Source organism: Bombina bombina, chromosome 5 (genome assembly GCF_027579735.1).
Source record: "Bombina bombina isolate aBomBom1 chromosome 5, aBomBom1.pri, whole genome shotgun sequence".
NCBI classification, from domain to species: Eukaryota; Metazoa; Chordata; class Amphibia; order Anura; family Bombinatoridae; genus Bombina; species Bombina bombina.
Genome location: NC_069503.1, coordinates 515,851,009 through 515,995,187, shown reverse-complemented (window position 1 = coordinate 515,995,187; position 144,179 = coordinate 515,851,009). Strand labels below are relative to the sequence as shown.

General features: G+C 39.8%; 1 pseudogene; it reads right to left on the bottom strand.

The window, feature by feature from the left end:
- Positions 1 to 40,969: 40,969 nt before the first annotated feature.
- On the bottom strand, positions 40,970 to 97,290 carry LOC128661526 (putative tyrosine carboxypeptidase MATCAP2; annotated as a pseudogene).
- Positions 97,291 to 144,179: the final 46,889 nt, after the last annotated feature.

Genomic DNA, 144,179 nt, shown 5'->3' with positions numbered 1-144,179 from the left:
CTGGTTTTGGCCGCCCGCTGGTATTTGGAGTCAGTGATTAAAGGGTCTAACGCTCACTTTTCAGCCGCGACTTTTCCATACCGCAGATCCCCTTACGTCAATTGCGTATCCTATCTTTTCAATGGGATCTTTCTAACGCCGGTATTTAGAGTCGTTTCTGAAGTGAGCGTTAGAGCTCTAACGACAAAATTCCAGCCGCCTGAAAATAGCAGGAGTTAAGAGCTTTCTGGCTAACGCCGGTTCATAAAGCTCTTAACTACTGTACCCTAAAGTACACTAACACCCATAAACTACCTATGTACCCCTAAACCGAGCTCCCCCCACATCGCCGCCACTCGATTTAAATTTTTAACCCCTAATCTGCCGACCGCCACCTACGTTATACTTATGTACCCCTAATCTGCTGCCCCTAACCCCGCCGACCCCTGTATTACATTTATTAACCCCTAACCTGCCCCCCACAACGTCGCCGCCAGCTACTTAAAATAATTAACCCCTAATCTTCCGACCGCAAAGCGCCGCCACCTACGTTATCCCTATGTACCCCTAATCTGCTACCCCTAACACCGCCGACCCCTATATTATATTTATTAACCCCTAATCTGCCCCCCCTCAACGTCGCCGACACCTGCCTACACTTATTAACCCCTAATCTGCCGAGCGGACCTGAGCGCTACTATAATAAAGTTATTAACCCCTAACCCGCCTCACTAACCCTATCATAAATAGTATTAACCCCTAATCTGCCCTCCCTAACATCGCCAACACCTAACTTCAATTATTAACCCCTAATCTGACGACCGGAGCTCACCGCTATTCTAATAAATTGATTAACCCCTAAAGCTAAGTCTAACCCTAACACTAACACCCCCCTAACTTAAATATAATTTTAATCTAACGAAATAAATTAACTCTTATTAAATAACTGATTCCTATTTAAAGCTAAATACTTACCTGTAAAATAAATCCTAATATAGCTACAATATAAATTATAATTATATTATAGCTATTTTAGGATTTATATTTATTTTACAGGTAACTTTGTATTTATTTTAACCAGGTACAATAGCTATTAAATAGTTAATAACTATTTAATAGCTACCTAGTTAAAATAATAACAAATTTACCTGTAAAATAAATCCTAACCTAAGATATAATTAAACCTAACACTACCCTATCAATAAATTAATTAAATAAACTACCTACAATTACCTACAATTAACCTAACACTACACTATCAATAAATTAATTAAACACAATTGCTACAAATAAATACACATAAATAAACTTGCTAAAGTACAAAAAATAAAAAAGAACTAAGTTACAAAAAATAATAAAATATTTACAAACATAAGAAAAATATTACAACAATTTTAAACTAATTACACCTACTCTAAGCCCCCTAATAAAATAACAAAGCCCCCCAAAATAAAAAATTCCCTACCCTATTCTAAATTAAAAAAGTTACAAGCTCTTTTACCTTACCAGCCCTGAACAGGGCCCTTTGCGGGGCATGCCCCAAGGATTTCAGCTCTTTTGCCTGTAAAAAAAAACATACCATACCCAAGCCCCCCAACATTACAACCCACCACCCACATACCCCTAATCTAACCCAAACCCCCGTTAAATAAACCTAACACTAAGCCCCTGAAGATCTTCCTACCTTGTCTTCACCATACCAGGTTCACCAATCCGTCCTGGCTCCAACATCTTCATCCAACCCAAGCGGGGGTTGGCGATCCATCATCCGGTGCTGAAGAGGTCCAGAAGAGGCTCCAAAGTCTTCCTCCTATCCGGCAAGAAGAGGACATCCGGACCGGCAAACATCTTCTCCAAGCGGCATCTTCAATCTTCTTCCATCCGGTGCGGAGCGGGTCCATCTTGAAGCAGGCGACGCGGATCCATCCTCTTCTTCCGTTGTCTCCCGACGAATGACGGTTCCTTTAAGGGACGTCATCCAAGATGGCGTCCCTCGAATTCCGATTGGCTGATAGGATTCTATCAGCCAATCGGAATTAAGGTAGGAATTTTCTGATTGGCTGATGGAATCAGCCAATCAGAATCAAGTTCAATCCGATTGGCTGATCCAATCAGCCAATCAGATTGAGCTCGCATTCTATTGGCTTTTCCGATCAGCCAATAGAATGCGAGCTCAATCTGATTGGCTGATTGGATCAGCCAATCGGATTGAACTTGATTCTGATTGGCTGATTCCATCAGCCAATCAGAAAATTCTTACCTTAATTCCGATTGGCTGATAGAATCCTATCAGCCAATCGGAATTCGAGGGACGCCATCTTAGATGACGTCCCTTAAAGGAACCGTCATTCGTCGGGAGACAACGGAAGAAGAGGATGGATCCGCGTCGCCTGCTTCAAGATGGACCCGCTCCGCACCGGATGGAAGAAGATTGAAGATGCCGCTTGGAGAAGATGTTTGCCGGTCCGGATGTCCTCTTCTTGCCGGATAGGAGGAAGACTTTGGAGCCTCTTCTGGACCTCTTCAGCACCGGATGATGGATCGCCAACCCCCGCTTGGGTTGGATGAAGATGTTGGAGCCAGGACGGATCGGTGAACCTGGTATGGTGAAGACAAGGTAGAAAGATCTTCAGGGGCTTAGTGTTAGGTTTATTTAAGGGGGGTTTGGGTTAGATTAGGGGTATGTGGGTGGTGGGTTGTAATGTTGGGGGGGGGTATTGTATGTTTTTTTTACAGGAAAAAGAGCTGAAATCCTTGGGGCATGCCCCGCAAAGGGCCCTGTTCAGGGCTGGTAAGGTAAAAGAGCTTGTAACTTTTTTAATTTAGAATAGGGTAGGGAATTTTTTATTTTGGTGGGCTTTGTTATTTTATTAGGGGGCTTAGAGTAGGTGTAATTAGTTTAAAATTGTTGTAATATTTTTCTTATGTTTGTAAATATTTTATTATTTTTTGTAACTTAGTTCTTTTTTATTTTTTGTACTTTAGCTAGTTTATTTAATTGTATTTATTTGTAGCAATTGTGTTTAATTAATTTATTGATAGTGTAGTGTTAGGTTAATTGTAGGTAATTGTAGGTAGTTTATTTAATTAATTTATTGATAGGGTAGTGTTAGGTTTAATTATATCTTAGGTTAGGATTTATTTTACAGGTAAATTTGTTATTATTTTAACTAGGTAACTATTAAATAGTTCTTAACTATTTAATAGCTATTGTACCTGGTTAAAATAATTACAAAGTTGCCTGTAAAATAAATATTAATCCTAAAATAGCTATAATATAATTATAATTTATATTGTAGCTATATTAGGATTTATTTTACAGGTAAGTATTTAGCTTTAAATAGGAATAAGTTATTTAATAAGAGTTAATTTATTTCGTTAGATAAAAATTATATTTAACTTAGGGGGGTGTTAGTATTAGGGTTAGACTTAGCTTTAGGGGTTAATACATTTATTACAGTAGCGGTGAGGTCCGCTCGGCAGATTAGGGGTTAATAATTGAAGGTAGGTGTCGGCGATGTTAGGGAGGGCAGATTAGGGGTTAATACTATTTATGATAGGGTTAGTGAGGCGGATTAGGGGTTAATAACTTTATTATAGTAGCGCTCAGGTCCGCTCGGCAGATTAGGAGTTAATAAGTGTAGGCAGGTGTCGGCGACGTTGAGGGGGGCAGATTAGGGGTTAATAAATATAATATAGGGGTCGGCGATGTTAGGGCAGCAGATTAGGGGTACATAGGGATAATGTAGGTTGCGGCGGTTTACGGAGCGGCAGATTAGGGGTTAAAAAAATATGCAGGTGTCAGCGATAGCGGGGGCGGCAGATTAGGGGTTAATAAGTGTAAGGTTAGGGGTGTTTAGACTCGGGGTACATGTTAGGGTGTTAGGTGCAGACGTAGGAAGTGTTTCCCCATAGGAAACAATGGGGCTGCGTTAGGAGCTGAACGCTGCTTTTTTGCAGGTGTTAGGTTTTTTTTCAGCTCAAACAGCCCCATTGTTTCCTATGGGAGAATCGTGCACGAGCACGTTTTTGAGGCCGGCCGCGTCCGTAAGCAACTCTGGTATCGAGAGTTGCATTTGCGGTAAAAATGCTCTACGCTCCTTTTTTGGAGCCTAACGCAGCATTTGTTTAAACTCTCGATACCAGAGTTAAATTTATGGTGCGGCCAGAAAAAAGCCCGCGGAGCGTTAACAGCCCTTTTACCGCCAAACTCCAAATCTAGGCCTAGGTCTTTAAAAAAATGTAATCTTGATTCATTTCTAAATGACATCAAGAACCTCCCCTGGCACAGATTAAACCTAATCCCAGATATAGACTATGCAGTTGAATTCTTTCAGTCCGAACTTCTACAAGTTTGGAATTTGCATGCCCCGCTGCGTAAGGTGAAAGTTAAAGGAGCACATTTGAACTGGATCACAGCTGACCTCATTCAAATGTTCCAGTTTCTGGATTCATTGTGGTCAAAGCGTACTGGCTCTATGAATGATCACTGTGTATATAGACAATGGTGAAATATATGTACTAAACAAAGAAAATTGGCCAAGGCCCAATATTTCTGTGAAAATCTTAACTATAACATATCTAACCATAGAAAGTTTTGGAAAATCATAAATAACTTACAAACTCCCCCAATCTACTCCCAACCCTCCACTGTCAAAGTGAACAACCAAAAGCCCAGGTTAGTGGGCGATCACCAATACCTGAGTTTTTTAGTTTGTGCAATAGAATGCCATGGTCTACTGTGTCAAAGGCTTTTGCAAAATCAAGGAAAATAGCTCCAGTTAGGTCTCCTTGTTCCATGCCAGTTTGAATGTCATTACAAACTTTTAGAGGGGCAGTTGTAGTTGAGTGATTCGGGCGAAAACCTGATTGATCAGGGGTCAGATAGTTAGCAATTTTTCTATAGCGCAGGGCCCTCCCACCCTTCTCCTGACCCGTGCCGGGCACGTGCCTCCTGCCTTTCCGCCCACACCTCCCGCCGGCACCAGCAGACGATCATTACAGAAGGTGACACACATAGAGTAACTGTCTTTAATGATCAGGCATCTGCCTTCCTATGGAACCGGAGCACAGATCGTGCTTCAGTTTCATATGCACACAGATGCCAGGAGCTCAGGAAGTCCAGCTCTCGGCTGTAACTTTACAGCCGAGACTTCTCTGACATATATATACGTAATGCGGTATATTAGGCAAAGTACCGCATGAAGTATATATACACGTCTTTCTGGGTTAAGGGTTAAAAAAAAAAAACATTAATGAAAAAGTCTGAATTTTGGAATTCTGGATTTGGGGATCTCCCTCTGTGTCTCGAGTGTCTCACTTTTATGACTGAGTACATTTTGTCCATGAAAGCTATTAAGAAACCATCAATAACCCAACAACATTTTTCAAAGCTAATTTAATATTTGTGGCATCGCTAAATCATCAACTTTTTTCAAAGCTATTTTATTTTTCTGATATAAATATATATATTTTTCTACTGAGCATACTATATATTGCCATCAAGACATCAATAAATTGGCATCAGTAAGTATACCAACAAATAGCCGGTGGCCCAGCACCCCAACTATTGTGCACAAATAGTGACCAGGGTGCAATCCTCAAATTCAGATACACAAATTCGTAGTAAAGGAGGGCACTTTCAGGGTTTGAATAAGTCAATAAAGTTTATTATAAGAACATTGAGAATGTTGCATGAAATGTCATAGTCGACGTTTCGGCTCTTTCACTAAGCCTTCTTCAAGATTTATTTTAAATTATAATGCGGCTAACCAGCCGTGCTCCCGTCAGAGAATGAAAACAGATATATATACTGCCCTGTACTATATACTAAGAATACTATGGGGCATATCTATCAAGCTCCGAACGGAGCTTGATGCCCTGTGTTTCTGGCAAGCCTGCAGGCTCGCCAGAAACAGCAGTTATGAAGCAGCGGTCACAAAGACCGCTGCTCCATAACCTGTCCGCCTGCTCTGAACAGGCGGACAGACATCGCTGGAAATCAACCCGATCGAGTACGATCGGGTTGATTGACACCTCCCTGCTGGTGGCCCAATGGCCGCGAGTCTGCAGGGGGCGGCGTTGCACCAGCAGTTCTTGTGAGCTGCTGGTGCAATGCTGAATACGGAGAGCGTATTGCTCTCCGTATTCAGCGAAGTCTGGCGGACCTGATCCGCACTGTCGGATCAGGTCTGCCAGACTTTGATAACTAAAGGCCTATATATTATATCCAATTTTTTTTTTTTTTTGTTTGTAAAATCTTTTATTTTTTTCTGACCAGTGGGAATCCTGGGGAATCCCGCTGATGCCAATGTTTCCTGTTATCGTCTAATAATTGGGTGACCCAGTAAGAGAAGAAAAAAATAATAAATAAAAAAAATAAGCTTTGTTAAAAAAAAAAAATGGAAATTTTATATAGTTCTAAGTGGAGTTATTTTAGGGAGAGAGAGCAAAAGTTATATGTACTATATTATACTACCAGAATTTGGGTTTTCTTTTGCCAAGTTATATACTATAGATTTGGCAAAATGGCAAAAAGATTTTATAATGTTGAGGAGGCATACAAAATTGTAAATTATACAGAATCTGATATTGACCCCTCTGAATCAAAATACCATCCTAATTTAGACGGCAAGGAAACAAGTGACAATGATGCAGGTTCCCCCAAAAAAACAAAGAGCCAATCTCCACAAGAACAATTTTTCAAGGTGACAATTTTATTTGGAACGCCCCTCATTTGTATAGCCCTAAAATTCCTGATTTTACTAAGTCTGCTGGTATCAATGTAGACATAACCAATTTCAATCCAGCAGACTTTATAAAAAAAAATATTTTGGAAGAAATGGCTTGTCAGACTAATCTTTAAGCCCAGAAGTCCCCTACAGATTTACAAAACTATAATTGGATCCCAACAAACACTGCAGAATTGAAAATAAAATGGGGGCTCACTCTTACTATGTGCATTATACACGAGCCAAGCATTAAATTGTATTGGTCTACCAACCCAGTATTTCCAACACCTCTGTTTCCAGCAGTAACGCAGAGATCAGAGTATAACATCTTACACAGTTATCTCCACTTTACAGATAACACACAGGATCTACCTTTGACTGAACCAATCATGACAGATTGTATGAAATAAGACCACTAATTAATTATTTTAACATATTATTTGCTGAAGTATTTACCCTATCTAAAAATATTTGTATTGATGAGTCCCTAATACTTTTCAAAGGTAGATTACAATTCAACAATGAATCTCCACCAAAAGACATTACATTTTATAAACTGTGTGAAAGTTCCACAGGCTGCATACAACATTTTAGAGTATATGAAGGGAAAGACTACCAACTGGATCCACCTGGCTGTCCAACTTACTTTACAACAAGTGAGAAAATTGTCTGGGACCTCATTCATCCCTTGTTAGGACATGGGCACCATTTTTATGTTGATAAGTATTATACTAGTATCCCCCTTTTCAAAATCTATTTGTGCCTTGACACCATAGCCTGTGGAACAATTCGAAAAACAATCGTAAAGATTTCCCACAGCAATTAGTCTCCAAGTAAAAAAAAGTAGGAGAAACAGTAGCACTACGGAGTGATGAACGACGACAAAAAAAAGATGTTTATATGTTAACAATTATACACTATGAGGGCAGTTACTTCCAGAAGTAAAAAGAGACAACTGCAAGAAACAGTTTGCATTAAGTACAAAAAATACATTAGTGGAGTAGACCTCTCTGACCAGAAAATAAAGCCTTAAAAAAATCTGGTATAATAAACTTCCTGTCTATATGATTCAGATGGCACTTTTTTTTTTTAAATAATTTTTTTTGAGGTTAACAGACATAGATAACAATTTGGTTTGCACAATACATTGGGGCATATTTATCAAGCTCCACAGCAGTTATGAAACAGCAGTTATGAGCAGGCGGACAGACATCGCCGGAAATCAACTGATCAAAGTACGATCGGGTTGATTGACACCCCCCTGCTGGTGGCCCATTGGCCGCGAGTCTGAAGGGGGCGGCGTTGCACCTGCAGCTCTTGTGAGCTGCTGGTTCAATGCTGAAAACGGCGAGCGTATTGCTCGGCATATTCAGCGAGGTCTGGCGGACCTGATCCGCACTGTCGAATCAGCTCCGCCAGACTTTCTTAAATAGGGGCCAATGTGTTGATCTAATAAGACAAAACAAAAAGTCTTAAGCATTATCATACATAGTGGCATATCAACTTATAAGTCTGATCATCATATCTATGCAGATCTACACACTAATTCCAACTAGTCACACCTGGACCTTCGGAGTGACACATCATTTAGCAAAAGATGTGGTCTGCGGACTATGTTACTGCCATTAATCTATGTATATACCTATAGACTAAGGCATACCAGAACTAGCACAAGAAAACTGTAAGGTGTAGTGCCTTATAGATTTCAATGACAGAAGACCTACAATTGAAAGTGCAAACAACTTAACAAACCTCCTTTTTCATTTACATAATATAGTAATTAACCCCCCAAGATGTTAAAAACTAAATTTAAATAAAAAACACCCCAACTAAAAAAGTAATAGCCACTCTCGGGCCACTGATGTCACATAAGGATGAAGGGTGAAAATTGGGGGGAAATATTAATATGGCCACTCTTGGGCCCAATACAAAAAATAAAATAATGTGCTATTTTCAAATGGACATCTAGCATACAAGCAGCAACTATAACTATGCGGCCTAGTTTCGATGAATAACTTTCTGATTAGAAGTGAATAGGCCTATAGTTGTCCTTAATATATGTAACAGAACATACAACTAATTAATGTAACATAGGAAAGGAAAAAAAAAACTAAACTATGCAAAAACATATATGGAACATACCTAAATAAAAACTTAGCGGCCACTCTTAGACCACGGGTGTTGAAAATAAATATAAGGTAAATGTAAATGTAGAGGGTTATATTTGTAGGGGCCCTCTAGCACCCAATATATTAGTGAGGATCGATATACACAGTAGTATTGGTCAGAAAGACCCCTAGTAAGCCTATGAGAAAACATACTAGAATTATTGTACACAAAAACTAGTGGGGATCTATTAAAAATAGCGAATATGGGCTCTCAGCTATTACAATCGCCTCCTAACAATCATTCGACATTTTCCCAATTGCAGCAAGAAAGTATGGTATATCAGTTCAGTGAATGTCAGCCCCCCTAAAATATGCAAAAATGTAATTAGAACCTACCTCAATTAAAAGGTAGCGGCCACTTTCGGACCACATGTGTTGAAAATAAATATGGGGTAGATGTAGGGGGTAATAGCTGTAGGGGCCCTATAGGACCCAACATATCGGTGGAGTACTATATACTGTTCTAGTTGCAGTGACAAAATATAGCATAGCAATACAGTACATGTCAGCCTAAACAAATAACACTGCCAGATGGGCAGCTCTAATCACATACACTTAGAGTGGATTATATAGTATCCGACCAATAAACCATGAGTTACTCTAAACTGATCATATGTGGCCGTGTCTACCTCTAAATATATGTGTAGCTGAACAAGCCATTAGACATTTTTTAGGGGAATAATAAACAGAACATTGCTAGCAAAATTATCTGGACGTTAGTTAGGGTTAAGTTGAGCATCAAATATTCTTATAACATCTTCCCATCCAACAGTCCAGACACAGAGCACCCAAATGTCCTGAGCACAAGCCGGTCATGCATCAAGTAATGTCATGTGAAGAGTTCCGAAACCATGACACAATACCCACAGTTCAGATAGAACAGATTTGCACCGCACACACACATAATTTAGTGTTGGGAGAGAGAGTAGAAACAATTATAGTAATAGTAAGGCCCATCTGAATGCTCTCAGAGTTTTTGAACAGGCACAATGTTCTGGGCCAAGATCTCACACACACTGCAAATCTACTTATATCAATCCTTGCGTAGGTCAAAGACTCCCCACTGTCTCTCTCTGTTGGCAGGGGCTATGTGCAATTACCCTACGCCGGTCCGGGAGGCACCATTCACAGATATATTTGGACTCTGTGTAATCAGCCAGGAGGCGGAACGGAACAGCGGGCAGAAAACACAGAATCCAACAGTCTTCCTCTGTCAGCAACAGAAGTCCTGTGTCAGGCAGATAGAAGAGTCCCGATGTCGGTAACTGAAGCTTAGCGTGTAGACTTTCTCCTGTCATCCGCCCAGCTCGTACCCCACTTCGGTCCCGCCCCAGAGAGCCGGCCGCATCTCCCTGGTTAGGAACCAAAGCAGGTGAGAAATTCTCACAGGCTCCCGACTGCACAAATACCTGTGTATCCATAGCGATATGCGGGTTTATGTCAATTTGTGGTATTCTGAGCTTTGTATTTCAGTAAACAAGCATTTGCACATTTGTTATAAGGTTTAGCCCTAAAATTAGAGCTTGTTGCTCTTTTTTGTAGTAATCAGAAAACAACTTCTATGTAGCCTGATTAAACAATATGAGACATTTAATATATGATGAATTTATATATTAACTACTGACTTAAGTGTTAATAAACATAAGGATTTATTAATATAATATATATCTTATGTTCGATATATATATATATGTAAACGGAGGCCACAGATGATAAAGAAATACTGACACGCTCAGAATCAGAAATGGTAGAAACAATTGATCCTTTTTACTTCACGCAATCACACACAGCCTAAAATATTTACAAGTTCAAACATTCCACAGACACACAATGTTTGTTTATATTGATTGTTGCAGGTAATAGGATATGCCCAATAATTCAGAATGGTGACAAAAAACAAACAGGTATGAAGTTTAAAGGCTTTAGCTTTGTTCGTGTACGTTACCACCTTGAGGACCGTGGTTATTCTGTTACCGCATTGGAGGATCCGTGTCTGGGACAGGCAGCGTGTGTGAATGCGGCTTACTTCCGGGTAGCGGTGAAAAAGTAGATCCGGCCGTTGAATGATCCAGACTCGGTAATGACAAAGTAACGATAAGATCGTAAGAGATTCAAGATGAAGCAAAAGTAAACATAGTAAACCACTTTGCACAGGATACAAGCAATAGGAGACCTGAAATAAGGAAAGCTACAACAGAGTAGCTATGACTTCAATAATCAGGCAGTAATTGAGTGTTACAGGTAGTCCTTAAATAGGGTGGAGACCAAATAGGAGGGGTTAGAGTTAAAGGTATACCACATCTCCCCCCCTTCAAGGAAGCACCCCAGGGGTTTCCAAACTAGGTTTCTCAGGATAGCGGCGATGAAAATTTCGTAGAAGACGGGGAGTGCGAAGATCAGAATGAAGCTGCCAAGAGTTATCCTCCGAACCATAACCTTTCCATTTCACAAGGTACTCCAACCTCCGCCTATGGATCCTAGAATCCAACACAGCTTCAACTTCATACTCCTCTCGATCATCAATGAGTATTGGAGGTGGTCGAGTCAAGGAGAGGGACTGAGGTGAAGGAAGATATGGCTTTAACAAAGAGACATGAAAAGAGGGGTGAATCTTAAAATCCTGGGGAAGCTCTAATCTCACAGCATTGAGGTTGATTATTTTAGAAATCTTAAAAGGACCCAAGTATTGATTTGCTAACTTTTTGCTAGGAACTGAAAGTTTGAGATTCTTTGTCGAGAGTAGTACTAAATCTCCAATCTGATATGCCGGGCTAGCAGTGTGATGGGTATCATACAACCTTTTTTGATAATCTTTAGCTTCCGAAAGATGTTTTTTCAGGATGTTAAGTCTTTCTTGTAGAGTAGTTGCGAAATCCAATGCTGAGGGAGAGTTCACTTGTTGAGAGGACAAGGAAATGGTAGTAGGATGATATCCATAAGTAACGAAGAATGGGGATAGTTTAGTTGATGAAGAAGTAGTATTGTTATAACAGAATTCTGCCAAAGGTAAATAAGATGACCAGTCATCCTGCAGATGAGATATATAACAACGAAGATATTGTTCAAGGGTTTGGTTGAGTCGTTCTGTAAGGCCATTTGTCTGAGGGTGAAAAGCGGTTGAGTATCTTGAATCAATCTTGATTAGCTTACATAAGGATCTCCAAAAATTAGAGGTAAACTGTGTACCACGATCAGTTATAATAACTTTAGGCAGTCCATGTAAGCGAACTATGTTGTCTAGGAAAACGTGAGCTGTAGTGAAAGCTGTAGGGAGACCTTTTAGGGGAATGTAATGAGCCAGTCTTGTTAAATGGTCAATGACAACTAAAATAGTATTGTAATGGTGGGATTCAGGTAACTCGACAATAAAGTCCATTGATATGGTACTCCAGGGTTTGTCAGGAATAGGCAGAGGAGATAAAAGACCTGATGGTCTTTTATGAGCTAACTTGTTTCTGGCACAGGTATCACAATGTTTTACATAATTTGTAATATAGGTATCCATGAGTGGCCACCAATAATTTCTCCTGGTTAGGTCTATAGTTTTAGAAATACCTGGATGACCCGCTAGTGTCCCATCATGGGTTTGTTTGAGAATAGAAGATCTAATTTGTTTGGGGATATATAGTTTAGAATTATGATAAAAAAGACCAGTATTGGAATCTTTTTGACAGTCTATTCCATGTGGTGGGTCATGTTTTAATTCTTTTAATATCTCCTCTTCTAAAGGTGTTAGTAAACCTATAATTTTTTCTTTTGGAATGATTTGGTTAATTTGATTATGAGTGTCTTGTTCATGTAGTCTAGAGAGAGCATCGGCTTTGGTATTCAAGTGTCCCGGTCTGTAGGTTAAAAGAAAATTGAAACGATCAAAGAAAATAGACCATCTTGCTTGTCTTGCGGACAAGGTCTTACTTGTTTTTAGAAATTCAAGATTTTTATGGTCGGTATAAATCTTAAAAGGTAATTTAGAACCTTCTAATAAATGTCTCCAGTGATCTAGGGCACGTTTTATAGCTAGAAGTTCTTTATCTCCTATGCTATAGTTTTTCTCAGCGCTAGTTAACATTTTTGAATAGAAAGCAATAGGATGAATCTCAGTCTTGTTCTTATCTTGTTGTGATAAAACTGCACCGATACCTGAGTCGGATGCATCTACTTCAAGGATAAATTCTAAATCAAAATCTGGCATAGCTAGAATGGGTGCTGTAGTAAAATATTCTTTCAATTTATTAAAGGCAATATTAGCGGATTCTGTCCACTTAAATCTTTGTTTTTCACTAGTAAGTGTTGTTAATGGTTTAACGATAGAAGAGAAATTTTTTATAAACTTCCTATAAAAATTCGCAAAACCAATGAATCGTTGTACAGATTTTGTGGAAGTAGGAGTAGGCCAATTTAGAATTGCTGATACCTTCTCCGGATCCATTTGTATTTTGTTGGGACTAATGATATAACCCAAGAATTTTATTTCTGTGACATGAAAGGAACATTTTTCTAGTTTAGCATATAGTTTGTGTTCTTTTAAACGAGTTAATACCCAGCGTACATGTTTTTCATGTTCTTGTGGTGTTCTAGAATAAATTAAGATGTCGTCAAGGTATATTATGACACAAACGTCTATCAGGTCACGAAAGATCTCATTTATAAAAAACTGAAAAGTTGCCGGAGCATTACTCAGACCGAAAGGCATTACATTATATTGGAAAAGGCCATATCTGGTCCTGAATGCCGTTTTCCATTCGTGACCTTCTTTGATTCTAATCAAATTATAAGCTCCCTTTAAATCTAATTTGGTGTAAATAGTTGCACCAGTTAGACGTTCCAAAAGTTCAGGTATTAAAGGTAAAGGGTATCTGTTTTTTATTGTGATGTTATTTAATGCCCTATAATCAATAATAGGTCTTATGGTACCATCCTTGTTTCTTACTAGAAACATTCCTGCAGCTGCAGGGGATGTGGAGTGTGAAATAAATCCCTTACGTAAATTTTCGTCTAGGTAATTTCTTATATACTGTAGTTCCTCTTGAGAGAGAGGATAGATCTTACCATGAGGGATTTTGGAACCAGGTATTATATCGATAGGACAGTCAAATTCCCTATGGGGTGGAAGGTTTTCTGCCTCTTTTAAATTAAATACTTCTGCCAAATCCTGATAACACGAGGGTAAACCAATATCAAGTGACGCTATGGTTTGATGTGGGTAACAAGTGTTTAAACAAAAAGCAGAATCTAATGTTACCTTATTTGAAACCCAATTTATGTGTGGGTTGTGTTTCTTCAACCAAGGATAGCCTAGGATGAGAGTATGCTGATGTATGGATATGAGATCAAAAGATAAATATTCAGTATGTCCCTGCAATGATGTTACAAGCAGGGGAACAGTATGATGTGTAATAGGTCCTTGTTCTATTAATGAACCATCTATCAACTTAATAGACACAGGATTTTGTTTACAAATAATAGGTATACGATTTTTATTTACATAAGTGGAATCAATGTAATTTCCGGATGCTCCTGAATCAATTAATGCCTTGGTTTGGATATTTTTCTGGTCCCACTGTAAAGAAATGGACAAAGTCATATGTGTATCATTAGCTATGCTGTAAATAAAGTCACTGGTTATTGTCTTACCATTCTTTTGTTTTTTCAACAAAGGACAAGTAGATACTACATGTTCTTTTTGAGCACAGTATAAACAGAGATTTTCCAACCTCCTTCTAATTTTTTCCTCTGGTGGCAGAGGTCCTCTAAGAATACCAATCTCCATAGGGGTAGCACTGCCATGAACTCTGTCATGACTTGTTGTGACTTGATAAGGTTTTCTGGATGGGGTATCATAAGAGGCCCTCTCTGCCCTCCTTTCTCTCAAACGACGATCTAAAGATGTACTTAATTTAATAAGACCCTCAAGGGTATCTGGGATCTCAAGACGGGAAAGTTCATCTTTGAGTGTTTCAGATAAACCTAAACGATATTGATTCTTCAAACTGATTTCATTCCACTGAGAGTCCTCTGCCCACATCTGAAACTCAGTGGTATAATCTTCCACATTTCTCTTACCCTGTTTTAAAGACCTCAATCTCGTTTCAGCATTTATTTGAGAATTTGAGTCTTGATATAGACTTGTTAAAGCAGAAAAAAAATCTTGTAATGAATCCAGGATAGGGTTATTGTTTTCAAAAAACCTATTAGCCCAAGTCCTGGGTTCACCTTGTAGGAAAGATATTGTGGTACATACTTTAATCCGCTCAGTATGATAAGTCTTAGGTCTAAGAGAAAATAATAAATTACAGGCGTTCTTAAATTCCCTGAACTCAGAACGTTTCCCTGAAAAAGGTTGTGGATAATTAATATGAGGCTCAGGTGGATCATGAGGCTTTTGTGTAACAAAATCTTTAACTATAGTTTTAAGTGCAGCATTTTCAGTCTGTACTTCAGTCACAGCTCTTGCTAAATAATCAAGTTTAAGATAGACATTATTAAACTCCTTTTTTATTTCATTAGGATCCATAATGATAATTATTTCAAAATACGGTTTTGGGCCTGATTATTATGTGGTATTCTGAGCTTTGTATTTCAGTAAACAAGCATTTGCACATTTGTTATAAGGTTTAGCCCTAAAATTAGAGCTTGTTGCTCTTTTTTGTAGTAATCAGAAAACAACTTCTATGTAGCCTGATTAAACAATATGAGACATTTAATATATGATGAATTTATATATTAACTACTGACTTAAGTGTTAATAAACATAAGGATTTATTAATATAATATATATCTTATGTTCGATATATATATATATGTAAACGGAGGCCACAGATGATAAAGAAATACTGACACGCTCAGAATCAGAAATGGTAGAAACAATTGATCCTTTTTACTTCACGCAATCACACACAGCCTAAAATATTTACAAGTTCAAACATTCCACAGACACACAATGTTTGTTTATATTGATTGTTGCAGGTAATAGGATATGCCCAATAATTCAGAATGGTGACAAAAAACAAACAGGTATGAAGTTTAAAGGCTTTAGCTTTGTTCGTGTACGTTACCACCTTGAGGACCGTGGTTATTCTGTTACCGCATTGGAGGATCCGTGTCTGGGACAGGCAGCGTGTGTGAATGCGGCTTACTTCCGGGTAGCGGTGAAAAAGTAGATCCGGCCGTTGAATGATCCAGACTCGGTAATGACAAAGTAACGATAAGATCGTAAGAGATTCAAGATGAAGCAAAAGTAAACATAGTAAACCACTTTGCACAGGATACAAGCAATAGGAGACCTGAAATAAGGAAAGCTACAACAGAGTAGCTATGACTTCAATAATCAGGCAGTAATTGAGTGTTACAGGTAGTCCTTAAATAGGGTGGAGACCAAATAGGAGGGGTTAGAGTTAAAGGTATACCACACAATTAATGTGTCTCCACCTAACTTATAGAGCTCCGTGTTCGCCCCTCTCCCATTTCCAGATAGATCCATCTTGGTGCGACTGCGAGTAAGGGCCAGGTGGGACTGAAGGCGATCAAATCTAGCATGTATTGTACGGTCAAAATCAGTCATCCAGCCTTGTATAGCCTCAAGTAGTTCCTCCATGCTCAATTTTGTAGGTAATGTAGAAGGAGATTTGTAGATTTGGAAAGTATCTCCACGTACCAGGTTCCCCGGGGGGGGGGGGGGGTGCTGAGAGTTTCCCTCTGTGGAGGCCACCGAAAACTAAACTGCAGCGATCTGGTCTGAGAGACCCTGAAATTGCACTATATAGGTATTACCTTTGCCAGCAAACTATTCCCTTTCAGATTATTCACAATTCAATGCTGGATGGCATCAAAATATATTAATTACATGGCGGAATGTAATTTAATCTGCCTGAGCTCCCAGTTTTGCGGCCATCTTCAGCCTGAGCCCGGACACGCCCCCCCAGATGGCACTTTTTATTTTGTATATTTTGTACAAAACCTCTGCATCTGGCAAAAAGCTCTTTCTTAAATTACCAAATAGAGATGCAAGCTTTTTATTTGAAAATAGTGAAATGCCCAAAACCTTCAGTGTGAGAACATTGTAAGACTAACTGGCAGTTATATTCCCCCCCCCCCCCCCATAGCAAGAAGTTTGCACAAAAAAAAGGGAGTGAGGAAAGACTCACATTTTCACTGTATGACATGCCCATCCAAACCTGGTTTATGCTTTGATATTTATCATACAGTTGAACAATATCGGTAAAATGCTGGGTATAAATTGCCAATCCCCAAAATCTGTGTATTTTTTTTTTTTTTTTTATAAATGATTACACTTGCCATAAATACGGATGGCTGGTAGCATGAAAATCATAATTTAATACAGGGAGTTATGCCATAGCAAACAGATTAACCCTTTCCCCAAATTCGACTTTCAGAACTATGGTGCACAGCTCCAATTAATGGCCTCCTATGACGCTTTGCCCAAATGTATCTAAAAATCCCCTTTCAGAACTGTAATGCAACGCTGCAATTTGTGACCTTATATGACGCTTTGACAAAATATATCTAAAAATCCCCTTCGAGAACTGTGATACCAAATGGGCCCTGGACTCATACCCTTCAATTGTTAAAATTCCCCTTTCAGAACTGTGATTCACAGCTACAATTAGCAGCCTGCTAATTAAAAAAAAAAACAATGACAAGCTGATAAATGTCTGCTATTTCTAAACAAAGGGGCCCTAAAAAAGATTTTAAAATAATTTGAATTATCACTGTACGTTTTGTGTAAATAATGTCAGTGAGAGCCCCAATGTTTGTGAAAAGAATTTTTTTTTTTTTGTTCTAAAATATTTTACTTCGCATTTATCTGACCGCCAGCTGTTAGTATGAAATATACCAAAATAGGCCTAGATCAATACCTTGGGCTGTCTATTCTTAAAATATATAAAGTTTATTTGGGCAGTTATGCAAAAACAAATTAACCATTAACGCTTTGCCTAAACATATCTAAAAATCCCCTTTAAGGTTTTGATTCACAGCTGCAATTAGTAGCATTTTAATGACCAAAACCAATGATAAGCCCATACATGTCTGTTATTTAGAAACAGAAGGGGCCCAGAGAAGCTTGTACAACCATTTGGCTTATGGCTGCACAAATTACGTATAAATAATTTCAGTGAGAAACCCAAAATTTGTGAAAAAGTTCATGTTTTTTTTATATGATTGCATTTGGCACACATCTGACTGCTAACTGGTCACATGAAATATGCCAAAATGGGCCTAGATCAATACCTTGGGTTATCTACTTTATAAATATATATAGTTTTGGGGGGTCAATTTTTAGAATTTGGGCAATTGTCATTCCAAATGGGTCCTGCATCCTTTGTCATAAATCTAAAAATCCTCTTTCAGAAGTGTAGTGCACAGGTGCAATTAGGGGCCTTCTGATCACCAAAAGCAAATCCCTACATGTCTGCTAATTCTGAACACAGGGGATCCTAGAGAAGATTTTTCAAGCATTTGTCTTATGACCGCACAAGTGATGTGTAAATAATTTCAGTGAGAAAGAAAAAGTTTGTGAAAAAGTTAATGATTTTTCTTATATGGTCCTATTTTGCATTCATCTGACTGCCAACTGGTCACTTAAAATCTGACATAATTGGCCTAGATCAATAGCTTGGGTTGTCTACTTTATAAATATACATAGTTTTGGGGGTCAATTTTGAGAAATCGGGCAGTTTTGCTATTCCAAATGAGTTACCCCATTGCATCATTTTAGAACATGGTATACATAGCTGCAGAAAAACCTTAAAATGACCAAAGATATATATCTGTTATCATAGCTGAATCAGAGGATGCCAATGAACACATTTTGAGATGTTTTCTACAGTTAGAAAGCTACAGGTTTTGGGGGCATGTGATCATTAATATTTTATATACTTGTTTTACTTTTTTGAGTTAAAGGTCTATTAGTCTATTAAAAATAAACTTTCATGATTCAGATAGAGCAGGGAATTTTAAGCAACTTTCTAATTTAGTCCTATTATCAATTTGTATTTGTTCTCTTTGTATCTTTATTTTAAAAAGATGGAATATAAGTTTAGGAGCTGGCCCATTTTTGGTTCTGCACTTGCTGATTGGTGGCTACATACAGTATATATATATATATTTTTTAACATCTTTTTATTGAATTTATATACATATAAACAAACAGAGACATCATATCTGTAGGCATAAAGACTTTTTGTGTACATAAACATAGAACACAAAATAGGACTGTTACACCCTTACAAATCTTGTTAAATTATTGCAGCAGACATTAAAATCATAATCTTTTTTTAAAATATAAAAAATGTTTATTTTTCCCATTTCCTTATTTAGTCTCTGTATAATGTATTAACTAAGAGAGGATATGTTGTCTATTATAAACAAGTTTACCGCTCAGAACACAGAAACATCGCTAACAAAATGATTCAGAAAAGAAAAAAACAAAAACCCTTAAATATACCCAGGAGGGGGGAGAGAAGAGGAAAAACAATAAATAAATAATTACAATACAAATTCCATCCTGTTAAAATGATTAACAATCCAATGTCTTACTATCTGTGATCTTCTTAACGGTCTAATAATTTGTAATTGTACATTTATAGACAAAACCTCTATTACGTTTAACTATTTGTCAAAAAATACTTTAAGCCTTTTCTCTGAATCTGTTATTATGTTATACTGTTCCATCGTTATCTGACTTATCCCTTTAGCTACATTTAGACACCAATCAGTAAGCGCTACCCAGTTGCTGAACCAAAAATGGTCCGGCTTCTAAACTTACATTCCAGTTTTTTTAAATCGAGATACCAAGAGAACAAAGAAAATTTAAAAATGAGTAAATTGAATAGTTTCTTATAATTGCATGCTCTATCTGAATCATGAAAGTTTACATTTTACTAGACTATCACTTCAAATTTACAATAATTTCATAAATTTAGCTAGTTAAAAGTGTTATCAACCGAAAGCTCTTTTTATGCCCAAACAAATAATTACAAAAAAAAAATAAAAATAATATATATATCAATTGTGTTCAGTAGCACAGACCATTATGTTAACCATACAAAGAAGGAATATATACAATGGAGGATGTAATACCTTACCAAATGTGTTACTCATTAATGACAGGGCATAGGGCATATATGGTATCTATCACACATTCATTCTAGGTGCCCTAAACCAATATGGATCATCAAATTTAAATTTGTTAATAAGGGTACAAATCATATGTCTTAAATACCAATATGCTACCTCATTTATCAATTATACACGGTACATGTAAAAACTTAATATGTAGAAAAAATTCACATATCCATAACTAAAAAATGGGCACACTAATTAACCAGGTGTATGACAACCCAGTACCTTAATGGTTGTTATCAGATCAGGGACCACTGAATCTGTAACCAAAAGGGGGCACACTAACTAACTACAGTGGGGCAAAAAAGTATTTAGTCAGCCACCAATTGTGCAAGTTCTCCCACTTAAGAAGATGAGAGAGGCCTGTAATTTTCATCATAGGTATACCTCAACTATGAAGGACAAAATGTGGAAACAAATCCAGACAATCACATTGTCTGATTTGGAAATAATTTATTTGCATATTATGGTGGAAAATAAGTATTTGGTCACCTACAAACAAGCAAGATTTCTGGCTCTCACAGACCTGTATCTTCTTTTTTAAGAGGCTCCTCTGTCCTCCACTCATTACTTGTATTAATGGCACCTGTTTGAACTTGTTATCAGTATAAAAGACACCTGTCCACAACCTCAAACAGTCACACTCCAAACTCCACTATGGTGAAGACCAAAGAGCTGTTGAAGGACACCAGAAACAAAATTGTAGACCTGCACCAGGCTGGGAACACTAAATCTGCAATAGGCGAGCAGCTTGGTGTGAAGAAATCAACTGTGGGAGCAATAATTAGAAAATGGAAGACATACAAGACCACTGATAATCTCCCTCGATCTGGGGCTCCACGCAAGATCTCACCCCGTGGGGTCAAAATGATAACAAGAACGGTGAGTAAACATCCCAGAACCACACAGGGGGACTTAGTGAATGACCTGCAGAGAGCTGGGACCAACGTAACAAAGGCTACCATCAGTAACACACAACACCGCCAGGGACTAAGATCCTGCAGTGCCAGACGTGTCCCCCTGCTTAAGCCAGTACATTTCTGGGCCATCTGAAGTATGCTAGAGTGCATTTGGATGATACAGAAGCAGAATGGGAGAATTTCATATGGTCAGATGAAACCAAAGTAGAACTGTTTGGTAGAAACACAACACGTCGTGTTTGGAGGAGAGAGAATGCTGAGTTGCAACCAAAGAACACCATACCTACTGTGAAGAATGGGGGTGGCAACATCATGCTTTGGGGCTGTTTCTCTGCAAAGGGAACAGGACGACTGATCCGTGTACATGCAAGAATGAATGGGGCCATGTATTGTGAGATTTTGAGTGCAAACCTCCTTCCATCAGCAAGGGCATTGAAGATGAAACGTGGCTGGGTCTTTCAGCATGACAATGATCCCAAACACACCGCCCGGGCAACGAAGGAGTGGCTTCGTAAGAAGCATTTCAAGGTCCTGGAGTGGCCTACCCAGTCTCCAGATCTCAACCCCATAGAAAACCTTTGGAGGGAGTTGAAAGTCTGTGTTGCCCAGCGACAGCCCCAAAACATCACTGCTCTAGAGGAGATCTGCATGCAGGAATGGGCCAACATACCAGCAACAGTGTGTGACAACCTTGTGAAGACTTACAGAAAACGTTTGACCTCTGTCATTGCCAACAAAGGATATATAACAAAGTATTGAGATGAACTTTTGATATTGACCAAATACTTATTTTCCACCATAATTTGCAAATAAATTCTTTCCAAATCAGACAATGTGATTATCTGGATTTGTTTCCATATTTTGTCTCTCATAGTTGAGGTATAACTATGATGAAAATTACAGGCCTCTCTCATCTTCTTAAGTGGGAGAACTTGCACAATTGGTGGCTGACTAAATACTTTTTTGCCCCACTGTAACTGTCATGGATTCCTTTACCTTGGTCCTACTGTTCCTTTAAATCTTCCTGACCTCTCACCTTACAAGGTTATTTAAAGTCTGGTCACGCCCATTCCACGTTGCTTCAGTATTGAATGTGTTTGTTCCAGAGCAGGTTCCCTAACCGGCTGCTGGAACTCTGATCCTATTCTCAGGACTCTTGTCACACTTCCAAGGATTTAATTGTGATATATTCAAGAAGCCTTAACACTAGCAGGCTGCTAGTGTTCCTTACCGCCTTCAGATATTTGCATATTCAATCCAGACGCTGCCTAGCGTGAAGAACCGCTACAGCATAATTCATTGCCAGTGACTTTCCACTGAACCGGAGCTCCGATTCTTAGAGAGCCTTTAACACCGCTCTCACGGACCTACTCTTGCTATAGACCAAACTGTATTAAGTTGTACTTACCGGAACACTTCCATCTCACCAACTAAAACGCTGATCTCTGTGCAACTCATAGATGAACTCTAAGTGCCAACAGCTCTGTTATCACAGGAGGTACTAACACGCTGCACACGCTTCTCTCTCACAGCAGCAGCACAGGAGCCTGTCAGTACATTCTACACACACAGCTCTCACAGAGCGTTACAGACCTCTGTAACTCAGCAAAGCAACTGACCTCAACCAATTGCTGAATTACTATTCCTGTTGCCGCAACCTACTCCATTTCACAAATATTAGTTAGAGTCAGTTAGCCGAACAACCTATTCCAGTAATTATTATATCAATTCCTCTTCTCCTACAATATTACTTATAAGAGGTTGTTAGCAAATACCTCTCTATTCAAGAGACTTAACTATTCCTCATATAACCATTGATTCAACATTGTTCCTAATTACATTCCTGATTCAGATTTACTGATCAGGAGTATTGAAATACAAGAGTAAAAACCTAGCAGGAAATACATAGTATCTATTACTCTGTATCTAGTCTGCAAAGGCATACATTTAACTATTTTAATCCGCAGTTGAGGTCCACAAAGTTATAAATTCAGACCTTACATAATACTGAAGCCTAATATGGATCCAGCGGAGTTACCCCAAATAGTTTATGCACTCTCCCAGAGGGTGGACCAATTGAGTCAGGGACTCAGAGAATTACAGGTGCAAAATGAAAGTCTAAGCACTATAATAAAAGATTCAATAGGCAAACCAGTATCAACTGACACTACCCCTGAGCCCCAAGTCTCCATGCCCGATAAATTCTTTGGGGACAGGGCTTTGTTTAATCAATTTAAAAACTCCTGCAACTTGTTATTTAGCTTGAAACCTAAAACCTACGCTACTGAACGCGTCAAGGTTTTAACAGTCATCTCATTCCTCAGAGGAGAACCACGCAAGTGGGCGGATACTTTCTTTGAACAAGATCATCCGATTCTAGCCTCTCTGGAGGATTTCTTTAAGGAGATGGCAGTTTTGTATTAAGACATCAATACACAACTCACGGCAGAAACCAAAATGAGATCTCTCAAGCAAGGGAAAAAACATGTAGAAGAGAACCTCAGTGAGTTCAAGCAGTACAGTAAGGATACCGAGTGGAGTGAGATCACTCTAAGGAATCAATACCGCCTGGGATTGAATGATGCATTGAAAGATGAACTGGCACGTACAGAACTTCCAAGGACATTGGAAGGTTTGATCACACTCAGCATCCAAATCGATCGAAGATTGAGAGAACGTAAAACGGAAAGACAAGGCACAGAAACTACCAGTAGAGCTCATCTCTCTTACCACAAACCCTCTGTTAGCCAAACATCTGAACCTATGGATTTGGGTTTTACAAAAGGTCCCTTACAGCCTGAGGAAAGGAATCGTAGATGCATTAACAACTTGTGCATGTACTGTGCATCCAATGCGCACTCCATTAAGGACTGTCCTATCCTCTTAAGGCAAAAGAGACATAAGTGTACCACGGTTACAACATGTTTAACCACCAATATAAAACATGTAGCTTATTGTTCTTTATCTCTTGCTTTACAGTGGGATCATCACCAGGTGCACAGTGAAGCTATCATCGATTGTGGGGCTCAGACTTCATACATTGATTCTGTTTTTGTCACTGTAAATAAAATTCCCACTGTTTTGAAAGCAAAACCTGTCTCTATTAGTGTTATTGATGGTAATTATATCACCTCAGGACCCATAACGCATCAAACTGTTCCTATTAAGGTTGTTACTTTATCAGCACATGTTGAATTCATTTCATTTGATGTTATCACTTCCCCTATGTTCCCTCTAGTTCTCGGTCTACAATGGTTACAAACACATCAATCCACCATTCACTGGGATCGACTTGAAGTAGAATTCCTCTCAGACTACTGTAAGAATACCTGTTTCCCTCGTCCAACTCTATGTTGTACATCATCTAACCAGCTACCTACTGAATACCATGATTTCAAAGATGTTTTCAGCGAAAAAGAAGCTGAATCTCTTCCACCCCACCGTCCATATGACTGTCCTATCGAACTGCTTCCAGGAGCGACAATACCATACGGTCATATATATCCACTATCTCAACCAGAATTAGAACATCTAAAAAATTACTTATCTGAAAACTTATGGAAAGGATTCATACAACCATCAACATCACCCGCCGGAGCAGGCATATTTTTCGTGAGGAAAAAGGATCACTCCCTCCGGCCTATATTCGACTATAGAGAGCTAAATAAGCGGACGGTGAAGATCCGCTACCCACTCCCATTGATTCCTGAACTCATAGAACGTCTCAGTCACACTACCATATACACTAAGTTGGATCTTCGAGGAGCGTATAACTTAGTAAGAATTCGAAAATGGGACGAATGGCTCACCGCTTTCAGAACCAGATATGGACTTTATGAGTATAAGGTGATGCCATTCAGACTTTGCAATGCTCCAGCAATGTTTCAGTATCTCATCAACGATATCTTCCGAGACCTTCTAGACATCTGTGTAGTCTTATACTTAGATACAAGAAACACGTCCGATGGATACTCACACGCCTTCGTCAGCACAGTCTCTATGCTAAATTAGAAAAGTGTATCTTCCATTCATCTGACATCACCTTCCTCAGATACACCATCACTCCCGCAGGTATCCAGATGGATGACTCTAAAGTGGATACAATCAAGAAGTGGCCTACCCCTACCTCCAAGAAGGACCTCCAAAGATTCCTGGGTTTCTCCAACTACTATAGGAAATTCATCAGAATCTATTCCACTCTAACTAAACCTCTTACCGCTTTAACCAGTATTAACACTCCATTTATTTGGACACCCAAAACACAAGCTATTTTTAATCATCTAAAGGATAGTTTCACTCAAGCACCAATATTATGTTATCCTGATCCAGATTCCCATTACGTATTGGAAGTTGATGCATCTGATTATGTACTCGGATCCATTTTATCTCAACGCAAGTCACCTGATGCGCCCCTCCACCCTGACGCCTTCTACTACAGGGTAATGACACCAGCCGAATTTAACTATCCAATCAGTGAAAAAGAATTGTTGGTGATCAAGGTGTCCCTAGAACACTGGAGACATCTTCTAGAAGGGAGTAAACACCCCATATTAATATACACAGATCATAAGAACCTCGAATACCTCCTGACCAACCGAACATTATCAGCCAGACAATTAAGATGGAGCTTATTTCTCTCCCGATTCAATGTCCACATAACATATAGACCAGGTAGTAAGAACAGGAAAGCGGATGCCCTATCCAGGAAAGATTCAAAACCTCCATCCTACAATACTCCAGGTACGATCATACCAGTAGAACAAATTATTGCATTATCTCCAACTTATCCGGAATTTCTCAGGAAACTTCAAAAGGATGATACTGAAACATCCACACAGAATCTCACCCTAGGACAAGACGGTCTGTACTACCATATGGGAAGGCTTTATGTTCCACCACCTCTACGGGATAATTTGTTAAAAGAACATCATGACTCACCTATGGCTGGACATTTAGGAATCAATAAGACTTTTGACTTACTCTCACGCACTTACTGGTGGCCCTACTTGAGTTCATCTGTACAAAGATACATTCAGAGCTGTCACATATGTACAGTTTCCAAAACCGATAAAAAACCTCCTTTCGGATTGCTACTACCCCTCCAAATTCCGGACCGACCTTGGCAATCCATATGTATGGACTTTGTAGTTGAACTCCCTCTCTCAAATGGATATAACACTATACTTCTGGTTGTTGACCATCTGACCAAGATGGCTCATTTCCTACCCTACCACAAGCTTCCCACCTCTTCCGAAACAGCGATGCTTTTCCTGAACAATATTGTAAAATTACATGGGCTGCCAGATTCCATTGTAACAGACAGGGGTACTCAATTCACCTCACGGTTCTGGAAACAGTTATGTGCAACCATGCAAGTAGAACTCCGTTTCTCCTCCTCCTTCCACCCGCAGTCAAATGGCCAGACAGAGAGAGTAAACCAATGGCTCGAGCAGTATATACGTTGTTATTGTTCAAACCAACAAAACCAATGGGCATCCACGTTACCCATGGCTGAATACGCCTACAACAACTCAACTAGTTCCACTACTCATAAAACACCATTCTTCGCTAATTATGGATTCCATCCAACATTCCAACTCCATCCTCGATCTGATTCCAGCTGTCCACAGGTTGATGATGTCACTAACAACCTTCAAGATTTATTCCAGGATCTCAAAACTCAAATAGCTGATGCTCAGGCACAGCAACGACATTACTACAATCTACGAAGATGCCGACCCCCAACTTATAAAATAGGTGATTTAGTATGGCTGTCAACCAGAAATATCAAACTAAAAACTCCTAGTAAAAAACTTAGTCCAGCTTATATTGGTCCTTTCCCTATTTCCAAGGTAGTGAACCCGAATGCAGTTACACTAGAACTGCCTCACAGCTACCGATTACACCCAACCTTCCACGTCTCCTTGCTGAAACCACACCGGGAAACAAGACGGATGGACACTGTATGTCCTCCTGACGCTCTCATGGATTCTGACAAGGAATACGAAGTTGAATCCATCCTGGACTCCCGCATCTTCAGAGGTGTTCTGCAATATTTGATCCACTGGAAAGGTTTCAGCAGTGAAAATGATTCATGGGAACCTTCTTCGAATGTCCACGCCCCCAGACTTGTCTCCTTGTTTCACAGGAGAAATCCGGACCGGCCGAGGTTTGTAGCTGCTGGGCAGCTACCTTGAGTAGAGGGGTATGTCATGGATTCCTTTACCTTGGTCCTACTGTTCCTTTAAATCTTCCTGAGCTCTCACCTTACAAGGTTATTTAAAGTCTGGTCACGTCCATTTCACGTTGCTTCAGTATTGAATGTGTTTGTTCCAGAGCAGGTTCCCTAACCGGCTGCTGGAACTCTGATCCTATTCTCAGGACTCTTGTCACACTTCCAAGGATTTAATTGTGATATATTCAAGAAGCCTTAACACTAGCAGGCTGCTAGTGTTCCTTACCGCCTTCAGATATTTGCATATTCAATCCAGACGCTGCCTAGCGTGAAGAATCGCTACAGCATAATTCATTGCCAGTGACTTTCCACTGTACCGGAGCCCCGATTCTTAGAGAGCCTTTAACACCGCTCTCACGGACCTACTCTTGCTATAGACCAAACTGTATTAAGTTGTACTTACCGGAACACTTCCATCTCACCAACTAAAACGCTGATCTCTGTGCAACTCATAGATGAACTCTAAGTGCCGACAGCTCTGTTATCACAAGAGGTACTAACACGCTGCACACGCTTCTCTCTCACAGCAACTGAGACCTCAGCAGCACAGGAGCCTGTCAGTACACGCTACACACACAGCTCTCACAGAGCGTCACAGACCTCTGTAACTCAGCAAACCAACTGACCTCAACCAATTGCTGAATTACTCTTCCTGTTGCCGCAACCTACTCCATTTCACAAATATTAGTTAGAGTCAGTTTGCCTAACAACCTATTCCAGTAATTACGATATCAATTCCTCTTCTCCTACAATATTACTTATAAGAGGTTGTTAGCAAATACCTCTCTATTCAAGAGACCCTAACTATTCCTCATATAACCATTGATTCACTATTGTTCCTAATTACATTCCTGATTCAGATATACTGATCAGGAGAATTGAAATACAAGAGTAAAAAAATCGCCTAGCAGGAAATACATAGTATCTATTACTCTGTATCTAGTCTGCAAAGGCATACATTTAACTATTTTAATCCGCAGTTGAGATCCACAAAGTTATAAATTCAGACCTTACACTAACATTACGATTACCTGAAAATTATTTTACAGAAAACAATGTAGGTCAAAATTAGTATTCAGGCCCCTAGGAACTAATGTCTCCAAGGTGAAAATCCATTTTGATTCCCTTTGGAGGAACATTTTAGCGCTATTACCCCCTCTAACTGGTGCTGGAATGTGGTCAATAATTATGTACCTAAGGTCAGATACATTATGGCTATGCATCACGAAATGCCTAGCTAACGGTTGCTCAGAACTACCAACGCGGAGTGCTGTGCGTATGGCCGAACGATGGTTGGCCATACGTATCTGCAGGTCATCCTGGGTTTTCCCTATGTAGAACTTCCCACAGGGACAGTGAAGCATATACACTATGTGTGTAGTGGTGCATGTGACTCTGTAATTAATAGTGTAACGTTTATTTCTCCATGGATGTACAAAGTATTTGAAATACAACTGATGGGCTAAGGAAGAAATTTGATCCCAAAAGTACTAATTCAAGTATCCATACCTTCTCACGTATAGTGGAACAAGAAATAACCAGTAGTATACATTCCAACTATAACAGTCAGAGGGATAACCTAAGCAAGGAAGAAAGTAAGGCATTAAAAGGCATTAGGGAGAATCATCAGGTGGTTATGCGTGAAGCTGATAAGGGGGGAGCACTCGTGCTCCAGGATTATAATGATTACAGAAAATAAATTTTATCACAGCTATCTGATGCACAGACATACCGCAAATTGGAGGGTGACTCCACTAAGGAATTTAAATGTAAAGTGGATAGATACATTATATCAGCTATGGAATCAAATTGCCAGCTCCAAGACTCTGGGTGATTACATGATGGTGGATTTTCCTATCACCCCAGTGATATATACGCTTCCCAAGGTGCATAAGGATTTGAACCACCCACCAGGACGTCCAATTGTATCCTCTAGGGGTTCCATATTGCAGCCCATTGCAACTTATCTGGATACACTGTTCCAACCATTGGTACATAACATGCCCTTGTTTATACTGGACTCTATAGAAGTCATCCAAATGATCAGAGGTATGCCGGATGTGGAGACTGATAACATCCTAGTCACATTGGATGTCACCAGTCTCTACACAGTGATCCCACATGATTAAGGCCTGGCAGCAATCAGGAGAAAATTACTCAAATATCCATATATTGGTTCACCTGTGGATGTCATCTTGGAACTTACAGAGTATTGTTTGAAATATAATTATTTCAATTTTGAAAATAGCTATTACCTCCAGATTGCTTGTACAGTGATGGGATCAAACGTGCCCCCATCATATGTCAACCTGTACATGGCATGCTTTGAAGAGGAGGATACTATGGCATTTAAGGATCCCAGGGTGATACTATTCAAAAGATATATTGACAACCTCATACTACTATTGAGAGGATCAAAACAGGACCTTGAGGAATGGCTTCACATACTAAATCAACAAAACCATAATTTGGAATTCAAAATGAATTGTGATAAAATAACGATTGACTTCCTGGATTTAAGGATAATGAAAACAGATAACAGGTTGATTACTACATTTTTCTATAAACCAACTGACCGCAACTCTCTGTTGGAGGCTACAATTTGTCACCATCCAAGCCTGAAGAAGGCATTGCCTAAATTACAGTTTAAGAGGGTTGTGAGGAACAACAGTGATCCAAGTATGAGGACAGCACAACTGAAGGAGATGTACCACAAATTTCGTGACAGGGGATACGGTAATAAATATCTACAAGCATCGTTGGAGGAATCACTATCCATGACCCAGGAGGAGACATTAATGAAGAAAACAAAAGACTCTACTAATAAGAGACTAATATTCTCTACAGAATTCACCCCTGATAAAATGGACATACCTAATATTCTCAAGAAATTGGAATATTATTAAAACTGACGCATTACTACCATTTAATAACTTTGAAGGTCCGATGGTAGGGTAAAGGAAAGGAAGATCCCTTCATGATCAGCTATTACGTACCGACAACAGACCCAGTTGCACTAATAGAACGTGGTTAGGCTACGAAAGGAATGGATGCTACAGGCGTAGTGGGTGTGTAATGGTTTATCTCAAAGTAAATACTTTGTACATCCATGGAGAAATAAACGTTACACTATTAATTACAGAGTCACATGCACCACTACACACATAGTGTACATGCTTCACTGTCCCTGTGGGAAGTTCTACATAGGGAAAACCCAGGATGACCTGCGGATATGTATGGCCAACCATCGTTCGGCCATACGCACAGCACTCCGCGTTGGTAGTTCTGAGCAACCGGTAGCTAGGCATTTTGTGATGCATAGCCATGATGTATCTGACCTTAGGTACATAATTATTGACCACATTCCAGCACCAGTTAGAGGGGGCAATAGAGCAAAATGCTCCTCCAAAGGGAATCAAAATGGATTTTTACCTTGGAGACATTAGTTCCTAGGGGCCTGAATACTAATTTTGACCTACATTGTTTTCTGTAAAATAATTTTCAGGTAATTGTAATGTTAGTTAGTTAGTGTGCCCCCTTTTAGTTATAGATTCAGTGGTCCCTGATCTGATAACAACCATTGAGGTACTGGGTTGTCATACTCCTGGTTAGTTAGTGTGCCCATTTTTTAGGTATGGATATGTGAATTTTTTCTACATAGTAAGTATTTACATGTACCGTGTATAATTGATAAATGAGGTAGCATATTGGTATTTAAGACATATGATTTATACCCTTATAAACAAATTTAAATTTGATGATCCATATTGTTTTAGGGCACCTAGAATGAATGTGTGATAGATACCATATATGCCCTATGCCCTGTCATTAATGATTAACACATTTGGTAAGGTATTCCATCCTCGATTGTATATAATCCTTCTTTGTATGGTTAACATAACGGTCTGTGATACTGAACACACTTGATTATTACCGTGCCCATTATCAACTGACTGTGCAGTATAGCTATTTTGCTGTTTTTAATGTTTTGCCTTTTTACGTTGGCCCAGATGGTGCTCCGTAGTCCTGTCGGCACAGCGCAGTTCCGCCGTTTGAGCTCTGCGGAGACCCGGATGTGGCAGAGCTGTTCACTTGGGGATTAGTATGGTTGCACTTATAAGGGTGGTAAGTAAATGTACATTTTATGCCTGAGGACGGGCGGATGCCCGAAAACGTTCACTAAATTGTTTGTTGCACAGTAAAAACTGTCTTTTGATAAAATGCCAGTGAGTGCTTGCCTTTGTGGAACTTTTTATATGCGGAGTTGGTGAGCACCCTGGGAGCTGGGATGTTATGAGAGTGCTGGGTTCTTTTGGACTTTTGTATATATATATATTTGTGTTTTATAGGTTAATCAAAAAAACTAAAGGTTTTTATTTCTGAGTGGTAGTAAAAATGCTAAAAATGATCTGGTAGTTTGAGCAAGTTTTTCTCTAAAATTCCCAGTAGTGAAGGAGTTAAATAAAATTATTAAAAATTAAACATTTTCCCTGCCAGTAAGTCACAATTTTTGTCTACCTGCATATTTGGTTTTTGTGTTCTAAAATGCAAAAGATATAGAGGCCCATTTATCAAGCTTCGAATGGAGCCTGAGGGCCCGTGTTTCTGGCGAGTCTTCAGACTCGCCAGAAACGCAAGTTATGGAGCAGCGGTCTAAAGACCGCTGCTCCATAACCTGTCCACCTACTCTGATGAGGTGGACAGAGATCACCACAATACAACTCGATCAAGTACGATCAGGTTGATTGACACCCCCTTGCTGGCGAGCGATTGGCCGCGAGCCTGCAGGGGGCGGCGTTGCACCAGCAGCTCACAAGAGCTGCTGGTGCAATGCTGAATACGGATTTTGCTACAAATATTTGCTCTGTGAGAAATAAAGATAATTTTATTCATAAAGGTTCATTAAGGTGAACTATTTTAACAAGAAATCCAGGTGATAATTTAGATTAATCAACCTATATATATATATATATATATATATTTGATATAGACCATACATGTATATTTTTCATTTCATACCAGACTTAGCATTTTATGTAAAACTAGATAACTTGATACTTGTAATACTGCTCAGAGGAACCGAACCTCAGTTTCAGTTTTGCCCTGGAATTATTGCAAAAATAATTATTTCTGAGGTGAAGTGTGTGTGTATGTATGTACAGTATGTAATATATATATATATATATATATATATATATATATATATATATATATATATATATATATATATATATATATATATATATATATATATATATAAACTTTTACTTAGCTTGATTCCTTTCATGTCACTTTCTCTTCTTGGACAACAGTACACCTTCATCTCCACATCTGCACCATAATAGACATAATCACTTTCCATATGACATCTTTTGTTTGTTTTTCCTTCTTTAATTGTCCGTCTCTTCTCTCGTAATCTTTTTTTCTCAAAAGTTATATCAGTGAAGTTGTGTGATTTATATATATATATATATATATATATATATATATATATACACAAGTGGATAGAGAAAATGTGATGCTTATGTCCACTAAGAAACAGCATGTTAACTTAAAGTAAAAAAAAAAAAAAAAAAAAAGAGCTAGAATATTTTATTTGTACAATGTTTTTAAACCATCTGGACCAATCAGCATGTTGAGTGTTTCACCAACAACTTGTCTATAAAGGTACATTAACATGTCTTAGCAAATTTAAGTCAATAAGGCAGCTTTAAACAATGATCTCTATTGACCATTGCTAAATACAAGTTACTCTGTTTACATGGGAATTGCACCTTCAATCTGCAATGGGTGTATCTTCTGTTTATGTACTGTTCCACTGAAGCAAATGAAATAAAAATCCTCAGTGCATGCCCAGACCAATACAGTACTTCAGGAAAAGCCACCAAGTTATGCCAAATTAAATGTTTTGTCCAAGTAGTTCTACCTAGAGAACACTAAGTCCATTTTATCTGAACTGTACACCATTTATACTGTACATTTCTATCACATAAACACTAAGTGTCTACTGTAAACAAAGTACGTGGTGCATATGTTTAATATGTGTACTTCATAACAGCTCTGGTTATATGATTCGAGGAGCAAAGGACTTTATACTACTGAACTTTCTGAGTAGCTAAAGCACATATTTTTAGTAACTGGTATTTATTGCCAACAAATGTCCATTTATTTTTTGGTTTATAATAGTAATTGCAAGGAACTGCTGGTGCGCAGATATGATGACATTTTTTTTTTTCATTTGATTATTATTATTATAAATTTGAGTCCAGTTTTTTCATTTTCTTCAAATATCTTATGTTTGTAAAGTGAAGTTAAAATGCAATTGTATATAATATAATACAAAATTAATTCATTTTCCCATATAACTGAATTCACCTGCTGAAGTAGTCACCAGGGTTTTTTTTGTTTTGTTTTTTAATGATTTTATGCTGTAACAGAGCCCCAATCTTACCCCCACACCCTTTGTATCAGCTAGAGGCATTGGATCTGACATTAAAAAAAGGAGAATCTTTCCTTTAAATGAGGGAGTGCATGTCCCCTATAAAATTCAAGTGATTACCTGCACCACTGCTCAACAAGGAAGTACTTTATAGGTGACAATGGAGTTACTGTGTAGACCCTGAGACCCTCCTTTTGTCTTGTGTGTCCTTTTAATGTGCAGGTCATCACTATAGTAATGAAAGTTATTGGCACTACTAACACCATGGAAGTTTAAGAGGGGAGGATGCTCACATGCAGGTTAGGAAACCCTGCAGATATATTGACATATAATTAAACACAATTATATGAAACTATTAAATGTTCAATCTTGAATTAATTATCTGTCATGTTTCACTTTCTCCAACATTGGTGTGTCCGGTCCACGGCGTCATCCTTACTTGTGGGATATTCTCTTCCCCAACAGGAAATGGCAAAGAGTCCCAGCAAAGCTGGTCACATGATCCCTCCTAGGCTCCGCCCACCCCAGTCATTCTCTTTGCCGTTGCACAGGCAACATCTCCACGGAGATGGTTAAGAGTTTTTTTGGTGTTTAAATGTAGTTTTTATTCTTCTATCAAGTGTTTGTTATTTTAAAATAGTGCTGGTATGTACTATTTACTCTGAAACAGAAAAAGGATGAAGATTTCTGTTTGTAAGAGGAAGATGATTTTAGCAGACAGTTACTAAAATCGATTGCTGTTTCCACACAGGACTGTTGAGATGAAGTAACTTCAGTTGGGGGAAACAGTTAGCAGACCTTTCTGCTCAAGGTATGACTAGCCATATTTCTAACAAGACCATGTAATGCTGGAAGGCTGTCATTTCCCCTCATGGGGACCGGTAAGCCATTTTCTTAGTTAAACATAAAAGAATAAAGGGCTTCAAAAAGGGCTTCAAAAACTGGTAGACATTTTTCTGGGCTAAAACGATTGCTTTACTAGGCATATTATGCAGATTCTAACTAATAATGGTTATTATAATATTGGGGATTGTTTAGAAAAACGGCAGGCACTGTGTTGGACACCTTTTTCAGATGGGGGCCTTTTCTAGTTATACACAGAGCCTCATTTTCGCGCCACTAATGCGCAGTTGTTTTTGGAGAGCAAGGCATGCAGATGCATGTGTGAGGAGCTAAGAATCACTGAAAAAGCTTATAGAAGGCATCATTTGGTATCGTATTCCCCTCTGGGCTTGGTTGGGTCTCAGCAAAGCATATAGCTGGGACTGTATAGGGGTTAAATGTAAAAACGGCTCCGGTTCCGTTATTTTAAGGGTTAAAGCTCTGAAATTTGGTGTGCAATACTTTTAATGCTTTAAGACACTGTGGTGAAATTTTGGTGAATTTTGAACAATTCCTTCATACTTTTTCACATATTCAGTAATAAAGTGTTTTCAGTTTGAAATTTAAAGTGACAGTAACGGTTTTATTTTAAAACGTTTTTTTTGTGCTTTGTTGACAAGTTTAAGCCTGTTTAACATGTCTGTACCATCAAATAAGCTATGTTCTATATGTATGAAAGCCATTGTGTCTCCCCATTTAAATTTATGTGATAATTGTGCCATAGTGTCCAAACAAAGTAAGGACAGTAATGCCACAGATAATGATATTGCCCAAGATGATTCCTCAAATGAGGGGAGTAAACATGATACTACATCATCCCCTACTGTGTCTACACCAGTTATGCCCACACAGGAGGCCCCTAGTACATCTAGTGCGCCAATACTTATTACCATGCAACAATTAACGGCTGTAATGGATAACTCTATAGCAAATCTTTTATCCAAAATGCCTACTTATCAGAGAAAGCGCAATTGCTCTGTTTTAAACACTGAAGAGCAAGAGGACGCTGATGATAATTGTTCTGTCATACCCTCACACCAATCTGAAGGGGCCATGAGGGAGGTTTTGTCTGAGGGAGAAATTTCAGATTCAGGAAATATTTCTCATCAAGCTGAACCTGATGTTGTGACATTTAAATTTAAATTAGAACATCTCCGCGCACTGCTTAAGGAGGTATTATCTACTCTGGATGATTGTGACAATTTGGTCATTCCAGAGAAGTTATGTAAGATGGACAAGTTCCTAGAGGTTCCGGTGCCCCCCGACGCTTTTCCTATACCCAAGCGGGTGGCGGACATAGTAAATAAAGAGTGGGAAAGGCCCGGCATACCTTTTGTCCCCCCCCCTATATTTAAGAAATTATTTCCTATAGTCGACCCCAGAAAGGACTTATGGCAGACAGTCCCCAAGGTCGAGGGGGCGGTTTCTACTCTAAACAAACGCACTACTATTCCTATCGAAGATAGTTGTGCTTTCAAAGATCCTATGGATAAAAAATTAGAGGGTTTGCTTAAAAAGATTTTTGTTCAGCAAGGTTACCTTCTACAACCAATTTCATGCATTGTTCCTGTCACTACGGCAGCGTGTTTCTGGTTCGAGGAAGTAGAAAAGTCGCTCAATAAAGAATCTTCGTATGAGGAGGTTATGGACAGAGTTCAAGCACTTAAATTGGCTAACTCTTTTATTTTAGATGCCGCTTTGCAATTAGCTAGATTAGCGGCGAAAAATTCAGGGTTTGCTATCGTGGCGCGCAGAGCGCTTTGGCTAAAGTCTTGGTCAGCGGATGTGTCTTCCAAGACAAAATTGCTTAACATTCCTTTCAAGGGTAAAACATTATTTGGACCTGATTTGAAAGAGATTATTTCAGACATCACTGGGGGAAAGGGCCACGCCCTCCCACAGGATAGGTCTTTTAAGGATAAAAATAAGCCTAATTTTCATCCCTTTCGCAGAAACGGACCAGCCTCTAATTCTACATCCTCTAAGCAAGAGGGTAGTACTTCACAACCTAAACCAGCCTGGAAACCAATGCAAGGCTGGAACAAGGGTTAAGTAGGCCAAGAAGCCTACCACTGCTACCAAAACAGCATGAAGGGATAGCCCCCGATCCGGGACCGGATCTGGTGGGGGGCAGACTTTCTCTCTTTGCTCAGGCTTGGGCAAGAGATGTTCAGGATCCTTGGGCGCTAGAAATAGTTTCTCAAGGTTATCTCCTGGAATTCAAGGAACTACCCCCAAGGGGAAGGTTCCACAGGTCTCAATTATCTTCAAACCAAATAAAAAGACAGGCATTCTTACATTGTGTAGAAGACCTGTTAAAGATGGGAGTGATTCATCCAGTTCCAATAAGAGAACAAGGGATGGGTTTTTATTCCAACCTGTTCATAGTTCCCAAAAAAGAGGGAACATTCAGACCAATTTTGGATCTCAAGATCCTAAACAAATTTCTCAGGGTACCATCGTTCAAAATGGAAACTATTCGAACGATCCTACCTACTATCCAGGAAAATCAATTTATGACTACCGTGGATTTAAAGGATGCGTACCTACATATTCCTATCCACAAGGAACATCATCAGTTCCTAAGGTTCGCTTTTCTGGACAAGCATTACCAGTTTGTGGCACTTCCATTCGGATTAGCCACTGCTCCAAGGATTTTCACAAAGGTACTAGGGTCCCTTCTAGCGGTTCTAAGACCAAGGGGCATTGCAGTAGTACCTTACTTGGACGACATCCTGATTCAAGCGTCGTCTCTGTCAAAAGCAAAGGCTCATACGGACATCGTCCTAGCCTTTCTCAGATCTCATGGATGGAAGGTGAACAAAGAAAAAAGTTCTCTGTCCCCGTCAACAAGAGTTCCCTTCTTGGGAACAATAATAGATTCCTTAGAAATGAGGATTTTTCTGACAGAGGTCAGAAAATCAAAAATTCTAAGCTCTTGTCAAGTACTTCATTCTGTTCTTCGTCCTTCCATAGCGCAGTGCATGGAAGTAATAGGATTGATGGTTGCAACAATGGACATAGTTCCTTTTGCACGAATTCATCTAAGACCATTACAACTGTGCATGCTCAGACAGTGGAATGGGGATTATACAGACTTGTCTCCGACGATTCAAGTAGATCAAAAGACCAGAGATTCACTCCGTTGGTGGCTGACCCTGGACAATCTGTCACAGGGAATGAGCTTCCGCAGACCAGAGTGGGTCATTGTCACGACCGACGCCAGCCTGGTGGGCTGGGGCGCGGTCTGGGAATCCCTGAAAGCTCAGGGTCTATGGTCTTGGGAAGAATCTCTTCTCCCGATAAACATTCTGGAACTGAGAGCGATATTCAATGCTCTCAAAGCTTGGCCTCAACTAGCAAAGGCCAAATTCATAAGGTTTCAATCAGACAACATGACGACTGTTGCATATATTAATCATCAGGGGGGAACAAGGAGTTCCCTGGCGATGGAAGAAGTGACCAAAATAATTCAATGGGTGGAGGATCACTCCTGCCACTTGTCTGCGATCCACATCCCAGGAGTGGAAAATTGGGAAGCGGATTTTCTGAGTCGTCAGACATTCCATCCGGGGGAGTGGGAACTCCATCCGGAAATCTTTGCCCAAAATAACTCAATTATGGGGCATTCCAGACATGGATCTTATGGCGTCTCGTCAGAACTTCAAGGTTCCTTGCTACGGGTCCAGATCCAGGGATCCCAAGGCGACTCTAGTAGATGCACTAGTAGCACCTTGGACCTTCAACCTAGCTTATGTATTCCCACCGTTTCCTCTCATTCCCAGGCTGGTAGCCAGGATCAATCAGGAGAGGGCTTCGGTGATCTTGATAGCTCCTGCGTGGCCACGCAGAACTTGGTATGCAGACCTGGTGAATATGTCATCGGCTCCACCATGGAAGCTACCTTTGAGACAGGACCTTCTTGTTCAAGGTCCATTCGAACATCCGAATCTGGTTTCTCTCCAGCTGACGGCTTGGAGATTGAACGCTTGATTTTATCAAAGCGTGGGTTTTCAGATTCTGTAATAGATACTCTGATTCAGGCTAGAAAGCCTGTAACTAGAAAAATTTACCATAAAATATGGAAAAAATATATCTGTTGGTGTGAATCCAAAGGATTGCCATGGAACAAGATAAAGATTCCTAAGATTCTATCCTTTCTACAAGAAGGTTTGGAGAAAGGATTATCTGCAAGTTCTCTAAAGGGACAGATTTCTGCTTTATCTGTCTTACTACACAAACGACTGGCAGCTATGCCAGATGTTCAAGCATTTGTTCAGGCTCTGGTTAGGATCAAGCCTGTTTACAGACCTTTGACTCCTCCCTGGAGTTTAAATCTAGTTCTTTCAGTTCTTCAAGGGGTTCCGTTTGAACCCTTACATTCCGTAGATATTAAGTTACTATCTTGGAAAGTTTTGTTTTTGGTTGCAATCTCTTCTGCTAGAAGAGTTTCAGAGTTATCTGCTCTGCAGTGTTCTCCTCCTTATCTGGTGTTCCATGCAGATAAGGTGGTTTTGCGTACTAAGCCTGGTTTTCTTCCTAAAGTTGTTTCTACCAAAAATATTAACCAGGAGATAGTTGTACCTTCTTTGTGTCCGAATCCAGTTTCAAAGAAGGAGCGTTTGTTACACAATTTGGACGTTGTCCGTGCTCTAAAATTCTATTTAGAGGCTACTAAAGATTTCAGACAAACATCATCCTTGTTTGTTGTTTATTCTGGTAAAAGGAGAGGTCAAAAAGCGACTTCCACCTCTCTTTCCTTTTGGCTTAAAAACATTATCCGTTTGGCTTATGAGACTGCCGGACGGCAGCCTCCTGAACGAATCACAGCTCACTCCACTAGGGCTGTGGCTTCCACATGGGCCTTCAAGAACGAGGCTTCTGTTGATCAGATATGTAAGGCAGCGACTTGGTCTTCACTGCACACTTTTGCCAAATTTTACAAATTTTATACTTTTGCTTCTTCGGAGGCTATTTTTGGGAGAAAGGTTTTGCAAGCTGTGGTGCCTTCCGTTTAGGTGACCTGATTTGCTCCCTCCCTTCATCCGTGTCCTAAAGCTTTGGTATTGGTTCCCACAAGTAAGGATGACGCCGTGGACCGGACACACCAATGTTGGAGAAAACAGAATTTATGCTTACCTGATAAATTACTTTCTCCAACGGTGTGTCCGGTCCACGGCCCGCCCTGGTTTTTTTAATCAGGTCTGATGAATTATTTTCTCTAACTACAGTCACCACGGTATCATATGATTTCTCCTATATATATTTCCTCCTGTCCGTCGGTCGAATGACTGGGGTGGGCGGAGCCTAGGAGGGATCATGTGACCAGCTTTGCTGGGACTCTTTGCCATTTCCTGTTGGGGAAGAGAATATCCCACAAGTAAGGATGACGCCGTGGACCGGACACACCGTTGGAGAAAGTAATTTATCAGGTAAGCATAAATTCTGTTTTTGATTTGGCCACATATGTTTTACTTCTAAGAAGGTCTGTTGTTATATCATTTACTTATTTTACTGGTTTTACTAATACAAGTTTTGGATTTTCTAGTGGATGGGAATCGAAAAGTATCTCAAACAACAAAAAAACCCATATGATTTACTGAAGGGGCAGAGTTAAGTGAATGTTTTTATAAATTAATCTATTATTGTCTATTGTTTTTATTAATATATTTGATTAATTCACATTTCAATTAATTAGTTAATTAATTTTATTAAAAATGTTTTCATTATATGGATTCTGTAAAACCAGAAGTGAATAGCTATACATTGAGGGTTTTCTTTCTACTTAGGTTGTTCTGTCTTTGTTTATTTATTTGACCTATGTTGTGTCTAATAACAAGTGTTTACCTTATGAGAATAAAATATACCTGATGTTAGCAGTTTGAAGTCAATGGTTGCCCTGTGCCTCAGCAGGTGAAGCACTCGTTTAAGATAGATCTGATCTGTACTGAAGCAACCTATGGGAAAATACAGAGGGTTGTAAGGTAGATCAGATAAATGAAATCTCACAATAAAATATTGCAGATTAATATGTTCCCACAACCTGGTATATTAAAATCAATGTTGCAAAAACAAAACAGAAAAAGTATAATATGTATTTTTAATACCCTCTTTTAAATCAACATATTAATTATTCATATGTTTTAACAACTTAACTGAAAAAAGATTGATCCCTCCCAAAAATATGCATACTTTGTTTATAAAGCTAAAATTGCATATGGCACAGTATAATATATCAAACATTAAATACAATATTGTGCTTATATTCACATAATTTAATAAAATTGAGCCATATTACAGATGCCTCCAATTTTTTCAAATTTCTTCTCAATTTGTGCGTACATTTACAGCAGAAAGATCCTGTGTACCTGGTTGTGACCACATTTCACCCATAGTATACATAAATAATGTAGTCATAAATAATGTAAGTGCAGAACAGAATAAAATAACATATAAATATATAAGTACCTATTTCATGCCTCAGAGTCCCTTCCATCCACAGAGATCTTGCTAATGTGGTGTTGATTGTCAGTGTTGGTACCGTGTATTATACCCATTGAGGCACAGCATGGCACATCTGGCTTTAGATTTCCTTTCATCTAAAGAAGACAAATTCAAACACAAAAATGATTAGACATTTAGCATAATGAGTATGACATGCTGACCTTATCTCTCTTTATGTACATCTTTATATCACATACCTCACTCAGGCATCCCTCTTTTGCCAAGTAATTCTGCAAATGATGTTGTATGCCGCTATTTGATAGTGAGGTGCCTCCTATTCTCTTCTCTAAACTTTTATAGCTGCCATATCTGTCAATAGCCTTCTGCATGATTGTGACAGCCTATTACAGAACAAGAGGGTAGAACTAAGTGATATACTGTTTGTTTAGATTGTATGATGAAGGCTGTTTAGTACCACATTCTGTCTTGATTTCCTTAAAGCATCATTTGATGGCAGAACATTGCTTATCAGTGACACTGTTTCTTGACTTTTTTGTTTGTTTTTACATTAGGGACCAGCTATTATTATTATTATTCTTTATTTATAAAGCGCCAACAGATTCCACAGCGCTGTCCATGGGTACAAAGATAAAAGTACAGTACAATACAATATAAAAGACACCAAAGTTTAACAAAACAAATACTGTTCCCGTGGGAACTTACAATCTAGATGGTAGGAGGGTGAGAAACAGGAGGTGGGGACTGCAAAGGTGAGAATGATGTTAGTGTGGAGTTAGATGGGGCCGCAGTTTGGCAGGTAGAATTCATTTTTTACTGATTTAGAGATAGGCTTGCATGAACAGAAAGGTCTTTAGGGAGCATTTAAAGGAGGAAAGGTTAGGGGAAAGTCTAACAGCTCTGGGAAGTGCATTCCAGATGGTTGGTGCCGCACGAGAGAAGTCCTGTAGCCTGGCATGGGAGGAGGTGATGGTAGAAGATGCAAGGAGCAGGTCATTGTTGGATCTTAGGGGGCGGGCTGGAGTATATTTCTTGATGAGTGAGGACAGGTAGGGGGGGCTACGTTGGTAAGGGCTTTGTAGGTCAGGATGAAAATTTTGAATTTAATTCTGCTGTGGATGGGTAGCCAGTGAAGGAACTCGCAGAGAGGTGCAGCAGATACAGAGCGTCGGGAGAGGTGGATTAGCCTAGCAGAGGCATTTAGGATGGATTGAAGAGGGGAGAGGCGGGAGAGAGGGAGGCCAGTTAGTAGGTTATTACAGTAGTCAAGTCGGGAGATTACCAGGGAGTGGATTAGCTGTTTAGTAGTTTCAGCACTCAGAAATGGACGGATTTTGGAGATATTGCGTAGATGGTTGCGACAGGAGGAAGAGAGCAATTGGATGTGGGGTATGAAGGACAGATTGGAGTCAAGTGTAACTCCTAGGACGCGGACTTGGGGTGATGGGGAGATAGTGGTGTCACCAACAGTGATTGAAAAGTTAGGAACCGGGGTAGAATTAGAGGGGGGGATTAGAAGGAGCTCAGTCTTGGACATATTGATTTTTAGGTGGTGAGAGGCCATCCAAGAAGAAATGCCAGATAAGCAGACACTGATGTGCGCAAAGACAGAAGGAGAGAGTGAAGCGGTGGATAGGTAGATCTGGGTATCATCAGCATAGAGGTGGTAGTTGAAGCCATAGCTACTGATAAGTTTACCCAGTGAGGATGTATAAATAGAGAAGAGTAGGGGACCCAGAACAGAGCCTTGAGGTACTCCAACAGACAGAGGCAATGGAGAGGAGTCGCCACCAGCAAAGGAGACAGAAAAGGACCTATTAGAGAGATAAGAGTGGATCCAGGAAAGGGCAGTGTCAGAGAGCCCAAAGGAGCTGAGAGTCCGTAGGAGAAGGGGATGGTCAACTGTGTCAAAGGCAGCAGACAGATCAAGTAAGATAAGTATTGAGTAGTGGCCATTTTCTCCAACATTGGTGTGTCCGGTCCACGGCGTCATCCATTACTTGTGGGATATTCTCCTCCCCCACAGGGAAAGGCAAGGAGAGCACACAGCAAGAGCTGTCCATATAGTCCCTCCCAGGCTCCGCCCCCCCAGTCATTCTCCTTGCCGCTCTGAACAAGTAGCATCTCCTCGGGGATGGTGAGGAGTTTGTGGTGTTTAGTTGTAGTTTTTTATTCTTCTATCAAGAGTTTGTTATTTTAAAATAGTGCTGGTATGTACTATTTACTCTGAAACAGAAAGAGATGAAGAGTTCTGTTTAAAAGAGGATTATGATTTTAGCAGACAGTAACTGAAATCAGTTGCTGTTCCCACACAGGACTGTTGAGATGAGAGAACTTCAGTTGGGGGGAACAGTTTGCAGACTTTTCTGCTCAAGGTATGACTAGCCATTTTTCTAACAAGACTGTGTAATGCTGGAAGGCTGTCATTTTCCCTCATGGGGATTGGTAAGCCATTTTCTTAGTCTCAAACAGAATAAAGGGCTTATTATGGGCTATACACTGGTAGACACTCTTAAGGGCTAAATCGATTGCTTTATTTAAGTATTATATGCAGTTTGAAGTTGAATTTCACACTTTGGGGAACGTTTTTTAGCACCAGGCACTTGTTAAGACACCTTCCCAGTCAGGAAGGGCCTTTCTCTGTTGTAGGCAGAGCCTCATTTTCGCGCCATTACTGTGCAGTTACTTTTGAGTACAGTACATGCAGCTGCATGTGTGTGGGTCTGGAATCCACTAAAATCGTTCCTAGAAGGCTTCATTTGATATCATATACCCCCCTGGGATTGGTGAAGTCGCAGCAAAGGCTGTAGCTGGGACTGTAAGGGGGTTAAAATTAAAAACGGCTCCGGTTTCCACATTTTAAGGGTTAACAGCTTGAAAATTGGGGTGCAATACTTTGAATGCATTAAGACACTGTGGTGAAAATTTGGTAAAGATTGGATAATTCCTTCATAGTTTTTCACATATTCAGTAATAAAGTGTGCCCTGTTTAACATTTAAAGAGACAGTAACGGTTTTGTTTTAAAACGTTTTTTTGTGCTTTATTAACCAGTTTAAGCCTGTTTAACATGTCTGTACCTTCAGATAGATCATGTTCTGTATGTATGGTAGCCAATGTGGTTCCCCCTTCAAATATGTGTGATAATTGTGCCATAGCGTCCAAACAAAGTAAGGACAGTACTGTCACAAATTGTAAAGTTGCCCAGGATGATTCCTCAGATGAAGGAAGTAGACATAGTTCTACATCATCTCCTTCTGTGTCTATACCAGTTATGCCCGCGCAGGCGACCCCTAGTACTTCTAGCGCGCCAATGCTTGTTACTATGCAGCAATTGACGGCAGTAATGGATAACTCCATAGCTAATATTTTATCCAAAATGCCAGCATTTCAGAGAAAGCGCGATTGCTCTGTTTTAAACACTGTAGAGCAGGAGGGCGCTGATGATAATTTTTGTGTCATACCCTCACACCAATCTGAAGTGGCAGTGAGGGAGGGTTTGCCAGATGGGGAAATTTCTGATACAGGAAGAATTTCTCAGCAGGCAGAACCTGATGTTGTGACATTTAAATCAAAATTAGAGCATCTCCGCGCATTACTTAAGGAGGTGCTATCTACTCTGGATGATTGTGACAATCTGGTCAACCCAGAAAAATTGTGCAAGATGGACAAGTTCCTTGAGGTCCTGGTGCACCCTGATGCTTTTCCGATACCTAAAGGGTGGCGGACATAGTGAATAAGGAGTGGGAGAAGCCAGGCATACCTTTTGTCCCTCCTCCTATATTTAAGAAATTGTTCCCTATGGTCGACCCCAGGAAGGACACATGGCAAACAGTCCCTAAGGTCGAGGGGGCAGTTTCTACTCTAGCCAAGCGCACGACCATTCCTATTGAGGACAATTGTGCTTTCAAAGATCCTATGGATAAAAAATTGGAGGGTTTGCTTAAAAAGATTTTTGTACAGCAAGGTTACCTCCTTTAACTATTTCTTGCATTATTCCTGTCACTACAGCGGCGTGGTTCTGGTTCGAGGAACTGGAAAAGTCGCTCAGTAGGGAGACTCCATATGAGGAAGTCATGGACAGAATTCACGCACTTAAGTTAGCTAATTCCTTTATTTTAGACACCGCTTTGCAGTTAGCGAGGTTAGCGGCGAAAAATTCAGGGTTTACAATTGGGGCGCGTAGAGCGCTCTGGCTAAAGTCTTGGTCGGCGGATGTATCTTCCAAGACAAAATTGCTTAATACCCCTTTCAAAGGTAAGACCCTTTTTGGGCCAGAATTGAAAGAGATTATTTCAGACATCACTGAGGGAAAGGGCCATGCCCTCCCACAAGATAAACCTTTCAAGGCTAAGAATAAGTCCAATTTTCGTTCCATTCGCAATTTCAGGAACGGACCGGCTTCCAACTCGGCAGCCTCTAGACAAGAGGGTAACGCTTCCCAGACTAAACCAGCTTGAAAATCAATGCAAGGCTGGAACAAGGGTAAACAGGCCAAGAAGCCTGCTGCTGCTACCAAAACAGCATGAAGGGGTAGCCCCCGATCCGGGACCGGATCTAGTAGGGGGCAGACTCTCTCTCTTTGCTCAGGCTTAGGCAAGAGATGTTCAGGATCCCTGGACACTAGAAATAGTCTCTCAGGGTTTTCTTCTGGAGTTCAAGGAACTACCCTCAAGGGGAAGGTTCCACGTGTCTAACTTATCTTCAAACCAAATAAAGAGACAGGCATTCTTACATTGTGTAGAAGACCTGTTAAAGATGGGAGTGATACACCCAGTTCCTACTGTGGAACAAGGTCGGGGGGTTTACTCAAATCTGTTTGTAGTTCCCAAAAAAGAGGGAATTTTCAGACCAATTCTGGATTTAAAAAATCTAAACAAATTTCTCAGAGTTCCATCGTTCAAATGGAAACCATTCGAACAATTTTATCTACAATCCAGGAGGGTCAATTTATGACTACCGTGGATTTAAAGGATGCATATCTACATATTCCTATCCACAAAGATCATCCAAGGATTTTCACAAAGGTGCTTGGGTCCCTTCTAGAGTTTCTAAGACCAAGGGGTATTGCAGTGGCACCTTATCTGGACGACATTCTAATCCAAACGTCGTCTCTTTCCAAAGCAAAGGCTCATACAGACATTGTTCTAGCCTTTCTCATATCTCACGGGTGGAAGGTGAACGTAGAAAAGAGTTCCCTGTCTCCGTCGACAAGAGTTCCCTTCTTGGGAACGATAATAGATTCTTTAAAAAGGAAGATCTTCCTGACAAAAGTCAGAAAGTCAAAGCTTCTAAAGCTTGTCAAGTTCTTCACTCTATTCTGCAGCCTTCCATAGCTCAGTGCATGGTAGTAGTAGGGTTGATGGTTGCAGCAATGGACATAGTTCTGTTTGCTCAAATTCATCTAAGACCATTACAACTGTGCATGCTCAAGCAGTGGAATGGGGACTATACAGACTTGTCTCCAAAGATTCAAGTAGACCAGATGACCAGAGACTCACTCCGTTGGTGGTTGTCACAGGATCACCTGTCTCAGGGAATGAGTTTCCGCAGACCAGAGTGGGTCATTGTCACGAACGACGCCAGTCTATTAGGCTGGGGCGCGGTCTGGGATTCCCGGAAAGCTCAGGGTCTATGGTCTCGGGAAGAGTCTCTTCTCCCGATAAACATCCTGGAACTGAGAGCGATATTCAATGCTCTCCGGGCTTGGCCTCAACTAGCGAAGGCCGGATTCATAAGATTCCAGTCAGACAACATGACGACTGTAGCTTACATCAACCATCAGGGAGGAACAAAGAGTTCCTTGGCGATGAGAGAGGTATCCAAGATCATCAAATGGGCGGAGGATCACTCCTGCCATCTATCTGCAATTCACATCCCAGGAGTAGACAACTGGGAGGCGGATTATCTGAGTCGTCAGACTTTCCATCCGGGGGAGTGGGAACTCCACCCGGAGGTTTTTGCCCAGTTGACTCAATTATGGGACATTCCAGACATGGATCTGATGGCGTCTCGTCAGAACTTCAAGGTTCCTTGCTACGGGTCCAGATCCAGGGATCCCAAGGCGACTCTAGTGGATGCATTAGTGACGCCTTGGTCGTTCAACCTAGCTTATGCATTTCCATCGTTCCCTCTGCTTCCCAGGCTTGTAGCCAGGATCAAACAGGAGAAGGCCTCAGTGATTCTGATAGCTCCTGCGTGGCCACGCAGGACTTGGTATGCAGACCTGGTGAATATGTCATCGGCTCCACCATGGAAGCTACCTTTGAGACAGGATCTTCTAGTGCAAGGTCCATTCGAACATCCAAATCTAGTTTCTCTCCAGCTGACTGCTTGGAAATTGAACGCTTGATTTTATCCAAGCGCGGGTTTTCAGATTCAGTGATAGATACTCTGGTCCAAGCCAGAAAACCTGTGACTAGAAGGATTTACCATAAAATATGGAAAGGATATATCTGTTGTTGTGAATCCAAGGGATTCTCATGGATTAATATTCCCAGGATCCTCTCCTTTCTAACAAGAAGGTTTGGATAAGGGATTGTCAGCGAGTTCTCTAAAAGGACAGAGATCTGCTTTATCTGTCTTGTTACACAGACGACTGGCAGCTGTGCCAGATGTACAAGCTTTTGTACAGGCTTTGGTCAGAATCAAACCTGTTTACAGACCTTTGACTCCTCCCTGGAGTCTAAATTTAGTTTTCTTCTGTTATGTGTGATCAGTCCACGGGTCATCATTACTTCTGGGATATTATCTGCTCCCCTACAGGAAGTGCAAGAGGATTCACCCAGCAGAGTTGCTATATAGCTCCTCCCCTCTACGTCACCCCCAGTCATTCTCTTGCACCCAAAGACTAGATAGGAGGTGTGAGAGGACTATGGTGATTATACTTAGTTTTTATAACTTCAATCAAAAGTTTGTTATTTTACAATAGCACCGGAGCGTGTTATTACTTCTCTGGCAGAGTTTGAAGAAGAATCTACCAGAGTTTTTCTTATGATTTTAACCGGAGTAGTTAAGATCATATTGCTGTTTCTCGGCCATCTGAGGGAGGTAAAAGCTTCAGATCAGGGGACAGCGGGCAGTTGAATCTGCATTGAGGTATGTAGCAGTTTTTATTTTCTGAATGGAATTGATGAGAAAATCCTGCTATACCGTTATAATGACATGTATGTATACTCTACACTTCAGTATTCTGGGGATGGTATTTCACCGGAATTACTCTGTAAAAGTACATTAAACCTTTTAATAGGTATTTAATTCATGTTAAACGTTTTTGCTGGAATGTAGAATCGTTTGCATTTCTGAGGTACTGAGTGAATAAATATTTGGGCATTATTTTTCCACTTGGCAGTTTGCTTGTTTTGATTATGACAGTTTCGTTTCTCTCTCACTGCTGTGTGTGAGGGGGAGGGGCCGTTTTTGGCGCTCTTTGCTACGCATCAAAAAATTTCCAGTCAGTTACACTTATATTTTCTGCATGATCCGGTTCATCTCTAACAGAACTCAGGGGTCTTCAAACTTCTTTGAAGGGAAGTAGATTCTCTCAGCAGAGCTGTGAGATTTATATAGTGACTGTGTTTTAAAACGTTGCTCTGTGATTTTTATGTTTAAAATTTAATTAGTGTTGCTTTACTAATGGGAACAAACCTTTGCTAACAAGTTGTGTTGTTTTTAAAGAGTGATGCTATAACTGTTTTTCAGTTCATTATTTCAACTGTCATTTAATCGTTTAGTGCTTCTTTGAGGCACAGTACGTTTTTGTTAAATAAGATTGTAACCAAGTTGCATGTTTATTGCTAGTGTGTTAAACATGTCTGATTCAGAGGAAGATACCTGTGTCATTTGTTCCAATGCCAAGGTGGAGCCCAATAGAAATTTATGTACTAACTGTATTGATGCTACTTTAAATAAAAGCCAATCTGTACAAATTGAACAAATTTCACCAAACAGCGAGGGGAGAGTTATGCCGTCTAACTCGCCTCACGTGTCAGTACCTGCGTCTCCCGCCCGGGAGGTGCGTGATATTATGGCGCCTAGTACATCTGGGCAGCCATTACAGATAACATTACAAGATATGGCTACTGTTATGACTGAAGTTTTGGCTAAGTTACCAGAACTAAGAGGCAAGCGTGATCACTCTGGGGTGAGAACAGAGTGCGCTGATAATTCTAGGGCCATGTCTGATACTGCGTCACAGCTTGCAGAGCATGAGGACGGAGAGCTTCATTCTGTAGGTGACGGTTCTGATCCAAGCAGATTGGATTCAGATATTTCAAATTTTAAATTTAAATTGGAAAACCTCCGTGTATTACTAGGGGAGGTCTTAGCGGCTCTTAACGATTGTAACACTGTTGCAATACCAGAGAAAATGTGTAGGTTGGATAAATACTTTGCGGTACCGGCGAGTACTGACGTTTTTCCTATACCTAAGAGATTAACTGAAATTGTTACTAAGGAGTGGGATAGACCCGGTGTGCCGTTCTCACCCCCTCCAATATTTAGAAAGATGTTTCCAATAGACGCCACCACACGGGACTTATGGCAAACGGTCCCTAAGGTGGAGGGAGCAGTTTCTACTTTAGCTAAGCGCACCACTATCCCGGTGGAGGATAGCTGTGCTTTTTCAGATCCTATGGATAAAAAATTAGAGGGTTACCTTAAGAAAATGTTTGTTCAACAAGGTTTGATATTGCAACCCCTTGCATGCATCGCGCCGATTACGGCTGCGGCAGCATTTTGGATTGAGTCTCTGGAAGAGAACCTTAGTTCCGCTACGCTGGACGACATTACGGACAGGCTTAGAGTCCTTAAACTAGCTAATTCATTCGTTTCGGAGGCCGTAGTACATTTAACCAAACTTACGGCTAAGAATTCAGGATTCGCCATTCAGGCACGTAGGGCGCTGTGGCTAAAATCCTGGTCGGCTGATGTAACTTCTAAGTCCAAATTACTTAATATACCTTTCAAGGGGCAAACTTTATTTGGGCCCGGTTTGAAAGAAATTATCGCTGACATTACAGGAGGTAAGGGCCACGCTCTACCTCAAGACAAAGCCAAAGCTAAGGCTAGACAGTCTAATTTTCGTCCCTTTCGGAATTTCAAAGCAGGTGCAGCATCAACTTCCACTGCACCAAAACAGGAAGGAGCTGTTGCTCGTTACAGACAAGGCTGGAAACCTAACCAGTCCTGGAATAAGGGCAAGCAGGCCAGAAAACCTGCTGCTGCCCCTAAGACAGCATGAACCGAGGGCCCCCGATCCGGGACCGGATCTAGTGGGGGGCAGACTCTCTCTCTTCGCCCAGGCTTGGGCAAGAGATGTCCAGGATCCCTGGGCGCTAGAGATCATATCTCAGGGATACCTTCTAGACTTCAAATTATCTCCCCCACGAGGGAGATTTCATCTGTCAAGGTTGTCAACAAACCAAATAAAGAAGGACGCGTTTCTACGCTGTGTACAAGATCTATTATTAATGGGAGTGATCCATCCGGTTCCGCGGTCGGAACAAGGACAAGGGTTTTACTCAAACCTGTTTGTGGTTCCCAAAAAAGAGGGAACTTTCAGGCCAATCTTGGATTTAAAGGTCCTAAACAAATTCCTAAGAGTTCCATCGTTCAAAATGGAAACTATTCGGACAATCTTACCCATGATCCAAAAGGGTCAGTACATGACCACAGTGGATTTAAAGGATGCTTACCTTCACATACCGATTCACAAAGATCATTACCGGTATCTAAGGTTTGCCTTCTTAGACAGGCATTACCAGTTTGTAGCTCTTCCATTCGGATTGGCTACGGCTCCAAGAATCTTCACAAAGGTTCTGGGTGCCCTTCTGGCGGTTCTGAGGCCGCGAGGAATTTCGGTAGCTCCGTACCTAGACGACATTCTGATACAAGCTTCAAGCTTTCAAACTGCCAAGTCTCATACAGAGTTAGTTCTGGCATTTCTAAGGTCGCATGGATGGAAAGTGAACGAAAAGAAGAGTTCTCTCTTGCCTCTCACAAGGGTTCCATTCTTGGGGACTCTTATAGATTCCGTAGAAATGAAGATTTATCTGACAGAAGACAGATTAACAAAGCTTCTAAATGCATGCCGTGTCCTTCATTCCATTCAACTCCCGTCAGTAGCTCAATGCATGGAGGTGATCGGCTTAATGGTAGCAGCAATGGACATAGTACCCTTTGCACGCCTACATCTCAGACCGCTGCAATTGTGCATGCTGAGTCAGTGGAATGGGGATTACTCAGATTTGTCCCCCACTCTGAATCTGGATCAAGAGACCAGAAACTCTCTTCTATGGTGGCTTTCTCGGCCACATCTGTCCAGGGGGATGCCTTTCAGCAGGCCGGACTGGACAATTGTAACAACAGACGCCAGCCTTCTAGGTTGGGGCGCTGTCTGGAATTCTCTGAAGGCTCAGGGGCAATGGAGTCAGGAGGAAAGTCTCCTGCCAATAAACATTCTGGAATTGAGAGCAGTTCTCAATGCCCTTCTAGCTTGGCCCCAGTTAAAGACTCGGGGGTTCATCAGGTTTCAGTCGGACAACATCACGACTGTAGCTTACATCAACCATCAGGGAGGGACAAGAAGCTCCCTAGCAATGATAGAAGTATCAAAGATAATTCGCTGGGCAGAGTCTCACTCTTGCCACCTGTCAGCAATCCACATCCCGGGAGTGGAGAACTGGGAGGCGGATTTCTTGAGTCGCCAGACTCTTCATCCGGGGGAGTGGGAACTTCATCCGGAGGTCTTTGCCCAAATACTTCGACGTTGGGGCAAACCAGAGATAGATCTCATGGCGTCTCGCCAGAACGCCAAACTTCCTCGCTACGGATCCAGATCCAGGGATCCGGGAGCGGTTCTGATAGATGCTTTGACAGCACCTTGGAACTTCAGGATGGCTTATGTGTTTCCACCCTTCCCGCTGCTTCCTCGATTGATTGCCAAAATCAAACAGGAGAGAGCATCAGTGATTCTAATAGCGCCTGCATGGCCGCGCAGGACTTGGTATGCAGATCTAGTGGACATGTCATCCTGTCCGCCGTGGTCTCTACCTCTAAGACAGGACCTTCTGATTCAGGGTCCATTCAAACATCAAAGTCTAACTTCTCTGAAGCTGACTGCTTGGAAATTGAACGCTTGATTTTATCAAAACGTGGGTTTTCTGAGTCGGTTATTGATACCCTGATACAGGCTAGGAAGCCTGTTACCAGAAAGATTTACCATAAAATATGGCGTAAATACCTATACTGGTGTGAATCCAAAGATTACTCCTGGAGTAAGGTTAGGATTCCTAGGATATTGTCTTTTCTACAAGAAGGTTTAGAAAAGGGTTTATCGGCTAGCTCATTAAAGGGACAGATCTCAGCTCTGTCCATCTTGTTACACAGGCGTCTGTCAGAAAATTCAGACATCCAGGCCTTTTGTCAGGCTTTAGCTAGGATCAAGCCTGTGTTTAAAACTGTTGCTCCGCCATGGAGTTTAAACTTAGTTCTTAACGTTTTACAGGGTGTTCCGTTTGAACCCCTTCATTCCATTGATATAAGATTGTTATCTTGGAAAATTCTATTTTTAATGGCTATTTCCTCGGCTCGAAGAGTCTCTGAGTTATCAGCCCTACATTGTGATTCTCCTTATCTGATCTTTCACTCAGACAAGGTAGTTCTGCGTACTAAACCTGGGTTCTTACCTAAGGTTGTCTCTAACAGGAATATCAATCAAGAGATTGTTGTTCCCTCCTTGTGTCCAAATCCCTCTTCAAAGAAGGAACGTCTTCTACACAATCTGGATGTAGTTCGTGCCCTCAAGTTCTACTTGCAGGCAACTAAAGATTTTCGCCAAACTTCTTCCCTGTTTGTCGTTTATTCTGGACAGAGGAGAGGTCAAAAAGCTTCTGCTACCTCTCTCTCTTTTTGGCTTCGTAGCATAATACGTTTAGCCTATGAGACTGCTGGACAGCAGCCTCCTGAAAGAATTACAGCTCACTCCACTAGAGCTGTGGCTTCCACTTGGGCCTTTAAGAATGAGGCCTCTGTTGAACAGATTTGCAAGGCTGCAACTTGGTCTTCGCTTCATACTTTTTCCAAATTTTACAAATTTGACACTTTTGCTTCTTCGGAGGCTATTTTTGGGAGAAAGGTTCTTCAGGCAGTGGTTCCTTCTGTATAATGAGCCTGCCTATCCCTCCCGTCATCCGTGTACTTTTGCTTTGGTATTGGTATCCCAGAAGTAATGATGACCCGTGGACTGATCACACATAACAGAAGAAAACATAATTTATGCTTACCTGATAAATTCCTTTCTTCTGTTGTGTGATCAGTCCACGGCCCGCCCTGTTTTTTTAAGGCAGGTACATATTTTTTAAATTATAATTCAGTCACCACTACACCCTTGGCTTCTCCTTTCTCGTTGGTCTTTGGTCGAATGACTGGAGGTGACGTAGAGGGGAGGAGCTATATAGCAACTCTGCTGGGTGAATCCTCTTGCACTTCCTGTAGGGGAGCAGATAATATCCCAGAAGTAATGATGACCCGTGGACTGATCACACAACAGAAGAAAGGAATTTATCAGGTAAGCATAAATTATGTTTTTTCAGTTCTTCAAGGGGTTCCATTTGAACCCTTACATTCCATAGATATCAAGTTACTATCTTGGAAAGTTCTGTTTTTGGTTGCTATTTCTTCTGCTAGAAGAGTTTCTGAACTATCTGCTTTGCAGTGTGATCCACCCTATCTGGTGTTCCATTCAGATAAGGTTGTTTTGCGTACCAAGCCTGGTTTTCTTCCAAAAGTTGTTTCCAACAAGAATATTAACCAGGAAATAGTTGTCCCTTCTTTGTGTCCGAATCCAGTTTCAAAGAAGGAACATTTGTTACACCATTTAGATGTAGTCCGTGCTTTAAAGTTCTATTTAGAAGCAACAAAGGATTTCAGACAAAACTTCTTTTTTGTTTGTCGTTTATTCTGGTAAGAGGAGAGGACAAAAAGCTACTGCTACCTCTCTTTCTTTCTGGCTGAAAAGCATTATCCGATTGGCTTATGAGACTGCCGGACGGCAGCCTCCTGAACGAATCACAGCTCACTCTACTAGGGCTGTGGCTTCCACATGGGCCTTCAAGAACGAGGCTTCTGTTGATCAGATGTGTGAGGCAGCAACTTGGTCTTCTCTGCACACTTTTGCCAAATTCTACAAATTTGATACTTTTTGCTTCTTCGGAGGCTATTTTTGGGAGAAAGGTTTTGCAAGCCGTGGTGCCTTCTGTTTAGGTAACCTGATTTGCTCCCTCCCTTCATCCGTGTCCTAAAGCTTTGGTATTGGTTCCCACAAGTAATGGATGACGCAGTGGACCGGACACACCAATGTTGGAGAAAACAGAATTTATGCTTACCTGATAAATTACTTTCTCCAACGGTGTGTCCGGTCCACGGCCCGCCCTGGTTTTTTAATCAGGTTTGAAAAATTTCTCTCTCTATACACTACAGTCACCACGGCACCCTATAGTTTCTCCTTTTTTTCTCCTAACCGTCGGTCGAATGACTGGGGGGCGGAGCCTGGGAGGGACTATATGGACAGCTCTTGCTGTGTGCTCTCCTTGCCTTTCCCTGTGGGGGAGGAGAATATCCCACAAGTAATGGATGACGCCGTGGACCGGACACACCGTTGGAGAAAGTAATTTATCAGGTAAGCATAAATTCTGGTTTTTTTAGCAGAAAGAAGATCATTAGTAACTTTGGTGAGGGCAGTCTCAGTTGAGTGTTGGGAACGGAAGCCAGATTGTAAGGGGTCAAGCAGTGAGTTGGAGGACAAGAAGTGGGTTAAGCGATTGAAGACTAGTTTTTCCAGGACTTTTGAAGCTAGCAGAAGCAGTGATATGGGGCGGTAGTTTGCAGGAGAATTGAGGTCGAGGGAGGGTTTTTTGAGGATGGGGGTGACCTTTGCATGTTTGAAGGAAGATGGGAATGAACCGGTAGTAAGGGATAGGTTAAATATGTGAGTAAGAGCTGGAGTGAAGGTAGAAGACAGAGAAGGTATTAGATGTGAAGGGATAGGGTCAAGTGGGCAGGTAGTGAGGTGTGAGGAAGACAATAGGGAACTCACTTCATTCTCAGAGGTAGGGGGGAAGGTGCTGAGAGTGGTGGAGGGGGTTGCCGGGGGCGGAGATGGAAGGCTGCAGACTTGTGTTGGGATATTACATCGGATGGTAATTGTTTTGTTGAAAAAGTAGTCTGACAGGTCTTGAGCACTAAAGGCAGATGAAGGGGGTGGTGAAGGTGGATAAAGGAGAGAGTTGAAAATGGAGAAGAGACGTTTAGGGTTTGAGGAGTGAGTAGATATAAGAGAAGAGAAGTAGGTTTGTTTGGCTAAGTGAAGGGCAGAGGAGTAAGAATAAAGAATGAACTTATAGTGAAGGAAATCTGATTCAGAGCGAGATTTCCTCCAGGCACGTTCAGCAGCACGGGAGCATTTTTGCAGGTAGCGTGTTTGGTTAGAGTGCCAGGGTTGGAGCCGACGACGTGGGGTTTTGTGTATTTGGGGAGGAGCGAAAGTGTCCAGTGCCGAGTAGAGAGTATTGTTATAGTTGGTTGTAGCAAGGTCAGGGCAGGATATTGTGGAAGTGTGGGGGAGGTGTTTTTGAATAAGGTTGGAGAGTTGTAGAGGATCCACAGTGTGCAGATTTCTTCAGGTGCGGGGGCGAGGGGGAGAAGTAGGTTTAGCCTGTATATTAAGCTTAAAGGTGAGCAGATGGTGGTCTGAGATGGGAAATGGGAGACAGGTGGCGTCAGAGGGAGAGCAGAGGTAGGAGAATACTAGATCAATAGAGTGTCCGTCGTGGTGAGTAGGGAATATGGTGGATTGTGAGAGACCAAAGGAGTTTGTGAGTGAGAGAAGTTTAGAGGCAGCAGGGGCAGATGGGTTATCAATGGGGATGTTGAAGTCCCCCAGGATTAAAGCAGGTGTATTTGTAGAGAGAAAGTGAGAAAGCCAGGCAGCGAAGTTATCAAGGAATTGGGAGGTTGGTCCAGGGGGGCGATAGATAACTGCCACCCTGAGGGAGAGGGGGGAGAATAGTCGGATGCAGTGAACTTCAAAGGAGGAAAAGGAGAGAGATGGATGAGGCTGCAGGTGCTGAAAGGAGCAGGAGGGGGAGAGTAAGATTCCAACACCGCCACCATGTCTATCACCTGGCCTAGGTGTGTGGCTAAAGTGGAGACCACCGTGCATGAGAGCAGCAATGGAAGCAGTGTCAGAAGATGATAGCCAGGTTTCAGTAATTGCTAGAAGATTGAAGGTGTTAGAAACAAACAGGTCATGAACAGTTGTAAGTTTGTTACAGACAGAGCGTGCATTCCAAAGAGCACAAGAAAAGAGAGGGGATAAGCGCTGTGTGTTAATAGAGATGAGCTGATTATTTCTCTATGTGGGAAGGACCACTTTTGTGTTATAACTTAGTTTTACAGGTATAAATGTCAATAGCTAGAAAGGAGGGTAGTTACCACTGCCCCATTGCAGATAATGAGAACAATTTCCAATATCAGTAAGATTTCACTGGTTCTACCCCTTAAAAAGCTTCTAAAATTTCACAGTAAGAGCAGTGTCACGGATGGTTGTACATTATTGCTAACCCCTAAAAGCAATGTACATCAGCAGGAATTTTTATTATACTATGTTACAAGGGTTTATCCTATTTTAAGGTTTATATATGTTTGTGTCTATATATATATATATATATATTTGTGTGTGTATATATATATATATATATATATATATATATATATATATATATAGGGTTCAATGAACTACATAATTAAATATTAATCTTTGGTGTTGTGTAATGTATATACATACCACTTAACCCTATCTGAATTGTACAATGTATTCCTTCATGGAGTATTCCTATTTCATTTCCTACTGGTATGATTTGAGAATCTCAGGGCAAATTTTTGAATATCATAAGTGACTGCAAAATCTCCTCATCTCATAATTTGATATTATCATGTTTTGGGTATTATATATACGTGCATTGATTATAGGAGTCATTTTATCGAACCATTTCTTCGAAATTTTTATATTAAAGTTATACATTAACAATTTGAGTCTCTACATCACTTCTAGGTTAGACAGGGCGTGTATTCTTGTTTGATAAACATGTGGGTGTGAACCCTTTCAATTTCCTTGTTGGTCAGTTAAGACTCCATTCTGTCCCAAGTGTATGCTATATCCAGCCAGAATGTCAATTTTTGTTTGATGAAACACAGTGGGTATGAATTTTGAAGTTCCTGGTTACCTCATTGATCCCTAATAATTAGATATATTGTAGTCTTTTTGTTGTCTACAAGACCTGTGCTATTACAGGGCTACCCTTAGGACACATGATGTACAGGATATGTTTCTCTTGTTAAGAGGTTAAGTACACATGTCCTGGCTCTTTCCAACGCTAATATTACCACAAGGGCCCTCATTTCTTTTTTTCTACCCTACGATATCTCTCTCATTCCTAACTACACCAACCAGGAGTTTTCCAACCATTACACACAGATACACATGCCCACACAGGTTGTCTCTAACCCTTACTTACATATTTATGCACTTAGGTAGTCTCCAAACCTCACACACACCCAGTCTCACATGTTTACAGACACACATAGGCACTCTCCTATACGTATGAATAATTCAGGTATCTCCTATCCTTATGCACACACAACAAGGTACTTTCCTACCCTTACCCACACATACCCAGGCACTCACCAACACTTATACACACACCCATGGACTCTCCCACACTTACACACACACACATGCACAGACTCTACCACCCTAACACTTACACCCAGACACTCTGCCACAATTACACACCCACCCAGGGAGTCTCCCACACTTACACACACACCCAGGAACTCTACCATACTTACAAACACACACCCAGGGACTCTCCCATATTTACACACACACACCCCCAGGGGCTTACACATCTATCTATCTATCTATCTATCTATCTATCTATCTATCTATCTATATATATATATATTTTATATATATATATATATATATATATATATATATATATATATATATATATATATATATATATATATATATATATATATATATATATATATATATATATATCAGCATAGAAGCATTGCCTTGTGAAATATCTGAATAGAAAATAAATGTTTTAAAATCATCTAGCTAGCATTTGCAATATTTTTCATCTCAGGGACACATCTCTTTAAAACACTTCTTGAAAGATTACATTTTCTTTGTATAATTTTCTGTTGCCAGTTAGGAATAACTGCACTGTTCTTGCACTGAACAAGCAATTACTGTTGCAGGGCCAAGGTGTTGGATCCTGCATGTTGCACTCACCTTCTCTGTAGCAGTGGAAGAAAACACAATTTTTAGACTTAAAGGACCAGTCAACACATTAGATTTGCATAATAAACAAATGCAAGATAACAAGACAATGCAATAGCACTTAGTCTGAACTTCAAATGTGTAGTATATTTTTTTTTATAACAAATTTCAAAGTTATGTATATTTCCACTCCCCTTGTACCGTGTGATAGCAATCAGCCAATCACAAATGCATATACGTATAGTCTGTGAATTCTTGCACATGCTCAGTAGGATCTGGTGACTCAAAAATTGTAAATATAAAAGACTGTGCACATTTTTTTAATGGAAGTAAATTGGAAAGTTGATTAAAATGACATGCTGTATCTGAATCATGAAAATTTAATTTAACCTGAGTGTCCCTTTAATTTACAGGAACATGGCATAATAAATAAACTGTAATCTGTTTTTATCATTTATAACATATATAAAAGGAAAACAGCCATAGGGGTAGATTTATCACCTATAGTGAATCATGTCCTCTCGACATCACTAAATGCCAACATCATATGCTATCAGCATTTATAATTGCACAAGCATTTCTAGCCGCTAGCAGATAGGGATGAATTTAATCCACCAACTAAAAGGTGGCGGAGAGGTTAAGGAGCAGCTGTCTTATGACCGCTGCTTCTTAACTTCTATTTCAGGCGAGCCTGAAATGATGGGACTCTGAAGCAGCATTTGCTGCTTCATAAATGGAGCCCATAGTATTTGTTTGATGGTGTTTTATTAATATAGGTGGTACCCTGATCATATAGTACATTTTTTTCATAGGAGTGTTGGCAGATTAATGGCACATACAATTTTCCTATGAAATGATGTAATGCAGAGTTAGCCAATAAGCATCACTAGATGTTCTTCAGAAATCTCATTGGCTCTCATGATGTTGTCCAGGCACTGGATATATTTTACCCAGTAATAAACAAAACTGGGTATCCTGGTATTTTCCAGCACTGCATCTCTGAGCCGGTCCAGATCTTTATATGAGACCTTTAAGTAAATAAGTTAAAATTTTGTAATAATTGTCCAGAAAATGGTCTTGCCTTCATTTAGAGCTACCAATAACTATGAAAAAAGTAAGTAAGAGCTCTGTATCATATAGAGTAGACATAGAGGACTAAAAATTAGGAAACCCTGCAGATATATTGCCATATAATTAAACACAATTATAGGAAACTATTAAATGTTCAATCTTGAATTAATTATCTGTCATGTTTCACTTTTGATTTGGCTACATATGTTTTACTTCTAAGATTGTCTATTGTTTTTATTAATATATTTGATTAATTCACATTTCAATTAATTAGTTAATTAATTTTATTAAAAATGTTTTCATTATATGGATTCTGTAAAACCAGAAGTGAATAGCTATACATTGAGGGTTTTCTTTCTACTTAGGTTGTTCTGTCTTTGTTTATTTATTTGACATATGTTGTGTCTAATATCAAGTGTTTACCTTATGAGAATAAAATATACCTGATGTTAGCAGTTTGAAGTCAATGGTTGCCCTGTGCCTCAGCAGGTGAAGCACTCGTTTAAGATAGATCTGATCTGTACTGAAGCAACCTATGGGAAAATACAGAGGGTCGTAAGGTAGATCAGATAAATGAAATCTCACAATAAAATATTGCAGATTAATACGTTCCCACAACCTAGTATATTAAATCAATGTTGCAAAAACAAAACAGAAAAAGTATAATATGTATTTCTCTTGTTAAGTGTATCCAGTCCACGGATCATCCATTACTTATGGGATATTAACTCCTCCCCAACAGGAAGTGCAAGAGGATTCACCCAGCAGAGCTGCTATATAGCTCCTCCCCTAACTGCCATTACCAGTCATTCTCTTGCACCCAACGAATAGATAGGATGTGTGAGAGGACTGTGGTGATTATACTTAGTTTCATACCTTCAATCAAAAGTTTGTTATTTTATAATAGCACCGGAGTGTGTTATTCCTTCTCTGGTAGAATTTGAAGAAGAATCTACCTGAGTTTTTCTATGATTTTAGCCGGAGTAGTTAAGATCATATTGCTGTTTCTCGGCCATCTGAGGAGAGGTAAACTTCAGATCAGGGGACAGCGGGCAGATTAATCTGCAAAGAGGTATGTAGCAGCTTATTATTTTCTGACAATGGAATTGATGAGAAAATTCTGCCATACCGATATAATGTAAACTCAGCCTTAAATGCAGTAGCAGCAACTGGTATCAGGCTGTCATGTATGTATATTTTACACTTCAGTATTCTGGGGAATGGCACTTCACTGGAATTATACTGTATGCATAAAACTTTAGCCTAATTTGCAGGGACTAGCAACAGGCTTTTTAATAACACTCAATTTATTAATGTTAAACGTTTTTTGCTGGCATGTAAAATCGTTTAATTTTCTGAGGTACTGGGTGAAAAAATGTTTTGGGCACTATTTTTTTCCACTTGGCAGTCGTTTTATTTAATTTATGACAGTTTACTGATCTCTCTCACTGTTATGTGTGAGGGGGAGGGACCTTTTTTGGTGCTTTTGCTACGCATCAAAAAATTCAGTCAGAAGTTTATTGTCTTCCCTGCATGATCCGGTTCATCTCTACAGAACTCAGGGGTCTTCAAAACTTGTTTTGAGGGAGGTAATCACTCACAGCAGAGCTGTGAGATTGTAGTTGACTGTGATAAAAAAAAAAACGTTTATTTCTGTATTTTTTTTTTTTCTGCTATCAGGGTTAGTTATCCTTTGCTAATGGGAGCAATCCTTTGCTAAAATTGTGTTTTTTACAAAGATTTGATGCTATAACTTTTCAGTTTATTAATTTTCAACTGTCATAACTTTTTCTGTGCTTCTTATAGGCACAGTACGTTTTCATATTATAGTAAATTACTTGAAAAGTATTTCCAAGTTGCTAGTTTATTTGCTAGTGTGTTAAACATGTCTGATTCAGAGGAAGATATCTGTGCTATATGTGCTAAAGCCAAAGTGGAGCCCAATAGAAATTTATGTACTAACTGTATTGATGCTACTTTAAATAAAAGTCAATCTGTACAAATTGAACATATTTCACCAAACAACGAGGGGAGAGTTATGCCGACTAACTCGCCTCACGTGTCAGTACCTGCATCTCCCGCTCGGGAGGTGCGTGATATTGTAACGCCGAGTACATCTGGGCGGCCATTACAAATCACATTACAGGATATGGCTACTGTTATGACTGAAGTTTTGGCTAAATTACCAGAACTAAGAGGTAAGCGTGATCACTCTGGGGTGAGAACAGAGTGCGCTGATAATATTAGGGCCATGTCAGACACTGCGTCACAATTTGCAGAACATGAGAACGGAGAGCTTCATTCTGCGGGTGACGGTTCTGATCCAAACAAACTGGATTCAGATATTTCAAATTTTAAATTTAAGCTGGAAAACCTCCGTGTATTACTAGGGGAGGTGTTAGCGGCTCTGAATGATTGTAACACAGTTGCAATACCAGAGAAAATGTGTAAGTTGGATAAATATTTTGCGGTACCGGCGAGTACTGACGTTTTTCCTATACCTAAGAGACTTACTGAAATTGTTACTAAGGAGTGGGATAGACCCGGTGTGCCGTTCTCACCCCCTCCGATATTTAGAAAGATGTTTCCAATAGACGCCACCACACGGGACTTATGGCAAACGGTCCCTAAGGTGGAGGGAGCAGTTTCTACTTTAGCTAAGCGTACCACTATCCCGGTGGAGGATAGCTGTGCCTTTTCAGATCCAATGGATAAAAAGTTAGAGGGTTACCTTAAGAAAATGTTTGTTCAACAAGGTTTTATATTGCAACCTCTTGCATGCATTGCGCCTGTCACGGCTGCAGCAGCATTTTGGTTTGAGTCTCTGGAAGAGACACTTGAATCAGCTCCATTAGATGAGATTACACACAAGCTTAAAGCCCTTAAGTTAGCTAACTCATTTATTTCAGATGCCGTAGTACATTTAACTAAACTTACGGCTAAGAATTCCGGATTCGCCATTCAGGCACGCAGAGCACTGTGGCTAAAATCCTGGTCAGCTGACGTTACTTCTAAATCTAAATTGCTTAATATACCTTTCAAAGGGCAGACCTTATTCGGGCCCGGGTTGAAAGAAATTATCGCTGACATTACAGGAGGTAAAGGCCATGCCCTGCCTCAAGACAGAGCCAAACCTAAGGCTAGACAGTCTAATTTTCGTTCCTTTCGTAATTTCAAAGCAGGAGCAGCATCAACTTCCTCTGCACCAAAACAGGAAGGAGCTGTTGCTCGCTACAGACAAGGCTGGAGACCTAACCAGTCCTGGAACAAGGGCAAGCAGGCCAGGAAACCTGCTGCTGCCCCTAAGACAGCATGAATCGAGGGCCCCCGATCCGGGAACGGATCTAGTGGGGGGCAGACTTTCTCTCTTCGCCCAGGCTTGGGCAAGAGATGTCCAGGATCCCTGGGCGTTAGAGATCATATCTCAGGGATACCTTCTAGACTTCAAATTCTCTCCCCCAAGAGGGAGATTTCATCTGTCAAGGTTGTCAACAAACCAAATAAAGAAAGAGGCGTTTCTACGCTGCGTACAAGATCTTTTATTAATGGGAGTGATCCATCCGGTTCCGCGGTCAGAACAAGGACAAGGGTTTTACTCAAATCAGTTTGTGGTTCCCAAAAAAGAGGGAACTTTCAGGCCAATCTTGGATTTAAAGATCCTAAACAAATTCCTAAGAGTTCCATCGTTCAAAATGGAAACTATTCGGACAATTTTACCCATGATCCAAAAGGGTCAGTACATGACCACAGTGGATTTAAAGGATGCTTACCTTCACATACCGATTCACAAAGATCATTACCGGTATCTAAGGTTTGCCTTTCTAGACAGGCATTACCAGTTTGTAGCTCTTCCATTCGGATTGGCTACGGCTCCGAGAATCTTCACAAAGGTTCTGGGTGCTCTTCTGGCGGTACTAAGACCGCGAGGAATTGCGGTAGCTCCGTACCTAGACGACATTCTGATACAAGCTTCAAGCTTTCAAACTGCCAAGTCTCATACAGAGTTAGTACTGGCATTTCTAAGGTCGCATGGATGGAAGGTGAACGAAAAGAAGAGTTCTCTCTTTCCACTCACAAGAGTTCCCTTCTTGGGGACTCTTATAGATTCTGTAGAAATGAAGATTTACCTGACAGAAGACAGGTTAACAAAGCTTCAAAATGCATGCCGTGTCCTTCATTCCATTCAACACCCGTCAGTAGCTCAATGCATGGAGGTGATCGGCTTAATGGTAGCAGCAATGGACATAGTACCCTTTGCACGTCTACATCTCAGACCGCTGCAATTGTGCATGCTAAGTCAGTGGAATGGGGATTACTCAGACTTGTCCCCTACTCTGAATCTGGATCAAGAGACCAGAAATTCTCTTCTATGGTGGCTTTCTCGGCCACATCTGTCCAGGGGGATGCCATTCAGCAGGCCGGACTGGACAATTGTAACAACAGACGCCAGCCTACTAGGTTGGGGCGCTGTCTGGAATTCTCTGAAGGCTCAGGGACAATGGAATCAGGAGGAGAGTCTCCTACCAATAAACATTCTGGAATTGAGAGCAGTTCTCAATGCCCTTCTGGCTTGGCCCCAGTTAACAACTCGGGGGTTCATCAGGTTTCAGTCGGACAACATCACGACTGTAGCTTACATCAACCATTAGGGAGGGACAAGAAGCTCCCTAGCAATGATGGAAGTATCAAAGATAATTCGCTGGGCAGAGTCTCACTCTTGCCACCTGTCAGCAATCCACATCCCGGGAGTGGAGAACTGGGAGGCGGATTTCTTAAGTCGTCAGACTTTTCATCCGGGGGAGTGGGAACTTCATCCGGAGGTCTTTGCCCAAATACTTCGACGTTGGGGCAAACCAGAGATAGATCTCATGGCGTCTCGACAGAACGCCAAGCTTCCTCGTTACGGGTCCAGATACAGGGATCCGGGAGCGGTTCTGATAGATGCTTTGACAGCACCTTGGACCTTCGGGATGGCTTATGTGTTTCCACCCTTCCCGATGCTTCCTCGATTGATTGCCAGAATCAAACAGGAGAGAGCATCAGTGATTCTAATAACGCCTGCATGGCCACGCAGGACTTGGTATGCAGATCTAGTGGACATGTCATCCTGTCCACCTTGGTCGCTACCTCTGAAACAGGACCTTCTGATCCAGGGTCCCTTCAAACATCAAAATCTAATTTCTCTGAAGCTGACTGCTTGGAAATTGAACGCTTGATTTTATCAAAACGTGGTTTTTCTGAGTCAGTTATTGATACCTTAATACAGGCTAGGAAGCCTGTTACCAGAAAGATTTACCATAAGATATGGCGCAAATACTTATATTGGTGCGAATCCAAGAGTTACTCATGGAGTAAGGTTAGGATTCCGAGGATATTGTCTTTTCTACAAGAAGGTTTAGAAAAGGGTTTATCCGCTAGTTCCTTAAAGGGACAGATTTCAGCTCTGTCCATTCTTTTACACAAACGTCTGTCAGAAGTTCCGGACGTTCAAGCTTTTTGTCAGGCTTTAGCTAGGATCAAGCCTGTGTTTAAAACTGTTGCTCCACCATGGAGTTTGAACTTAGTTCTTAATGTTTTACAGGGGGTTCCGTTTGAACCCCTTCATTCCATTGATATCAAGTTGTTATCTTGGAAAGTTCTGTTTTTAATGGCGATTTCCTCGGCTCGAAGAGTCTCTGAGTTATCTGCCTTACATTGTGATTCTCCTTATCTGATTTTTCATTCAGACAAGGTAGTTCTGCGTACTAAACCTGGGTTCCTACCTAAGGTGGTCACTAACAGGAATATCAATCAAGAGATTGTGGTTACATCTTTGTGTCCTAATCCTTCTTCGAAAAAGGAACGTCTGCTACACAATCTAGATGTAGTCCGTGCCCTGAAATTTTATCTACAGGCAACTAAGGATTTTCGACAAACGTCTTCCCTGTTTGTCGTTTATTCTGGTCAGAGGAGAGGTCAAAAAGCTTCGGCTACCTCTCTCTCCTTTTGGCTTCGTAGCATAATACGGTTAGCCTATGAGACTGCTGGACAGCAGCCTCCTGAAAGAATTACAGCACATTCTACTAGAGCTGTGGCTTCCACTTGGGCCTTTAAGAATGAGGCTTCTGTTGAACAGATTTGCAAGGCTGCAACTTGGTCTTCTCTTCATACTTTTTCCAAATTTTACAAATTTGACACTTTTGCTTCTTCGGAGGCTGTTTTTGGGAGAAAGGTTCTTCAGGCAGTGGTTCCTTCCGTATAAAGAGCCTGCCTGTCCCTCCCGTCATCCGTGTACTTTAGCTTTGGTATTGGTATCCCATAAGTAATGGATGATCCGTGGACTGGATACACTTAACAAGAGAAAACATAATTTATGCTTACCTGATAAATTTATTTCTCTTGTAGTGTATCCAGTTCACGGCCCGCCCTGTCACTTTAAGGCAGGTAATTTTTCCATTAAACTACAGTCACCACTGTACCCTATGGTTTTCCTTTCTCTGCATGTTTTCGGTCGAATGACTGGTAATGGCAGTTAGGGGAGGAGCTATATAGCAGCTCTGCTGGGTGAATCCTCTTGCACTTCCTGTTGGGGAGGAGTTAATATCCCATAAGTAATGGATGATCCGTGGACTGGATACACTACAAGAGAAATAAATTTATCAGGTAAGCATAAATTATGTTTTTTAATACCCTCTTTTAAATCAACATATTAATTATTCATTTGTTTTAACAACTTAGCTGAAAAAAGATTGACCCCTCCCAAAAATATGCATACTTTGTTTATAAAGCTAAAATTGCATATGGCACAGTATAATATATCAAACATTAAATACAATATTGTGCTTAATTTAATCCACCACCTAAAAGGTGGCGGAGAGGTTAAGGAGCAGCTGTCTTATGACAACTGCTTCTTAACTTCTATTTCAGGCGAGCCTGAAATGATGGGACTCTGAAGCAGCATTTGCTGCTTCATAAATGGAGCCCATAGTATTTGTTTGATGGTGTTTAATTAATATAGGTGGTACCCTGATCATATAGTACATTTCTCTTGTAAGGTGTATCCAGTCCACGGATCATCCATTACTTGTGGGATATTCTCATTCCCAACAGGAAGTTGCAAGAGGACACCCACAGCAGAGCTGTAATATAGCTCCTCCCCTAACTGTCATAGCCAGTCATTCTCTTGCAAATCTCAACAAGCTAGGATGTTGTAGGAGAGAGTGGTTACATATAGTTAGTTTATTTTCTTCAATCAAAAGTTTGTTATTTTTAAATAGTACCGGAGTTGTGCTATTTTATTTCAGGCAGTAAATAGAAGAAGAATCTGCCTGAGGTTTCTATGATCTTAGCAGGTTGTAACTAAGATCCATTGCTATTCTCACATATGTCTGAGGGGATTACACAGATGAGGTAACTTCAGCGAGAGAATGGCGTGCAGTTTATTCTGCTATCAGGTATGTGCAGTTATAATTTTTTCTAGAGATGGAAAACACTAGAAAATGCTGCTGATACCGGATTAATGTAAGTTAAGCCTGAATACAGTGATTTAATAATGACTGGTATCATGCTTACTCCCAGGGGTAATACCCATATGATATTGCAATATAAACGTTTGCTGGCATGTTTAATCATTTTTATATATGCATTGGTGATAAAACTTTATTGGGGCCTAGTTTTTTCCACATGGCTGGCTTAAATTTTGACTAGAAACAGTTTTACTGAGGCTTTCCACTGTTATAGTATAAAAGTTACAGTTGGTGCAGTTAAAATTACAAACTGTGACATCCAGCTTACCTCAGGAGTCCCCTGTATGCTATAGGACATCTCGAAAGGGCTCAAAGGCTTTCCAAAGTCGTTTATTGGGGAAGCTAGGACCACAGCTTGCTGTGGCAGTTGGTTGTGACTGTTTTAAAAAAAAAAAAAAGTCTATTTCGGTTTTTTTTTATCCGTTTTTTTAACTAAGGGGTTAATCATCCATTTGCAATTGGATGCAGTGCTCTGCTAGCCTATTACATACACTGTAAAAATTTCGTTTGATTTACTGCATTTTTTCACTGTTTTTCAAATTCTGACAAAATTTGTTTCTCTTAAAGGAGATTGAATGCTTGATTTTATCAAAGCGTGGCTTCTCCGAGTCAGTTATTGATACCTTAATACAGGCACGAAAGCCTGTCACCAGGAAAATTTACCATAAGGTATGGCGTAGATATCTTTATTGGTGTGAATCCAAGGGTTACTCATGGAGTAAGGTCAGGATTCCTAGGATTTTATCTTTTCTCCAAGAAGGTTTGGAAAAAGGATTGTCAGCTAGTTTCTTAAAGGGACAGATTTTTGCTCTGTCTATTCTTTTGCACTAGCGTCTGGCAGATGTTCCAGACGTTCAGGCATTTTGTCAGGCTTTAGTTTGAATCAAGCCTGTGTTTAAACCTGTTGCTCCACCATGGAGCTTAAACTTGGTTCTTAAGGTTCTTCAAGGAGTTCCATTTGAACCTCTTCATTCCATAGATATCAAACTTTTATCTTGGAAAGTTCTTTTTTTTTTTTTTTTTGGTAGCTATTTCCTCGGCTCGTAGAGTCTCTGAGCTATCTGCCTTACAATGTGATTCTCCTTATCTGATTTTTCATACGGATAAGGTAGTCCTGCGTACCAAACCTGGGTTCTTACCTAAGGTGGTATCTAACAAGAATATCAATCAAGAGATTGTAATTCCATCCTTGTGTTACACAATCTGGACGTGGTCTGTGCTTTAAAGTTTTACTTACAAGCTACTAAAGATTTTCGTCAAACATCTGCTTTGTTTGTTGTCTACTCTGGACAGAGGAGAGGTCAAAAGGCTTTGGCAACCTCTTTTTCTTTTTGGCTAAGAAGCTTAATCCGCTTAGCCTATGAGACTGCTGGACAGCAGCCTCCTGAAAGGATTACAGCTCATTCCACTAGAGCTGTGGCTTCCACTTGGGCCTTTAATAATGAGGCTTCTGTTGAACAGATTTGCAAGGCGGCGACTTGGTCTTCGCTTCATACTTTTTCAAAATTTTACAAATTTGATACTTTTGCTTCTTCGGAGGCTATATTTGGGAGAGAGGTTTTACAGGCAGTGGTTCCTTCCATTTAAGTTCCTGCCTTGTCCCTCCCTTCATCCGTGTACTTTAGCTTTGGTATTGGTATCCCACAAGTAATGGATGATCCGTGGACTGGATACACCTTACAAGAGAAAACATAATTTATGCTTACCTGATAAATTTATTTCTCTTGTGGTGTATCCAGTCCACGGCCCGCCCTGTCATTTTAAGGCAGGTAATTTTTAAATTTAAACTACAGTAACCACTACACCCTATGGTTCCTCCTTTCTCGGCTTGTTTTCGGTCGAATGACTGGCTATGACAGTTAGGGGAGGAGCTTTATTACAGCTCTGCTGTGGGTGTCCTCTTGCAACTTCCTGTTGGGAATGAGAATATCCCACAAGTAATGGATGATCCGTGGACTGGATACACCACAAGAGAAATAAATTTATCAGGTAAGCATAAATTATGTTTTTTTTCATAGGAGTGTTGGAAGATTAATGGCACATACAATTTTCCTATGAAAAGATGTAATGCAGAGTTAGCCAATAAGCATCACTAGATGTTCTTCAGAAATCTCATTGGCTCTCATGATGTTGTCCAGGCACTGGATATATTTTACCCGGTCATAAAGACAACTGGGTATCTTGGTATTTTCCAGCACTGCATCTCTGAGCCAGTCCAGATCTTTATATGAGACCTTTAAGAAAATAAGTAAAAATTTTGTAATAATTGTTCAGAAAATGGTCTTGCCTTCATTTAGAGCTACCAATAACTATGAAAAAAGTAAGTAAGAGCTCTGTATCATATAGAGTAGACATAGAGGACTAAAAATTAGGAAACCCTGCAGATATATTGCCATATAATTAAACACAATTATATGAAACTATTAAATGTTCAATCTTGAATTAATTATCTGTCATGTTTCACTTTTGATTTGGCCACATATGTTTTACTTCTAAGAAGGTCTGTTGTTATATCATTTACTTATTTTACTGGTTTTACTAATACAAGTTTTGGATTTTCTAGTGGATGGGAATCGAAAAGTATCTCAAACCACAAAAAAACCCATATGATTTACCGAAGGGGCAGAGTTAAGTGAATGTTTTTTATAAATTAAACTATTATTGTCTATTGTTTTTATTAATATATTTGATTAATTCACATTTCAATTAATTAGTTAATTAATTTTTATTAAAAATGTTTTCATTATATGAATTCTGTAAAACCAGAAGTGAATAGCTATACATTGAGGGTTTTCTTTCTACTTAGGTTGTTCTGCCTTTGTTTATTTATTTGACCTATGTTGTGTCTAATAACAAGTGTTTACCTTATGAGAATAAAATATACCTGATGTTAGCAGTTTTAAGTCAATGGTTGCCCTGTGCCTCAGCAGGTGAAGCACTCGTTTAAGATAGATCTGATCTGTACTGAAGCAACCTATGGGAAAATACAGAGGGTCGTAAGGTAGATCAGATAAATGAAATCTCACAATAAAATATTGCAGATTAATATGTTCCCACAACCTGGTATATTAAATCAATGTTGCAAAAACAAAACAGAAAAAGTATAATATGTATTTTTAATGTCCTCTTTTAAATCAACATATTAATTATTCATTTGTTTTAACAATTTAGTTGAAAAAAGATTGACCCCTCCCAAAAATATGCATACTTTGTTTATAAAGCTAAAATTGCATATGGCACAGTATAATATATCAAACATTAAATACAATATTGTGTTTATATTCATATAATTTAATAAAATAAATTTTGCCTAGATTACAAGTGAAGCAGAAAATTATTGGTGCCATTGAGTGCTAACACCGCTCAAAGGTAAATCAATAGCACTCTTATTCTTGTGCTCATATTACAAGTTGAAAAGTAAATAGTTGTGATTGAACGAAAAGGTTAGACACACTAACATCTGGAGGGCAGGTAGCACAGATAGTTTTATTTATATATATATATATATATATATATATATATATATATATATATATATATATATATATACTGTATATATATATATATATATATATTAAATAAAAAATATATATATATATATATAACAAGAGGAGGACGGCACTCACTGGTCTTCTTAAAATGTACTTTTATTAGAAAAAAGCATGACATTTCGTGGACACACTCCCCTTCCTCAGACAAGGAAGGGGTGTCCCCGAAAAGTCATGCTTTTTTCTAATAAAAGTACACTTTAAAAAGACCAGTGAGTGCTGTCCTCCTCTTGTTATATTTAACCGTTGGCACCATGGCAGTTGGTACTATGGTGAGAGTGCTCTTTTTAGGAACATATATATATATATATATATATATATATATATATATATATATATATATATATATATATATATAGCCATTACACTACTTTAGGTTTCTATTCATATTCATTTTTTGCACTATGTTGCGCACAACACATAAATCACAACTTGAATGTGGGCCCACAATATTGATAGTGCACCCTGCACTATCAAAAGTGTTCCTCTTGTAATCTAGGCCTATATCAACGATGGCTTCAATGATCATTTTATTATTACTACTATTGTATAAATATAATTCTATTGAAGTGTATTTACCTGGTTTAGATGTATCTGTCTGGCACCTTTTTGCCCTCACACAATAGTTCCATCTCACCTTTGGGTCTTCCAAAACTTTTCAAGAGCTCTGAAGACTTCACTAAGAGATGTCTGGCTGGTCTGATACACTGTGTTATAGAGGGCAGCAGGATGCCACAGAAGTGTATCTTCATGGAACAGGACAGTGTTGATGGTTGTCAGGCCCTCGTCAGTGTAAATTTTAAGGGCTTAGATGGTATAGCCTACACCTGGCTTTACTGTTCCATGGTTGTTGTGTATTATTTAGCATTCTAAAGTAATGTGTCCCTATAGAGATATAAACAGATATGTTTTAGGTACAGAACATGTACAAAACCAGTTTAGGTAGTGACGGCATGCTATGGTAAAATATATCTCTAAATTAATTAACCTTAACCTGCTGCCTCCGCTTCACTTGTGTTTGCTGCCTCTGCTCCAATGGCCGATGGCCGCAAGCGGTTGCTTGCGCGCTGTGAGTACCTCTCTGTATCCTGTGCATCCTCCTTGGCGTGAACCTGGCCTTATTAAAAGCACCTCCCTTGTTATCATTAATAAGATTGCCTCTGTTTACTCCTGGGTGCTCTATTTGCTCCTTTTGCAAGTGTAAATGATTAGACTGTCTGCTGTGGCTGAACCCTGCTCTGCCTTGTGACTACACCTTTTGCTTAACCCTTTAATACCCAGAAAGTTTGGGCTGCCTGCCTTTTGCTGAACCTTGCCCTGCCTTGGAAAAACCCTTTGCTTTACCCTTTTATTGACCTACTCCTTGTTAACCCTTTGTTGCTCAGAGTTTTGACCGTCTGCTGTTTGTTGCTCTTAAGTCTGGGCATCCTGCTTGTTGATGTTCCTGTCCTACCTCATTCCTTTTATGCGATAAACTTAGTTCTGGGATTTTTCCTCATCTTTCCACTTGATGCTGGGATAAGAAGACTACTGGCCAGGATTGGTCTGATAAGGAAATATCCCACAAACGTTACAAATCTCTAATATCAGCACAATTTGAGTTGATTTATCTAAAGTAAAAACTATTTCAAACTATGTCACAACAGTTATGTTGGCACTATGAAATGTAAGAAGTAGATATGAGAGGAAAATAATTTCTGTAAAGGACAAAGGGCTAATAATTAGGTGTAAAAAGTAAATGAGCAGCTAGTTTTCCAGTGTAAGCAGGTAATGGGCCAACAAATACCATAAGCAGGCAACAGGCAGCATGTACACATACACAGGTAATGAGCAGGTAGCAGGCACTATAGGATTACAATTAGGCAGGTGCTATAGATAGGTAGCATTGAGTACATTAGACATGTAGCATGTCAGCAGGTTTAGGCGAAGTAACTAGAGAACATAAACATTTTGCAGCTGTTAGGCCAGGGAAAAACTGAGTAAGCACTAGTGGTGCCTTATAGCCAAAGTGTTCTCTACGATGACTGCAATGCTTGGTTATAGAACCAAGTGCAGTGCTATAAGTTATATTTAATATATATATTCTATCCATATGCTAACTCACTTGAAAGTGATGCAATATATATGTAAAAAGTTGTCTAGAAAATATCTAAATGTAAAATATATTTTGCTTCAAGATTTCACAAGTAACAACATTTCATTGTATAGGAATCTTAAGAATCTAATTTGGATGCTTGCAGTGAGAGTAGCAAGGGAAAGTTATGCGCATGTAGCTATTGGAGGAATCGATTGCTACATCATAAAGAGGTGAGCAACAGTAAGATTGGCAGTCCCATTGGTAAAAGAATGATGGGTTATTTCCACTGCCAATAAATAAAATATACAGGGTAAAACTAAAAATAAATAGGCTGCAAGAAACACTTGAGCCATGTCCCACACCCTCCAATGCTTAAACATTCTTCTCAGTTTGTGACTACATTCATGTCAGAAAGGTTCCTGTGTACCTGCTTGTTTCCATATTCCATCCCTGGTATTTATTTGCATAAAAACAAAATCTAATTGTATAACTGAGGCATGAAATAGGTACTTATATATTTTTATATTATTGTATTCAGAGTCCCTTCCATCCACACAGAACTTGTTAATGTGGTGCTGATTGTCAGTGTTTGGGTACTGTGTATTATACCCATTGAGGCACAGCATGGCACATCTGGCTTTAGATTTACTTTCATATAAAAAAGACAGATTCAAACACAAAAATGATTAGACATTTAGCATAATGAGTATGACATGCTGACCTTATCTCTCTTTATGTACATCTTTATATCACATGCCTCACTCAGGCATCCCTCTTTTTCCAAGTAATTCTGCACATGATGTTGTATGCAGCTATTTGATTGCGAGGTGCCTCCTGTTTTGTTCTCAAACCTTTCATAACTGCTATATTTGTCAATAGCTTTCTGCATGATTGTGACAGCCTATTACACAACAAGTCCAAAGATTCTTTAAAGAATCATTATGCAAGTCTTATCTAAATCATAAAGAAGGCTCATATTGATGCAGTAAAGGTGACACAAGAATAACATACTTACCTGATGAAGGAATTGGTCTGATGCTCGGGAGTGCTTGGCCAGAGCACGTGCTGAAACAGGATGAGCATATTTAAATTAAGGGTTGTTTTTGTACCCAGATTTGAAGAACTTGATCTTCTCAGTCACCAAATTCGTTGGTTTTATGACATTTAATAAACCCTTTTTTACTGAATGTTTTTCCTTTAATTTGTGAAGTTTTGGCTGAGGTGGATCTTTTTCCTGTACCAAGCTGGGCAAATCATGTTCCCTAATAGGCTTGGATAAAGGTGAAGGTGAGCGTCCATTGCAGCTTCCTGTTCCTGCATTTGATGGGCATTTGCCACTGATGTTAGTAACAATATGGCAAATGAGAGGGCGCTGATAAGCTTGGTATACTTAACACACCTAATTAGTTAAGATTAGGTCAAAACAAAAAATAAATCATAAGCGGTGTATTTAGTCAATCTTTTACTAGTGGAAATAATCCCTGATACATAAATTCATAAAACAGTATATGAAAACATTTGAAGACACATGAATTAAAATTAGATACAATATTTATGACTAGTGCTGTAGGAATACCACCCTGATATCAAAATATATATTTACAATAATCGCTTTTTAAAATGCATTGATCAATGTTTGATTCCTTAAAATCAATTGGTTTCTTCCTGGATATAAGGGACAGTCTTTATAGTCCTTATAAATTTTCAACAGATGAAATCACTTTTGGTTGTATGGTTTATTGCATACAAAACTATCAGTGTGATAAAATTAATATACTGGATAAAAGCAATAAAATGTTCCTTATTTACGATACTTTGTATCCTTGCTTGGTTATATATATAACTTTAACTCACAGAAAGTTGCAGCGACTGTATCCAGATGTCGCTGTGATGTATTTCAGAGACTGTGGTCTTTAATCGTAACACGCTCCTTGCGTGTGGGCCGCTTTATGTGCTGCAGCTCCTATCCTCTGGCACAGGATTCTCGACTCCCTCCGTGGGGAGGTTACCGGCAGAGGTACGCCGCTCTTTGCGTGTGAATATCTGATGAGCTGTTAACTTTCTGTTTCCAATACTCACAGCTCCCTGTTTGTGACAAGCAGTCTTGATGTAAGTATGATCCTCGAGGTGAATGGGCACCCGCTCTTAGCGTTAATACGCGCGGGTAAATACTAGGTACCTAGTGGGTTTGGTTCTGGTAACAGGCAACTTCAACTTCTCGAGGATCATACTTACATCAAGACTGCTTGTCACAAACAGGGAGCTGTGAGTATTGGAAACAGAAAGTTAACAGCTCATCAGATATTCACACGCAAAGAGCGGCGTACCTCTGCCGGTAACCTCCCCACGGAGGGAGTCGAGAATCCTGTGCCAGAGGATAGGAGCTGCAGCACATAAAGCGGCCCACACGCAAGGAGCGTGTTACGATTAAAGACCACAGTCTCTGAAATACATCACAGCGACATCTGGATACAGTCGCTGCAACTTTCTGTGAGTTAAAGTTATATATATAACCAAGCAAGGATACAAAGTATCGTAAATAAGGAACATTTTATTGCTTTTATCCAGTATATTAATTTTATCACACTGATAGTTTTGTATGCAATAAACCATACAACCAAAAGTGATTTCATCTGTTGAAAATTTATAAGGACTATAAAGACTGTCCCTTATATCCAGGAAGAAACCAATTGATTTTAAGGAATCAAACATTGATCAATGCATTTTAAAAAGCGATTATTGTAAATATATATTTTGATATCAGGGTGGTATTCCTACAGCACTAGTCATAAATATTGTATCTAATTTTAATTCATGTGTCTTCAAATGTTTTCATATACTGTTTTATGAATTTATGTATCAGGGATTATTTCCACTAGTAAAAGATTGACTAAATACACCGCTTATGATTTATTTATTTTTTGTTTTGACCTAATCTTAACTAATTAGGTGTGTTAAGTATACCAAGCTTATCAGCGCCCTCTCATTTGCCATATTGTTTGTCCATTTTCTATCTTGAGGAGATAGTGGAGAGTGGCTTAGGTATCCTTTTTAGATTTTAAGCGCTGATAACTGATGTTAGTAACAACAGGTGGTAGAATCCTTTTGGCTGATGGCAAAGCACTGCCCAAAGCTGTAACTTTGATCTGACGGCTTCCTTGTTAGGTGTTGTAGGGAATGGCTGTTTCTTTGCCTTTCTGGTGCTAGTGCTTTGCTTTTCATTCACCAGGATCTCTTCCCTATGCTCACGTTTTGCAGTAGCAGGAATGCATTTCTCCTCTGCAATCGGCATAGACTTCCCAGATATCATCAGTAGAGGCAAGTGGTGTTTTCTGTAAATGAAAAATATTTATAAATCTATTTACGTAAAATATCTAAATTTGGGCAAATAACCAGATAACTAATAGGATGCATGTATCATTTTGTTAAGAGTATTTAATCTGTATTAAATATGAGCAAAAACATTTTCTTATTAGTTTTTCATTGTTTGCAAAAACTTTGAATTAGGTTTGTCTGAAATGTGTTCATTATTCATTGCTTCATTTAATTTCCCCTATCTTTTTTAAATGGAAAAATGAAATTAACTAATAAACGAAAGAAAGAATTTCAGACAAAATTAGTTCAAATGTATTCATTCCTTTTAAAAAATAATGAAAAATTATTAATTTAAATGAATCTGTATCTCCTACACAAACATATTCAGGCCCATTTATCAAAGGGCTTGCGGACCTGATCCGACACTGCGGATCAGGTCTGCAAGACCTCGCTAAATGCGGAGAGCAATACGCTCTCCGCATTTAACATTGCACCAGCAGCTCACAAGAGCTGCTGGTGCAACGCCGCCCCCTGCTGACTTGCAGCCAATCAGCCGCCAGCAGGGGGGGTGTCAATCCGGCGATTCCTGTCCGCCTGCTCTGAGCAGGCGGACAGGGTTATGGAGCAGCGGTCTTTAGACCGCTGCTTCATAAGTTGTGTTTCTGGCAAGTCTGAAGACTCGTCAGAAACACGGCCCTTCAAGCTCTGTTCGGAGATTGATAAATGGGCCTGATTAAGTCTAATAATTTAATGTAACATAGTATCCAAGTGAACAGCTATTTATATTTTTGTCATAATTTTTGCCAAATTGTTCTGTTTCATTTAAAATTTATTTCTGATCTTAAGGTCATCATTTCTCTATGTTCAAGTTGGTACTTTGGTACATTGTCCTTAGCAGCACAGTGAACATGGTCAATCTAAGCATTGTGCCGTTTCGTTCACGGCCAAATGCAGAAGTAGGAGGCCATTTTCAGTATTCGGCTCTTTTCAAAGCCGAATATCCTCTTGTGCAAGTGAAAGAAACTAAGATCTGCGCAAAACTAATTCTTAGTGTGTTTCACTTGCACAAGAGGATACAGGTATTCAGCCCTGAAAAGAGACGAACACCAAAAATATTCTCCTACTTCCGCATTCAGCAGTGAACGAAATGGCACGAATGTACTGAATCTACTGTATAATATAGCCTGTTACAAAACAGTAAAAAAGTACAGCAATCTCATATTAGTATATGTCTGGAAAATTTAGAATCTTATACTTACTCCTATGACTAAGGATTTTAAACCATCTAGATTGTAAATTCCCACGGGAATAGGGCCCTCAATTCCCCCTGTATTTGTCTGTAAAATGTTGTCTTTTTTGTATTGTTTCTCCGTTGTACTTTTAATCCTTGTACCCATGGGCAGCGCTGCGGAATCTGTTGGAACTTTATAAATAAAGAATAATAATAATCTGTACTCCCTACACAATATGGAACCCTACAAAATGCATTAGGTTGTGTTAATATATCTTCTTCATTCATGTTTATTATTTCTTTATGTGTTTTTTAAATGCACAAATAAAACATTTATACCTCCCTATTTGTTTTTATAAATGATGACTACTTTTTAAATTAATATTTACTTCCAGTGCATTCATCTGATTCCCATGAAAAATTATATTATATTACTAATAACCACGGTGAAACAGAGAGATAACAAAATACTAAATAATAACTGATTATTGTGCTGTAAATACTGTTATATATAAAACAGGCTTGTGATAAAAAACAGTCATATAGATACTGAAGAGACTGGGGAGACATTTTAAGTATTAGTAATTATGGTACTAAGATACTTCATGTATGGAATTTAAATGAATATAAAGGTGTAACCTAATGCTGTATCAACAGTCTAATTTATAGAAAATCTGTTATAATAGAGGTAAAAATAGTTCTACTTACCCTTTAAATCAACAGATTCAAGGACCCTCTTTTTCTGTTGTGGAATTACCATAGCATGCCTCTGGTAAACACAATGATCAGTGGTGAGTTGTTTATTAGGAGTCAAATACTTGCATTTTTATACCTTTTGATACTTCCAAAGCAGGTGTAATAAGTCGTCTCTGAGGAAGATGTAATTTCTCAGAGGATTTGTTTGCCCAAAGGCAAAGCCTTTTATCATTTTATGGTGATGGCACAGTTTAATAGAGTAACAGTAGTTATGATGTCACAGTGCAGATGCACAAGGATTCTAGAACTAAAGGGACAATCTCAGTTATGATGTCACAGTACAGATGCACAAGGATTCCATAACCAGAGAGAAAGCAGGTTCAACCTAACTAAGCTATGTCAAAGTATACTCTAATATATTCTGTAGTGCACTTGAGTAGCCTACATTAATAAATACTTGTATAAAAAGCTGTATAAAAGTACCTTATTCAAAACATACAATGTCATATAAGTTAAGGTGTAAGGTAAAACAACTCGTAATATGTTTTATTAATTTAAAAAATGATGTTTATTGTAAACTTTAATTTGGCCTGATTGATTGTAATCAAAGCTCCCATATTTTGTAGGTATGCAACTTATTAGGAGTTCTGTCCTGCTGTCCCTCCTTCAGAGACAGTTGACACCCTTGACTTTCTTGAATTACCATTGGGACAACTAACATCTATTTCATACTCTTTCCTATCCACAGACCCTTTTTGACTTTTTCCCTACCTTAAAAATCCTACCATATAATCTACTGTGATTTCGCATGTGGGTTTTTGTAATCCTGTCTGAGCTTCCCAGTCCCAAATTGGATCTGGGAAGAGTTTTGAGATATGTAACATGGTGTTTTAGCATTGATTGCAACACTGGTTTATTATAAACATTATTAAAAGTAAGAAAGGGCAAATGAAGAAACAAATCTCACCCAACTTTAAATTGAAGCAGCTGTAAATGTTGTAGATTCAATTAAGGTCACTGGTAAAACATGCTGATAATGTTTTACTCATCTTATGTATTTTATAAAGGCATATTTGGGAGACAAGTGTACATTGCTGTAAGCAATATACTTACACTCAGGCTTTATTTGTGTGTGTGTTTAACATTTTCTTGTAAGTTACTAAACAATGTAAATACGTTTCCTTACACTTTAGTCCCCAGAAAAAAGTAATGTTTCAGCCTCACTACTAAAACAGAGATTGTCTCAAGATATTTAAATGAAACAAATAATGGGCTAGATTACAAGTGGAGTGCAGTTATCAATAATGCAGGGAGAGTTAAGGCGCCCTCAGAACCATGTTAAGAATAGAGTACAATCTTGTTATACAAGTGGGTGGTAAAATTATTAACCAGAGGGTCTTAATGTAGCTGACATTTTTAGTGTGCCCTATAAGTTTTATGGATAGCACAGGGAGCAACATTATCGCTCATATTACAACACAAAATAACGCTTAAAAATGTTGCGCATATAGAGATGTCATGGAAAGTGTTAAACCTCGAAAATAGTTCAAACAAACCACATGAAAAATAAATTATTTCACTTATAGTCCTACATACATATTAAGGCCTAGATTACAGCATGAGAACGAGGCACCCATTGGAGCCTATGGAAGAGCGCTCTTGTCAGCGCAATGATTACTTGTAATACCAGTGCACATTATTACTGGTAATACTAAGTTTAGCGCAAATATCGCTTTCCCGGAAGCGATATTTTGCACTCACTTTGTAATCTTGCCCAATATGTTTGTATAACTGAATACAATAACATAAAAATAAATAAATAGCTATTTCATGCCTCAGAGTCCCTTCCATCCACACAGAACTTGCTAATGTGGTGTTGATTGTCAGTGTTGGGGTAATGTGTATTATACCCATTGAGGCACAGCATGGCACATCTGGCTTTAGATTTACTTTCATATAAAAAAGACAAATTCAAACACAAAAATGATTAGACATTTAGCATAATGAGTATGACACGCTGACCTTATCTCTCTTTATGTACATCTTTATATCACATACCTCACTCAGGCATCCCTCTTTTGCCAAGTAATTCTGCACATGATGTTGTATGCCGCTATTTAATTGTGTGGTACCTCCTGTTTTCTTCTCAAACTATTTATAATGGCCACATTTGTCAATAGCTTTCTGCATGATTGTGACAGCCTATTGCACAAGTCCAAAGATTCTTTAAAGAATCATTATGAAAGTCTTATCTAAATTATAAAGAAGGCTCGTATTGATTCAGTAAAGGTGACACAAGAATAACATACTTAACTGAGGAAGGAATTGGTCTGAAACAGGGTGAGCATATTTAAATTGAGGGTTGCATTTGTACCCAAATTTGAAGAACTTGATCTTGGCCTCCAAGTTCGTTGGTTTTATGGCATTTAATAAACCCTTTTTTATTTATTTTTACTGAATTATTTTCCTTCAATTTGGGCAGTTTTGGCAGAGGTGGCTCTTACCATCTTAATGGGAGGAGATTCCACTGCTTCATTCATTACTTGTGAGAAATAAGAACCTGGCCACCAGGAGGAGGCAAAGACACCCCAGCCAAAGGCTTAAATACCTCCCCCACTCCCCTCATTCCCCAGTCATTCTTTGCCTTTCGTTACAGGAGGTTGATAGAGAAGTGTCGGAAGCTTGAAGTAGTCTCTTATGGAGGGTAGTACTCTTCGAAATGGGACTGGAGTTTTAAGTAGTCCTGTCAGCCTCTCAGTGTGAGCATCGGTGAAAGTTAGAGTCCGGAGATGCAGGGGGATATTTCTTCTGCAAAACCATCCCGACTCATGATTAACAGCTCCTTAAGCAATCAGCGTTGACGAGTTTCGATGCCTGCTTTATTCTCTCAAGTCCATGTCAGGAGTGATACTACTAACCTGTCACACTTGAAGGGCCGTGTTCCTGTTCCAAGGCATAGATACTGGTAAGATTGTTTCATTTTATACACATATGATAACGCAAGAAGAGAGGGTCACAGTGTGTCTCCATTTATCTGTATAGAATCATGGGTTAATATCCCTGGAAAGGGGATTATTGAACAGGGGGGATTTATGCATAACATTTTATTGTGTTTGATGCTATGTCATGTGTGAGATGAGGCTCTAGCAACGTGTGAACAGTCAGGCATAAAATCGGTGCGATTACACATGTAGCTCCCAAAGGCCCTACTGATCCTCCCACGGGAGGGGCCTCGTGGCCGCCAGATTTCGCTGCCCAGTTGCAAGAAGCGGTTTCTGCGGCCTTCCATGCCCTACCACGCCCTGCGAAGCGCAAGCGAAGGGAAAGACATAGCCTTCCGTCCCAGGGCTTATCTATTCTGTTGGATGTCTCTCAGTCTGAGAGATTATCCGATGATGAGAACACCTCCGACTCTCTGGGATGGAATCGGCGTCTTCGAAACCTCCGACTTCGGAGGAGCCAGATTTTAAGTTTAAAATGGAGCATTCGTGCTTTTTACTGAAAGAAGTGCTTGCTACGTTGGAGGTCTCGGAATCAAAACTTCCAGAAGAACCTTCAATCCCTAAACTAGATAGGGTTTACGAGGACAGGGTGGTGCCTCAGACCTTCCCAGTGCCCATGAAGATGGCTACTATTATTAGGAAAGAGTGGGAGAAACTGGGCTTGTCCTTTTCTCCTTTTACCTCTTTTAAGAAGTTGTTCCCCGTTCCGGACTCTCAGCTCAAGCTATGGGGGGCCATTTCTAAGGTTGATGGAGCTATCTACATGCTCGCTAAGCATACGACTATTCCCCTCGAGGAGAGTTGGTCGTTCAAGGAGCCCATGGATAAAAAGTTAGAGTCCATGTTGAGAAAGATGTTTCAACTTATGGGGTGGGTTTTCCAACCTGCAGCTGCAATCGCTACAGTGGCGGGTGCGGCTACCTACTGGTGTGATGCATTGTCCACTACGGTCGCGGTGGAGACTCCCCTCAAGGTGATACAGAAAAAGATTTAGGCCTTATGGGTAGCTAATTCTTATATCTGTGATGCAAACATGCAGGTCATTCGCCTAAATGTCAAGACATCAGGTTTCTCTGTTCTAGCCTGTAGGTCACTGTGGTTAAAGTCGTGGTCGGCTGACATGAATTTCAAGTCGAGATTACTATCCCTCCCGTTTCAAGGGAATGTTCTCTTTGATCCAGGCCTGGACTCTATAATATCCACGGTCATGGGAGGTAAGGGTGCTTTCCTTCCACAGGATATGAAGAATAAGCCCAAGAGCTCTACTTTTCGTCCCTTTGTTCGGAAAAGTCTCAGTACTAGCAGCCTGCTGCAAAGGCCGAACAGTCCAAGGGATCTTGTAAGCCAGCTCAATCTTGGAACAAGTCCAAGCAGAACAAGAAGCCCACCGAGACAAAGTCGGCATGAAGGGGCGGCCACCGATCCGACGCTAGATCGCGTAGGGGGCAGACTATCTCTGTTCGCAAAGGGTTTGATGAGAGACGTACAGGATTGTTGGGTTCTGGAGGTTATCAACCAGGGTTACAGGATAGGATTCAAGACACATCCGCCCAGGGGCAGATTCCTCCTGTCAAACCTATCCTCAAGACCAGAGAAGAGAGATGCCTTTCTAAAGTGCGTGAGGGATCTCTCATCTCTCGGAGTAATCATTCCAGTACCTCTAGCAGAAAGGGATCTAGGGTACTATTCAAACCTTTTCGTGGTCCCAAAAAAGGAGGGTACGTTTTGCCCAATTCTAGACCTAAATTGCCTAAACAAGTTTCTGTCAGTCCCAACGTTCAAAATGGAGATGGTCAGATCGATTCTGCCCCTAGTTCAAGAGGGGCAATTTATGACGACATTAGGCTTGAAGGATGCCTACCTTCACGTGCCAATCCACAAGGACCACGTCAGGTTCCTAAGATTCACGTTTCTGGACCAACACTTCCAGTTTATGGCCCTACCGTTCAGTCTAGCGACTGCCCCAAGAGTCTTTATGAAAGTTCTGGGAGCGCTGCTCGCGGTAGCTCCTTATCTGGATGATATGCTGGTCCAGGCTCCGTCCTGCAGTCTCGCAGAGGAACACTCGAGGGCTCTTCTTCTTTTCTTTTGATCCCATGGATGGAAGATAAACGAAGGAAAGAGTTCTCTGGTTCCCAGCAACAGGGTGGAGTTTCTGGGTATGATAATAGATTCCATATCGATGAAGATATTGTTGACATACCAGAGACGTTCCAAGATTGCTTACAGCTGTCTTGCCCTTCAGACCTCAGTTTCTTAAAGGGACAGATTTCGGCGTTATCTGTGCTGTTATACAAGAAGCTAGCGGAGATTCCTGATATTCAATCCTTTGTTCAGGCACTGTCTAGGATCATACCTGTCTTTAGAAATTCTGTTCCTCCTTGGAGCTTAAACTTGGTTCTTAAGGTTTTGCAGAGGGCTCCATTTGAGCCTATGCATGCACTTGACATTAAGATTCTTTCCTGGAAGGTTCTATTTCTTCTGGAAAGGAAAGGTTACTGCATAACTTGGATGTGATTCGAGCCTTGAAGTTTTTGCTTCAGGTCACGAAAGATTTCAGACAGACTTCGTCCTTATTTGTGGTGTATTCAGGGAAGCGTAGGGGGCAGAGGGCCTCTTCCACTTCTCTGTCTGAAATAGCAGGACATAAGCCTCCTCAGAGGATTACAGCTCACTCAACTAGAGCTGTGTCCTCTTCTTGGGCCTTTAAGAACGAAGCATTTGTGGAGCAGATTTGTAAGGCGGCTACTTGGTCCTCCTTACATACTTTTACAAAGTTTTACAAATTTGATGTTTTTGCCTCGGCGTAAGCTGTTTTTTGGGAGAAAGGTTCTGCAGGCTGTGGTGCCCTCAGTGTAGGGTTCACCTCCTTTTACCCTCCTGTTTTTTGTTCATTCAGTGTCCTCTAGAGCTTGGGTATTTGTTCCCACAAGTAATGAATGAAGCAGTGCACTCTCCTCCTAATGGGGAGCTTAGGTTTTTTTAGTTAGGATTTTATTTGGGGGGTTGGTTGTGTGGGTGGTGGGTTTTACTGTTGGGGGGTTGTTTGTATTTTTGTTACAGGTAAAAGAGCTGATTTCTTTGCCCCGCAAAAGGCCCTTTTAAGGCTATTAAAGGCTACTATTGGTGGTTTATTGTAGGCTAGGGTTTTTTTTTTATTTTGGGGGGCTTTTTTATTTTGATAGGGCTATTAGATTAGGTTAATTAGTTTAAATATCTGATAATTTCTTTTTTTATTTTGTGTAATTTAATGTTTGTTTGTAATTTAGGTAATTGTATTTAATTTAGGTAATTTATTTAATTGTAGTGTTAGGTGTAAGTGTAACTCAGGTTAGGATTTATTTTACAGGTAAATTTGTATTTATTTTAGCTAGGTAGTTAGTAAATAGTTAATAACTATTTACTAACTTTTCTACCTAGTTAAAATAAATACAAACTTGCCTGTAAAATAAAAATAAACCCTAAGCTAGCTACAATGTAACGATTAGTTATATTGTAGCTATCTTAGGGTTTATTTTATAGGTAAGTATTTAGTTTTAAATAGGAATTATTTAGGTAATGATAGGAAATTTCATTTAGATTTATTTTAATTATATTTGTTAGGGGGTGTTAGGGTTAGGGTTAGACTTAGGTTTAGGGGTTAATAAATTTAGTATAGTGGCAGCGACGTTGGGTGCGGCAGATTAGGGGTTAATAAATAAAGGTGGGTGGCGACGATGTTAGGGGCGGCAGATTAGGGGTTAATAATATTTAACTAGTGTTTGCGAGACGGAGTGCGGCGGTTTAGGGGTTAACATGTTTATTATAGTGGCGGCGATGTCTGGAGCGGCAGATTAGGGGTTAATAAGTATAATGTAGGTGTCAGCGATGTCGGGGCGGCAGATTAGGGGTTAATAAGTGTAAGATTAGGGGTGTTTAGACTCGGGTTCATGTTAGGGTGTTAGGTGTAAGCATAAATTTAGTTTCCCCATAGGAATCAATGGGGCTGCGTTACGGAGCTTTACACTGCTTTTTTGCAGGTGTTAGATTTTTTTTCAGCCGGCTCTCCCCATTGATGTCTATGGGGAAATCATGCACGAGCACGTAAAACCAGCTCACCGCTGCTTAAGCAGCGCTGGTATTGGAGTGCGGTATGGAGCTCAATTTTGCTCTATGCTCACTTCTTGCCTGATAACGCCGGGTTTATAAAAACCTGTAATACCAGCGCTGTAGGGAAGTGAGCGGTGACAATAACTTGCAAGTTAGCACCGCACCCCTCATAACGCAAAACTCGTAATCTAGCCGTAAGATAATTTGATAATAGAAGTAAATTAGAAATTTGTTTAAAATGTTATGTTCTATCTAGATAATGAAAGAAAAAAAATGGGTTTTATGTCCCTTTAAATTTCCTCTATCTTTTGTAAATGGAAAAAGGAAATTAACTAATTAACAAAATTAATAAAATTAGTTCAAATATGTCCATTCGTTTTGTAAATGAATGAAAAATTATTAATTTAAATGAATCTGTATCTTCTACACAAACATACTAAGTCTAATAATTAAATGTAGCATAGTATCCAAGTTAACAGCTGTTTAAATTTTTGTCATAATTTTTGCCAAATTGTTCTGTTTAGTTTAAAAATTATTTCTGATCTAAAGGTCATCATTTCTCTATGTTCAAGTTGGTATTTTGGAACATTGTCCTTAGCAGCACAGTGAACATATACAATATATTGTGTAGAAATGTGCATTTGTGACGTTTCGTTCACTGTTGAATGCGGAAGTAGGAGGCTATTTTCAGTATTTGGCTATTTTTGAAGCTGAATATCCTCTTGTGCAAGTGAAAGAAACTAAGATCTGTGCAAAACTAGATCTTAGTGTGTTTCACTTGCACAATAGGATATTTGGCCCTGAAAAGGGACGAAGGGGTCTATTTATCAAAGCATCAATCTCAGTGCATTCGCCGGTGTCAATATGCATTCGCCGGTGTCAATATGCTCGTCAGACATCGCTACCGTGGATCTGAATACAATCCCCTTATTTATAAAAAAAAAGCCGTCAAAAACACACGCATCAAGTATGGTGTGAAGAGCATCGGACTGTTGTTAACTAACAGTCATCGATGACGCGATTATTCTGGTTTTTCCCAACTTTATACCATTTCATTACTGTCAATGAACAAGCACATTTCTCTAAAGCTAATCTTTTATTTTTCAACTGTTAATGTCCAAGAAATAGATTGATTTATAACTCAACAAACAACATCTCATAGAAAGTTATTGTTACATTAATTTGTTATACAAAAAAATCTGTTATATGATACTTTCACATAAATTAATGTGTATTTGTATTTCTAGAAGTCATGATATGCTTTTATCTCATATTTTATTTTTTAAAATGATTATAAATTCTAGAATTTGTACATATATCTTTGCACATACTTCTCTCTCTCTCTCTCTCTCTCTCTCTCTCTCTCTCTCTCTCTCTCTCTCTCTCTATATATATATATATATATATATATATATATATATATATATATATATATATATATATATATGTGCGTGTGTGTGTTATGTCAGAAATCTTTTGCAAACATATTTACATGTCCCTAAATTCCTTTTTTTTGTTCTAAACATTGTTGTCTTTCATATCTCTGTGTTTATTTATACCACTATATGTATATGGTGTAAATTTATTATTATTCTGAGCAGGAAAAATTGCAAATATAATGTAATCAGGGTATCATATGTATTTATTTGCAATCAATGGATATTTTAAGAGCTGGGACAGTTTTCTCTCTGTACCTGTGTAACCTCTTCTGATTGCAATCTAGTTTTAAAAACCACCCCTTCACAGGTGTTATAAAATGGGTTGGCATATAAGATGACATTTCTTACTGAAAAAGAAATTCAAAATTAGGAAGAAATACGCTGAAAATAGCATGACAGTAAAGAGGTAATTTTAATTTCTGCTATATCTGAATCATGACAGTTTAATGTTAAGTGGGCTATCCCTTTGAGCTATCAGCTTAAGATTATATTTAATCAGACATCAATTGGAATTTTAAAATCCTTGTCTAAAATATTACACTGTGTGTCCTAATGTCAGCATCAATGTTTATCTTTAATTCTAAATTCACATATACATACTTTCAAAGTATAATACACAATGTAACAAATGGCACTTACAAGTTCTGATGAGTGATCAATGACACAAGTATCCAGCATTTTGATTTGTTAGTGATAGTTTAAAATGTATATTATGTATTTGAAAAATTCACTAGTGTGTGGGTCCGATTGGCCCACACAAGTTTGAAATAGTGTTCTCACCTGTGTTTACCTATCTATGATTAAGCGCTTGTAACAGCTTGAAACGTGTCAGATGGAGTCCCCCTCCTGAGGTATATGTGTGTACATTTTACCCGCTTTTTCAAATAAAGGATTGCTTTTATTCTATGGATCGCATGTGCAGCTGTTTCCTTTGCGACTTACGAGTTTAGTGGGAAGTTCACCTGCATGCAGCTTTGTACCCTTCGTTGACCGGCTGGATCCCTGGCTTGGCTCCTCTCCTGTTGGACGGTTCTGGGTTCACGCTTTTGAGCAGCAACTACTTGCTAATAATTACCATAGCATGCCTCTGGTAAACACAATGATCACTGATGAGTTGTTTGATAGGAGGCAAACACTCACACTTTTTTTTACACCTTTTGATACTTTCAAAGCAGGCGTAATAAGTCGTCTCTGAGGAAGGGGGATTTTCTCAGAGGATTTTTTGCCCAAATGCATTATACAGTGAGTAACAGTTGTGATGTCACAGTGCAGATGCACAAGGATTCTAGAACTAAAGGGACAATCTCAGTTATGATGTCACAGTACAAATACACAAGGATTCCATAACCAGAGAGAAAGCATGTCCAACCTAACTAAGCTATGTCAAAAGTATATTCTGATTTATTCTGTAGTGCACTTCAGTAGCCAACATTAATAAATACTTATATAAAAAGCTGAGTGCCATCTAACTTGTTCAAATCATAGACTGTCATATATATTAAGGTGTAAGGTAAAGCTAAACTCGTGATATGTTTTATTAATTTTAAAAATGGTGTTTATTGGAAAATTTAATTTGGCCTGATTGATTGTAATCAAAGTTAAACAAAAAGTGTTCCCCAAAAATGGTGCTCAGTATAGGAGCTAAATAAGAAAAATACGTTTCTAGTGCCTATCTCATATATGTGCAGACAGCTGCAATATATTGGGTCCGGCAATGCAGTAGTATTTGTAAGTATCCACAACTTAAACAGACTTTGTCTCCCCGCCAAATAGTACTCTAATGCTCCAGCTCTCAGTCTTGTAATACCGGTACTTGCATGAGACACAAGCTCATCACGTCATGTACACAACTCCGATTATCAGCTGTGCATTAGCTGCAAACCGCCAAGGGAGATCCTGGCTCCTCCAATGTGACAGCTCCAATACAACAAAACAGCGGGGCAGGTATAAAAATATAAAATGTATCTTATATTGGCAAAATAGCTAAAAACATGTAACATGCATGGCATTTGTTGTATTGTAATCAAAGTTCCCATTTTATGTAGGTACCTCACTTATTAGGAGCTCTGTCCTGCTTTCCCTCCTTCAGAGACAGTTCACACCCTTGACTTTCTTTAACCACCATCGGCACAACTAACTTCTATTTCATACTCTTCCCTACCCACAGACCCCTTTTTACTTCATCACTACCTTAAAAATCCTACCTAATAATCTACTAAGATTTCGCATGTGGATTTTTGTAATACAACCTGATCTTCCCAGTCCCAGATTGGATCTGGAAAGAGGTTTGAGATACGTATAATAATGAGAGATTTTTTAGCATTTATGCAACACCAGTTTATTATACGTAAAACATTATTACATGTAAGAAAGGGCAAATTAAGAAACAAATCTCACCCCACATTAAGAGGCATATTTAAGAAATGTCTTGCGGACCTGATCCGACAGTGCGGATCAGGTCCGCAAGACATTGCTGAATGCGGAGAGCAATACACTATCCGCATTTAACATTACGCCACCCCCTGCTGACTCGCGGCCAACGGGCCGCCAGCAGGGGGTGTCAATCAACCCGATCATACTTGAGCGGGTTGAATTGTTGCGATTCCTTTCCGCCTGCTCAGAGCAGGCGGACAGGGTTATGGAGCAGCGGTCTTTGTGGCTGCTGCTTCATAACTGCGGTTTCTGGCGAGTCTGAAGACGGGCCAGAAACACGGGCCAGAAACACGGCCCGTCAAGCACCTTTCGGAGCTTGATAGATAGGCCCCTAAATCTAAGCAGCTAGAATTGTTGTAGATTCAATAAAGGTCACTGGTAAAACATGCTGATAATGTTTTACTCATCTTATGTATTTTATGATGACATATTTGGGAGACAAGTGTTCATCACTGTAAGGAATATAGTGACAATCAGCCTTTAATTGTGGGTGTTTAACATTTTCTCGTAAGTTACTGAGCAAGGTAAATAAGTTTCCTTACACTTTAGTCCCCAGAAACAGTCATGTTTCAGCCTCGCTACTAAAACGTGAAGAGATTGGGGCCTATTTATCAAGCCGTCAACTGTGCTGCATTCGCCGGCACCAATACGCTTGCCTGACATCCCCTAACATCGCTGCCGCGGACCTGAATACGCTCTCCATATTTAACAAAAAAGCTGTCAAAAAGCCGCGCACCAAGTACGGGGCGATGAGCAGTGGACTGTTGTTAACTAACAGTCATCGATATCGCTGCTCTTCGGCTTTTTCCCAGCTTTATTTGTATACTGTCACTAAACACCCACACTATACTAGACTGTTTAACCCCTATCCCGCCGCTCTCGGACCCTGCCGCAACTAAATAAAGTTATTAACTCCTAAACCGCCGCTCCCTGAGCCCACCGCCACCTACATTATACTTATTAACCCCTAATCTGCCGCCCCCTACTCCGCCACACCTACATTATACTTATTAACCCCTAATCTGCCGTCCCCTACTCCGCCGCAATCTACATTATACTTATTAACCCCTAATCTGCCACCCCCTATACCGCCGCCACCTACATAAAGTTATTAACCTCTATCTTGCCGCTCCCCAAGCCCACCGCAACTAAATAAATGTATTAACCCCGAAACCACCAGCCCCCCACATCGCCATAAACTAAATTAACCTATTAATCCCTAAACCTAACAACTCGCTAACTGTACATTAAATATTAACTCATCCCCATCTTATAATAAATTTAAACTTACCTTTAGATTTAAATTAAACTATATTAAACTAATAATCAACCTATTCTACCAATTATAATAAAATTACATTAAACTATATTACATTAATATTTAACCTACCCTAACTATTATAATAAAATTACATTAAACTATATTAAATTAATAATTAACCTACCCTAACTATTATAATAAAATTACATTAAACTATATTAAATTAATAATTAATCTCCTAACTATTATAATAAAATTACATTAAATTATATTAAAATAATAATTAATCTAACCTATCTTTTATACTAAAATTACATTAAACTAAAAATTAAATAACTGTATTATATATTTAAACACCTAACCCTATTCCAATAATTTAAATCTACACTAAACAATTACTAAGTTACAAAAAACTAACAACTAAGTTACAAAAAATAACAAACACTAAGTTACACAAAAAAATAAACACTAAGTTACAAAAAAATAAAAAAGAAATTATCAAAGCTTTAAACTAATTACACCTAATCTAAGGGCCCTATGAAAATAAAAAAGCCCCCCCCCCCAAAATAAAAAAACCCTAGCCTACAATAAACTACAAATAGCCCTTAAAAGGGCCTTTTGCGGGGCATTGCCCCAAAGTAATCAGCTCTTTTACCTGTAAAAAAAAATACAAATACCCCCCAACAGTTAAACCCACCACCCACACAAACAACCCCCCAAATAAAATACTATCTAAAAAAAACCTAAGCTCCCCATTGCCCTGAAAAGGGCATTTGGATGGGCATTGCCCTTAAAAGGGCATTTAGCTCTATTGCAGGCCCAAAGTCCTAATCTAAAACTAAAACCCACCCAATACACCCATAAAAAAATCCTAACACTAACCCCAGAAGATTTACTTACAGTTTTGAAGATCCGACATCCATCCTCCAAGAAGCCGTGAGAAGTCCTCAACGAAGCGGCCAAAGTCTTCATCCAAGCCCGCAGAAGTCTTCACCCAGACGGCATCTTCTATCTTCATCCATCCGGCGCGGAGCGGCTCCATCTTCAAGACATCTGATGCGGAGCATCCTCTTCTTTCCGACGACTACCGACGAATGAAGGTTCCTTTAAATGATGTCATCCAAGATGGCGTCCCTTAGATTCCGATTGGCTGATAGAAATGTTTTCCATTTCTGCATTCCCGACTGTGTGGAAAGGAAATATTCTAGTTCGCAGGGTCTGGTCATAGGAGGTGGTGAGTGCCCCAGCCATTGTGGGTGTCAGGTGCCATTTTTGTTTTACTACTTTAGTCCATATTTATATATCCTTTACCAGTTATGGAGGATTCTGATGCTGAGATTATGCTAATTTCAGATTCAGTTACGGAGGATTCTGATACTGAGACTATTTTGATTTCAGATTAAGATTCTGTGTCTGGTGATGAATCCGGACTGGCCTCGTCAACCAGTTTTGTTCCGTATTCCATTTTAGAGTGCCTGGTTACTCAGGCTCGGGGAATCAAAGGACAGCTGAGTCACCCGCCTCTGGGGGTCCTATCCTCTGAGAGGCGAGTTCCCTACCAATTCATACTTCTACACATGCGGGTAACACAGTTTCTGATTCCTCCATGCAGGGTGGCGTGTCCCCCCGGAGGTTGCAACACGTTTTCGCTTCCACATAATGTTGGCGATTGTTTGTCTGCAGAGTCCAGACTTTTATTTGAGAATGTGCTCGTGCCCTATTGTCCCGGGCCTTCCGCCTTGGAGAGTACTTCTACAGTTCCCCCGTGGGTGTAACTGTCCCTGAGTGTTGTGCCTTATTTTTTTGGTGCAAAGGTACATGTTTGATGACGCAAGTTCGTCATTTCCGGCGTCTTAATTGACGCCAGGTTTCCTTGCACGAGGTTGCATCTGTGATGGCGCGAGTTGCGTCATTTCCGGATGTTGTTGGCGCCAAAAAATATTTCAACTTCCTTTTGCGTCGTGCGTCATACTAGGCGCCAAAAAAATTAGTTTATTTTTCACCCCACTTCCTATATGTCTCTTGCCTTCTATATGCTCAGAGGGCTATGCTGTTTGCATTTGTTCCCATTCCTGAAACTGCCATATAAGGAAATTGTAAATTTTGCTTTAAAGGCACAGTCTAGTCAAAATTAAACTTTCATGATTCAGATAGGGCAAGCAATTATAAAAAAACTTTCCAATTTACTTTTATCATCAAATTTGCTTTGTTCCCCTGGTGGTATTTTTGAAAAGCTAAAACTAGGTAGGCTCAAACTGATTTCTAAACCGTTGAAAACCGCCTCCTAGCTCAGAGCATTTTTAAACATTTTCACAGTTAGACAGTACTAGTTCATGTGTGTCATATAGATAACATTGTGCACTGATTGGCTAAACTGCATGTCTGTCAAAAGCACTAAGATAAGGGGGCAGTCTGCAGAAGCTTAGATACAAGGTAATCACAGAAGTAAAAAGTATATAAATATAAATGTGTTGGTTATGCAAAACTGGGGAATGGGTAATAAAGGGATTATCTATCTTTTTAAACAATAAAAATTCTGGGGTAGACTGTCCCTTTAATGTTGTTTTTTCTTTTACATTTTGCAAGATGTCTTGATCTGATCCTGTCTCAGAAGCAACTGTTGGAACCCTGCTGCCTGATCACAGTTCTACCAAAGCTAAGTGTATCTGTTGTAAGTTAGCTGAGATTATATCTCCAGCTGTAGTATGTAACAGTTGTCATGATAAGCTTTTGCACGCAGAAAATGTTTCCATAAGTACTAGTACAGTTTATGTTGTTCCTTGTACATGATATCCCTGTTGATATGAAAAATTATATTGTTGATGTGATACAGAAGGCTTTGTCTGCTATTCCTCCTTCTAATAAATGTAAAAGGTATTTTAAAATTGATGAAATTTCTAATGACCGACAACATACTGACATATCCTCCTCTGATGAGGATTTTCAGAGTATTTATTACTCATTGCAACAGAGCAGCCCATGTAACCTAGTGGTTAACTTGTGGCTTTGCGGCTTAAGGGTTGTTGGTTCGTACCCAGCTGCTGGCACTGGATGTCCATTTTCTGGTGCACCTTAGGGTTGCATTCCCTTGGTCAGCTTGCCAGTGTAACCCATGGATTCCCTGCTCTGCAGGTGAATGGGTTGGCTGTGTTTCTGCTTGGCAAGCTACTTGTAGGGGGTCCTTTTCTAGGATATCTGTGTTGGGGAGTTATCTTCCCATTGGCCGATGGCTTCGGGCCTTGAGGACAGTTGTTGCCCTTCTGGCCTTCTCCCCTTCTTTAGGGGATGTTCTCCTCCCTATGGAGATGGAGTCCTTTTTTTTTTTAGGGCTTCTCCTGGATGGGAGGTGGAAAGGTGGGATTATTTTGTTCCCCCTGGGCTTTTGCTGGCTCCAAGTAAGACTTGTTGGGCCTTTTTTTTTATAGATCCTTGGGTCTATGGCCTAGTCGTCTGTTTCAGAGTCGGGTTGTACCTGTACTCTGTGGGGGTGGCTGTGCTATCCTTACGCTCGTTCCTGTACCAGTTTTCGGGATTCTTCTGTTCTCTTTGGGGCTGATTTATTATAGTGCGAGCAGAAAAGATACGATGTAGCATATCATGTCTGCCGCACATCAATAAATGCCAACAGCATACACTGTCTGCATTTATCATTGCACAAGCAGTTCTTGCGGCCGCTAGCAGGGGGTGGCAATCAGCCCGATTGTATAGGATTGGGCGGATTGATGTCTGCAGCCTCAGAGCAGGCGGACAAGTTATGGAGCTGCGGTCTTTAGATCGCTGCTTTATAACTTCTGTTTCGGCAAGCCTGAAGGCTCGCAATGAAACGCGAAACATCAAGCTCCATTTCGGAGCTTGATAATGCGGCCCCTTGATGTTTAAGCAATAGAGGAAGGTTCAATATCTTTTTCACTAGGTCCTTCAATTTCATACCAGATATCAGTATTATCCTCTCCTTACTCCTCTATTTCTGTATTAAAATTAGACTCATGCCAGTCTTTAAGAAATGTTCTCTTTTTCTTAGAGTCTATATTCTGTTCAAATCTATGAATTTTCCTTTTATTTTTATCTTCTAATTCCTTGTACAAAACGTCTCCCTTATGTGGCTCTAGTCTTTTTCTTAAGTCTGCAATTTGCGAAGTGAACTTTATATTGTCAAATGGCTATGTTCATAAGTGTAACTGAGCTTTCTTCTAAAGCAGTCTCCCATTCAGACCAATATTCAACATCTTCCTGTTCGAAGATGGCTTGTTTAAAAAGTTTTAGGCTATTAGGAATCAGATTGTATTTAATATATGTTTCTAAATTATTGCCATTATTATTTCTTTTGGGCGACTTAGCGCAGTCCCAGAGGTATGTTTTTTAACACATCTCTTTTGCTCTTTTTTTACCAAAAAGTTAAGATATTTTATCTGATTAAATTATATATGTAGGTTTCTGAGTCGCTGTGTCCAAATTCTATTAAAAAGTGGAAGTCAGTGATTGGAGTTCAATAAAAGTAACTTTAATAATATCAAATTAAAAACAGTTGGATTGGGGGCATGTCTGGGCAATGATCCAACCAGGTCGCATTATCTGAGGCTGGAGACAAGATTGCACCAATTTTCCACATATCAGTAGATATTAACAGTGGATATTAACAGCATCTATCATGATAAAGCACATATATGTTTATATTTTATCTACCTGAGGAGATTGAAATCAATATTGCGGCGGCCTAACCAAAGTAGTTCATAAAATCCCCCCTCCTCGCTAACCTGGGGTAGTGCAGTCTCATAATGGCTGCAACTAAGGAGTAAGCCTTACTAACTATTCGAGCCAGCCTGAAAGAGCTTGAGATCAAGTTGAATACTAACTATGAGAGCCTTATAGCCACCATGAGGACTTCCTTTGCGCAGTGTAATATACATGAAAAGATTGTGACTGCAGACGCCATCTTGCCATTGTATAGGAAGTACCTACTTCTCCAAAGTGGCCAAATAGATACTACAGTGGTTATCTCTACATGCACAAGTGCCGTTGGACGATCTCCTCAATCATCATGTAGCACTGCTAAGAGGGATGCGGCCAGCCCTTCAATGCAGGAAGTCGTGTCTTTAACACTGCAGAAGGAGACCTCCACCGCAAACAAACCAGTGAACCTAACAGAGAAGCCCTTATTGGACCATGAGAGGTTATTAGTACCTTATCTTGACTCTTATAATAAAGGTCCTTACTGTAAGGTAATGCAGTTAGCTAATACCCCACTAATACGCAGAGAACCTCTACCTTGTGAGGATCTTTACACTTCAGGGCACTCTGGCTGGTAAACGACAGACATGGATGGAGATGCAGCTGATCCAATATACCTACACCTCTATATACAAACCCTCCGGAATTGGATAAAGCTACACAGTGAGCAATAGTTGGTGAGAGACTTTAACACTGCGAGTGCTGGAGAACTTCCTCTGCTAGTCATAATATTGGGTTCCCAAGCAGAATTCTTAACAGCATTGATACTGATTTCTAGGTCTTCAATGATAACAATCTCTAGTTTGTCATTCTTTTTTTAACCAATAATTTGTACATACATATATTAGTCAGGTGACATGGAGCCCAAAGTGGTTACCAGCGTGACTACCTTCTATTTTCCATTTTAATATTACAGGAGTCCAAGAATGATCAGCTAAATAGTCAGTCATTTTTGATAATTGGTTTTATATTTCTCCTATATTATCTAATCTATTACATATCTTATTTGTAATGACACCTGTAATTTTATAAGCTATTCTATTTACCAAAATCCAAGAATTATATATCTCATCCACCATATATCAGATTTGCTAAACTCCCACACACTAAATGTACAAGCTTGGTGAGGTTCAAGAGTGGCCTTTTGTGGTCAGAGGGGGATTATTTAATTTGAAAAACAGACGACTCAATGTTGCACAGCACAGCAGTTTAGAGGATTTTGATGTAGGTACTTATTTTATTGTTTCAATTAATATATAAATTATATTATTCATAAGTAATTAGTCATTTTTTTAACTGATTCTACTACTCTGTACTTCTATACTTAAATATCGAACTCAGTAATACTTATCCCTCATTGCTAGTACTCATATTATGTATCTAATGTAGTAATTGTTGATCCTACATACTGTTATTTATGTACTTATGACAATTTGTGTTTTAAATTTGACTATTATTAATATTATTATTGGTTATTTGTAGAGCACCAACAGATTCCGTAGTGTTAAAGACTTAAAGACCTCAATAAAAAAGTTATGAAATAAGAAAAAAAAAACTATTTGATTAATGTGCTACAAAACATATATAAAATGTGATTTTTATTTAGGTCAAAGAGTGGTGTCTAAACCTCTAACCCATTAAAAGTATGAGGCTTGGGGGCGGAGTCTAGCCAAGCTCTAAGATGGCAGCTTAACTTGGTAGCTCCGTGCAGTAATTAAAGACTATCACTATAATAGCATGTTTATTCAGCTCTACATTCCTGCATAAGCTTATGTCGAGAGGCATCTAAGGTGAAGCTATCCCACCGGAGAACATTTGCTACGGTAAAGCTAATAGCAACAGCGGTTTCACTTCTGAGGCCTAACGCAGTTTACAGCCTGCCACGCACCGGAGCTAACACTGTCAGAGACTGCTCTTATGACCGGCCTGCTATCACATCAGCTGCAGACTCACCCGGGTAGTGCAGAAGCAAGAGGACAATAGACAAGAGGGAGGTATCCCCAAAAAGAGACCAGAAAGTACGGGGTGAGTGACGCGGCATAACCCGGCAACGGGAATACAGCAACGCAATTACTGCGCTTGCCGCGGCTTCCATATTACGGCCAGCTCAATCGGAGGAGGTATACAGGGGTCATACGATCTCATTAAATTCTTAGACCTACCCGGTTGAATAGGCTCCACCATCAAGAGTAGTAGTGTCCCACGAGGACTTGCCTAACAGACAAAGGCAGTACAGGCTGCGCAGCATACACACTGCATAGTGACAGAGGGAGATACTGGGCGAAGTCAGGAGAGATTTTAACTGGCATATTTGCTTTATTTTTTGGCACAATAAATGAACAGTGACGCCCTAATGGGTCTATAACATTGGTGTGATACCCACTGACATCTGAGAGGTGGGAAAGGAATAGAACAAGCAAGACAATAGGGTCACTGAGCACCTATACATCCAGTGCGCAGGACTTTTAAAGCCTCACATTTCCTCTGGGACACTTTGGAGTCATTTGCTGACAAGACCTCATTTTGGGTTTCTCTGTGAAAGTTCTTGCAAATCTGCTGAGTCTTAGACTGGTGCTTATCTAACATGGCCGCCAGGAAACCCAATAAACCAGATAGAAATCAGAAATCAACGGCATTAGACCAATACCTCAAGCCAGCAAAGGGACTAACAGTAACAGAACCAGCTGAGGAGGAGGAGGAAGGGAGCCAGGCTACCGCTTTAAATACATCAGACCCCTCTGGAAGGACTACAAGTTTAACAAAAGCTGAATTTCACACATTGGTCTCTAAAGAAGATATGGCCTCAGGCCTAGAAAAACTAATGAATAAAATTGACAATCTGCACTCCTCTGTTACAGGCAGTCTAGCTGAGATAAAACAAGATCTGTCTGAGCTAGGGGATAGAGTGGAGGCGGTAGAGAATGATCAAGAGTCTATAGCTGAAGGCATGGCAACTAACTCTGAGTCAATTGCTTCTCACCAGCAACAAATTCTAGACCTCCAAGACAAGATGGAGGATCTAGAAAACAGAAATAGGAGGAACAACATTAGACTCAAGGGGATACCGGAGAGTGTGGAAACCTCAGATTTACACTCATATCTGACACGCCTCTTTAAAGCTATTACAGGTGAAGAAGGAGATTCAGACTTTGCCATGGAAAGAGCCCACAGGGCCCTGAAACCAAAACCAAAAGAGGGCCTTCCACCCCGCGATGTCATCGTTAAAATGCTCCGTTTCCCGGACAGAGAAACTATCATGTCAGCGTCTAGAAGACATCAACCTTTTAAATACCAGGGACAGGTTATTCAGTTTTTTCAGGACTTATGTATCCGCACTCTTCAGAGAAGATTTGCTTTACGCCCTCTTACATCCATGCTGAGGAAGCAAAATATCCCATATAGATGGGGATATCCTTTTGCCCTACATATTTCCCACAACCACAAGTTGTTCACTATTAGATCTGCGCAAGACATCCCGGAGCTATGCCAATATCTCAACATTGACTTGCCAGTTTTGCCGGAGGACTCTGTCATTCCACAGCACTCTACGAGTAAAGAGCAGCAGAATCCGGTGAGAAAAGCTAGATGGACCAAAGTGGCAAAAAAGAAAAAAGTTAAAACATGAACTGATCCACTAGGTAATACTGGTAATGTTTTGAGTTGCTGTATGTTCTCCTAGTGTGGGATGGGATTTGATTATATGACCATTTCAGAAATGCTTATACTAATTTAGCTCATTTACTAATTGTTCTAAACATGCTAATTTTAGAAACACTGCACATTCCTACCTTTTTTATGTTAGACATATGAATGTGCCAAGACACTCAGGTAATCAAACTGTTCTTATTGTTCAATACAGGTTTTTATTATGTTTGCTGCCAAATTGTTTTCTTGTAAATAATAGATGCTGTGGAAATGATATCTCTACTGTGATATTTCTATACCAAAGTACATCCAGATCCTGGGCTGCCTACGGGCTCCTCTCCATGTCTCACCAACAATCCTCCCTAGCTATATATAGTTTATGGGGTTTCTTAGGGATCATTGCACGAAAATCCCACACACATATTTATGGCTCTCCCGACAATTAATTTAGTCTCGCACAATGTGAGAGGGCTAAACACGGATATTAAAAGGCGCACAGCTTTTAACCACTATAGGAACCTCCAGGCAAATGTCATTTTTTTACAGGAAACCCACCTCACCAAACCACAAATCCCCAAATACTGGTCTAGAGGTTTCCAACAAAGCTTTCACTCCACTGCTGGGGAGAAAAAAAGAGGAGTATCAATACTGCTGCACTCCTCACTACACTTTACACATACTAACACAATAGCAGACAAAGATGGTAGATATATATTAGTACTGGGCCAATTACAGGGAATAGAGATCCTGTTCTGCAACATCTATGCCCCAAACGAAAAGCAGGACGTGTTCTTTAAGGAGATCACGCGTTTACTAACAGGCTGGTCACAAATTAGGATAATTTTAGCGGGGGACTTTAACGTTGACCTTCAGGCACTCATTTACACGCACCAACCACGCCCCCCCAAAAAACTGGCCCGCATGCGAGCAGTGGCTAAAGCTGTCTCAAACTCATTGTCCCCACATACTCTGGTTGACACGTGGAAATCTCTATACGGGGTTACAGCAGATACGACATATTTCTCAGCTGCACACACCAGCTACTCTAAACTAGATTATATTATGATAAGTCAAATTCTATATCCACTTTTACTATCAGCCAAAATACACCCGTGTACATGGTCAGATCACTCTATCACACAGATGACGCTCCAAGGTATACACAACTCTAGCAGAATCCAGACCTGGACATTTGACCCATCTTGCCTTCAAAATACACAGACTAAGAATAAACTGACGCGGGCTATGGAAGAGTATTGGACTTTCAATCAGGGCACCACAGATAGTCCGGTCTCGGTATGGGCGGCTCACAAAACAGTAGTTAGGGGCTTATTAATAAAAGAGAAAGCGATGCTCAAAAAGAGAACACAGAAGGTAGCGGAGGGATTGACTAGAGATATTGAGATGTTGGAGAAGAAACATAAACAAACCCTGAGCACCCCCATCTTAAGACAATTAGACCAAAAAAGACAGCAGCTTAATGAGATTCTCAATAATCAATCGATAAAATATGCCCATAGAATGAAAACTCAATATTTCTTATATGCCAACAAGCCAGATAAATATTTAGCCAAAAAGATTAGAGACAATTATTCGGCCATGTCAATCCCCTCGATATGTAAAAGAGATGGTGATGAGACAAGTCATCCTCAAGAAATTGTAGATGCCTTTGCTTCCTTTTATCAAGAACTATATGATGGGAACAAAGTGTCTCACAACGCCTCCACCAAAGGTTTGCTTGGGGATTTTCTCTCTAAGGCAAATCTGAGGAAAATTACAGACTCGGATAGAGACTTACTAAACTCCAAAATTACCACGATGGAGGTAGCACAGGCCATTAAGGACCTTAAGTCAGGAAAGGCTCCCGGACCTGATGGTCTTCCGGGCGAATATTACAAGATGTTTGCAGGCATGCTAACCCCACATCTTACACAATTTGCAAATCATGTTCTAGAAGGCGAGGTATTATCTAAAGACCTACTTCAAGCCAAAATAGTGGTCATCCCAAAGCCAGGAAAAGAGCCAAAGCAATGCGCCAGCTATAGACCAATTTCCCTCATAAACCAGGATATCAAAATTGTTACCAAAATCATGGCTAACAGACTAAAACACATTCTCCCCAGTATAATCCACCCAGATCAGGTCGGCTTTATTAAAGACAGGGAACCCCGGACAACATAAGAAGGATGGTGTCGGTGATAGACTACCTTAAAAGTCATGGGGTGCCTTCTCTGCTTCTTTCCCTAGACGCAGAGAAGGCATTCGACAGGGTGGACTGGAGGTATATGTTAGAGGTTATGGAGGAGATGGGTTTTAGGGGACCTTTTCTTTCGGCAATCACCACATTATATTCCACCCCCACTGCATTTGTTAGAGCAATTGGTCATCAATCTCGCACTTTTAATATCCTTAACGGCACTCGACAGGGGTGTCCGTTATCCCCCCTGCTCTTTGCAATTTGCATAGAACCCCTAGCGGAGTATATTCGAGGAGAGGAAGAGATTAAAGGTCTAGAGATAGGGGCTAAGTCCTATAAAATAACACTATTCGCGGATGATGTCCTTCTGACACTGACTAGGCCACTGACTTCCCTGCCCATTGTCTACAACATCCTGGACAAATTTTCAACCATCTCAGGTTATAAAATTAACATTGAAAAATGCGAAGCCCTTCCCATTGAAATACCTAAGCCCACTATCAAACTAATTGAGATCAACTTCGACTTTGCGTGGGTATATGACCACGTGAAGTATTTAGGAGTTAAATTGACACCAGACTTTAGTAAGCTTTACCAGGCTAACTATCTTCAGTTATACAAAATCATAAAACATGACATTGCGAAATGGCAACAATATGGCTTCTCATGGTATGGGAGACTTTCCTCGATTAAAATGAATATTCTACCTAGACTCCTATATCTTTTTAGAACATTGCCGATCGAGGTCCCTAGAGCTGACTTAGATACTATTCAGTCTAAACTAATTACTTATCTGAGGGGAGGAAAACATGCGAGAATATCTGGTCTTCTACTCACAAGACATAGGCAACTGGGGGGAATAGGCCTACCAAACCTATGGGATTACTATCAGGCAGCTAGGTTAACTCAGACCTCTACATTAGGGAGACGAGGTTGCGATATTGTTTGGCCAACCTTGGAAACATCCATGGGGGGACTGAGCTCCCCAGATGATACACTTTGGAAGAGGGAGATATGGAAGGCCCCAGGGGGCTTTAAACCACAAGCACTTTTGATCTCTCGTAAACAGTGGAACAAATCAATGTATACACATAAGTTAATTCCAGAACATACTCTCATAAGACCACTAAAATATTTACTTTCAGGAGATTGCCACATTCACATAGACAAATGGGAGAACAAAGGCCTATACAGGGTAGCAGATTTTTTGCAGAGGGGCTCTATACTCACATTCATACAATTACAAGAAAAGATTAATCCCTACCCCCTACACTGGTTCATATACTTGCAGATCTCCGCTGCTATCCGTTCGTATACCCTTAAGGGAAGGGAAAACCAGCCAACTACACTTGGGAGGCAATGTAGCGCAACTACTAGGCCCAAACAAGCCATCTCACATATGTATCAAGCTATTCAATCAGCTAACATTAAGAGTATGCCACCCATAGTTAGCAGATGGGAAAGAGACTTGGGTATTGAGCTTACAGGAGAAGATTGGTATAGTATAACATATGAAGTAAATAAAGGTTTGTTGAGTGCAGACCTTAGGGAGAATAGCCTTAAGTCGGTGTTCCGATGGTACCTGACACCTGAGAGACTAGCGCACTCTACCAAGGGGGGCTCCAACTTCTGTTTTAGAGGGTGTAAAATTAAGGGAACCTACATACACATGTGGTGGGAGTGCCACAAAGTTCAAGTTATCTGGAGGCAGACTTCAGATCTCTTATCCAACTTGCTAGGTGACCACATTGAAGTCACTGCCCCGCAGGCACTACTAAATATTAGAAACAAGAACTATAACTCTCACATCAATACCTTTTTTAGAATTATCCTCACAATAGTCAGGACCTCAATCGCCAAACATTGGAAGGTGGGGGTCCCAGATTGGTCAGAGATCATTAACAAAATCTCAAATGTGTATGCCATGCACGAGACGGCAGCCCACCTACAAAACAAGATAGAAACTTTCAGTAAGCTTTGGTTCTACTGGATTATGAGGGGATCTAGTGGTGATCCTCATTGAATTTCAGGAAAGGGATGGATTTGGAGATAATTACATATTTAAGCTTACGACTAGCTTATGACATGGTTTGGGAGCCACAGGAGAGGAGGGGGGAGCTGAGTACACAGTGATCTGTTTTGTTATTGTTGTTATCCACTACTGTTTCCTTTTTTTTTTGTTTTATATATTTCTTTTTGGGTTTTATTTTTCTTCAAAAATAAAGAAAGGGTGCATTAGGTCTGGCCACTGTTGGTCTGCCTGAAAGAGGGGATTTTTGTATATACCAACAAGATTCACTGATTTGTAACACCCACTGACGGGTGAGCCGGTAGTGGCTTGTACAATTGTAATATCTGTTTTTCTTTATCTTATGTTGTAATGCTCTCAATAAAAATTATTTCAACTAAAAGTATGAGGCTTGAAACCTGTGACCAAATTCTGAAGATAAAAAACTAGATATAAAAAAGCAAAGGAGGATTGCAATCCATAAAACAAGATAAAAGAATAAAAACTTATTTGATAAAAAATGCTGTTTAAAAAATGTTGGTTCTCCAAAATGCTGAATCGTAGGTAAAACAAAAGGTAGATGAGTCTTAGAAATTCGCCGGTGTCTCTTTCTGTGAGACCGGAAGTGGATCAGAGAGAACCTAAAGTGATGTCACTGTTCTCGCGATACCTTATGCGTTTTGTGGATGCTTTGTCTACTTCATCAGAAGTTAAATCTACTTCCATCCCATGCCTTCTTTTATCTTCTAGTGAGCAGTTCCACAGTCAGTCCATTGCTCACTGGTTATTCTTTCATGTCCTCTGATCTCTCCTGTGTGTGAATTGTATAGTACTTAGACAATGAATGCCTTCTGGAATGGGCTAGGTAGGCTGTCTTACTGCTGTTCCTCACTTTGTCCGGATACCGCACTTCCAAAAACCTCCACAGTCTTCACAATGCTGATCAATAAAAACAATCCTTTGCATGTGTGGTATACTACAAATCAACTGAAATTCACAGGTGCCAATCAGGGTACCATAACACTACTTCAGGGGGCCAATTTATCATATGTCGGTTGGACATGATTTGGTGTAGCGAATCATGTCCGCCCGACATCGATAAATGCCGACAGCATACGCTAGAAAAGCTTGTGCAATGTTGCCCCTAGCACATTCGTGGCCAATCGGACACTAACAGGGACTATCAATCATCCAGACCATATCTGCTCGGGATGATTGCAGTCCGAGAAAATAAGGAGCAGCGTTCTTATGACCACTGCTTCTTAATTTCTGTTTCCGGCGAGCCGGAAACTATGGGGGTAGATAGCAGCATCCGCTGCTTGTTAAAACTAACCCTAGGTCTCTAGTCATGCAAATTTTTAGCACTGTTATGTGTTGCAGTGCGCAACACATAAATCACAACTTGAGTGTAGGCCTACAATATTGATAGTGCACCCTGCACTATCAAAAGTGTTCTACTTGTAATATTGGCCTATATCAACAATGGATTCAATCTTCATTTTATTATTTCTACTATTGTATAAATATAATTCTATTGAAGTGTAAATACCTGGCTTAGATGTATCTGTCTGGCCTCTTTTTGCCCTCACACAATAGTTCCATCTCACGTTTGGGTCTTCCACAACTTTTAAAGAGCTCTGAAGACTTCACTGAAAGATGTGTGGCTGGCCTGATACACTGTGTCATAGAGGGCAGCAGGATGCCACAGAAGTGGATCTTCATGGAACAGGACAGTGTTGATGGTTGCCAGGCCCTCTTCAGTGTATTTTTATGGCTTAGATGGTATAGCCTACACCTGGCTTTACTGTTCCATGGTTGTTGTTTATTATTTAGCATTCTAAAGTAATGTGTGCCTAAAGAGACATAAACATATATCCTTTAGGTACAGAAAATGTACAAAACCAGTTTAGGTAGTGTAGGTATGCTATGGTAAAATATATCTCTAAATTAGTTAATCATGTCAAGAACCTGATGCCCTCCACTGCGCTTGAGTTTGCTTCCTCCGCTCCAACGGCCGTTGCCATGGCCGCGTGGGGTTGTTGTGCTTTGCGAGTACCACTCTGTATCCTCAGTGTGCGCACCTGTGCATCTTCCTTGGCGTGAACCTGCACCTATTTAAAGCACCTCCCTTCTTATTATTGCTGCCCAAGTATAGGTTTGCATCTGTGTACTCCTGGGTGCACTATTTGCTTCTTTTGCAAGTGTAAATGGTTAGACTGTCTGCCCATTGCTGAACCCTGCTCTGCCTTGTGACTACCCCTTTTGCTTAACCCTTTAATACCCGTGAGTACCATTCTGTATCCTCAGTGTGCGCACCTGTGCATCCTCCTTGGCGCGAACCTGCACCTATTTAAAGCACCTCCCTTCTTATCATTGCTGCCCAAGTATAGGTTTGCATCTGTGTACTCCTGGGTGCTCTATTTGCTCCGTTTGCAAGTGTAAATAATTGGACTGCCTGAATGTTGCTGGAACTTGCTCTGCCTTGTGACCAACCCTTTGCTTAACCCTTTTATTGTGAGGTGAATTGGACTGCCTGTTTACTTCTGAGCCATGCTTATTTCTGTGACCAACTCCTTGTTAACCCTTTGTTGCTAAGAGAGTTTTGACTGTCTGCTGTTTATTGCTCTTAACTCTGGGCTTCCTGCTTGCTGCTGTTCCTGTCCTACTTCATTCCATTTATCCGATAAACTTAGTTCTGGGATTTTTCCTCATCTTTCTACTTGATGCTGGGATAAGAAAACTACTGGCCAGCATTGGTCTGATAAGGAAATCTCCCACGAACATTACAAATCTCTAATATCAGCACAATTGAGCTGATTTATTTAAAGTAAAAACTATTTCAAACTGTGTCACACCAGTTATGTTGGTACAATGAAATGTATGAAGTAGATATGAGAGGAGAATATTTTCTGTAAACGAGAAAGGGCTAATAATTAGGTATAAAAAGTAAATGAGCAGCTAGTATTCCAGTGTAAGCAGGTAATGGGCCAGCAAATACCATAAGCAGGCAACAGGCAGCATGTACACATACACAGGTAATGAGTAGGTAGCAGGCACTATAGGATTGCAATTAGGCAGGTGCTATAGACAGGTAGCATTGAGTACATTAGACATGTAGCATCTCAGCAGGTTTAGGCGAAGTAACCAGAGAACATAAACATTTTGCAGGTGTTAGGCCAGGGAAAAACTGAGTAAGCACTAGTGGTGCCTTATATTATAGCCAAAGTGTTCTCTACGATGACTGCAATACTTGGCAATACTACCAAGTGCAGGATCTTAAGAATCCAATTTGGATGCTTGCAGTGGGAGTAGCAAGGGAAAGTTATGCGCATGTAGCTAGTGGAGGAATCGATTGCTACATCATAAAGAGGTGAGCAACAGTAAGATTGGCAGTCCTAAATTAGAGTCATTTCATTGGTAAAAGAATGATGGGTTATTTCCACTGCCAATAAATAAAATATACAGGGTAAAACTAAAAATAAATAGGCTGCAAGAAACACTTGAGCCATGTCCCACACCCTCCAATGCTTAAAAATGATTCTCAATTTGTGACTACATTTATGTCAGAAAGGTTCCTGTGTACCTGCTTGTTTATATATTCCATCCTTGGTATTTATGTGCATAATTACATAATCTAATTGTATAACCAAATACAATAATATAAAAATATATAAGTAGTAAGTTGATTGTCAGTGTTTGGGTACTGTGTATTATACCCATTGAGGCACAGCACGGCACATATGGATTTAGATTTACTTTCATCTAAAGAAGACAAATTCAAACACAAAAATGATTAGACATTTAGCATAATGAGTATGACATGCTGACCTTATCTCTCTTTATGTACATCTTTATATCACATACCTCACTCAGGCTTCCCTCTTTTGCCAAGTAATTCTGCACATGATGTTGTATGCAGCTATTTAATTGAGAGGTGCCTCCTGTTTTGTTCTCAAACCTTTCATAACTGCTATATTTGTCAATAGCCTTCTGCATGATTGTGACAGCCTATTACACAAGAGGGTAGAACTAATTGATGTAATCGTCAATTTGACGATATAGTAAAGGAACTTAAGTGTTACATTATGCATTGTTTTATTAATAAATTCATTTTTACTTTCATTGGGCTATATTACAAGTGGAGTACAATCAATAGCTGGGGATGCCTGCTTTAAAATATAATAATTCCAAAGATTCTTTGAAGAATCATTATGAAAGTCTTATCTAAATCATAAAGAAGGCTGATATTGATGCAGTAAAGGTGACACAAGAATAACATACTACCTGATGAAGGAATTGGTCTGATGCTCGGGAGTGCTTGGCCAGAGCACGTGATGAAACAGGGTGAGCATATTTAAATTTAGGATTGTTTTTGTACCCAGATTTGAAGAACTTGATCTTCTCAGTCACCACATTTGTTTGTTTTTTTGGCATTTAATAAACCTTTTTTTACTGAATAGTTTTCATTCAATTGGGCAGTTTTGGCAGAGGTGGCACTTTCTCTTGTAAGGTGTATCCAGTCCATGGATCATCCATTACTTGTGGGATATTCTCCTTCCCAACAGGAAGCTGCAAGAGGATCACCCACAGCAGAGCTGTCTATATAGCTCCTCCCCTAACTGCCACCTCCCAGTCATTCTCTTGCAGCTCTCGACAAGATAGGAAGTAGCTAGAGAGATGTGGTGAATTTATTTAGTTTATCTTCAATCAAAAGTTTGTTATTTTCAAATGGTACCGGAGTTGTACTGTTTTAGCCTCAGGCAGAAAGTTGAAGAAGAGTCTGCCTGTGGTTTTTGATGATCTTAGCAGGTTGTAACTAAGATCCATTGCTATTCTCACACATAACTGAAGAGATGAGGTAACTTCAGCTGGGGGAATGGCGTGCAGGGTCTCCTGCTATGAGGTATGTGCAGTTTAAATTTTTCTAGAGAAATGAATATGCTAGAAAATGCTGTTAATCCCAGGATTTATTTAAAGTAAGCCTGATTACAGTGATTTAATAACGACTAGTATCATGCTTGCTGTAAAAGGTAATATTCTTATTACTTTCTCACATTACTGAAAATAAGATAACGTTTGCTGGAAGTGTTTAAACATTTTTTTCTACATATTGGTGATAAAACTTTATTGGGGCCCATTTTTTTCCACATGGCTGGCTAGATTTTGCCTAGGGATAGTTTTTTATGGCCCTCTCACTGTGAGTACAGGTTGGGAGGGGCCTAATTTCAGGCCTAAATCGTGCAGTAGTTTTTGCAGCTTGAGACTTCCAGCTTCCCTGAAGGAGTCCCCTGAACACTTAGGACCTCTACAAAGGGTTTTTGTGCCTTAAAAAGTCGTTGTATGGGCAGGTAGGGCCACAGCAGAGCTGTGGCAGTTTGTTGTGACTGTTAAAAAACGTTTATATCGTTTTTTTGATCCGGTTTTGAAACTAAGGGGTTAATCATCCATTTGCAAGTAGGTGCAATGCTCTGTTAGTCTATTATACACACTGTAAAAATTTCATAAGATTTACTTCTTTTTATCACTGTTTTTCAATTTCTGACAAAATGTGTTTTTCTTAAAGGCACAGTACCGTTTTTATTTTTTGCTTGTTTACATTTATCAAAGTGTTTTTCAAGCTTGCTGGTCTCATTGCTAGTCTGACATAGAGGAAACTCCTTGTTCATTATGTTTAGAAGCCATTGTGGAACCCCCTCTTAGAATGTGTACCAAATGTACTGATTTTACTTTAAGTTATAAAGATCATATTCTGTCTTTAAAAGATTTATCACCAGAGGAAATTGACAAGTTATGCCGACTAACTCGCCCCACGTGTCAGAACCTTTGACTCCCGCTCAAGGGACTTACGCTCAAGTGGCGCCAAGTACATCTAGCGCGCCCATGGCGTTTACTTTACAAGACATGGCGGCAGTTATGGATCATACCCTTACAGCGGTATTGTCCAAACTACCAGGGTTACAAGGAAAGCGAGACAGCTCTGGGACTAGAAAAAATACAGAGCTCTCTGACGCTTTAGTAGCTATGTCTGATATCCCCTCACAATATGCAGAAGCTGAGGCAGGAGAGCTTCTTTCTGTGGGTGATTTTTCTGACTCAGGGAAGATGCTTCAACCTGATTCTGATATGTCTACATTTGAATTTAAGCTTGAACACCTCCGCGTGTTGCTCAGGGAGGTTTTAGCTACTCTGGATGACTGTGACACCATTATAGTGCCAGAGAAATTGTGTAGATTGGATAAATACTATGCAGTGCCTGTTTACACTGATGTTTTTCCAATACCTAAAAGGTTTTCAGAAATTATTACTTAGGAATGGGATAGACCAGGTGTGCCATTCTCTCCCCCTCCTATTTTTAAGAAAATGTTTCCAATAGATGCCGCTACATGGGACTTATGGCAAATGGTCCCTAAGGTGGAGGGAGCAGTTTCTACCCTAGCTAAGCGTACAACTATTCCCGTCGAGGACAGTTGTGCTTTCCTAGATCCAATGGATAAAAAGTTAGAGGGTTACCTTAAGAAAATGTTTATTCAACAAGGTTTAATTCTCCAGCCTCTTGCATGCATTGCCCCGGTCACTGCTGCTGCAGCCTTCTGGTTTGAGTCTCTGGAGAGGCCTTACAGGTAGAAACTCCATTGGATGATATACTTGACAAGCTTAAAGCGCTTAAGCTAGCCAATTCATTTATTTCTGACGCCGTTGTTCATTTAACCAAACTAACGGCTAAGAACTCAGGTTTTGCTATACAGGCGCGTAGGACGCTATGGCTTAAATACTGGTCAGCTGACGTTACTTCAAAGTCTAAGCTTCTCAACATTCCCTTCAAGGGGCAGACCCTATTTGGGCCTGGACTGAAGGAGATCATTTCTGAACAAACTAATTTTCGTGCCTTTCGAAACTTTAAGATGAGCGCGTCATCGACTCCCTCTAATGCAAAACAAGAGGGAAATTTTGCCCAGTCCAAGCCGGTCTGGAGACCTAACCAGGCTTGGAACAAAGGTAAGCAGGCCAAGAAGCCTGCTGCTGCCTCTAAGACAGCATGAAAGATCAGCCCCCGATCCGGTAACGGATCTAGTAGGGGGCAGACTTTCTCTCTTCGCCCAGGCTTGGGCAAGAGATGTCCAGGATCTCTGGGCGTTGGAAATTGTGTCCCAGGGATATCTTCTGGACTTCAAAGCTTCTTCCCCAAAAGGAAGATTTCACCTCTCACAATTATCTGCAGACCAGATAAAGAGAGAGGCATTCTTACATTGTGTTCAAGACCTCCTAGTTATGGGAGTGATCCACCCAGTTCCAAAGGAGGAACAGGGGCAAGACTTCTATTCAAATCTCTTTGTGGTTCCCAAGAAAGAGGGAACCTTCAGACCAATCTTAGATCTCAAGATCCTAAACATCTTGGCTTCGGCAACGTCTCTATCTTTTTGGCTAAGAAGTATAATCCGCTTAGCTTATGAGACTGCTGGCCAGCAGCCTCCTGAAAGAATTACAGCTCATTCTACTAGAGCGGTAGCTTCCACATGGGCTTTTAAGAATGAGGCTTCTGTTGAACAGATTTGTAAGGTGGCGACTTGATCTTCGCTTCATACTTTTTCTAAATTCTATAAATTTGATACTTTTGCTTCTTTGGAGGCTATTTTTGGGAGAAAGGTCTTGCAGGCAGTGGTGCCTTCCGTTTAAGCGCCTGCCTTGTCCCTCCCTTCATCCGTGTCCTATAGCTTTGGTATTGGTATCCCACAAGTAATGGATGATCCGTGGACTGGATACACCTTACAAGAGAAAACAAAATTTATGCTTACCTGATAAATTTATTTCTCTTGTGGTGTATCCAGTCCACGGCCCGCCCTGTCATTTTAAGGCAGGTGTTTTTTATTTTTAAACTACAGTCACCACTGCACCCTATAGTTTCTCCTTTCTCTTGCTTGTCTTCGGTCGAATGACTAGGAGGTGGCAGTTAGGGGAGGAGCTATATAGACAGCTCTGCTGTGGGTGATCCTCTTGCAGCTTCCTGTTGGGAAGGAGAATATCCCACAAGTAATGGATGATCCGTGGACTGGATACACCAGAAGAGAAATAAATTTATCAGGTAAGCATAAATTTTGTTTTTTCCTGTACCAAGCTGGGTAAATCATGTTTCCTAATAGACTTGGATAAAGGTGATGGTGAGCGTCCATTGCAGTTTCCTGTTCCTGCATTTGATGGGCATTTGGCATTGATGTTAGTAACAATAGGTGGTAGAATCCTTTTGGCAGATGGCAAAGCACTGCTCAAAGCTGTAAATTTGATCTGGTGGCTTCCTTGTTAGGTGTTGTAGAGCACTGGTTTTCAAATCTGTCCTATACTTTCTGTAAATTTAAAAATATTTATAAATCTACGTAAAATATTTAAAGTTGGGCAAATATCCAGATAACCAATAGGCTGCATGTATCATTTTCTTAAGAGTATTTAATCTGTATTAGATATGAGCATAAATTGTTTATTTTATTAGTTTTTCATTGTTTGCAAAACCTTTGACTTAGTTTTGTCTGAAACGTGTTCATTCTTTTTCCCCCTATCTTTTTTAAATGGAAAAACAAAATAATTCAATAAGCAAATGAAAGAGTTTCATACAAAATTAGTTCAAATGTGTTTATTCCTTTTGTAAATGAATGAAAACATTATTAACCTTAATGAATTTGTATCTCCTACACAAACATATTAAGTCTTATAATTAAACCTAGCAAAGTTTCCAAGTAAACAGCTTTTTATATTTTTGTCATAATTTTTGCCAAATTGTTCTGTTTAATTTAAAAATTATTTCTGATCTAAAGGTCATCATTTCTCTATGTTCAAGTTGGTATTTTGCAACATTGTCCTTAGCAGCACAGTGAACATGTGCAATATATTGTGTAGAGATAAGCATTTGGCAGTTTTGTTCACTGCCGAATGCTGAAGTAGGAGGCTATTTTCAGTATTCAGCTCTTTTCGCAAAACCAGCTCTTAGGGTTTTTCACTTGCACAAGAGGATATTTGGCCCTGAAAAGAGCCGAAAACCAAAATTAGTCTCCTACTTCCACATTCAGCAGTGAATGAAACTGCCAAATGCACATATCTATTGTATAATACAGCGGTTCCCAACCTTTTTTCTCTCCCGTACCCCTTGATTAGGCTTTTCATTTATGAGTACCCCCTCTCTTCATTACCCACACTCATCCCTCAAAATAAAGGAAGCGCTTTTTTTATAGGGGAGGTAAGCTATATCTGAATGGCATACGACTGTATATGTATCAACAGGATAAAAGCTCAGATCTCATTCTCACGAGGAGCCCTGCTGTGTGGCTGGCGCCCCTGGCAGCTGCCTGGTTGCCCCTAAACACGGCCCGGGGGGGGGGGGGGAGTCAAAGCGTAATGATCAGAAAAATAAATTTTTTAATTTGTGAGATCAGATCGATATAAACCACCCAGCCACTATGGACGTTTTTAGTTGGAAGTGAAGCAATCTGACTCAAGCAAGCACTAGCATTAGTACTTTACTTACCAGCACTGACTATAACTTATTTGGGGATGCAGACCCGCCACGCCTGTGTGACTCGCAACCTCCACAGCTCTACCACACGTGTCTATGCAGCTATGCTGCTGCAGTGCTGTTTCTAACTGCGCACTCGCAGTCAACATTTTGTGCACGGGGGTGGGTGAAGCAGGAGGCTAAGCTGTCTGGTGACAGGGTGATCATTAATATGTGGACCGGAGTCATCCACACTCGGTCCACATATTTCAGGTGCAGGGGCTCCCATCTGCCTATATGCCAGGCCAGGACTTCACTTGTCACTTTCCGGCTGAACGCTCCTTCCTTCCACAGTTCCACGATGGTTATTAGTTGATGACCCATTGAGAGTGCCCCCCCGACCCTCCCCCCCGGATCTTCCACCATTACCAACAATATTTTTGAGTACCCCCAACTGGTCTGCCAAGTACCCCCAGGGGTACACGTACCACAGGTTGGGAACCGCTGGTATAATATAATATTATACTATATTATATATATATATATATATAAATATATATATATTTATATATATAATAGTATAATGATACAAAACAGTAAAACAGTACAGTAATCTCATATTGGTGTATGTCTGGAAAGTTTAAAATACTCCCATGGCTAAGGATATTAGACCATCTGTACTCTCTACACCGTATGGAACAAAATCCATTAGGTTGTAAAAATATATCTTCTTCGTTCATGTTTCTTATTTCTTTATGTATTTTATAAATACACAAATAAAACATTTATATGCGCCTATTTGTTTTTGTTTTTTTAAATGATGGCTACTTTTTAAATTAATGGTTACTTCCAGTGCATTCATATGATTCCCATGAAAAAATATATTACATTATATTACTAATGACCACGGTTAAACAGAGAGATAACAAAATACTAACTAATAACTGATTATGGTTCTGTAAATACTATTATATATATAAATCAGGTTTGTGATAAAAAATATAGATACTGGAGAGACATTTTCAGTTTTAGTAATTATAGTACTAAGATTCTTCATGTATGAAATTAAAATGAATGTAAAATTGTAACCTAATGCTGTATCAACAGTCTAATTTATAGAAAATCTGTTATAATAGAGGTAAAAATAGTTCTACTTGCCCTATAAATCAACAGATTCAAGGACCCTCTTTCTCCAACATTGGTGTGTCCGGTCCACGGCGTCATCCTTACTTGTGGGATATTCTCTTCCCCAACAGGAAATGGCAAAGAGTCCCAGCAAAGCTGGCCATATAGTCCCTCCTAGGCTCCGCCCACCCCAGTCATTCTCTTTGCCGTTGCACAGGCAACATCTCCACGGAGATGGTTAAGAGTTTTTTGGTGTTTAAATGTAGTTTTTATTCTTCTATCAAGTGTTTGTTATTTTAAAATAGTGCTGGTATGTACAATTTACTCTGAAACAGAAAAGGATGAAGATTTCTGTTTGTGAGAGGAAGATGATTTTAGCAGACAGTAACTAAAATCGATTGCTGTTTCCACATAGGACTGTTGAGATGAAGTAACTTCAGTTGGGGGAAACAGTTAGCAGACTTTTCTGCTTAAGGTATGACTAGCCATATTTCTAACAAGACTGTGTAATGCTGGAAGGCTGTCATTTCCCCTCATGGGGACCGGTAAGCCATTTTCTTAGTCAAACAAACAGAATAAAGGGCTTAATATGGGCTAAAAAAGTGGTAGACATTTTTATGGGCTAAATCGATTGCTTTATTTGGGCATATTATTCAGATTTAGGCTAACAATTGGCATTTATAATCTTGGGGAACGTTTATAAAACGGCAGGCACTGTGTTAGACACCTTTTTCAGTCAGGGGGCCTTTCTAGTTATAGACTGAGCCTCATTTTCGCGCCATTACTGCGCAGTTGTTTTTTGAGAGCAGGGCATGCAGATGCATGTGTGAGGATCTAAAAATCACTGAAAAAGCTTCTAGAAGGCGTCATTTGGTATCGTATTCCCCTCTGGGCTTGGTTGGGTCTCAGCAAAGACTATAGCTGGGACTGTATAGGGATTAAATTTAAAAACGGCCCCGGTAATTTTTGAACGATTCCTTCATACTTTTTCACATATTCAGTAATAAAGTGTTTTCTTTTTGAAATTTAAAGAGACAGTAACGGTTTTATTTTAAAACGTTTTTTGTGCTTTGTTGACAAGTTTAAGCCTGTTTAACATGTCTGTACCTTCAGATAAGCTATGTTCTATATGTATGAAAGCCAATGTGTCTCCCCATTTAAATTTATGTGATAATTGTGCCATAGCGTCCAAACAAAGTAAGGACAGTACTGCCACAGATAATGATATTGCCCAAGATGATTCCTCAAATGAGGGGAGTAAACATGATACTACATCATCTCCTACTGTGTCTACACCAGTTTTGCCCATGCAGGAGGCCCCTAGTACATCTAGTGCGCCAATACTTATTACCATGCAACAATTAACGGCTGTAATGGATAACTCCATAGCAAATCTTTTATCCAAAATGCCTACTTATCAGAGAAAGCGTGATTGCTCTGTTTTAAACACTGAAGAGCAAGAGGGCGCTGATGATAATTGTTCTGTCATACCCTCACACCAATCTGAAGGGGCCATGAGGGAGGTTTTGTCTGATGGAGAAATCTCAGATTCAGGAAAAATTTCTCATCAAGCTGAACCTGATGTTGTAACATTTAAATTTAAATTAGAACATCTCCGCGCACTGCTTAAGGAGGTGTTATCTACTCTGGATGATTGTGACAACTTGGTCATTCCAGAGAAATTATGCAAGATGGACAAGTTCCTAGAGGTTCCGGTGTCCCCCGACGCTTTTCCTATACCCAAGCGGGTGGCGGACATAGTAAATAAGGAGTGGGAAAAGCCCGGCATACCTTTTGTTCCCCCCCCTATATTTAAGAAATTATTTCCTATGGTCGACCCCAGAAAGGACTTATGGCAGACAGTCCCCAAGGTCGAGGGGGCAGTTTCTACTCTAAACAAACGCACTACTATTCCTATCGAAGATAGTTGTGCTTTCAAAGATCCTATGGATAAAAAATTGGAAGGTTTGCTTAAAAAGATTTTTGTACAAGCAAGGCTACCTTCTACAACCAATTTCATGCATTGTTCCTGTCACTACGGCAGCGTGGTTCTGGTTCGAGGAACTAGAAAAGTCGCTCAGTAGAGAAACTCCATATGAGGAGGTTATGGACAGAGTTCATGCACTTAAATTGGCTAACTCTTTTATTTTAGATGCCGCTTTGCAATTAGCTAGATTAGCGGCGAAAAATTCAGGGTTTGCTATCGTGGCGCGCAGAGCGCTTTGGCTAAAGTCTTGGTTAGCGGATGTGTCATCCAAGACAAAATTGCTTAACATCCCTTTCAAAGGTAAAACTTTATTTGGACCAGAATTGAAAGAGATTATTTCAGACATCACTGGGGGAAAGGGCCACGCCCTTCCACAGGATAGGTCTTTTAAGGCTAAAAATAAGCCTAATTTTCGTCCCTTTCGCAGAAACGGACCGCCCTCTAATTCTGCATCCTCTAAGCAAGAGGGTAATGCCTCACAACCCAAACCAGCCTGGAAACCAATGCAAGGCTGGAACAAGGGTAAGCAGGCCAAGAAGCCTGCCACTGCTAACAAAACAGCATGAAGGAGTAGCCCCCGATCCGGGACCGGATCTAGTGGGGGGCAGACTCTCTCTCTTTGCTCAGGCTTGGGCAAGAGATGTTCAGGATCCTTGGGCGCTAGAAATAGTTTCTCAAGGTTATCTCCTGGAATTCAAGGAACTACCCCCAAGGGGAAGGTTCCACATGTCTCACTTATCCTCAAACCAAATAAAGAGACAGGCATTCTTACATTGTGTAGAAGACCTGTTAAAGATGAGAGTGATACACCCAGTTCCAATAAAGGAACAAGGAATGGGATTTTATTCCAATCTGTTCGTAGTTCCCAAAAAAGAGGGAACGTTCAGACCAATTTTGGATTTGAAGATCCTAAACAAATTTCTCAGGGTACCATCGTTCAAAATGGAAACTATTCAAACGATTCTACCCACCATCCAGGAAAGTCAATTTATGACTACCGTGGATCTAAAGGATGCGTACCTACATATTCCTATCCACAAAGAAAATCATCAGTTCCTAAGGTTCGCTTTTCTGGACAAGCATTACCAGTTTGTGGCCCTCCCATTCGGATTAGCCACTGCTCCAAGGATTTTCACAAAGGTGCTAGGGTCCCTTCTAGCGGTTCTAAGACCAAGGGGCATTGCAGTAGTACCTTACTTGGACGACATTCTAATACAAGTGTCATCCCTGTCAAAAGCAAAGGCTCAAACGGACATAGTTCTAGCCTTTCTCAGATCTCACGGATGGAAGGTGAACAAAGAAAAAAGTTATCTGTCCCCGTCGACAAGAGTTCCCTTCTTGGGAACAATAATAGATTCCTTAGAAATGAGGATTTTTCTGACAGAGGTCAGAAAATCAAAACTTCTAAGCTCTTGTCAAGTGCTTCATTCTGTTCCTCGTCCTTCCATAGCGCAGTGCATGGAAGTAGTAGGATTGATGGTTGCAACAATGGACATAGTTCCTTTTGCACGAATTCATCTAAGACCATTACAACTGTGCATGCTCAAACAGTGGAATGGGGATTATACAGACTTGTCTCCAATGATTCAAGTAGATCAAAAGACCAGAGATTCACTCCGTTGGTGGCTGACCCTGGACCATCTGTCCCAGGGAATGAGCTTCCGCAGACCAGAGTGGGTCATTGTCACGACCGACGCCAGTCTAGTGGGCTGGGGCGTGGTCTGGGAATCCCTGAAAGCTCAGGGTCTATGGTCTCGGGAAGAGTCTCTTCTCCCGATAAACATTCTGGAACTGAGAGCGATATTCAATGCTCTCAGAGCTTGGCCTCAACTAGCAAAGGCCAAATTCATAAGGTTCCAATCAGACAACATGACGACCGTTGCATATATCAATCATCAGGGGGGAACAAGGAGTTCCCTGACGATGAAAGAAGTGACCAAGATAATTCAATGGGCGGAGGATCACTCCTGCCACTTATCTGCGATCCACATCCCAGGAGTGGAAAATTGGGAAGCGGATTTTCTGAGTCGTCAGACATTCCATCCGGGGGAGTGGGAACTCCATCCGGAAATCTTTGCCCAAATAACTCAATTATGGGGCATTCCAGACATGGATCTGATGGCGTCTCGTCAGAACTTCAAGGTTCCTTGCTACGGGTCCAGATCCAGGGATCCCAAGGCGACTCTAGTAGATGCACTAGTAGCACCTTGGACCTTCAACCTAGCTTATGTATTCCCACCGTTTCCTCTCATTCCCAGGCTGGTAGCCAGGATCAATCAGGAGAGGGCCTCAGTGATCTTGATAGCTCCTGCGTGGCCACGCAGGACTTGGTATGCAGACCTGGTGAATATGTCATCGGCTCCACCATGGAAGCTACCTTTGAGACAGGACCTTCTTGTTCAGGGTCCATTCGAACATCCAAATCTGGTCTCCCTCCAACTGACGGCTTGGAGATTGAACGCTTGATTCTATCAAAGCGTGGGTTTTCAGATTCTGTTATAGATACTCTGGTTCAGGCCAGAAAACCTGTAACTAGAAAAATTTACCATAAAATATGGAAAAAATATATCTGTTGGTGTGAATCCAAAGGATTCCCATGGAATAAGATAAAAATTCCTAAGATTCTCTCCTTTCTACAAGAAGGTTTGGAGAAAGGATTATCTGCAAGTTCTTTAAAGGGACAGATCTCTGCTTTATCTGTCTTACTACACAAAAGACTGGCAGCTGTGCCAGATGTTCAAGCATTTGTTCAGGCTCTGGTTAGGATCAAGCCTGTTTACAGACCTTTGACTCCTCCCTGGAGTCTAAATCTAGTTCTTTCAGTTCTTCAAGGGGTTCCGTTTGAACCTTTACATTCCATAGATATTAAGTTACTATCTTGGAAAGTTTTGTTTTTAGTTGCAATTTCTTCTGCTAGAAGAGTTTCAGAGTTATCTGCTCTGCAGTGTTCTCCGCCCTATCTGGTGTTCCATGCAGATAAGGTGGTTTTGCGTACTAAGCCTGGTTTTCTTCCTAAAGTTGTTTCTAACAAAAATATTAACCAGGAGATAGTTGTACCTTCTTTGTGTCCGAATCCAGTTTCAAAGAAGGAACGTTTGTTACACAATTTGGACATTGTCCGTGCTCTAAAGTTCTATTTAGAGGCTACTAAAGATTTCAGACAAACATCTTCCTTGTTTGTTGTTTATTCTGGTAAAAGGAGAGGTCAAAAAGCGACTTCTACCCTTTCCTTTTGGCTTAAAAGCATTATCCGATTGGCTTATGAGACTGCCGGATGGCAGCCTCCTGAAAGAATCACAGCTCACTCCACTAGGGCTGTGGCTTCCACATGGGCCTTCAAGAACGAGGCTTCTGTTGACCAGATATGTAAGGCAGCGACTTGGTCTTCACTGCACACTTTTGCCAAATTTTACAAATTTGATACTTTTGCTTCTTCGGAGGCTATTTTTGGGAGAAAGGTTTTGCAAGCTGTGGTGCCTTCCGTTTAGGTAACCTGATTTGCTCCCTCCCTTCATCTGTGTCCTAAAGCTTTGGTATTGGTTCCCACAAGTAAGGATGACGCCGTGGACCGGACACACCAATGTTGGAGAAAACAGAATTTATACTTACCTGATAAATTACTTTCTCTAACGGTGTGTCCGGTTCACGGCCCGCCCTGGTTTTTTAATCAGGTCTGATGAATTATTTTCTCTAACTACAGTCACCACGGTACCATATGGTTTCTCCTATATATATTTCCTCCTGTCCGTCAGTCGAATGACTGGGGTGGGCGGAGCCTAGGAGGGACTATATGGCCAGCTTTGCTGGGACTCTTTGCCATTTCCTGTTGGGGAAGAGAATATCCCACAAGTAAGGATGACGCCGTGGACCGGACACACCGTTGGAGAAAGTAATTTATCAGGTAAGCATAAATTCTGTTTTTTCTGTTGTGGAATTACCATAGCATGATTCTGGTGAACACAATGATCAGTGGTGAGTTGTTTGATAGGATGCAAATACTCAAATTTTTATTATTATTATTCTTTATTTATAAAGCACCAACAGATTCTGCAGCGCTGCCCATGGGTAACAAAGATAAAAGGACAGTACAATATGAGACCCCTGTTCTCGTGGGAACTTGCAATCTTAATGGGTAGGAGGGTGAGAAACAGGAGGTGGGGACTGCAAAGGTGGTAATGATGTTAGTGTGGCGTTAGATGAGGGCAATTATTAGGCAAGTGGAATTCATTAGTTACTGATTTGGTGATAGGCTTCCCTGAACAAGAAGGTCTTTAGGGAGCGTTTAAAGGAGGAGAGGTTGGGGGAAAGTCTGACAGCTCAAGGAAGTGCGTTCCAGAGGGCTGGTGCCGCATGAGAGAAGTCCTGTAGTCTAGCATGGGAGGAGGTAATGGTAGAAGAGGCAAGGAGTAGATCGTTGTTGGATCTTAGGGGACGGGCTGGAGTATATTTGTTGATGAGTGAGGACAAGTAGGGGGGGGTGCATTGGTAAGGGTTTTGTAGGTCAGAGTGAGAATTTTGAGTTTAATTCTGCTGCGAATGAAGTGAAGGGACTCTCAGAGGGGTGCAGCGGATACAGAGTATCGGGAGAGGTGGATTAGCCTAGCAGAGGCATTTAGGATGGATTGAAGGGGGAGAGGTGGGAGAGAGGAAGGCCAGTTAGTAGGTTGTTACAGTAGTCAAGCCGGGAAATTACTACGGAATGGATTAGCTGTTTAGTAGTTTCAGCACTCAGAAAAGGATGAATTTTGGAGATATTGCGTAGGTAGTTGCGATAGGATGGAGAGTGATTGGATGTGGGGTATGAAGGACAGATTGGAGTCAAGTGTAACTCCTAGGCAGAGGAATTGTGGTGATGGTGAGAGAGTGGTGTCACCAACAGTGATAGTAAAGTTAGAAGCTGGAGTAGAATTAGATGGGGGGATTAGAAGAAGCTCAGTCTTGGACATGTTGATTTTTAGGTGGTGAGAGGCCATCCAGGAAAAAATGCCAGATAAGCAGTCACTGATGTGGGAAAGGACAGAAGGAGAGAGTGCAGGGGTGGATAGGTAGATCTGAGTATCATCCACATAGAGGTGATAGTTGAAGCCATAGATACTGATAAGTTTACCCAGTGAGGAAGTATAAATAGAGAAGAGTAGAGGGCCTAGAACAGAGCCTGGAGGTACTCAAACAGACAGAGGCAATGGAGAGGTGGAGTCACCAGCAAATGAGACAGAAAAGGACCTATTAGAGAGATAAGAGTGGATCCAGGAGAGGGTAATGTCACAGAGCCCAAGAGAGCTGAGAGTTCATAGGAGGAGGGGATGGTCAACAGTGTCAAAGGCAGCAGACAGGTCAAGTAAGATAAGTATAGAATAGTGACCATTGTCTTTAGCAGAAAGAAGATAGATAGTAAACTTGGTGAGGGCAGTCTCAGTTGAGTGTTGGGGATGGAAGCCAGATTGCAGGGGGTCAAGCAATGAGTTGGAGGATAGGAAGTGTGCTAGGCGATCAAAAACTAGTTTTTCCAGGACTTTTGAAGCTAGCGGAAGCAGTGATATGGGGCGGTAGTTTGCAGGAGAATTGGGGTTGAGGGAGGGTATTTTGAGGATGGGGGGGGACCTTTGCATGTTTGAAGGATGATGGAAATGAACCAGTAGTAAGGGATCAGTTAAATAAGTGAGTAAGAGCTGGGATGAGGGTAGAAGACAGAGAAGGTATTAAATGTGAAGGGATAGGGTCAAGTGGGCAGGTAGTGAGGTGTGAGGAATATATTAGGAAATTCACTTCATTCTCAGTGGTTGGGGGGAAGGTAGTGAGAGTGGTGGAGGGTTGACCGGGGGCGGAGATGGAAGGTTGCAGTCTTGTGATGGGATATTACTTCGGATGGTAAGTGTTTTGTTGAAAAAGTAGTCTGCAAAGTCTTGAGCACTAAAGGCAGATGAAGGGGGTGGTGCAGGTGGATAGAGGAGAGTGTTGAAAATGGAGAAGAGACGTTTAGGGTTTGAGGAGTGAGAAGATATGAGAGAAGAGATGTAGTTTTGCTTGGCTCTTGTTCAGAGAAGAATTGCCTGGTATTTCGGCGCTGGACTGTCATTGGGCAGGGTCAGACTGATATGCTACAGGATATTTTTTCTCTGTGAAGGGGCATAGTGTGCTAAAAGAGTATGCACCCTGAGTGGCACACTATAATAAAATGAACAGGCACGGAAGTTTTTCCAGCTTTTGTTCTGTCTCAGCTGAGTGCATCTCTCTCTCTCTTTTTATTTATGCAAATTGCTCTTGGGTCTCCCTAAGAGTAAAAGGGGAAACCAGACGTGGACTCCTTGCACACATGCCCTTAGAGAGATGCGACTGCACCTCACTGACGAGGCCCACAGAAGGCCGAAACGATCGTCTGGGGTTGTTGTTTCTCTTGTTCAGAGAAGAATTGCCTGGTATTTCGGCGCTGGACTGTCATTGGGCAGGGTCAGACTGATATGCTACAGGATATTTTTTCTCTGTGAAGGGGCATAGTGTGCTAAAAGAGTATGCACCCTGAGTGGCACACTATAATAAAATGAACAGGCACGGAAGTTTTTCCAGCTTTTGTTCTGTCTCAGCTGAGTGCATCTCTCTCTCTCTTTTTACAGAGGAGTAAGAATAAAGAATGAACTTATAGTGTAGGAAATCGGGTTCAGAGCGGATTTCGTCCAGGCACGTTCAGCAGCACGGGAGAATTTTTACACCTTTTGATACTTCCAAAGCAGGTGTAATATCTCATCTCTGAGGAAGATGAAATTTCTCAGAGAAGTTTTTTCCCAAAGGCAAAGTCTTTGACACCATTATACAGTGATGGCACCTTTTAATACAGTTATGATGTCACAGTGCAGATGCACAAGCATTCTAGAACTAAAGGGACAATCTCATTTATGATGTCACAGTACAGATACAGAAGGATTCCAAAACCAGAGAGAAAGCAGGTCCAACCTAACTAAGCTATTTCAAAGTATACTCTAATTTATTCTGTAGTGCCAACATTCAGTAGCCAACTTTAATAAATACTTGTAAAAAAGGCTGAGTGCCAAGTACTTTGTTCAAATCATACAATGTCATATAAGTTAAGGTGTAAGGTAAAACTAAACTTGTAACATATTTTATTAATTTTAAAAATGGGGTTTATTGTAAACTTATGTCACTTATTAGGAGCTCTGTCCTGCTGTCCCTCCTTCAGAGACAGTTGACACCCATGACTTTCTTGAACCACCATCGGCACAACTTACATCTTATTTTAACAGTTTAAAAATAGGACGAAAAGATTAAAAACACAAGAACACTATGCTGGATAAAAATATATTCATTAATAAAATAAGTAGGATACAAAGTGGATGAGGGTACTGTTACTTTAAAGGATTACTTTCTGTTATAATTTTTAAGCTAAACAACTAACATATTAAAGTTAATAAACATTAATTAAAACCTACTGACCTATATTTTCTCCAAAACGAAGTTTCATAACGTTCTAAAAGTTATATCTTTTATTCGCCGATGATGTCACGTTATCCTGCCCACTATTTTCAGCACTGCATGTTCAAAATAATTAAACCAATAACTTTGTGTTTAAAGCGCCATTTTGAAACCTAGGTATTGTAAACGGATTGGTACAGCGCAAAGGATACCCACGGAGTGGGTTTGGAAAACAATTAAATTTGCAGACAAGATTTCTGATATACGGTAGAGATATGTTAATGAAATGCTATTGATAAAAAGCGTATTTGGGGTAGTTAGTTAGTAACAGGCACAGAAAATATTTACTTACAGTGGCCCTTTAACAGGCCTAGGATGTAGATATTAATCCATGGTCCAACAATGTGCTAGTAAATACTTAGTCTACTATAGTGATCTTCTGCAAAGCACTATTATACTGCCAATATATTACACAAATGCTTAAAATGATCCTCTTGATATAGAGATGACCATTTATTATTATTCTATATAAGGCAAGTATATATTATTATCACTGCAGTACTAAGGCAAAAATAAGTTGTCACATATAGATAGAACTTCGTTCAATCCTCAACCACCTAAAGTAAACCGTATAGCTTAAGGAAATCTAATTGTAGTTCAAAATGATTATCGAGTACAGGGTGTATATCTCACCGTAATGGAATTAACAGGTAAGCGCTTCAGTCACGCATCATATCTAAAGGTGCTTTCAGTATATTAACACTCTGAACAACAATAATTTCCCAGCGTATTCTTGCTAATTAAAAAGCCCATTAAACTCCCTACTCTCCCCTGACATGTTTTGCCATTACCTGCTTTATTAAAGGGTGCGGCAGCCCCGCTTCTGCGGGTATATATGTGGGTCAAAGCTCTGCCTTGCTCTCATAATGTGTGAAGTTTCAAAACAATCAGATTCTCTCTTCCTATAGACCTATCGTTGCATCAATATCAGATTCCATTTGAACTAAATTCCTTTCAATTGGTTACTGATGTCACACTGTTACAGATTCCTGTTATCCAATGTTATTATACATTGCAAGTGTATCAGAATTATATATATTGGGATACATTTAAGAAATAGATTTCATTGGCTTGTTGACAATTATTTTTTGGGTAATATTTTCTCTGCACATTCCCAAAGCTTTTGTGTCTAAGGTGATGAAGTTAATATTTAAACATAACCGAATAAAGATAATAACAGAATAAAATTAATAAAACTATGAGGATTAAGATTAATATCTGTGATGGTTATAAGGACAATTTACAGTACAAATGTTAAGTAATATTAGCGATCACAGTGAAGTGTAAAAACCCAGATTAAGTAAATTATATGTAAGAAAAATGTATTTTATAAAAACTTATAATAAATGATATTGAAGACTAAGGGGGATATTTATCAAGCCGTCAACCGCAAATACGTAATTCCCGCAGCGTAATTGTAGCGAGCTTGATTCGACCTAGTTATCAAAGCCTACAGACCGGCAAAAGTTGAAATATGTGACGTAACATATGATCTGCCGGTCTGTAGGCTTTTCAATCTGCCACCCTGGAGGCCGCGGATGCCATAGGAATCAATGGGAGTCTAAAAGCAGCGAAAGCTTATGTTCGATGCTGCCAGATATCCCATTGATTTCTATGGTAGAAAACCAGTAACGTTTACACCTAACACCCTAACATAAGCCCCAAGTCTAAACACCCCTATTCTGCCACACCGACATCGCCGCCACCTAAATAAAATGTATTAACCCCTATTCTGCCGCTCCCCAACACCTCTGCAACTAAATAAAAGTATTAACCCCTATCCCGCCGCTCCCGGACCCCGCCGCAACCTAAATAAAGTTAATTACCCCTAAACCTCCGGCGTCCCACATCACTACCATTAACTAAACCTATTAACCCCTAAACCACCAGCCCCCCACATTGCCAGAAACTAAATTAAGCTATTAACCCCTAAACCTAACAACCCACTAACTTTACATTAAAATTACAACATCCCTATCTTAAAATAAATTTTAACTTACCTGTAGAATTACAAGAAACTATATTAAACTATTAATTAACCTACCATAACTATTATACTAAAATTACATTAAACTAGCAATTAAATTAACTATATTACTTATTAAAAAACCCTAACCCTACTCAAATTATTTAAATCTACTATTAAACATTATTAAATTACAAAAATAGAATAGGGGTTAATACATTTATTTAGTGGTGGCGGGGTCCGGGAGCGACGGGATAGGGGTTAATAACTTTATTAAAGTTGCGGCAGGGTCCAGGAGCGGCGGGATAGGGGTTAATAACTTTATTAAAGTTGCGGCGGAGTCTGGGAGCGGCGGGATAAGGGTTAAACATTTTAGTATAGTGGCGGCGTTTAGTGACAGGGTATAAATAAAGTTGTGAAAAAGCCAAATAGCAGCGAGATCGATGACTGCTAGTTAACAACAGACCGGTGCTCATCGCCCCGTACTTGGTACATGGCTTTTTGCCGACTTTTTTTATAAATATGGTGATCGTATTCAGGTCCGCGGCCTCGATGTTAGGCAAGCATATTAGTGCCGGCGAATGCAGCATAGTTGAGGCTTTGATAAATATCCCCCTAAGTGCCAGTGATAAACATGAACATAAAATGTAATACATACTCTTGTATGAGTGCCAAATGTGATGTATTGTGTAATGTTGTTGTTTGGAGCAACAACTATTTGTAAATAGTGTCAATATTCTAATTGCATAAATGATTTTTCCAATACACTACCATTATTAATTGCACCCAATTTTGCGACCAGACCGCATATTCTCTTAATATTAGAATTTAGGATACAATTATTTTTGATAATCATCCAAAATTTATTGGCATCTTTCTGGTGTTTATAATGTTAACTGAAGTACATTATTGGCTTTTTAGATTTATTTATTCATGTTTAAGAGTTAATATACTGTAGATACAAATATTAAGAGTTTTGGTTTTATCGTTTCATCTGTTGTGTATATATTGGATATCAAGTATCCATGCCTTAACTGTAATCATAGATAGATCTGTGACTGGAATTTTTTATAAATATGAAAAGTAATTATTGTGTTCATTCATTGAGTTGAACTGAATTTAACAGATATATCCATCTGCTTTCTTTTTTGGAGTAGTACTTTCTCATTGTCTCCTCCTCTTATTTGTATACCACACCAGTATAGCTCATCCAGTTTGGCCTGATGGTATCTATGGAAATGATAAGCTACTGAGGTGATATATTTCACTCTATCTAAGTCTTTTGCTGTATTTTTAATATTTCGTAGATGTTCCTGTAATCTTGTACGTAATTTACATGACATCATCCCAAAATATACCTTGGGACAATTACATTTTAAGAGATAAGTAACACCTGTTCTGTTACAACTTATGTAGGAATGAATGTTATTGATTTTGCCCAATCTTTCACAGACTGATAGTTTCTCCAACATTGGTGTGTCCGGTCCACGGCGTCATCCTTACTTGTGGGATATTCTCTTCCCCAACAGGAAATGGCAAAGAGTCCCAGCAAAGCTGGTCACATGATCCCTCCTAGGCTCCGCCCACCAGTCATTCTCTTTGCCGTTGCACAGGCAACATCTCTACGGAGATGGTTAAGAGTTTTTTTGGTGTTTAAATGTAGTTTTTATTCTTCTATCAAGTGTTTGTTATTTTAAAATAGTGCTGGTATGTACTATTTACTCTGAAACAGAAAAGGATGAAGATTTCTGTTTGTAAGAGGAAGATGATTTTAGCAGACAGTAACTAAAATCGATTGCTGTTTCCACACAGGACTGTTGAGATGAAGTAACTTCAGTTGGGGGAAACAGTTAGCAGACTTTTCTGCTTAAGGTATGACTAGACATATTTCTAACAAGACCATGTAATGCTGGAAGGCTGTCATTTCCCCTCATGGGGACCGGTAAGCCATTTTCTTAGTCAAACATAAAAGAATAAAGGGCTTAAAAAAGGGCTTAAAAACTGGCAGACATTTTTATGGGCTAAAACGATTGCTTTATTGGGGCATATTATGCAGATTCTAGCTAATAATTGGCATTATAATCTTGGGGAACGTTTAAAAAACGTCAGGCACTGTGTTGGACACCTTTTTTTAGTCTGGGGCCTTTCTAGTTATAGACTGAGCCTCATTTTCGCGCCATTACTGCACAGTTGTTTTTGGAGAGCAAGGCATGCAGATGCATGTGTGAGGATCTAAGAATCACTAAAAAAGCTTCTAGAAGGCGTCATTTGGTATCGTATTCCCCTCTGGGCTTGGTTGGGTCTCAGCAAAGCATATAGCTGGGACTGTATAGCGGTCAAATTTAAAAACGGCTCCGGTTCCGTTATTTTAAGGGTTAAAGCTCTGAAATTTGGTGTGCAATACTTTTAATGCTTTAAGACACTGTGGTGAAATTTTTCCTTCATACTTTTTCACATATTCAGTAATAAAGTGTTTTCAGTTTGAAATTTAAAGAAACAGTAACGGTTTTATTTTAAAACGTTTTTTGTGCTTTGTTGACAAGTTTATGCCTGTTTAACATGTCTGTACCATCAGATAAGCTATGTTCTATATGTATGAAAGCCAAAGTGTCTCCCCATTTAAATTTATGTGATAATTGTGCTATAGTGTCCAAACAAAGTAAGGACAGTAATGCCACAGATAATGATATTGCCCAAGATGATTCCTCAAATGAGGGGAGTAAACATGATACTACATCATCCCCTGCTGTGTCTACACCAGTTTTGCCCACACAGGAGGCCCCTAGTACATCTAGTGCGCCAATACTTATTACCATGCAACAATTAACGGCTGTAATGGATAACTCCATAGCAAATCTTTTATCCAAAATGCCTACTTATCAGAGAAAGCGCGATTGATCTGTTTTAAACACTGAAGAGCAAGAGGGCGCTGATGATAACAGTGCTGACATACCCTCACACCAATCTCAAGGGGCCATGAGGGAGGTTTTGTCTGATGGAGAAATCTCAGATTCAGGAAAAATTTCTCATCAAGCTGAACCTGATGTTGTGACATTTAAATTTAAATTAGAACATCTCCGCGCACTGCTTAAGGAGGTGTTATCTACTCTGGATGATTGTGACAATTTGGTCATTCCAGAAAAATTATATAAGATGGACAAGTTCCTAGAGGTTCCGGTGCCCCCCGGCGCTTTTCCTATACCCAAGCGGGTGGCGGACATAGTAAATAAAGAGTGGGAAAAGCCCGGCATACCTTTTGTCCCCCCCCCTATATTTAAGAAATTATTTCCTATAGTCAACCCCAGAAAGGACTTATGGCAGACAGTCCCCAAGGTCGAGGGGGCGGTTTCTACTCTAAACAAACGCACTACTATTCCTATCGAAGATAGTTGTGCTTTTAAAGATCCTATGGATAAAAAATTAGAGGGTTTGCTTAAAAAGATTTTTGTACAGCAAGGTTACCTTCTACAACCAATTTCATGCATTGTTCCTGTCACTACGGCAGCGTGTTTCTGGTTCGAGGAACTAGAAAAGTCGCTCAGTAGAGAATCTTCGTATGAGGAGGTTATGGACAGAGTTCAAGCACTTAAATTGGCTAACTCTTTTGTTTTAGATGCCGCTTTGCAATTAGCTAGATTAGCGGCGAAAAATTCAGGGTTTGCTATCGTGGCGCGCAGAGCGCTTTGGCTAAAGTCTTGGTCAGCGGATGTGTCTTCCAAGACAAAATTGCTTAACATTCCTTTCAAAGGTAAAACATTATTTGGACCAGATTTGAAAGAGATTATTTCAGACATCACTGGGGGAAAGGGCCACGCCCTCCCACAGGATAGGTCTTTTAAGGCTAAAAATAAGCCTAATTTTCGTCCCTTTCGCAGAAACGGACCAGTCTCTAATTCTGCATCCTCTAAGCAAGAGGGTAATACTTCACAACCCAAACCAGCCTGGAAACCAATGCAAGGCTGGAACAAGGGTAAGCAGGCCAAGAAGCCTACCACTGCTACCAAAACAGCATGAAGGGATAGCCCCCGATCCGGGACCGGATCTAGTGGGGGCAGACTCTCTCTCTTTGCTCAGGCTTGGGCAAGAGATGTTCAGGATCCTTGGGCGCTAGAAATAGGTTCTCAAGGTTATCTCCTGGAATTCAAGGAACTACCCCCAAGGGGAAGGTTCCACAGGTCTCACTTATCCTCAAACCAAATAAAGAGACAGGCATTCTTACATTGTGTAGAAGACCTGTTAAAGATGGGAGTGATACATCCAGTTCCAATAAGAGAACAAGGAATGGGATTTTATTCCAATCTGTTCATAGTTCCCAAAAAAGAGGGAACATTCAGACCAATTTTGGATCTGAAGATCCTAAACAAATTTCTCAGGGTACCATCGTTCAAAATGGAAACTATTCGAACGATCCTACCCACCATCCAGGAAAGTCAATTTATGACTACCGTGGATTTAAAGGATGCGTACCTACATATTCCTATCCACAAGGAACATCATCAGTTCCTAAGGTTCGCTTTTCTGGACAAGCATTACCAGTTTGTGGCCCTTCCATTCGGATTAGCCACTGCTCCAAGGATTTTCACAAAGGTACTAGGGTCCCTTCTAGCGGTTCTAAGACCAAGGGGCATTGCAGTAGTACCTTACTTGGACGACATCCTAATTCAAGCGTCGTCCTTGTCAAAAGCAAAGGCTCATACGGACATCGTCCTAGCCTTTCTCAGATCTCACGGATGGAAGGTGAACAAAGAAAAAAGTTCTCTGTCCCCGTCAACAAGAGTTCCCTTCTTGGGAACAATAATAGATTCCTTAGAAATGAGGATTTTTCTGACAGAGGTCAGAAAATCAAAACTTCTAAGCTCTTGTCCCTCGTCCTTCCATAGCACAGTGCATGGAAGTAATAGGATTGATGGTTGCAACAATGGACATAGTTCCTTTTGCACGAATTCATCTAAGACCATTACAACTGTGCATGCTCAGACAGTGGAATGGGGATTATACAGACTTGTCTCCGATGATTCAAGTAGATCAAAAGACCAGAGATTCACTCCGTTGGTGGCTGACCCTGGACAATCTGTCACAGGGAATGAGCTTCCGCAGACCAGAGTGGGTCATTGTCATGACCGACACCAGTCTAGTGGGCTGGGGCGCGGTCTGGGAATCCCTGAAAGCTCAGGGTCTATGGTCTCGGGAAGAGTCTCTTCTCCCGATAAACATTCTGGAACTGAGAGCGATATTCAATGCTCTCAGAGCTTGGCCTCAACTAGCAAAGGCCAAATTCATAAGGTTTCAATCAGACAACATGACGACCGTTGCATATATCAATCATCAGGGGGGAACAAGGAGTTCCCTGGCGATGAAAGAAGTGACCAAGATAATTCAATGGGCGGAGGATCACTCCTGCCACTTGTCTGCAATCCACATCCCAGGAGTGGAAAATTACTTAAATTCTTCGGGGGTAATTTAATCTGTAAATTCGAAATTTCTGTACATACTACCTTATTGAAAATTTGCACAATTGGAGTGTTTGATGTTTTAGGAATATATTTTGATTTATTAATCAATTTTTGATGCCAGTTGGCAGGGACATCTGGCTCACTATCTTTTAATAAATCTTCCATATCTTGTAAGGTATCAAGTTCTTCTGCAGACCAATTTGTAGTTAACTTATGGGGGTTGATTTATTAAAGTCTGGTGGACATGATATGCTGCAGCATTTAACATTGCACAAGCAGTTCTAGTGAACTACTTGTGCAATGCCGCCCCCTTTAGATCCGTGGCCAATTAGCCGCTAGCCGGGGGTGTCAATCAACCCGATCATATAGGATCTGGCGGATTGATATCCACAGCCTCAGAGGCAGCGGACTAGTTAAGGAGCAATGGTCTTAAGACTGCTGCTTCATAACTGCTGTTTCCAGCGAGCCTCAAGGCTCATGTGGAAACAGGGGCATCAGGGGCCATTCTTCTCTTGATAAATCGGCCCCATAGTCTGTATTTTCTTGTGATACTTTAAATAGTTTTTTTCAACAAAAGTTTTCTTAAGTACAGTTGAATATCTTTAATATTTTCAAATGTATCCAATGTGGAACTTGGGCAGACGGATAAACTCTTAGAAAGAAGACTAATGTGATCTTCAGATAGCATTTTTTGTGATAAATTGATTACTTTCATGGTTTCATTCTCAGTCTAGAGAAGGGACTGGGGCTTCTCTTGTAAATGTTGTTTCCCTATCTCCTTTCTCTGGTGTTTTTTATTTTGGGTGTTTTTTTGCTTTCCCCTCCTACTTCTACTGGTGTGTCTGAGTAGGAACTGTCATCTTCCTCTAAAAAACCCTTCCTCTTGCGTCTATCTTTGCTTTGGTGGAGTGCAGATATTAATAATGAAGGGTGAGTTAAGGTGCACTCAGAAGAGTGTTAAGAATAGAGTACAATCTTGTATTACAAGTGGGTGGTAAAATTATTAACTAGAGGGTCTTAATGTAGCTGTATACTTTTTATGGATAGCCCAGGGAGCAACATTATCGCTCATATTACAACACAAAATAACGCTGAAAAATGTTGCGCTTTTAAAGATCTCATGGAAAGTGTTAAACCTTCAAAATAGGCATAACAAAACACATGAAAAATAAATTATTTCACTTATAGTCCTACATACATATTAAGGCCTAGATTACAGCATGAGAACGGGGCTCCCATTGAAGCCTATGGAAGAGCGATCTCGTGAGCGCAATGATTACTTGTAATACCAGTGCACATTTGCCTGCGCTAGTATTACTAAGTTGAGCATAAATATTGCTTTTACGGAAGCTGTATTTTGCACTCAACCTGTAATCTAGCCCAATATGTTCGTATAACTGAATACAATTACATAAAAATAAATTAAGAGTGTTGGGGTACTGTGTATTATACCCATTGAGGCATGGCATGGCACATCTGGCTTTAGATTTACTTTCATCTAGAGAAGACAGATTCAAACACAAAAATGATTAGACATTTAGCATAATGAGTATGACACGCTGACCTTATCTCTCTTTATGTACATCTTTATATCACATGCCTCACTCAGGCATCCCTCTTTTGCCAAGTAATTCTGCACATGACGTTGTATGCAGCTATTTGATTGCGAGGTGCCTCCTGTTTTCTTCTCAAACCTTTCATAATGGCCATATTTGTCAATAGCTTCTGCATGATTGTGACAGTCTTAAATTGAGGGTTGCATTTGTACCCAGGTTTGAAGAACTTGATCTTTTCAGTCTCCAAATTAGTTGGTTTTATGGCATTTAATAAACCCTTTTTTTTTACTGAATGTTTTTCCTTCATTTTGGGAAGTTTTGGCAGAGGTGGAACTTTTTCCTTTACCAAGCTGGGTATATCATGCTTCCTAATAGACTTGGATAAAGGTGATGGTGAGCGTCCATTGCACTTTCCTGTTCCTGCATTTGATGGGCATTTGCCACTGATGTTAGTAACAATAGGTGGTAGAATCCTTTTGGCAGATGCCTCCCTATGCCCACGTTCTGCAGTAGCAGGAATGCATTTCTCCTCTGCCATTGGAATAGACTTCCCAGATATCATCAGTGGAAGCAAGTGGTGTTTTTCTGTAAATTAAACATATTTATAAATCTATTTTCATAAAATATCTAAAGTTGGGCAAATATCCAGATAACCAATAGTATACATGTATCATTTTGTTAAGAGTATTTAAGCTGTATTAGACATGAGCGAAACTTGTTTTTCTTATTAGTTTTTCATTGTTTGCAAAAACTTTGAATTAGTTTTGTCTGAAATGTGTTCACTCTTTCATTAGTTCATTTAATTTCCCCTATCATTTTTTAAATGAGAAAACGAAAAGAACTGATAAACGAATGAAAGAATTTCAGCCAAAATTAGTTCAAATGTGTTCATTCCTTTTCCAAATGAATGAAAAATGATTAACTTAAATGAATCTCCTACACAAACATACTGAGTATCTCTTACACAAACATACTGAGTCTAATAATTAAAGGGACAGTCTAGTCAAAATTAAACTTTCATGATTCAGATAGGGCATGCAATTTTAAACAACTTTTTAGCTTACTTTTATCATCAAATTTTCTTTGTTCCCTTTGTGGTATTTTTGAAAAGCTAAAGCTAGGTAGGCTCAAACTGATTTCTAAACCGTTGAAAATCGCATCTTAGCTCAGAGCATTTTGAACATTTTTAACAGTTAGACAGTGCAAGTTCATGTTTGTCATATAGATAACATTGTGCTCACTCCCGTGAAGTAATTTAGGAGTCTGCACTGACTGGCTAAACTGCATGTCCGTCAAAGCACTGAGATAAGGGGGCAGTCTGCAGAGGCTTAAGTACAAGGTAATTACAGAGGTAAAAAGTATATTATTATAACTGTGTTGGTTATGAAAAACTGGGGAATGGGTAATAAAGGGATTATCTATCTTTTTAAACAATAACAATTCTGGTGTAGACTGTCCCTTTAAATGTAACATAGTATCCTTGTGAACAGCTGTTTATATGTTTGTCATAATTTTTTCCAACTTGTTCTGTTTCTTTTAAAATTTAAAGGTCATCATTTCTCTATGTTCAAGTTAATAATTTGGAACATTGTCTTTAGCAGTACAGTAAATGTGCAATATATTATCTAGAGATGTGTATTTGGCCGTTTCATTCACTGCCAAATGGGGAAGTAGGAGACTATTTTCAGTATTCGGCTCTTTTTGTTGCCGAATATCCTCTTGTGCAAATGAAACAAACTAAGATCTGTGTTTCACTTGCACAAGATAATATTCGGCCCTGTAAAGAGACGAAAACCAAAAATCGCCTCCTACTTCCGCATTCAGCAGTGAACAAAACTGCCAAATGCACACATCTACTGTATAATATAATATAGCCTGTTACAAAACAGTAAAAAAAGTACAGCAATATCATACTGGCATATGTCTGGAAAGTTTAGAATCGTATACTTTCTCCTATGGCTAAGGATTTAAAACCATCTGTACTCCAGTCGCTACACCGTATGGAAATCAACAAAATGCATTAGGTTGTGTTAATATAGCTTCTTCGTTAATGTTTCTTATTTCTTTATGTATTTTTTTAAATGCACATATAAAACATTTATATCTGCCTATTTGTTATTTAAAATGATGGCTACTTTTTAAAGGGACAGTCAAGTCCAAAAAAAACTTTCATGATTCAAATAGGGCATGTAATTTTAAACAACTTTCCAATTTACGTTTATCACCAAGTTTGCTTTGTTCTCTTGGTATTCTTAGTTGAAAGCTAAACCTAGGAGGTTCATATGCTAATTTCATAGACCTTAAAGGCTGCCTCTAAGATCAATAAATTTCGACCACTAAAGGGCGTTAGTTCATGTGTTTCATATAGACAACATTGAGCTCATGTATGTCAAGTTACCGAGGAGTGAGCACTGATTGGCTAAAATGCAAGTCTGTCAAAAGAACTGAAATAAGGGGGCAGTCTGCTGATGCTTAGATACAAGGTAATTACAGAGGTAAAAAGTGTATTATTATAAATGTGTTGGTTATGCAAAACTGGGGAATGGGTAATTAAGGGATTATCTATCTTTTAAAAGAACAAAAATTCTGGTGTTGACTGTCCCTTTCAATAAATGGTTACTTCCAGTGCATTCATATGATTCTCATGAAAAATTATATTATAATAGTAATGACCATGGTGAAACAGAGGGATAACAAAATACTAACTAATAACGGATTATGGTGCTGTAAATACTGTTATATATAACTCAGGCTTGTGATAAAAAAAACCAGTCATATAGATACTGAAGAGACTGGAGAGACATTTTACGTTTTAGTAATTATGGTACTAAGATACTTCATGTATGCAATTTAAATTAATGTAAATATTTAACCTAATGCTGTATCAACAGTCTAATTTAGAGAAAATCTGTTATAATAGAGGTAAAAATAGTTCTACTTATTAATTCAACAAATTCAAGGACCCTCTTTTTCTGTTGTGGAATTACCATAGCATGCCTCTGGTGAACACAATGATCAGTGGTATGGTGTTTGATAGGAGGCAAACACACTTTGTTTCACACATTTTGACACTTCCAAAGCAGGTGTAATAAGTTGTCTCTGAGGAAGATGGATTTTCTCAGAGGATTTTTTGCCCAAAGGCAAAGCCTTCGCCATCATTATACAGTGATGGCACAGTTTAATAGAGTAACAGTTATGATGTCACAGTGCAGATGCACAAGGATTCTAGAACTAAAGGGACAATATCAGTTATGATGTCACAGTACAGATACACAAGTATTCTATAGCCAAAGAGATAGGTCCAACCTAACTAAGCTATGTCAGACTATACTCTAATTTATTCTGTAAAGCACTTCAATAGCCAACATCAATAAATACTTGTATAAAAAGCTGAGTGCCAATTTTGTTAAAATCATACACTGTCATATATGTTAAGGTGTAAGGTAAAACAACTCGTAATATGTTTTATTAATTTTAAGAATTGTGTATATTGTAAACTTTAATTTGGCCTGATTGATTGTAAGCAAAAGCTCCCATATTTTGTAGGTATGTCACTTATTAGGATCTCTGTCCTGCTGTCCCTCCTTCAGAGATAGTCGACACCCTTGACTTTTTTGAACCACCATCATCACAACTAACTTCTATTTCCCTACCCAAAGACCCTTTTTTGACTTTGTCCGTACCTTAAAAATCCTACCTAATAATCTACTGAGATTTTGCATGTGGGTCTTTGTAATACAACCTGATCTTCCCAGTCCCAGATTGGAACTTGGGAAAGTTTTGAGATATTTATAACAAGGTGATAAGCCTGCCCAAAGGGCAGCCTATGTTTAAATATTGCAAACCCCAAAGGCGTTATTACAAAAAATAAAAGTTAAATTACAGAAAAAAAATAAGCAAAGCTATCCAACATAAAAAATTTAAACCTAAACTAATAATTCTATAAAAATAAAAAAAATAAAAAAATAAAAAAAAAACTTAATCTAATGCTAAACTATCATAAACCCTTAAAAGGGCTTTTGTAGGGCATTGCCCTAAGTTAAACAGCTCTTTTCCTTAAAATAATTAACAATTACCCCCTAACAATAAAATTCCCCACCCAACCAACCCCCCAAAATAAAAAAAAAGTCTAAAAAACCTAAGCTACCTATTGCCGCTAAAGGGGCATTTGTATGGGCATTCAGCTCTTTTACTGCCCTTAAAAGGGCAATCAGCTCTTTTACAGCCCAAAAAATCCTAATCTAAAAAAAATAAAATAAAGTCCAAGACTAAACCCCAAATAGGTACTCACCGTTCCTGTCCGGCGGAGAAGGTCTTCTTCTAGGCGGCTCCATCATCTTCTATCTTCATCCGGAGCGGAGGTGCGGAGCTCGCTTCCCCGATGCGGGGTTCTGTAGCGGCGGTCTTATATATATGTGTGTTTATATGTATAGGTGTGACCACCAGGGGTGATTATTAAATTGCATATAGGGTTCAATGAACTACATAATTAAATATTGTTTTACATTTTTAATCTCTGGTGTTGTGTAATGTATATACCTCTTAACCCTATCTGAAGTGTACAACGTATTCCTTACTTCATGGAGTATTCAAATTTAATTTCCTAATGAATGATTTGAGAATCTCAGGGCAAATTTTTGAATATCATAAGTGACTGCAAAATCTCCCCATCCTATAATTTTATATCATGTTTTGGGTTTTATATATACGTGCATTGATTATAGGACAAAATTTATCTAACCATTTCTTCCAAATTCTTATATTAAAATGATATATTATACAATTTGAGTTTCTATATAACTTCTAGGGTAGACAGGAAGTGTATTCTTGTTTGATAAACAAGTGGGTGTGAACCCTTTTAATTTCCTTGATGGTCAGTAAAGCCTCCGTTCTGTCCCAACCAAAATGTCAATTTTTGTTTGATGAAACACAGTGGGTGTGCATTTTGAAGTTCTTCAATGTAAATCCTACGGTAAACACTCAAGAATGCATACGGTCTCACTCTGCCTGTGTGCCGCGCTGAATGTCTGATGCCCTTGCAGCACTACACAATGTCTCCTCCTCAGCGCTCCCCCCGGGAGCTGCAACACAAGGCTCAGTTCCGGTTCGGTCAGGTGCATTGGATATGCGGGGAACTTCACCTAATCCCCAATAAAACGTAAATCCGATAAAGAACCAAGTCCTCGCACACTAATAAGTAATATAATTACTCACATGAAAATCATGTAATATGAAGTATGTTGGTCAGACGACCAGACCTCTCAAAAAGAGATTTCTTGAACACCTCAGATCCATAGGAGATGAGAATTCAGATACCCCGGTTGCCTTACACTTTAGGAATGAGCACAAGGGAAACAGTAAACTGCTGTGTTTTCAGGGCATACAACATGTGAAAAGACACATAAGGGGGGGAAACAGATTGAAACTTTTGAGTCAAAAAGAAGTTTATTGGATCTTTCAATTGAACACAAGGGTCCCTAGAGCTTAAACTCGGATTGGGAAATTAAACTTTATGTTGACTGATCCAATAAATTTTGTGCAATGATATTATCATTATAGTTACATACCCAATATCTCAAATTATGGCAATTTCTTACTTGAGCAGGATGTACCTCAATAGTAACTTGAGTCTCAATTAGATTATGTTGAAATATTTGTAATGATACAGTTTATAACATGTATATTGTAATGTTTCCATTTACATTTTTAGAAAATACAGACTTGGAATATGGGGGAATTTATTTATTTATTCATATATGAGGATGAGTCCCTAATCTAAATGCATCTTGATAGTTTTTCACCACTAGAGGGCATTAGTTCACGTATTTCATATTGATAACATTGAGCTCATGCACGTGAATTTACCATGGAGACAGCTCTAATTGGCTAAACTGCAAGTCTGTTAAAAGAACTGAAATAAGGGGGCAGTCTGCTTAGATACAAGGTAATTACAGAGGTAAAACGTGTATAATTATAACTGTGTTGGTTATGCAAAACTGGGGAATTGGTAATTAAGGGATTATCTATCTTTTAAAACAACAAAAATTCTGGTGTTGACTGTCCCTTTAAGTCTGGGCTTCCTGCTTGCTGCTGTTCCTGTCCTACCTCATTCCTTTTATCTGATAAACTTAGTTCTGGGATTTTTCCTCATCTTTCCACTTGATGCTGGGATAAGAAGACTACTGGCCACGATTGGTCTGATAAGGAAATCTCCCACGAACATTACAAATCTCTAATATCAGCACTATTGAGCTGATTTATCTAAAGTAAAAACTATTTCAAACTGTGTCACACCAGTTATGTTGGTACAATGAAATGTAAGAAGTTGATATGAGAGGAGAATATTTTCTGTAAACGACAAAGGGCTAATTAATTAGGTGTAAAAGTGAATAAGTGGCTAGTATTCCAGTGTAAGCAGCTAATGGGCCAGCAAATACCATAAGCAGGCAACAGGCAGCATGTACACATACACAGGTAATGAGCAGGTAGCAGGCACTATAGGATTACAATTAGGCAGGTGCTATAGACAGGTAGCATCTAGTACATTAGACATGTAGCATGTCAGCAGGTTTAGAGGAAGTAACTAGAGAACAAGCATAACATTTTACAGGTGTTAGGCCAGGGAAAAACTGAGTAAGCACTAGTGGTGCCATATATTATAGCTAATGGGGTAGATTTATCATACCTCTAGCGAATCATGTCCACCCTGCATCGCTAAATGCCGACAGCATACACTGTCGATATTTAACATTGCACAAGCAGTTCTGGTGAACTGCTTGTACAATGCCGCCCCCTGCAGATTTGTGAACAATCAGCCACTAGCAGGGGGTGTCAATCAACCCGATCATATTTGATCGGGCTGATTGCTGTCCGCCACTCAGAGTCGTTGTACGAGTTAAGGAGCAACAGTCTGAAGGCTTGGGATTAGGCCCTTGATAAATTGGCCCCAAAGTATTCTCTATGATGACTGCAATGCTTGGCAATAGTACCAAAGTGAAAAAATATTAGGGAAAAATGCAACTAGGCATCAGTCCCAAAAGGGAGCGCTTCCTAGGTATATATAATATAATGATATAATCCGAAAAATCTAAAATATCAGATAAATCAAAAATAATGATAATTCCTATAGAATATACATATGATGACAATAACAAGGTAATTAATAAAAAAACAAACCAAATGTCCCAAATAGAGTGTTGGCAATATAGGACAAAACAATGCAATGTGGTGATAAAGTCTTTGGAGTCCAATGGTGTGGCTGCTATCTGACATAGGATGGTCAATCCCTGGGATGCAATATTCTAAAGGAGAAGAGACACAGAGGTGCCAACATGGCCTAGTACCGTTAGGCAGATGGGTATATAAACATTAATTAAGGAGAATGGGTACTCACAAATGCAACGCTCTCAATAGTGCTGGTGGGGCAGGCTGGAACTTAGCAGTGGTCCAGCTCACTGTAGAAGGCACGCTGGGCACAATAGATCAGAGCTTAGCAGAAATTCATCACAGGTGCCTATGAAGGGTTACAAAAGAAGAGCTACCATAGCCTAGTACAGTCCAATCAGATATAAAGGTGATATAATTTTTTCAAGATTTCACAAGTAACAACATTTCATTGTATAAAGATCTTAAGAATCTAATTTGGATGCTTGCAGTGAGAGTAGCAAGGGAAAGTTATGCGCATGTAGCTATTGGAGGAATCGATTGCTACATCATAAAGAGGTGAGCAACAGTAAGATTGGCAGTCCCATTGGTAAAAGAATGATGGGTTATTTCCACTGCCAATAAATAAAATATACAGGGTAAAACTAAAAATAAATAGGCTGCAAGAAACACTTGAGCCATGTCCCACACCCTCCAATGCTTAAAAATGATTCTCAATTTGTGACTACATTTATGTCAGAAATGTTCCTGTGTGCCTGCTTGTTTACATATTCCATCCCTGGTATTTATGTGCATAAATACATAATCTAATTGTATAACTGAATACAATAATATAAAAATATAAAAGTACCTATTTCATGCCTTAGAATCCCTTCCATACACTCAGAACTTGCTAATGTGGTGCTGATTGTCAGTGTTTGGGTACTGTGTATTATACCCATTGAGGCACAGCACGGCACATCTGGCTTTAGATTTACTTTCATATAAAGAAGACAGATTCAAACACAAAAATGATTAGACATTTAGCATAATGAGTATGACATGCTGACCTTATCTCTCTTTATGTACATCTTTATATCACATACCTCACTCAGACATCCCTCTTTTGCCAAGTAATTCTGCACATGACGTTGTATGCAGCTATTTGATTGCGAGGTGCCTCCTGTTTTGCTCTCAAACCTTTCATAACTGCTATATTTGTCAATAGCCTTCTGCATGATTGTGACAGCCTCTTACACAAAAAGAGATTGGAACTAATTGATAAACTTTTCAGTTTGACGATATAGTAAAGGAACTTTAGTGTTACATTATGCATTGTTTTATTAACAAATTCATTTTTACTTTCATTGGGCTATATTACAAGTAGAGCACAATCAAAAGCTAAGGATGCCTGCTTTAAAATATAAATCCAAAGATTATTTAAAGAATCATTATGAAAATCTTATCTAAATCATAAAGAAGGCTCATATTGATTCAGTAAAGGTGACACAAGAATAACATACTTACCTGATGAAGGAATTGGTCTGACGCTCGGGAGTGTTTGCCCAGAGCATGTGCTGAAACAGCATATTTAAATTGAGGGTTGTTTTTGTACCCAGATTCGAAAAACTTGATCTTCTCAGTCTCCAAATTCGTTAATTTTTTGGCCTTTAATAAACCCTTGTTTTTCTTTCAATTTGGGCAGTTTTGGCAGAGGTGGCTTTTTTCCTATACCAAGCTGGATAAATCATGTTTCCTAATAAGGTTGGATAAAGGTGATGGTGACGTGATGGAAGAATCCTCTTGGTAGATGGCAAAGCACTGTTTAAAGCTGTAAATTTGATCTGACGGCTTCCTTGTTAGGTGTTGTAGGGAATGGCTCTTTCTTTGCCTTTCTGGTGCTTGTGCTTTGCTTTTCATTCACCAGGATCTCTTCCCTATGTTTATGTTTTGCAGTAGCAGGAATGCATTTCTCCTCTGCAATCAGTATAGACTTCCCAGATATCATCAGTAGAGGCAAGTGGTGTTTTTCTGTAAATGAAAAATATTTTTAAATCTATGTACGTAAAATAACTAAAGTTGGGCAAATATCCAGATAACCAATAGGATACATGTATCATTTTGTTAAGAGTATTTAATCTGTATTAGACATGAGCAAAAATAGTTTGTCTTACTATTTTTTTAAAGTTTGCAAAAAAAAAAGAACTAATAAACGAATAAAAGAATTTCAGACAAAATTAGTTCAAATGTGTCTCTGTCTCTGCCCTGTTGTCCCTCCTTCAGAGACAGTTCACACCCTTGACTTTCTTGAACCACCATCGGGACAACTAACTTCTATCTCATACTCTTCTTTACCCACAGACCCTTTTTGACTTTGTCCCTACCTTAAAAATCCTACCATATAATCTACTGAGATTTCACATGTGGGTCTTTGTAATACAGCCTGAGCTTCCCAGTCCCAAATTGGATCTGGGAAGAGTTTTGAGATATGTAACATGGTGTTTTAGCATTGATTGCAACACAGTTTATTTTTATTTTTTTTAAATAATCATTTTTATTGGTGTTTTAAACAATTAAACAATACAATATAGTAAACAATACAGAAACATATCTGCTACAATATAGTTGTTCTCAATGATTGAAGGTGTCACAAGGTTGGAAATTATCATCTTGAAGTCTAAAGCCATTGAGTGTTGTTTATAAAATCAAAAGTAAGATAGGATAAAAGACAAAACAGAATAAGATAATACACCTCACCCTACTCTGTTATGTTACGTTGTCAAGAGTCCAAGGCATGATTCCTAGTTAGGGATTACATGGGACCAAGCGGGTTTGTGCTATAAATGTGGGTCTAGCAGATTCCCAGTAGAATTTGATGTCTAGGAAAGTGTCAAGTCTTTGGGTTCTATAGTAGCCGTATTCTTCCAGTACAAGTGTTTCGTCGACATGAGTTATCAGCTCATTCCAGGTGGGAGCTATAGAGCTTTTCCACTTTCTAGCTATTAGGGTTTTAGCCGAATTAATGATGAACTGCATTAAAAGTTGGCGTAAGTAACCAACTTTTCTTGGTAACAGATTCAATATTGCTATAGTGGGCTCTAGGTTAAAGGGGGAGTTGAGTATATTTTGTATTAGGGATTCAATTTGAAGCCATAATGGGGTGTATTACAGGGCAGTCCCACCACATGTGTAGCATTGTTCCTTTTTGCTCACAACCTCTCCAGCATTTGTCTGAGGTTGTAGTGTAAATACTTTTTAACCTAGTAGGTGTTAGGTACCATCTTAATAAAATTTTATAATTTAGTTCTATCATTTTTGTTTAAGTAGATGAGATTTTTGTGTAGTGAAAGATATACTTCCAAGTCTGTCTATCCAGTTCAGTTTTCAGTTCTAAGTGCCATTTGCTTGTAAAAGTTGGTAGGTCTGTTGTGTGATGAGCTAGTGCGACAGACTTGGCTAACGATAAGGAGTGTCTAAGTATATTATGTGTCGCACAGTTTGCTTCAAAGAGTGTTAAAGGTCTGGTCCAGTCACGGCTGTGTTCAAATGTGTCTATTAGGTGTAATAATTGTTTGTATTTAAGCCAGCTAGAAAATGCCCCATTCAGGTATTGTTTAAGATCTTGACGTGGTTTCACTCTTTTCCTTTTAATAGCTTATGTAGTGGGACTGTGCGTCCTACCTCTGGATGTGCTGATGTAGACTTTGTATAATCTAATCCTCCTAAAAACTCAGCATTTGGGGACATAGGTGACATCGGGGATCTATAGGTTGAGATGTGGGGTGGGTTTTAATGATTTTATTCCAGTTATCAAAGACATTACTATAGAGGGTATATGTACCTTTTGTCTCAATTCTATAGGATTGGGGTAGCCAGCATAAAGTTCCATTCGGGACTTCTAATATGTGGGAGTCTATAGATACCCAGGCTTTGGTCAGCGAGTTTCTGTGCCAGTCAAGTATTCTCTGAAGACTAATCGCCCTATAATATACATCCAGACATGGGAGGCCTAGTCCTCCTTCTCCCTGTTGTCTGTATAGTGTCGTTTTGCTAACTCTTGGTTTAGTTGAACCCCAGACATACTTGTTTAGGATGCCCTGCCATCTGCAAAGAAATGCAGTGGGGATTTTAATGGGTACTGCCTGCATAATATATAGAATTCTGGGTAGAGTAGTCATCTTCAGGGTCTTAATCCTACCCCACCACGAAAAAGGTTGTTTAGACCATGAGTTTAGCTCAGTTTGTGTGGAGTTGAGTAGGTTTGAATAATTAAGCTGGAAAAGCTATCTGTGTAAGGTTAATTCCTAGATATTTTAATGCTGTGGTTTGTAATTTATATGGCATATGGCTTACAAGCGTATCTAGTTCAGCTTTAGGGAGATTGATATTCATCAATTCGGATTTAGTGTAGTTTATCGAGAAATAGGAGAGTTCTCCAAACTTTTTAAATTCATGGGTGACTTCTTCAATAGAGGTTAGTGGAGAGGTGAGAGACAAGAGGACGTCGTCCGCATGCAATGACACTTTGTAATTATTTCCCCCTAGGGGTATCCCCTTTATTTGCTCATTTTCTCTAATACGTGCTGCTAGCGTTTCAATTCTGAGGACAAACATGCAACACAGTTTATTATACGTAAAACAGTATTAAAAGTAAGAAAGGTCAAATGAAGAAACAAATCTCACCCCACTTTAAGTCAAAACAGATTATAAGTGCAGTTATCAATAATGCAGGGAGAGTTAAAGTGCACTCAGAACCATGTTAAGAATAGAGCCCAATCTTGTATTACAAGTAGGCGATAAAATGATTAACCAGAGGGTCTTAATGTAGCTGACATTTTTTTTTGTGTGCGCCCTATGCTTTTTATGGATAGCACCAGAACTGCTTGTGCAATGTTAAATGTCAACAGCATACGCTGAGCGGATCATGTCGGAAAGACATTTGATAAATCGTCCCCAAAGTGTTAAACCTTGAAAATAGGCAAAACAAGCCACATGAAAAATAATTTATTTCACGTATAGTCCTACATACTTATTAAGGCCTAGGTTATGGCACGAGAACAAGGCTCCCATTGGAGCCCATGGAAGAGTGCTCTTGTGAGCGCAATGATTACTTGTAATACCAGTGCACATTATTACTGGTATTACTAAGTTTAGCGCAAATATCGCTTTCCCGGAAGCAATATTTTGCACTCAACTTGTAATCTAGCCCAATATGTTTGTATAACTGAATACAAACAGAACTTGCTAATGTGGTGTTGATTGTCAGTGTTGGGGTAATGCGTATTATACCCATTGAGGCACAGCATGGCACATCTGGCTTTAGATTTACTTTCATATAAAAAAGACAGATTCAAACACAAACATGATTAGACATTTAGCATAATGAGTATGACATGCTGACCTTATCTCTCTTTATGTACATATTTATATCA